Source organism: Hippichthys cyanospilos, chromosome 3 (assembly GCF_059441005.1).
Source record: "Hippichthys cyanospilos isolate Australia breed blue-spotted pipefish chromosome 3, RoL_Hcya_1.0, whole genome shotgun sequence".
Lineage (NCBI taxonomy): Eukaryota > Metazoa > Chordata > Actinopteri > Syngnathiformes > Syngnathidae > Hippichthys > Hippichthys cyanospilos.
Window position 1 is genome coordinate 14,094,802 of NC_142371.1, and position 144,179 is coordinate 14,238,980.

Sequence of the window (144,179 nt, forward strand, 5' to 3'; positions counted from 1 at the left end):
GGATAGAGACAGCAGCGAGAGAGGGGGAAAGCATCAGAATAGAGATGGATGAATAACTGTTTTTCTCCCATCCATATGAGTCCACACATCTCTTGTCTTGCACCATATGCTGCCAGCATTTTTGTCTACCTGTCTGTATGTCTCACTGTCTCTCTGCCGTGGAACAAAGTGATGTCAGTGGTCAACTGTCAGTGCCAATACGATGGGTGTCCTTGGCCCTTGAGCATCCAGCTAAGCCATTCTAAACGGGCCCAGTACCAGATTATGTCATTATCATACTCATCAATTATGTAAACAATTATGTATGTAAAAAAAAAAATAATAATAATTGGGGCCCCCGGTTTACGAACCCCCTGTCTTACGTATTTTTCATCTTACGTGGACCGCAGCATTTTTTTTGTCCCCTTCTTACGCATACACCTTTTGTCTTCCGAACGATCCAACATGAACGGTCAGTGTGTCTGCACTATTTTTTTCGCTTTACTGCATCAACAAAAACTTTTCTCGCATGTCACGGAAATGCCGATATGCTATTGGTCAATTAAGGCAGTCACGGAGATGCCGATATGCTATTGGCCGGCGTCACGTCAATCACAGAAATGCCGATATGCTATTGGCCGAACTCCCTCATCTAGGTTGATGGCATAGCTGGTCGGTGTGTTGTGGGGACTTAGCAAACTTTTATCTGTTAGACATGGCTTCTAAAATTGCAAGTGGTGGTATAGGAAGAAGTAAGAGGATGATGACAATAGAAACGAAGCAGGAGATAATAAAAAAGAAATACGAAGGAGGCGCACGCATAGTTAACCTTGCTAGTGAGTATGGTTTATATACAGTATATATATATATATATATATATATATATATATATATATATATATATATATATATATATATATATATATATATATATATATATATCAATCAATCAATCAATCAAATTTTATTTATATAGCCCTAAATCACCGAAGTCTCAAAGGGCTTCACAGAATGAAAAGAGGTCGTACAGAGACATCTTTTCAGTATAAGGGACACAACAGCATCCCCTGTCAAAGCTCCCAGAAGGGGAAGGAAAAACTCAAAAACCCCAATTTGGGGAAAATCAGAAACCTCCAGAAGGGACCACAGGTGGGAGGAGCCCCCTTGCAGGCCCACAGGTTGAAGTGGATGCTGCATGTACCAGACACAGAAACAATATAAATTACAGAAAACATATTGTGCTATATAGTGCAGTGATGTCTTGACAGCAGGCAAAGCCATTAGGCAGGAACCATCCCACATTCCAGCCAGGTGGACCGCAGACGGCCAAACTCCTATGGTCGACCAGCGCAGGACCCAATGGAGGCGGTCAAGTCAACCCTCACCATCAGGGGGGCAGGAAAAAAGAAGAAAAAGAAGAAGGCTGCAGACAGGCTAAATTAACTAAATGCTTTTGAGTATAGATGTGTTTTTAGTCGGGATTTAAAGATTTCTACTGAAATATATATATATATATATATATATATATATATATATATATATATATATATATATATATATATATATATATATATATATACACACACACACACACACAAAGAAGCCTGTTCTAATCAATTATATGCTACTATGGTAAGGGAATGCTGTAAGGTCAGGTATCATATTCATATTTGCAGAGGTTTTTACAGTATATGTGCGATGTCATATAGGAGAGCCAGAGGTTGAATTAGTGGTCCACACATCATTGGCAAAAAGGAAGCGAAAACAAATACAAGATTCAAGAGTTTTATTGTTATATGCATAGTAATACAGTAGTACACAATGAAACTCTTATTCTGTTCACTACTTATTTTGTTCAATACTAAAGTTATTGCAAACAATATTAATGTCATTAGAGGATGTTTTCTTTAAAATCTAAAAATAATCATGCAATTGCCAGGCACGTTTGGTGTTGGGTCTTATAATATGCTGTTTTATAATTAATGTTGTTTTAGGGCAGTGCTTCTAAATTATATTTTGCCAAGCCCCCCCTAGAAAAGCAGAAAAAGCCCCCCATCCCTTCATCGTGCCCACTATTAATAAAATTATTGTCTAAAAAAGTGTATAGTAAGTACACCTAAAACCTGTATCTTTTTTAACATTATCAAAAAAAAAGCAATACAAATCAGCAATACAATTCCAAACTCATAATCAGTCAGTCTGCCTATTTAAAGAGAACAAGTAGTCACTCTGAAGAGTGAAAAGGTGTGTACCACACTGAACATGGACAACAGAAAGCAAAGGAGAGAATTGTCCCAGGACATCCGAAAAAAAATTATAGACAAACATCTTAAAGGTAAAGGCTATAAGACCATCCCTAAACAGCTTTAAGTTCCTGTGATAACAGTGGCTCATATTGTTCAGAAGTTCAAGACCCACGGGACAGTAGCCAACCTCTCTGGACGTGGCCGCAAGAGGAAAATTGATGACAAATTGAAGAGACGGATCGTTCGAATTGTATCCAAAGAGCCCAGAACAACCTCCAAAGAAATTAAAGGTGAACTCTAAGGCCAAGGTACATCTGTGTCAGATCGCACCATTCGTCGTTGTTTGAGCCAAAGTGGACTTCGTGGGAGACGACACCACTGCTGAAAAAAAATCATAAAAAAGCGAGACTGGAATTTGCAAAAATGCATGTTGACAAGCCACAAAGCTTCTGGGAGAATGTCCTTTGGACAGATGAGACCAAACTGGAGCTTTTTGGTTAGGCACATCAACTCTATGTTGATAGACTCAAAAACCAAGCATACGAAGAAAAGAACACTGTCCCTACGGTGAAACATGGAGGAGACTCAGTAATGTTTTGGGGCTGCTTTGCTGCATCTGGCACAGAGTGTCTTGAATGTGTGCAAGGTAAAATGAAATCTGTAGACTATCAAGGCATTCTGGAGAGAAATGTGCTGCCTAGTGTCAGAAAGCTTGGTCTCAGTCCAGGTCATGGGTCTTCCAACAGGACAACGATCCAAAACACACAGCCAAAAACACCCAAGAATGACTGAGAGAAAAGCGTTGGACTATTCTAAAGTGGCCTTCCATGAGCCCAGATCTGAATCCCATTGAATATCTGTGGAATGAGCTGAAACATGCCATTTGGAGAAGGCACCCATCAAACCTGAGACAACTGGAGCAGTTTGCTCATGAGGAGTGGGCCAAAATACCTGTTGACAGCTGCAGAACGCTCATTGACAAATACAGAAATCACTTAATTGCAGTGATTTGCCTCAAAAGGTTGTGCAACAAAATATTAAGTTATGGGGACCATCATTTTTGTCCAGGCCTGTTTCATTAGTTTGTTTTTTTATATAATTATGTTAATCAGCAATTCAAAAGTGATGGCTGATTTTGATTATTTAATTTTCAATAAATTTTTATTTATTGTTACTTTGGTAAGTTTCAAGTGATTTCAGTGAGAATTGTGGGGTTTTCCTTCTTTAACTGAGGGGTACCAAAAATGTTGTCCACGTGTGTACCATCACAAAAACAAAGCCTTTTCCCATGGGTCATTTGCGAACCCCCAGTAACTGTATCATCCAATAGAATATGATACCGAATTAAAACAGTTACAGTACATTAATGCAGGGGTCACCAACGTGGTGCCCCCAAAGATAACATGAGTAGCCTGCAGGCCTGTTCTGCAAATAGTTTACGAGAGATAGAACATTGGTGATTTTCTATGAATTTTACAAACAATTATACACATAATCAATGTACATTGCATATTAGACTTGATGTACATATTTACTACAGCTTTTCCTTAATAATGTGAAAAATCATTAACATGATCGGTGTCTTCACATAAACTGGTAGCCCTTTGCATTACTCCGTCCCTAAAGAGTTGCTCTCAGTTTCAAAAAGGTTGGTGACCCCTGCATTAATGTTGTCCTTTTATGTGTGATTTTGCCTTACTGCAAAATATCAACCAAACAATACCAATAAAATACAAATAGTGATAGAATGAAGACTCTGGCAGAAAATCAACATACCTTTATTTTTTTAACAGAATTAGAGACTGACATTTATTGTGCAATTGTACCCAATATTACTGGAAGAACACCACTTCCTTTGGCATCTCCTATTTGCTGACTAATGAGTTAATAATTGAGCGTCATTGATTAGAGTCAGGAAGGGCCCTGGAACAAATAAAAGATAGCAGTCAGGTCTTGCTCTCTCTTTGTTTTATCATTCTATCTCTGCTATCTTCCTCCAATGTCCTCTGTGGCGATAGTATCTATCACACCAGATTATAAATTGGACACTTATACAGTTAAGACTGTGGAAGTGATTGCTGAAACAATATGTGGTCTAATCAGACAATATGCACCCAACAATTGAACTAGAGGACAGTGACACAAAGCAATGACAGAGAAGTGCAAACCATAACAGTATAAATTGGAAAAACTTATTTGATGAGCAAGTCAATCCTCAGAGTTTAGGGTCTTCTACAAGAGGTAGATGATTTAATTTATACAAGACAGTAGTTGGAGCAGAAAGAATTTGCAAGCGAGAGTCCTCTACAGCAGAACTCTCCTTTTGGGCGCAGAGGAAAAGTAAGAGGAAATGAGATGATAAATTAATGCCAATAAGAGTAAATTAAGATTTAAGACTTTTATTGTCATATGCATAGTAACATTATACATTATACATTCCACTCAAAAGACATAATACAAAGTAGGCTGTTTGAATGATAAATTAGGGGCTGGTTGCTCAGTGCTCCTAGGCAGAAACTAGCAGAAACAGTTAGTCATACTCCCAAAAAAACGACATTGGGAATATGCAATGAGTTTATTTTAGTTAGCTATTAAAGATCAGCTGTAAAACATCAGGGTTTGTCATTGTTTTTTTTGTTTTGTTTTTTTCCCAAATGTAGTAGTTTCAACATTGGAATTTAATCATTAGTTTGAAGCCCTCCACTGTGAGGGCCTTTGGTCCAGATGATAATGAAGGCAGTTTGTGAGCCTTGGCCTTAAGTGCCAGTGATTTCATTTCCCTACGTTCCTGCATCCTAGGCACATCATTTTTGCCAGGGACGCATACTTTCGAATCAATTTTTTGTAGGAGTGTGCTAAAACATTGTTTCACATTCTCATTTACTACAATTTGAATAAATTTAAAACGTCACGGTTGATATTGAAATAAAAAAGAAATCAATACGCTTCCTGTCTGTTTCTGTGCTTTGTTTTTTCTTTGTCTTTTTTTTTTTTTGCTCTCCACTTCTGGACTGCTTCGAAGGCCAGTCCAATGACGTCACCACACAGCCCATTCTGGAAAGTAATGCATGCCTGCATGACGCACAATAACAAACTATGAAGGAAATTCAACCGCCCGTCCGAATTGAAAGCCATTTTGTCACGTTTTGCAAACTAGTGTGACAGTTGAGCTTCCAACCTGTTCAGAGATGAACAAACTGGCACACGATTAATGCTTTGCGCAAGCAATTTAGCTGCTCACTTGAAAAAGTTTATTTTATTTTGTGTTAAATGTACTGAGAAATATTAATATTTTTCATTTGAGCAACCGTTTTTCACAATATTTTGGTGCAACAATTTCCTTTGAAATGTACAGTATCTTGTTCTATCTTTTTAAACTTTTGTTTATTCTTATACTATATAAGCTATTCAATTTATAACTAGCTTCAAAAAGAAGCAGTCATCTATGTTTCTTTTCATTTCATCCTTTTTCTTTCTTTCTTTTCATTCCATCCATCATTTTGTGTAGAATCGAATCAAATCAAATCATTTGGAATAAAAGTCGGAAATTAATTCTGAATTGAATCGGAGATCCAAAAATCAAAATTGAATTGTGAGACAGTCAAAGATTCCCACCCCTAGTTTGGTTTTGTTTTTAATACATAAAAATTATCCATCATCATCCATTTACTCTTTTATTCAGCCAAATTTGACAAGTTTTGACAACTTTGTCTGCCATGTTTAATTTGATCTCACATTTCACAACTTGTTGTCGACCTTGTTGCCGTGAGAGTACTTCTGAAGGATTTAGTTATGGAAAAAAAAGCTTCTTAAAAGTGCTATCTTTAGGCCCAAAATAACATCAACTCCACATTTTTTTAGTCGCAGTGACAAGTCTAAAGATACACAATCAGGTAATAATGAGCCAGAAAGTAAAACGCTAAAACAAAATGGATGATCGAGAACAGGAACAAAACAGTCTAAACAAACGAACACTAAAAGTAAAAAGTGGACTCTTCTCACAAAATGAGCCAAGTTATATCAGTAAAGGCAATATGAATAAGATGATGATGATGGATGCTACATGTAAGTTCATTATATTATTTTAATACATTTTACTGTTACATGTATCAATATCTGTTGTTTGTTCACATGTTGTAAATGCAGTTTGAACCTTAGACTTACTTTGTCCTTTTTACTGCGCATGTTTTGGAACTCCAAACATTTCTGTTGAGACCCATAGCTTTTTAGTTTTGCGAGTCGTGGCGATCCAACAATTTCCAGGGGTAAAATGAGCACTGTGTGCTGTACTTACTGTATCTTTAGCAATCATTTCAAATTCTGCGTGTGTAATTGGCTGCAGTTTCCTTCATATTCTCCTAACTTCTCAGCATTGTTTTCTTGTGGGAAGCAGAATTGTAGATTCAGGAGAGAAAGTGGAGTCACTTCTGTTCCAGTACCATTGGCGGTTCTGTAGAGAATGACTCCCTGGGCCAAAAGACACATTGTCTCCCCCAGAACTTCAAGAAGCAATTTACTATAGTGGAGGGCTTTAAGATGTTTGCTTCCTTTTAAATCCATGGATAGGAAGATTTGAAGCCAAGGAAGATATGAAGCCAATGTTCTCTCTAACAATGTGATGGTACATTTGGTATAGACTGTCAATATGCTCATAGACATTCCCAGTTATGTTAGTGTGTGATAGAATATGCATGTGCACTTATTGTAATAACAATAGTGAACATTTCCGATTATTTAAACGTAATATATTGAAAAATTGTCAGTTGAGTTTTTCAACATTTGTGTTTGTCTTTTTTTTAATGTGTGTCAAGTAGTAAACAGTAATGGGAAGTGTTCACTGTTCTATCTGCTTTAAGCACAACAAAAGTCCAGAGAGTGACTGTAGAGCGGTCATCATACCCTCATATTAAACTATATCATCAACACATGTGAACTCTGGTGAATGATGGTAATCCAAAAAGGACTCTATTTGTAGACAGCACAGAGAAGCTCAAGGATAAAGGCTGATGTTTTTTGAATCTTGTACCAACGTACGCCTCACTGCATTTGTTTGGGAATTGAGATCCCCCTGACCATGCTCAACATTCTGCTATACCGAGAGTGTTTCTTAAGAAATGGGCCTGTCAATTCGGAGGCTGGATGTAGACCTTACACCTGCTGGAATTACATCTGAGAATTAGAGGAGACAGTATAATGTAATCTTGATGAATTTAATGGAGGTGCAGGCAGACAGATTCTTAGCTGCGCTGACATGGGTAGTGGATTTCATTGTAGTTAATTCATAAAAATGACAAACACGTGCATCAAATTGTCTGAAGTGGTGCAGAAATCAATTCATTGAACACACGACTATTATTTGATTTGATTTACAGTATCTTTAAAGTTTATTATGTCCCCCTGGCTGCAGCACAAATATGGAAAGCAGGAGGCATTTGCATGTCTTCCTGGCCAACTTAATATCAATCTGCCTCTAGAAGTCTGCTTGCAGGACCTTCTAAATGCATTTCCTGTGCCTCGACCTGCCAAAGGACTCAAGTAAATCAGCGTCGTCTTCTACCATTTTAAGAACTATGTTGCACTTCTCACGTACCACATTGAAAGGGCATGGAAGGAGTCACTTTGGTTGGTAGCAAAACATGGTGGCTGTGTTCACATGCACATTGTCACGAATTGTCCTTAACAAAAGTGTGTGAAAACACCCAAACTTATTTGTGCCTGTCATATGGGGGAGAATTTGAATATTTTGTAAATTTTTTTAGTTTTTTTTTATTTTGAAAAGTGGGGGCGCTACTTAGTGGGTTTTGCTTTTTGTGGGGGGATTCCGGTCCCCATTAATCACGAAAAATGAGGGATCATTGTACTTTCAGCACAACAATACTTTAACACTAATATTTTTGGTTTAGTGGCATCTGAAACATCTCAACAGTCCTTTCCAAACATAAAACATAAACAAAAACATTCCAAATGCCTTTATGTGGCAAAATGATCATTTATATACATATTTGGATGGATGGTATGATGGACGATATGGATTTCGGCTCATTCATATAGGAGGGCACTCATCTGAGAAATTTGAATCGGCTTCACTGAATTCGCCATCAAGATTTGTTGTTAGAGGACGCCGAATGTCTTAAACTATAGTGCAAACCATGATCTGGATATGCTGGAGCTGGCAGTGGCTGTCAATGACGTAGACACACGTCTGTTGTGTCTATTGCAAATTCACCAGAATGTCCTCAGAATCCACTTCTTTGTCTTTGTATTCATCATTTGATGAGACATGCTATTTCTGATTGTAAGCTAATTTAAAACTATTGAATTCTTTGCCATTCTCTTTCTTCCACTCCGCTACTGCGGTCAAACCGGCTTTCACTCAAAAATTCAAAGTCAAGTTAGTTGCCACTAATTTCTTTCATTCTAGGGCCTAGAATCTAGGCCATCAACACGTCACCTTAAAAATAAAAACCCTACATGGAAATCTTCCAACCCTTACATCTTCGGTTTGAAAATGAATACTAAATGAACTGTATGTTATACTTCAAACAGTCCATTTATGAGAACAATTAGGAAGGTTAGTTTAAACTGTGAGGTGAATTAAAAAAAATATATATTTAAATCAGCACACTGCAAAAATACATTATTATCGTTTTGTTGTTGTTATTTTAAAGAATCCCATTCATAATAACCATGGATCAACAGCCTGAAAAGATAACTTGGCTCCCCCTTCCCCTAAGTTCACCACTTGTGTTTGGGGCCATCGAGTTTGGGTGCCAAATGAGCAGGGCAACCTCTGAAAACGGGGACCTTGGTATAACTGCAGCCTGATAGAGGTGGCAGCCGCAAGAAAAACTAACAACTCTCTTCTCTATAATTTGGTAATTTTCATAATTTTTCATGTACTATTAATACATTTAAACACACATTTTGTCACTCTGACAATGTCCAGTCAGAACATTTCAGCCTCCAGCTCAGGCTGCTCCTTTACCAGAGAGGTGACATTCTTTGTTCCTAGAGCTAGCTTTGGGAACAGGGGATTGGACAAAAGCCTCTTTGTCATACATGTGCGTTTAGCTAATACTCGAAGCAGGTCTAAGCAGTCTCCATGGATTGATGTTAATTATTGCTTGTCATCTCCATAGTCTATCAATCTTTTTCTTTTTGACCTCTATGTCACACAAATATTTTTTTTTTCTTGGCGTCTAAACTGGAGTTTGATGTGTGATTGAAACCGGATTCTTGTTTACTTGAGTTTCCATTCAGATTGGGGAAAGTTTGTAGCTTGGCTAGCTAAATCACTTCACCTGGTAGCCATATCTGCAGGTTCTAAACTAAGCAGCCGCTGGCCGCCACTCAGCCTCCCAGCCGCTACAAGACACATTACTGTATTTTGACAATGCATACTCTCCTGTACCCGTTTTTTTTTTTTTTTTTGTAGTTAAAAAAGGGAAAAATATAGTTGAAAAAGCATATTTGTTTTTCAAACTTGGAAGCGATTTAGATTTAATTAGTGAATTCACTGGTATTGGAATCATGCTGGAGCACTACAGTGCAATTGCATCTCCCTCCCTTTTTGCTACTTTAATGTGTGGAGTGCTTTTTCATTTTGCATGAATCACACAACATGTCATTAACTATGAATCAGGGAGCCGCATTGCGGAGCTAAAACATGTACTGAATGGCATTAATTTAAGATGACTTGTGATACAAACGTAATGGCCTTGGAGAGCATTCACTTTATGTAAGTTTAACGTGCAAATAATTCAACAAAATTTGCGTGCTTGTCTGTAATGAAAATAACAGAGGTGGGCATTTTACATTTTTTTGTTGGTGCGCCTTTTACATTTATTGCTGGTCCATCGTTTACAGTCTGTCATTACTATGGAGACGTGGACCCAATTCCATCTTGGTTAACTTTTTTCTAAAAATTTAATTATCTTGCTCTTCTTCACTTATTTAATTGATTGAATGTTTCTTTCTCCTTGACTTAAATTTTAAAGTCAATACTATAGAAATCTTTTGCTTGACTATACAACAATTATCATTAAGTTGAATTTTAACAAATGTTAAATGTTCAGTGGGTGAGCTGTCCCTGATTGTGTTAGCCAGGTGCATAGGCCTTGGAAAATACACTGATGACACATTTATATAAATGCAATTAGTGAGGCTATATGTGCACAGGTTAGGTTTCAGGCTATTTACCAATTTATTGGCACTGTCAGCAAAATGTCCAGTGACACCTAAAAAAACAAACAAAAAACAAGTCAATCAAAGCCTGAGAGTCACCGGTTGTGATTAACTGGAAAAATAAAAGCATTAAGTATACTTATTGGTTGAAAGCCTCTGTCAAACCTGTGTTTTGTCTTTTTTTTTAAACAACTTGTTTTGTTTTGTTTTTTTGTTTTTGTTTTTGTTTTGTTTTGTTTTTGTTTCCACAAGTATATTTTTGTTTACAAATTTGCATATGTTCTGAAACACTTATTTCAAGAGCATAACAAAGCAGACCGCTTTATAAAGGCACACATGATGTAGTCAGTCTCGTCATCTTGTGTATTTGATGAAAAACCTTTGGCGACCCAAAAGTATTACTTGTTCGGCTGTGTTGCACTAAAAATGTAAGCTCCATTCAGAGACGAAGCCGGAAATCTATTTAGGTTTTCACTCTCTCCAGTAAATTGTTTAAAAAAAACAAAAAAACCCTCCAGCAACCTATATTTTTGCTTTCTGTACAAACGTACAAGACTGTTTTATTTCAAATATTTTTGCAATCAAATAAAAGAAAAAAAAAATCAAGTTGACATCACACCTCTCACACAGACAGTAGCTCACTTTAGGTGTGTTCTCTGCATTCACGTGCTATACCTTGTAGATAATCTGCCTTTTGCAGTGACAGCGTACACAGACCAACAGTCAAATTGATACTTGGTGACTGGGAACATCACAGGTGAAGAGTTGACAAAATGTTTTGAAAAAAATAGCAAATATTGATCTTGTGAAAAGCTCCCATTTGGAATTGTTTTGTTCCTTTTCTTTCTGCTTTTGTTTAACTACCACAGGCCAAATCATAACAGTGTTAATAACAGGACTGCTCCTAATACACATTTCAGTTTCAAGTAATTTGGGGATTTGTCTTCTTAGATTTCAGTCCAAGCAGGTTTCTTTCTATCCAGTTGTTCCATATCCATCCCACCCGACCCCCACGACCTTGTCCATTGCTATTGCACTGTTCATTATCACTGCACTCCACAAGAGAGAAGAGGATGCAGAGAAACTGAGGTGGGGGGAGTTTGATGAGGCAGAGAAGTGGAAGATGGAAAAGGTGACAGAGTAAAAGATAGGAGAGAGAGCAGGAGAGAAAGAGGTACAGAGAGTTTCTGCTATCTGCTGAAATATTCATGTTGGTGCCAGCAGCTTTTCCATTCCCCACTCAGCGGGGGGCTTGTGTTTGATACATCTCTCTCTCTCTCTCTCTCTCTCTCTCTCTCTCTCTCTCTCTCTCTCTCTCTCAACAACCCCCCCCCCCCCCACACACACACACACACACACACACCACCACCTCCACCACCACACTCCCCAATCTCTCTTAACAAGTAAGGTTAGTAGACTGCAAATACTCATCTAGTGATAGAGGGCTCTTTTTCTCTAGCACTAGCCTGTCAGAGCAGGATTTAATATTTTCCTACATTCAAAGAAACTACAGTAATCTTACAGTAGCATATAAACTATTATACAAACAAATATTTTATTTTCAATATCAATTTCCAGCAGCTCACTATTTGAAGTTAAATTAATGGACATAAATCATGTAAATAGCTAAAGAAAATGGCTGGCTGACTGGATGGATGAATCGATGGATCGATTTGCTATTACACCATCAAGTGAAGTTCAGTTGAGGACAATCATCCATTTTATTAATACATTTTTTTTGTACATTTCATTGCGAGAGTCGTCAGGGACCCTATCCCAGAATATTTTACAGAGCCTTAAACATTCCGTCAGCAGCTTGACGCATATGTGGTAGATGACTCGAGGATAGATTTACTTTCCCTCGTAGCTTGACATTACGTCATCTCAATTTGCATTTCGTGACTCCAACTCACAGAAAGAGATTTGTATCCACAGACAGTAGTTCACAGCAGAGTTTTGTGCAACGATGTGGTCGTGTCTAGTGAGTCTTAGTAGTCGTACAAATGAGAGTTGGATTGAAAAGACTTTGCACTTACAGGTTATAGATTTGTAGTCACTGGGAAAAAAAATCAAACACACCATTTTGAAAATGTTCAAAGCCACACATTTTTGATAGTAATTATAAGAAAAAAAAAAATCATACCCACACAGTTTTGAGTTGTATTAACATGAATACAAAAAAATAATACGCAAAGAGTTTAGACTCGTACTAACAAACTATAATTATTACGGATACGAATGGTTAAACACGATACTGTGATGTTACTCCTACATTCTCTCATCGCAAGAAGTGAACCCACCTGCGGCCACACTACGTTGCCACTTGCCAAGCTCATCTAACTTGGAATATAATACAGTGGGCCCCCATGGTATGAGATTAGTCCATTCCGCGGTTGGGCTCGTATGGTGAATTCACCGTATGACGGGCAATCCAAACCTATGTTAAATAGCTAATGCGTTCAGAAGCCCTACATACATACATACATACATTAATACATACATACAATTCTACATACATATTAAAAATTGGTCCCAAAATAGTATAGTAAGTGCTACGTATATATAATATACATGTATATCATCAGAAAACATATTCAATAAAATATATAGAAAGGATTTATTTACCTTTGAGTGGCGCTTGTTATGCCCATATTCCCTAGTAAGGTTAGCCTCGGCTAGGCTAGCTTCGTATTTCTTGATTATCTCCAGCTTAGTTTCCATACAAATCATCTTCTTATGTCTCTCTTTAACAACACTAGCAATCATGGGACCCATGGCTAACCCTTTCAAGTTTGAATTAAGCAGTAAAATGCATTATAAATGTAAATATAAATTTGTAACCACTCATGATAGAACAAAGCTTTACCGTTCCGCTATTTTGAAACGAGTGAGGCCGACCAATAGCAGACCACCATCTCCGTGAGGAGACGCCGACCAATAGCAGACCAGCATTGTAGTGATGTGTTGCATGGAGGCCTTGACAGAAAATAAGTGCAAGTACCTAAAAACGCCTGCGGATGGAAACAAAAAAACACAAATACAGCTACATACAGCTGCATTTGCATACAGCTAAGCTAAGCTGTATTTGTAGGGTCATGACAGTTGTTTTGTCGCAAAATCGGGAAAATACCATAAAGGGGGACGAAAAAAACACATTTTACAGCAAGATGAAAAAAAACGTAAGCCAGAGTCGTTGTAATACAGGGTCCACTGTATTACGATCTTGATGTTTTCATGCCACTTTCTGTCTCTGCAGTGACATATACAAATAAAGGTGGTAAACGCTCAAACGGACCATTTCATGTTAGAATGCAATCATACTTTTTCTAATTTAAGGCATATCACCGTCCAACGACTGTTGCTAAGTGCTTCATTTGCTTTATGATGTTGGCACAACCATGAAACAAAAAGCCTGTAAAAAAAAAAAAAAAAAACTCAGAATGTCACGATACTGAAATAATATACCCTGAATGGTTGATGCAGACAAATGAATTTTGTTTCCCCAGCGTTTTGCCGATAAAAAAAAAAATGTTTTCGGTGAAAAAAATGTGAGTAGTTGTAAGTAATGGTGGCAATGTAAGATGGCTGCCCTGTAGCTTCAGTCATGAGTGGCCAATTTGTAGACTCAACAACAGTAAAATATCTACCTGCACATGCAAGGCATGAAGTCATCATGTTTTAAATTATTACGCTTGTTTTCATATTATTTTATTTATTGTCCCCACACAGTTGAGAGAGTTCTGAATCTACCTGAGAAACTTAGCCGGTCCGTCGCTGTCAGTCTGCCCCAGGGCACCTGTGGCTACACAAAGTAGTTTACCACCGCTGGTGTGTGAAGCGTCTTTGAGTGTCATGAAAAGTGCTGTAAAAAAAACATCTATGTAGTATTATTACCTGGAATATGCACTGTTAGAATAATTTTATATAGCGAATGGTTTTGTAACTAGGGCCAACCCTAATGGTAAAAGAGAAAAAAAGTGTAACGAGAAGAGGTGCATGTTCCTGTCCGCTCTCCACCCTGTTTGTTGTTTATTAAATGTTTTAAATATGTGGAGAGGAAAAAAAAGATTTTTACTTGAACAGTTTTAAGTTCACAAAATTGGTACTCTAATATTTACACTGATTATTAGATATGATCATTATAATTTTGCCTTTTACATGAACTTTTCGACCAAGGAGTGAAAGACCCAATAGTCATGTATTGTGTATTGTGTGTGCGGTGTAACATGTTTTGCTCGAATTGTATTCTTACCAACAAAAAAAAAAAATCTGAGCGAGTGCATGTAATGGGAAAGAAAAAAAGCGGGGAATCAGTAATGCTTTGGGGGTTCATTTCACAGCGTTGCCACGACAATTTAAGGTTAACACAAAACGAGAATGACGTACACGGAAGAAGTACGTTTTCCAATCGCAAAATGTTTAACAAGGGAACGAATCAGTGTTTTCTTCCACGTCCTTTTGTCTAGTTCCTGTATAATTTCCCGCTGCCCCCTGGTGGTCCCTGCTGCATCAACCTCTATTGCATGCCAACTAAAAATGACACTCCATTCAATTCCAATTATTTGTCAAAGCGTTTTTTTGTTTTTTTTGTTGTTTTTTTTTAGTATTGTACCTTTACTGATTTTTCTAAATACTGTACTTCCAGAATATTACTCAAAACGTCAATTAAATTGAATTTCTCGTTTCTCCCCTACGTTCGCTACCTAGCGGTCTTTGCAAGGCCCCTCCACAGAACCTTCTGTGCAGCCAGGGTGCCCCCTAGTGACTCTGCTGTAGTGACACAACCGCTTGAAGAGGGGTCTGAGAGCATGCTGCACTGTGGCAACATAAGATATCTCGGAAGTGGACACGCGGATGGTTTGAGTTTCAACATTGTTTTTTCACAAGGTGCTTTTGCATGCGTTTATCTGCGGATTTTTCGGTGGGCGTAGTTTTTGACGGAATCCCAACAGAGGACTACATTCTTCATTGTGTTAAAAAACATTAAAAAGACTTTCATTGACACTATTTCAGTTATATAAAATTATTTTATGGACCACCACCCCAAACCTATCAAGCAGTAGCAGGTTGCTAACTTAAATGTTTGCAGTCTGAACTTCTGGAACAATAATAAATAATGAGAAAATACTATCAATATATTGTTTGTGACGTTCTATTCAAAATGCCATGCTCTGATCTGATGTGTCCCAGATTGCAAAGAACCAGCTGGGAAGTAGCCGGGGTTTTTCCATCAGAGACAAATTCAAAGTGTCATTTCTGTGTTCTCCATTTTTAAAATACAAATAAACGCACCTGGGAAGGAGGAGTAGAATGACAAAAAGGGTTCCACTATGGGAGCCAAGACGTCAGCTGCACTGTTGTCTGAGGAGCACTCATAACTGGTGACACTGAGCCTTTCCTGAACAATCAGTTAACTGACGCATTGCTCACTAGCACTCATTGCCAACTTTTTGTTATAGTATGGTTTCTGGAGGAGGAAAACATGTCAGAAACATTCTTAACTTTTTCCAATGTTGTAAAAATGTTTAGAATAAATATTTCATTTCAACATTTCTGTTAACGAAGAATTACGTACGCCTGCGACACGCGTTTCTATTAGCAGGGTGGGACGCTAGGCAAGTGGCCATGGTAAACAAACCGGCAGCCATGAGCCATGGACACCAAAGGGAAAAAGAGAAAAAAAAAACTGAGGAGAACAGAGGATTCAACATTTCTTGGACCTGAAGGAATGTAGTTTCAAGTAGGTTGATTGGCAAGAAAAATTCAGAGTAGCAACTTTCTGTGGAGCCGGCCCGGGAGGTAAACACCTGGTGCGATCATTTGTCTTTGTGATGCAGTCAGTAAAACAGGGACTTACTGGCGGCAATAACAAAAGAGGGGTGCCACAAAAGATAGGAGTGGGGGTAAAGTCCTCCAGAATGCATTGTTTGATGATCGACCTCGAATACACAGAGGTGATTGGCGTCCACAGGTCTGGGACGGTGGGGACACACACACGCACACACGCACACACTCACGCACACGCACACACACACACACACGCACACACACACACACACACACACCTACGGGCGCAAACAATAAAATACTGAAATATCATACCGTATGAGAGAGGAGTTAAAAGATCGGATGAATGTAACAATAAAAGTCAGGGCTATATAATGGTGCAAAAAAGAACGTTCTAATGTGTATTTGAGTATGTCAAAAGCGTCTACACAGTTGCTGAAATGTCTGGATTGGAATCCTCCAACCGAAAAGGGGCAGCAGAGGACAGGAAACAACCCAAGATGATGACATGGACCTGTGACAACCCCTATTCGGTGGACCGGCAAATATAAAAAAGGGCGGCGGATGAGGAACCGGCATCATTCTCACCATGACACGGAAATGATCCAGAGATTTCTGTTTTGGACAATTGGCTTGTAAACTGCATTAGACAATTTGGTAATAATAAATCTTCGAAGTGTTGTTGACGCGATGAACGTGTGCATGTGTGTTTATCCCGGCTCATACCCGAACGCGCAGGAATCTTTCACAAAGATATGTAAACAATATACTATTATTCAATTGGGCCCGCAATCAAAACTACGAACAAATGTGAAAGATCCAACAGAACGAATCATTTACATTCGTTGCCAATGCGGAAGGGTTGCCTGAATGTTTTCTCTGTAGCGAGAAGTTGTCAAATAACAAAAAGAGCAATGTGGAATGACATTTTCAGGGAAGGCGTTCTGCATTTGCAGCCGAGTACCCAGTTGGCGATGAGAGAAAAAGTGCAATTGAATTACTTCTGCAGAAATTAAAGGAGCGCAAAAATATATATTTGAGAAGTGGATTGCGTCTCCAAACTCCACATTGCTGAAAGTTTCATTGCAACCTGGGAGATAATAAAACGTGGCAAACCGTTCACAGATGGGGACTACATGGAGTCATTCATCAACATACACCAACACTTATTTACAGACTTCATAAACAAATCCGGGAAAATACCAAAATAAAAATAGACACGCCTCTCTCCGCCAAGACAGTGAAGGAAGGAACAATTAAAATGGCAGGCAACATCACCGATCAACAAATCAAGGACATTAATTCAGCGCCAGCATACTCAATTGTCTGTGATGTGTGATGTGATCGATATTGAACAGACTGCGCATTTATGCAGGTATGTGACTGATGTTTTATTTTTATAAATGCAAGCTGCCTTTTATTGCACTCTATTGCCCAGTTAAGGGGCAGGTTATGCACGTTCCATTTTGTTGTTTTTTCGAATACCTATGAATAAAATCTTCAAAAATCTCCTTTATTTAATTTCATCAAAGCAATGAAACATAATTCATTAATAATGTAATGAAGTTAAACTTGAGGCGGCATCGCACAACAGAGTAGTCATGTGGTGCGTCATTTTCAACAGGAAGCACTGCAGGAAAAATAAATTTTTAATCACGAAGCCTCATTATGTATTCGTAGTTAACTTAATCATTTTGATAGTAGGCTAATATAGCTATTATAGGTACATACAGCATGTGTTGCCTTCATTATAAGACTTTTAATTTTTTTGCAGCTCCAGACATATTTGTTTTTTGTTTTTTTGGTCTAATATGGCTCTTTCAACATTTTGGGTTGCCGACCCCTGTTCTAGAGTCACTTTCTATGGTCACTGTGGTCGCATGCTTGCTGGTGACTATCACAGCTGTCTTTGGGCAGTCGGTGGGGGACACCCTGAACTGGTTGGCAGTCACACGCAGCAGGGCACAGAGGAAAAAAACAACTGTTCATGCACTCAATCACACCTAAAAGACAATTTAGAGTGTCCAATGCTTGTTTTTGGAATTTGGGAGAATGACGGAGTGCTCGGAGAAAACCCACACAGGCTCATGGAGAACATGTAAACCCGACACAGGAAGATTTCATTCTACGACCAGAAACAATATAAAAAACAGTGTGCCTTTGAAAATTGACTATCTTCATGGCCCTGAAAAAGGTACAAATAGTTACTTTGGATCCAAATAACTCTAATGGATCCCAAGGGATGAAACTGAACTTCTGAGCAGTAATTGCCATAGCCAGAATGTGGATATAAGACATCCGAGTGAAAATTGCCCATTCATAGTATGTCCTCTCAATGTTATAACCTTTCCCCAAGTTTAATGATGGTGCCCGCATCAGTCTTTTTTCCAACCTGCAGTGAGGTTGACTTTCAACCAGACTCAGGTGGGATGGAGACCCTGGGTTCATGGGAACTACCAGGGGGTTCTCACTCTGCTTTTCCCCTCCTCCCATACTAGGTGAGGATCTGAAAAACAAAATCAAGTAGTTCTGCATAAGCATTTTAATAATACATACTTCCCACATGCCATGTTTATTTGTTTTTTATTTTTAACTTTAAACTCTTACTTTGCAGCTGTCTGGTTGATCAAAAACAGAGTCAGAGGGTCCATACTAGCAAAGGTGGGGGAACCTCCTGTTTTTTCCACATTTTCCTCTTTTGAAAGAATTGCTAACAGACAACATTGCTTTTAATTATGATGAACTGCAAAAAAAATGTTTAATATACAGTACAATATTTAGCTAAGTTGCGTCGCCAGGCTGTACGTAATGTGCCTGGTCCCAGAGGCGCTAGGGCATTCGCTTAAACAGTTGCGGGCCTCAGCGCAAGCGCAGATAGATATATGAGCGGCACATGTACTTACTAGACAACTGTAATAGTCAATCGAGTCATAAGATCGCCATCGCCATCTGCTGGAAATGCCTTTTGTTTGCAAAGGAGCGATTGGGTGTTTGGAGCTACACTGGATTTGCAAACTAGAATTGTTTAACCAAGGCAGCAACGAGACACCAAAGCACAGCTGGACACATGCGCTACGGTGCATTAAGGGGAAACTTATGGGGACACCCGAGGGGATATACAGTATAGTTACTATAGCTCCTCAATGCACTACGGTGATATTAAAAAACGTTTGGGAACACCCGAGGGGAAACACTGTACATCTCAGTGCCAAGAGAAAGAGAGCAGGAGGAGGTAAAAAAAAATCGGGAGATATTGATAAGTCTGATTGATTGTGACCGCCGTTTGTTTTGGTGAGTGCAAGCCTTTTGTAGCGCCTCTGCTGTCAGGCAGGGTCAGGAAAGCTACTGGGCTAGTTCTAGGTCCGCGGAGTGGCAGTGAGACATCAGAGTGTCACGTTCTGCCTGGGTTATGTTCGGCAATGGGTTTTTGTTGTAGAGTTTTTGGGTTGTTTGTTTAGCCATTTAGTTTCTATAGTTTCTTCCCCGCGTCTGCCTGCCTCATTAGTTTGATCTTGTCCACCTGCCTGTTTACCTGCCCTCCTTCTCATCCAGTCAGCTTGCCCTGCCTTTTGTCTCTCCCCCAGCTGTGTCGTGTCTTCTCGTTAAGTGTGTAGTCTATTTAAGTTCTCAGTTTGCATTTGCTTCTTGTCGGGTCATTGTTTATTTTCTGCGCTGCCTGGTCCTTGTTGTACATTTTCCGTGCTGCCCCCCCCCCCCCTTCCTTGTTGCCCCAGTAAGTTGAGTTTTGCATTTTTGGTTGTACTTTGTATTTTTGGTCCATTGCGAGCTGGTCAGTGAAAACACTTGCACCGAGGATCTGGTCCCACGATGGCTGTCCTAATGTCCTGGCGCATTTCCTTTTTGAGGATCACAACCTGGTGTTCTTATTCACCCGGTGTGTGTTTCAATATTGGTAAATGTATTTCCGGTTTTCAGAGCGCTTGCGTTTTAGTAAATGTGTTTCCTTTGTGGCATTTGCTGCGCGTTTCTGATTTGCAGCGCGTTTCCGTTTTGGTAAATGTGTTTCAATTTTGGGAAGTATTGTCCCATTTGTAGTGTGTTTTTACCATTGTTTGTGTGTTGTGCCATTTGCAGCGCGTTTGCCCCAGTCGGCCACCGTACAGTAATGCTTAAGACATCAAGTTCGATGCGGGCAATTCAGTATTCCAGTCAAGTTTTGGTTGGAATCGGTGAACTCACGAACTGACGAAAGGGCATTATTGGGATTTCTTTCCGACAATACTTGTACACTCAATTATTTGAAATTCAATTTAATCACTTTTTAGTATTAATTCTATGTGATGATACAAAAGTGAATTTAAAACCATGTTTGCATGTTCCAGGTACAATGAGTCTGATCCACCCAAGATCTAGAGCTACAGACCAGGAAATCGATGCCACAATCGAAATATGGCAACATCAAGTTACTGATGCGGATGGTGGCAAGAAGGAGATTAGCAGAAAAAAGTGCATGGAAAGCACAACAATTCGATAGGACTAATACATGCAATTCAAGAGCATGCTGTATAGTAGTTTCGACTCAATGTTCTGAAATATGGAATCTTCGTTCATGGACCAAATGCTCATAAGCTGCATTATCCTGATTCAGGGGCAATGTTGAAAAACTGTGCAGTTTTCCACTGCACACTGACAGTTAAATGGTTTGTATTCTCATGAAGTGCAATTAATTTTAAAACTATACAAAGGATCATATGAAGGTAAATTTGGTGCAAAAATACTTGTAATTGCACAAATTGGTCATGTATAACTTGTATGGAAATGTAATAAATGTTTAGTTGTAAAAAAGAACTTGTAGCTAAGGGAAACGTTTTTTTGTATTTTTAGTTAATATATTTGTACTTTTATTTAAAAAAAATAGAAATAGTTACTTGTAGCTGTAAGAACAAATTTTTCCAGAAAAATGACTAGTTCCACAACTACATATCATTTGTGCTGCAGCTACAATATTATTTGTACACATAAAAGCCATTATTTCAACTTAATTGTTAAGTCCAAGTCTCGGGGCCTAGGACACAACATGAAAAACTCCCAAGCAGCCAACAGACGGAACGAGCTGTTACATAGCAAACAAAAGATATATTTATTTACATTAAAAAAAGATTACTGAACATATGAGTAACTAACTTAGGGTGAACCAAGACCAAAACAACAAACAAACAGTCTGTAACCCCAGCAAATATATAAAGAGAACAAAAAGGGAAAAGAAATAAAACCAAACTTAAGTGAGCCTCAGCAACTAACACAATGTGGAACAAGTCAATCTACCTATGTATATATATATATTTCCAAGTCAACCTATCTATATACATATTTTTATAAATAGATATCAATGAATATAAATAGGTACATGTGCATTGAATATACAACTCTAAGGTGAAGTATTTCACATTAACGTGTTTAAGGTGCCCCTCCCCCATGGAGGAAGTGGCAACAACCACAGCCTAATTGATTCAGGGCACACCTGTTCCCTGATTGCAGTCAGTAAAACTCACCGGACAGTCAACAGCTCTGACTGCTAACACTCCAAATCTTTGACAGACAAGTTTTGGTAAGATTCTTCTGTTGTTGGTCTACTACAATGTGTTTAACCTGATCGCATATGTTTTGTTTGTTTAGAATTCTCTGAACGGACTAGAATTTTTTTTTTCACCCCCCCCCCCCCCCCCCCCCCAAGAGTCATTCTGGGAGATGACCAAAACTAACCTAACAAACGAAACAAACAAAAGACAATAGGCTTACCTCCATAACCTACATACCCCGTAGAAAAATGGTATAATAAATGGCAGTCCACCCCTACTGCTCCAACTACACAAACTATCACAAATAAATGTGTGGCCGGTTGGGAACGGAGGAGGACGAGGGATCGTCTGCAGCTGTCTCCCTGCGTCTATTATCTCGGCTCAATATATGTCAGGTGCGCACCCGACAACAGCCAATCACGGGCCCTCCTGAACCCGACCCTCCAATCCTCCCGTCGCTGTGGCACACACCTATTTGCATAGAAAATGCAAGGAAGAACATAGGGGAAAAAAACAAAGCAGGTAGGCACCTGACAGCGAACCCCATGAGCACACTCGTAACATTCATAATGTATATTTTTGTAATTCAAGTCCAAATTTCTTAATTCCAAATATGGCAAATAAAGATGTTTCTTAGTTAAAGGTTGAATTCAGGATAAGGAACCAGGCCTGAAAATTGCCTTGCCCAAAATAGGGCCAGAGTTGGACCAAGCTATGGTTATACAATTTGGCTCAGATATGGGTCTTAAGCAGCACCAGTTCCGACTGGCAACTCTAACATTTCACAGCTGCCAGATTTCCAGGCTCCTAAGCTATAAATTGACAGCTTCCCAGGAGCCACATTTTGACATTTGATGGCAATATTGGGCAAATGTTCTTGCAAAAATAAAATCCAAAAAGTGATACAACAGCTACAACAGGCCCATGAATTGGCAAAGGACAGGTTCCCCATGGCTGAAGTCAGGGTGCCCATCATCAACTTCTTGACAGTAAGAGTAGTGGACCTTATATAACTATCCTTTCGACTTTCAAATTTTGAAACTAAGAGGGATGGCATTTATTGGACAACAAACACAGCCAGTAGGCCTGAATGAGTCCATCAAATGGAAGGGGCCTCGACAGGGACATTCACTCAGATACTTTGAGCTAGGGTTGTCCCGATACCGATACTGGTATCGGTACTCGCCCCGATACTAGCGTATTTTATGTACTCGTACTTATGCTCTGAGTCCACCCGATACTATTACGTCATCAACATGCTGCTGTGCTGTGTGCGACACGTAGATCAGTGGTTCAGTGAGTCGGTCTCAGGGTTTCGGTGGAGCCCTCCCCGCAGATTTTTTTTTTTTTTTGCCTCCGCTGCAGAGGTCCACTCCTCAGTCTAGTCTGCAGTTAGTGGGCACAGTCATTGAAAGCGTCCTGCTCTGAGATTTCCAACTGGTCCTACTGAGCTAAGCTAACGATAGCGCAACATTGTCAGCGCAATAATAATTGTCAGCACGGCCACTGCGAAATTGCGACAGCCCCCCCAGTCGACAATATAAGTGTAAGGTTTTGGTGAATTAGCATATTAAACATGTAGGGTTCGGTGACCGCTTAGAGAGGGCTGTATATGTGTCTGGGTGAGACTCCCAACCGGTCCACTTTGAGAGCGCTGCATACGCAGCATAGTGAGCCCTCCTTCTCAGTCAGCACTCAGTCTTGTCAGCACGGTCTTGCTCGGCCACTGAGAGATTACGATACCAATAGAGTTGGGAAATAACCCCCACATTTGTGTTGCTGCTGAAAAATTTATTTAAAATAACTTGCCTTCTGATTTTATTTGTTTTAATTTTTTTCAACAAAAAGAAAAGAACCTACCTCCGACCTGTAGGAAGAAAGACTTAGTCCTTACAGACGGCACTATTATTATTTCAGTTCTTGTAGTTGTAAGTAACATGTTGAAGATTGTTGAAAGAAAAATGCAATTTCAAAACCGTTGTTATGGTATTATTAAGTACTCGTATCGGTACTTGTTATCGGTACTTAAATGTCAGTACTCGTACTCGGTCGGCAAAAAAGAGTTATCGGGCCATTTGAACACGAACAGAAATCCATGCCTGACACTGCCAACAACCTCCATATGCCCACGCCCCCGGTTACAATCACGGACAATGTTATGGTCCTGGCTGAAGACTTCGAGCTCACTTCGACATAGAGGGGCATTTTAAGAAGGGGTTTGACGTATATAACCACGCTAGGAACACAGAGAGACTAAAGACTCCAGATGTTTCGAGACCTGCAACGATAGCATCGCAGAAATAAATTAGCGGCCTGATTCAGACACAAAAATAGCTGCGGATGGCAGTACTTTTCACTTCTACCTCGACTTGGACCCCCCCATTCTTAAGCATAACCCCACAAGTCTGGTCTATGATCGTGGCAGACACATCCTCGGGGTCCTCAACTGGGGTGACAAGGATGAACCTGTGAAGGGAATCATATATTTGGTTGTTATCATTATGTGCTTAGTTCTTGTCTAGAATAGTGTGCATTGCTATCCATCTGTGCAGTCCTAGTTCATCTCACCCCACTCTTTAGATAGAGCTGTCGACGCAGGAAAGTGTGAGTCGGGACCCTGGCCCAGCTGTTGGTGGCGCCCGGCTGGCTCTTTTTTTGTTATGTGCAATGCTTTGCTGAATGAATAAAAAGCAGGCGGGGACGCTTGAGCTACAAAAATGCTGTTGGCAACCCATGAGAATGTACGCCAAGCTTTTCCTTTTGCCGGCGGAGAAAAGTCAATCTTGGCTGGCCTGAGTAACTCTTTTGCTGCTTAGCAGCTAGACTTGTCCTAGTCTTCTTTTATAGATTTCTCTGACAGAACCCATCTGCAAGAGCAACAAGCCCTAGAACAACTACAACACAACAAACACGTCATCATAAAACCGGTGGATAAGGGCAGTCTGGTAGTTATAATGAGTAGAGAACAATACATCTGGGAGGTGCAGAGACATCTCGAAAAGCTAATTTTCTGGTAGACAATCTCCCTGGTTCGAACCATTCTGAAGGAACTCTACCACCAAAAATACATCAACCACAAACAAAAGACTTACCTTGGGAGAGACGGACCTCAAGTTAAGACTGTTGTACCTAGTCCCCAAAGTTCTCAAGAAACCTGGCTACCTGGAGCCAGCCACATAAGATACCTCACAAGATACCACATTAGTCCCATAGTGTCTGACTGTGGCAACGAAATCTACAGAACAGCTGAATACTTGGAATATCTTTTGACTCCGCTTATTCTCTTAATCATACCTAAAATTAACCCTGAATGTATGTGGAGCTATATGATGGTAGCAAGCACACATGCATCTGGTCTTCCCCCAATTTTCTTCGTATACCAGTAAAATGACATTAAAGGCACTCTATTCCACTTAATTTTATTTGAAGGCACACTATTCTATTCTACTATATTTTATTGTATAAGTACAATACAATGCATGTGATTTTTTTTTTATTATCTACAGCACTGGATGAAAACAAATCCTCTATTTTTGTAAATATTTACTAACCATTTTGATGTGTGCTTTGTTTGAACTTGTATGTATACAGTAATCCCTCGCTGTATTGCGGTTCATCTTTCACGGGTTTGCTGCTTCACGGATTTTTTAGTGTGGATATATATTTTTTTACAGCGCGTTGTGCTCTGAATTCTGAATGGCTCATGGGCTTTACTGTTGTCTTGAAATAAAACATCAACGCTGTACGGTATTGTTTTTTCAATTGTCAATTTATTACAAAAGGCGAGAGGATCCAAAAGCTTGCTTTCGTCTCCTGTGTCTCTCCTCTAACTGCCGTGTGCGAACTTGCTAGTAAGCACATTGATTGACAGCTTGGTCTCTAGGAGCCGATCACGTGACTCGTAGGCATGCCGCGAGCAAACGCACACACTATGTACACACGCAGACAGCAACGGAGAAATGTGCAGCTCTGGAAATCTGACTTTTATTTCTTTTATAATAAATTGAAATTTCAAGTGTATTGTTATGATATAAGAGGCTTCACTTTAATTCGATGTCCTGGCATATCCGTTGATAAAAATCTTCTTGCACAGAAAAAGAAAGAGCCCAACACTTACTCATAACAATGTGTGGGTTCAGGACGAAGAGGCATAGCTGGGACTGTGAAATACGTGAGTGACAATGTTTCCAACTTTGTCTTACCATATTAAAATAATTGTTTTAAACAAATTTAGGGCTTTAAAACCGATTTTGATTTTTGGTTTTATTCTATAGTTTAGTATTGGGTTGTAAAATAATAAAAAAAAAAATAAAGCTGGCTACTTCACGGATTTCACTTTACACTTTTCACGTTATTTTTGGAATATAACCCCCGCGATAAATGAGAGATTACTATACAGCACTTTAATATTAGGTCTTTTGTCTGATCACCAGTTTTGAGTGCATGTCTAAAGTTAAAATTGTACTGCTTGACCAGGGAATTGTGAATGGGTGGCCTTTTTCTCTGAGTTCCAGTTGGGAAGGGCATTTGGCTGATGGACAGTATCTTCAATGTCTTTTTGTGAATATTTAATAAAACAGTGAAAATAACATTTGACTTAATTATCAAAGATCCTCACGAGAAACTAATAGGAATAAGGTATGGAAAGAATATGTCCTCAAAATAAACTTAACAAAAAAGCACAATCAATGACTTAGTCAGATCTGCATCCAAACATTTCACTGCTTAATTAAAGGTACCAATAAAAGGTATTCATGAAGAACTATTCAAAAGAATACTTAATGATGTAATCCTGTCTTTTGTGCTTGTGCATTCTTAAGTATATTTGTCACCCTAATCCTTTTTTTCTTTGAAAAATGAAAGATTACAAAAAAAACAGTATTGACTTTCTATATTTACTACACCTATGAAATATTGTGAGAATATCTTTTTTTCTTAGTTTCATCATTCATGCTCAGTATATAAAGTATATGTCAAACCGTATCAAGTGATACAGTATGTGCCCAATACTCGTTCATTGGAAGACATAAATAAATCTGTGATTGACTACTTCATATGTTTTAAATAATACATGATACATTATCTGCCATCAGATAAAAGAGAAACAAACATGTAGCCATCTTCTGTCCGCTTTACACCATTAACAATCATACATTAGGAGTGATTTGGGCAACTTCCCGAAGGAATTTTTGCTAATTGTGCATCTCTCGACATGTAGGCTTTCAAAATGCACTCAGTACCCTGATGAAACTCAGCCCCATGACCAGAGAGGAAATATTATGGGCACGTTGCGGCCAGATCAATTACCACACAGAGGCACTTCAACTCCACACAGCCTGCGAGGCTTACTTTTCATGAAGCTAAGCATGAGCATTTTATGGTAATGGATTTTAGTCGGTGGCTGTTTTATTTTCGACCTCTCTTTTTATAACATTAGGTCAGCTTCTACACTTTTCTCCCTTTAAAATTTAAAACCTTTAAAATTGGTTGAAAAATGACTGAACTACCGAAGGTGGAACATTTAGTAAATCCAACAGAAACGAAGAACAAATAGACACCAAATTAATATTGCAGTCAATCTTTTGTGACTTTTCTTGGGTTCAAGTAAATAAATAATAAAAAAAAAAAGATACAAAACAATGTTCCCCCCCCCCCCTACACAGGTAGGTTAATTCAAAAGACCAGTCTCATGACTACAAAATATCCAAAGATGTTTCGAAGACTCTTGTTGCGCTGATGAGTTAATCTGACATTTTTATCCAGATTTTTTTTTGGGTGTTCCCATTTTAATTCAAGGTGCTGCACTCATTTGGATGCATTATATTCCAATGTTAAGTCTTTTAAATTTTGACTTCATTGCTCAATCGCTTTTCAGTTGCACAGCAGGGAGAGTGTAAATATCTAGAAAAGACAGATAATAATGATTGAATGTTTTTGAAAAAAAAAATGACCAAAAAAATATAAACTCCAGGACACTATATGTATGTTCAATGAGGCTTGGAAAAGTGTGTTTTGTCAGTGCTTATTGCCTCATTCACTTCAATGGGACTTTTTGGGGTGTTTTTTAAGGTTTGGTGTACAGTGCTAAAACAGAATCTTAAGAAAAAAATTTTTTGACATCACATTAGTGCCGATGCATTGAGAGGTTGGGCCCTATTTTGTCAAGAATAGTCATACCTAGATATTGAAATACTGAGTTTAAGTTTATTAATTAACCCATTTATTAATTGACCAGGTGGAAAGAAAACCTTTCACACACATCCCTACTCAATAACATTATTATCTTATTATCTGTAAAAATTGTATAAGTATACCTAAACCTGTATTCTTTTTATCAGTAACAAAGAAAAAACCCCAACATAAATCAACGTTCAACACCTGTTAATTATTTTTTACAGCGTATATACAGGTTACAACTTATTCTAAAACAGAAAAAAAATAACCAAATGCATCAAGGTGCCAGAAACTTAAAAAAAAGATGAACATTCTTATTTTATTGCAATTACACTTCACGTGACAAAAACAAAGCCTTGAGTCATCGCGCTCCTCCTGGCATCACCTCATGCCACCCCCCCCAGGGGGGGGGCACGCCGCACCATTTGAGCAGCACTGACTTACACCAATGCAATTAACAACAGAAGATGTGCCTGCTGTTAGAGGATGTACTGAAAGTATAGAGTTGGAAGTAGTGTATGGATTCTAAGATAATATGCTAATTAGCACCCCGGGCTACATGCAGGAAGAGCGTAATACCAACAAACACCATTTCGCCATAGAGAGGTCCTACATTCGAGTAGATTGCAGAAATCAAAAAATTCCTCAACTTTCTCTGGACCTGATGGAGGAAGTCAAAGTTCTGTGGCTGCAGAACACAGAGAAGGCCATTAAAGCAAAGGAGGAAACTGAAAGGCTCAGACATGTTTCTGGATAAGCATTTAACCAAGAAAAATGCTGATATTGCAAGAAAGTAGTAGTATACTGAGAATCAATAATGCGATGTGCAGAGAAGAAAATAAGACATCAATTATTCATTTGAACATTAGAAGTCTGTATGCCAATTTTCATAAAATGAAGGTCTATCTTAATCAGGGAATTAATTGGAACGAACTTACCGGTAATTACATCAACAGAAATAACAAAAGCGGAGGAGTGGCAATATATGTTGATAATAGTTTGGAATATATAATTAATGAAAAACTTATAGTAATTTCTGATAATTTAATTAAGTGCATTACACAAATATGTTGTGGAAAAAAATATATAATGGTGAGCTGCATATATAGATCTCCTGGATCAATCATTGCAGTTTTTTGGAAACTTGGATGGAACGTATGCTCAAAAAACAACAACACAGAAGGTCATGTACATCTGTGGTGATTTTAACATTGATTTCTTAAACCACAAAAATAAAAAAAACCATAAAATGGCAGAAGAATTCATTAACTAAATGTTCAATAAGGGATTCTAGCCAAGTATCACCAGACCAAGCAGGACCACTTCTCACAGTGCACATTTAATAAACAATGTATTATTTACTAACATCCTGGAAAATAATACATTGATTGGACATACAGTATTATCAGACATTAGTGACAAGGTGCCTATTTGTAATGTATTATGGCGAGGCAAAGAAGCCACGCGTTGCTGTGCTAGTGGAGATCTTTACTCTTCGCATGCCATCACAAAACTGATACAACAAAGTCCAAAACAGCAAAGACAAAGCCAACAGGTTCAAAGCATCAAAGGATCATAGCGACATGCCTACTGGGTGAGAGACATGGTCCTAGTGTCCGCCACACAGCTCCCCCCCGAACACCCAGAAAGGCATAACGGAAAACCCCACAGGGTATTCACCAGTCTGGCACCCTGAGTCTCAGTCCGGTCCTGGGCGGTGTATGTGACACCAGGGCCCCAGGTGCGACAGGAGTAAGGGTGAGACGCTCAGCGTGAAAACCATGAGGTAGCGTTGGCAAAGGGATGTTCTGAAGTTCCGCAGGAGCCGGAGTGGCAGTGCTGACCCGCATGCTGGCAGGCACAGTGGCTTCCGAGGGACGGCCGGTCGCGGCTGCGTCCCAGTCTGTGCCTGGGCATGAACCTGCTGCGGCACCAACACCAGCTGACCCGCTCCGATGTATACTCGGACCATACCTGCGGGCATGGTGAATCGGAGGGGCGGCTGAATGATGGTGGCTGGAGGCCTACTGCTGAGGCCGGACGAACATCGGTAGTAGATGAGGCCGCCCGGCTGGAAGATCCCGGTCGACGGCCAGGGACTCCGAAATTGGGCTGCACAGCCATTCTCACCAGCGCCCGTACCAGCCTGTTGCTGGCTGGCTCGATTCCTGGTGCGCCAAGGGACTGGGCGACGGGCGAGAGGACCCTTGTCGGGGTGCTGGCTGGCTGACGTGGTACCAGCTTGCTGCATTACCTGACATATAGTAGGCTGGTGGATGAATGCCACGATGTGGGACGTCTGCGGTGATTCCTCGCTGAAACATTCTGACGTCCGGGGTCACCCATGTGGCGAGGCGAAGAAACCACGCGTTGCTGTGCTGGTGGAGATCTTTACTCTTCACATGTCATCACAAAACTGATACAACAAAGTCCAAAATAGCAAAGACAAAGCCAACAGTTTCAAAGCATCAAAGGATCATAGCGACATGCCTACTGGGTGAGAGACATGGTCCTAGTGTCCGCCACAGTATATTAGTTAATGTAAAACTTCATTTTACCTCGAGTACTATATGGAAAAGGACAAAACCAGAAACAATATGAAGATGTGTTGAATCGTTTTAAACAATTCTTTGAATGATTATTCAATACCTGAATTGTTTTCTAAATTCTGCATGTATTTTGTATTCCTGTAACCATGTTTAATGATACCCATATCAAAATGATCACTTTGATTTTACACCATTATGCATCAGACAGAAACTAAGCAAGTACAAATAACATATATTGATTCGGGCACTAGGACCATATCTCTCACCCAATAGGCTTGTTGCAATGAACCTTTGACGCTTTGAACCTGTTGGCTTTGTCTTTGCTATTTGCACAGTGTTGTACAAGTTTTTGGATGGCATGCGAAGAGTAAAGACGTACACTAGCACAGCAACGTGTGGTTTCTTCGTCTTGCCACATTCGTGACCCCAATGTGATAATGTCTTTACTCTTTGCATGCCATCAAAAAACTCGCACAACACTGTCCAAATCAGCAAAGACAAAGCCAACAGGTTCAAAGCATCAAAGGTTCATTGCAACATGCCTACTGGGAGAGACATGGTCCTAGTGCCCGCCTAATAATAAACATAAATATATAAAAATGAACATGTTAAACCTGGGTGATATATTGATTTTTAGATTAATTCAAAGATTTATTTACGAAGATTTTACGGTTGGAAAAAACAAAATTGATATTCTCCTCTGCTGGTGCGGCGCATTTCACCCTAATTTCCACCATACTCTTGTTTACTTTAAACTCATGCCAAAGAGTAAGCTAGTGCAACTAGGCTACTGCTAAAGACAGCAAATTATTTGTACCTAAGACATGGACTCTCCAGTGAGTGGTTTAGGTTTGTGGAGACAGACATCGAACAAGTAGTACCAAACTTTTTGTTTAAAGGCTGTTTAAAGCCCTGTTTTAAGCAGCATACTGTGGAGGTGTCATTTAAACAAGGAAGCCTACATGTAAAGAAAGCGGCACAATGGGACTTCTGGAGAGGAGCTGAACGAAATAGCAGTGTAGTGCCAATGTCCTGAGTCCAGATTTAAAATTATTTCCCCAAACCTAAAAAAAAAAAATAAATAAAAAAAAATAAATAAAATTGAGACAAATTGTAACATGAAACGAGTGGGGGTGACAAAGATCAAAGAAGTTTCAAGAAAAGAACAATGTACATTGACCATACGGAGCACACAATCAAAGACGGCAGAGAACAATGGCAGTACTGAACACCATTACCTCTTACTCAAGGGACTAGTCCCGATCACACAGGACATGTGAGACTTAATTAAGAAAAGAGACGAAAGAGGATCTCCTGACTTTCAAGGAAGAACTTAAAGTGGAGGTGAAGCAAGAATGTGCTCAATTCATGGAGGAAATTAATAGGAAAGTGTTGCAAAACATCACTAACAATCAAGAGCAGCAGATGGATATTGCTGATGCACAAGCAAGAATGGTCCAGCAGAATAAATGGAATGACAAAAGCTGCTAAAACAGCAAAACAAACTGCAAGAGAAGGACATGGAAGTGGAAGGACATGGAAGGTGCTGCAACCTGAAAATCTATAGTGTAGTGTAGTGGAAAATGATGATGAACCTTGCCGGACTTGGTGAAGGGACTCTTTCGCTGCGAATTAACTGGTGATGTGGAACTGGTATATACCGAATGAGCCAAAAGAAGTTTTGGGTCCAAGGTCCATTGTGGTCAACTTTAAATATGAGACTAAAGAAGTCCTGTCTGTTGGAAGGCTATCCCCCACGCCTCCCAACGGGTTGATAAGACCCATGAAGGTACATGTTTGCTTGGTAATTCTGGTATTGTTTTGGGGTTCATACAAATGTTTCGTTTCGTTATTTTTATTATATTACATGAAGGGCTTGGATCCATTTTGAGGCATATAAATAACACAGGATCATGATATTATCATGGTGTCACTAAATATTAATGATTTCAACAATAACAAAAAGATAAAGGTTTCTCAAAATTTAGAAAAGACACATGCTAGTTATTTTCCTCCAAGCGAGCCACTTAATAGGAGCATTCAAACTTCTGAAAGTTGCGATACAGGAACTCCTTTTTTATTTTTCTTAAGCTCCTGCAACCAAACACATAAAAGGGGTGTAATGATATTGATTTCCAATAATGTAGAGTATGAATTTATGAAGGAAGCTGGTGACTAGGAGGGAAAGTACATTATGGTAAAAGGGAAAATAGAAAAGCAATTAGTGACATTACTCAATGTGAATGCCCCTCCGGAGAGTGGAAAAGAGTTTTATGAGAAAATATTTGATTTCATAACTTGACGTTAATGTGGCACTAGATTACAAAACTGAAAATTAATCCACGGCTAAATGAAAGTGGTGATTTCAGTATTAGAGGTTTCAGATATCGGAGAGAATTACACCCTCTGGATTGGAACTATACACTACTGTGATGCACATGCTGTATATTCCCAAACTGGTAAAAAAAATTTTTTAATGCCTACAGGTGATGTACATCAGGTAAAAGTATGTGGGATAGGAATGGCAGATGTGCAAAATCTTAATGCGGTTTACCTAAAACCTCACTTAGATACTATGATGAAACTAATGGAATGGTGACTTCGTGAGGGTCCATTGACCAACTAGGAATTAGTTTAATTTGATGCTTCAAAGGATGTTTCCTAGAGGGAAACTGATACCACACATTGCATATGTGTAGAAAATCAGATTGGAAACTTATAAAAAAAAAAAAACATCTTACAAAATCAAGAGAACTGGTAAATTAGCATAAGTATAATTTGTGAATACTGTCATAAGATTAATAAAGCTTGGAAACCTATTCATTACTTACTTTTGGATGGAATTTTTGAAAAAAAAGCAAGGTTTATGAGGCAAATTTACTGCAAGGGAGGAAGGACCTAAGGCCACCAAAGCCTTGGTGAGACATAAAGGATGCAACAAGCCTTAACCACTGTGAATACAATTAAGGACTCAATGACTAATACAATTGTATAAGAACCAGAGGAAATAGAGAAGGTCTTTGTGAAGTACTCAAGGGAATTATACTCACAGTCGCTCTGTGCAGGGAAGAAAACATGATGGAATTTTTGGACAAATTGGACTTGCCAAGCACCAGGCCTCAAAATAAAAAAAAAAAAAACATATATTCATAAAGACCGTATTGACAGTGGAAGAGAAGCAGCAGAAGAGATCCAAAATGTCATTGAATGAAAGAAATCTGGGAAATCACCCATATGGCTTTTGGGTCTCATTTTCTCATAGATTTTAAGGATGAATTAATTGTATTGTTGAAGGATTCATCACGTTCTTAGGTCCAGAGGGATATGTCTCTCATGGAGAGATTATTTCAAAAAGAAGGAAAAGATAAAGAGTCATACCTATAGACATCAATCCTAAATATAGACTACAAATTTTCACCCTAACCCATAGGCAATGATCAAAATAAATAGTGGTTTAACAGGACAATTTAATTTGGGCTCTCTCCGCTCCTCTCATTTTTGCATGGTTTATTGAACCATTAGCGCAAATAATTAGAAGGGAGAAAAGGGGTGGACTGTAGGGGGAGACGTACACAAGATAAGGCTGCTTGCAGTTTATGTACGATATTTATTTAACCTAACCTGTTGCTTGTTTTCCAAGACTGATCAATCTTTCGGAAAAATTACCGTATATATTCAGGCTAAAAATTTATGTCACAAAAACTCAGGTACTGTCCATTAACTCGATGCCATCGCAGCAAAAAAGTACATTTCTTTTTACATTTACAATTGTCATAATAACAATGTCAATAATAGTAATAATAATAATGATAATAACAGGAACTTGAACAACAATCAAATTTGTTCAAACAAGAAAAATGATTCATTGTATCCCATATATTAAAATCAAAAGTCTGAAAGAAAAGGAATGTCAACAGCTTTTTTTGTCATGAATGCTATATTTACACACAGCTCAGATAAAACAGCTTTCCTCTCAAAAAATGTCAATAAGAATAAAATAAGTAAAATGAGAAAGTGTTCAAGTGTTAAAATGTCAAGGTTTCAAGATGACCCCAGTGCAATAAAGAGTTTCCAATGCAGGGGATGGGGGGGGGGGGGGGGGGGGGGGGGGGTATCATCAGAGTTTGTAGTTACAAAGGGCAAAGTCAGAAGGGATGAAGGCGAGAATGGATGGCATAGGAAGAGCATCGGCTCAACAATGTGTCGGTGAGTAGCTCGGTCAGTTGACGTCTCGGTCAGATGAACGAGTTACTCACCCTTTCTCAAAGGAAGAGCCCAGTCACCCTACAGAGGAAACTCATTTTGGCCTTATTTCCGGGAAATTCACATATTGAAAGTTGAATATGGAAAAATAATTGTGTTTTATTTGACACTCCAATAATTTTGTTGGATTTTTCTACGATCAATAGATCATATTATCATATTTATAAATATAGACGAAACAAAACAACTTGACCATTTCTTCGGCATACATACCATATCTCAATCTGTCCTGAGGTATGCAGGTATGAGGGAACTCATTCTTAAGATGTCTGAAGACATGCCATGTCTTCAAGACACAAACGTTTGGTGTCCTCTGAAAGGAGTGGCCTCCTCAAATGTGTCTTTATACGTTTCATATGTGTCTTAATACATCTTTACGTACCATAATGTCTTGAGATATCTGATTTTGGTTGACGTCTTGGGACACTTTTATTGCTTATTATGAACCCATATAACAAAACAAATTCATATTTTATTACACACTGATAAAATAGCTAATTTTGGTGTCTCGAACAAAACCGTTCCCTGGAAATAGGTCAGAGACCCTCCTCTACAATCATACAAATCTCTTTACCAAATAGTATTACAGTACTATTACTAATTCCACAACAAATAAGAGCGTTGTTGTCATACTACAGATTATTTCTGCAACCACTTTGCACCAATTGCATTTATATGCCAGTTAACTTTAGAACCTCCATCTATCTGCCATACATGAATACAAATTTTTTACGTCATCACAAACACACAAATTGGTCATTTTCTTTTCAATGTTGTTATGGTGCAATACGATTTCAGGGGGTGGGTAAAGACATGCTCCTCCCTCCTCCCTCCTTCCTCCCCTCTTCCTCCCCTCTCATTGTGTTTAGTTGGGATACAGCACTCCTGCTCCTGGCTTGTAAATCTGAAGACCTCTCCCACTCACAGAGGAGCCATCTGAATTGTCACTGGTTCTCACTCGTTCACTCAGGTTCCTCAACTGTAGTCCACTGTGCAACACTTAAAGGTAAGAAACACCTCTAATCTCCCTCAAATGTAAGATGTTTTGCATCGGAAAACAGTATTTTTTTAGGATTGTTTTACTAATTTTGTATAGGGCTCACCTCACGTGCCTGAATACTAGTTCCTACAAGCAGAGGCAGAAGCATAGCAAGCACCTATTATTTGCCTGGAAACATCTTGTTGTTGTTACAAGAGGGATAGACAGACACTGTCAGTGTCCAAACACTAAGTGCAAACTTTTCTGCGTGACAGTCTTGAGCTTTAGGATTATTTATTTATTTATTTATTTATTTTTGCTTTGTGAATATGTAAAGATGCTCACAGAGAGGCAGCGATATGTTTGCGGTAAATGTCATAGTAGTCTTGAAGAGACTCATTAATATTATTGATTTAATGTAAAATAATTGAATTCATCAGTGATATAACCATGGATAAAAGAATACAAGCGTAATACAACAACTACTGTGTTTACCAAGTTTTAAACTAAGCAAAAGGTAGGCTTTACTTTTAAATTGGACTCAGGTAAAATGAATCAGGAAGGCAGTGATGTTACTCTAACATTGTCGGGTTCTACAATGTCATCAATGTTATAAACATTAAAGCACTGGCGGGCAGTAAAGGCATGAATATATGAGCTCGTGTTACTACATGCTTTTTGAGGGAACCTTTTCTCCCCTGTCTGAGCAACACATCTCACCATTATCCTATTAAGTATAGCCACATTTACTTTCTTACATGATGAACTATTATAACACTCACAAAAAGAAATTTGCATTTTAATAATATTTCATTTAAAATTATTTCTTAAAATTTTTCAGGTATAATGTTATTATAAGGACTAGACCTACCCTTTTATGTCATTGAATAACATGAAAGGCTCAAAATATTAGAGAAGCTAAAGCATGTAGAAACAGCTCTCAATATGACGCAACAACCACAACAACCTAATGTAAAATAATAACTGCTTCAAACCAAACTTGTGCTTGTAAAACCAGAATTATTTTTGTACGGATCTTGAATTAGATATCATTAAATTATTCAAGTATACTCAGAGTTTTGACCTGTGTACGCTGATTTTAAAATTCTGCTTTGGCTTCTTACAGCTTCATGACTGATTTAACCCTTTCACTACCGATTTTTTTCGTTCTGTTTTTGAGAAGAAAAGCATAAAATTTACGGCAAATGTTACAGCCTGGATAAGAATGAAACGAATGAACACAAGAACACAGATGCCTCCTCTTTCGTGGCTCAAGCAAGAATCCAACTTTTATCCACTGGATATAACAATTGTTACAAAATAAACTTCAGTACACAGAATACAAACACAAAACTAAACAGTATTAACCTGGGCAACCTACTGCATCTTTATAGGAACAATATTTTAGATAATAAACATCAATCTGACTTCAACTTTCTGTTCACAAAATGTCCGTTCACAAAAAGAGCACATACACGCACATACGGTACAACTTTCGTTCACAATTGATTCCACACGTTATGGTCGCCGAGGGCGATTTCGGCCGACATGGCGCCAAGTACAAAAAGACGATTCGAACACACTCAAAACGTGGCTGTAATTCAAAACGAACTTTTACTTTCTCTCCACGCGTATTCATGTCAATGAATGTTTTCAAAGATAGTTTCATACCTGGATAAGAATGAAACGAATGAACACACGAACACAGATGCCTCCTCTTTCGTGGCTCAAGCAAGAATGAGGCATCTGGCTGTGAGTTCCCGCGTTCTTCCTGTCCAGCAGACATAAACAATCGATCAGTCAGAGACCAAACTAATACAACTCAATTATTATTGCACATGCACAGTTGTACTTAAATAATCATTCATTACACACTCCCCCACAAAATCAGATGTCGTCCCGACATCACAACCATCCCCCACAGTCAATCATCCTTACGTCGTCTCAACCGCACACTGCACAATGAACTAGAACAATTTGACATGAGCATGGCCACGCCACGTATACATAAATGAGAATATATGAAGCTCTTAATATGCGTACCCCCAATATGGGTGGTAAATCTGAGTTGCACTAGTGAAAGTTGACTCTGGGCAAACATTGCAAATTGGTGAAACCTGGTATCGGTGGGGCATTCTATTCTTAAGTGCTACACTATAGCATGCCGGGGTTCCAAGACGGTCATAAGTAAACATTTTCGGAGGTCGCCTTTCGCGTCTTGGCAAGTCACGTTTTTGGACTCCTTCATTGGCACCCAAATTCGAATGTGGGCACATTGACTCCCCACTCTGTCTTTCTTCCTGGTGCTCAACATCATACTGTCCTCTTCAACGTGCACATTCTCCTGCTGTCTCTCAGCCTCATATGTATCAGTGTTGGGTGCTGACTTCTCAATATTCTGTGTTAATGTCACTTCCCTCCCTCCATTGTCGTGGAAACTGCCTTCAGTGGTCTTGTCTGTATTGATCACTTGCTGTTCTACTACTTGCCTGTAGTAGTACATACCATCGTCATCATCTTCGCTTTGATTAGCATCGTCTGCGGATGTCAACCTGTTCTTTTGATTTGACGCTTTTGTTTGACTTTCCACGTCCATAGGTAAATAATCACATGGCAATAGCAAGTTCCTGTGCAAAATCCTTAATCTTCCCCCACCCCGATCAGACTTGATCTCATACACAGGATTGTTTTCTCCAACCTGTCTGACTACCACATGGACATCTTCTTCCCAATGACTGCAAAGTTTTCCAATCCCTCCTCTTGGTGTTAAATTACGAACGAGGACACGATCACCCGGATATAAAATTGATGTTCTGACTTTGGTATCATAGTGTCTTTTTCCCCTCTCGGATAGTTTCCTCACATTCTCTCGTACGATGTCATTTGCTTCCCGCATCTCTCTTTTCCACTTCTCCAGATACGTTTTATGATTTCCAGTTCCTGCTTCTGTCGTGAGACCAAAAAGGAGGTCGATAGGTAGTCGTGGGGATCTGCCAAATAGTAGATAGAACGGAGAGAAACCTGTCACCTCACATCTGGTGCAGTTGTATGCATAGATCAGTTTATTCAATGATTCCTTCCAGTTTGATTTCTGTTTCTCAGTGAGCGTTCTCAGCATTTGGAGCAATGTCCTGTTAAAGCGTTCAACTTGCCCATTTCCTTGGGGGTGATATGGTGTTGTCCGTGATCCAAGCACCCCACAATGTTTTCTTAACTGAGCAAATAGCTGATTCTCAAACTCACAAACCTTGGTCATGGTGTATTCGTGCTGGCAATCCAAATTTCAAGGTGAAATCATTGAAGATACGATCAGCAACAGTTTTGGCGGATTTGGATGTGGTGGCATAGGCCTGTGCAAAACGGGTGAAGTGATCCACAATTATCAATATATATTCATATCCACCCTTACATTTATCCAAGTGGACAAAAACAATCGACACGAGTTCGAAAGGTTGTGTAGTGACAATATTGGTGAGCGGCGCCCGTGTTTCTCTGCTAGGTATCTTCTGTTTCACGCAAGTACACAGGTTCTGGCCACATAGTGTTCAATTTCTTTCTGCATGAAAGGCCAAAAGAACCTATCTCTAATCAATGATGTTGTTCGGTCAATACCTTGATGACCCATCTCATCGTGCAATGCTTTTAGTGCTGTGGTCTTAAATTGCTCCGGTAATACAAGTTGGGTTTTGTTAGTTGTTATCCGGCGAAGGACACAATTTTTATCAATGCAGAGTCTTTCCCATTCACGTAGCAAGACATTTGGTGTGTACACTGAGGTCTTTAAGTTCTTTTCCAGATGGTCTCGTTTTGTAATTTCAACTGCAATACTGGGGCAATGACTCTGTCGTTCCTCTGTGCTTGTCTGAGGGCAGCCATTGAAAAAGGCTTTTGGTTTTCTTCAGCAAATTCAAAGCATTGCATTGAGGTTAAAGCTGAGCAAACCCATGTGGAGCATGAATCCTGCACCACAATAACTTGAGTTGTTGTTACTACACACTCTGATCCAATCTCTGTTATGCACTGTTCCATCATATCCTCGATATTGACAGGCATTCTTGACAAACTGTCTGCATCACCATTTTCTCTTCCTGGACGATATCGGATGGTAAAATGGAAGTCAGCGAGTTCTGCTACCCATCTACATCCAGTTGCATTGAGCTTTGCACTTGACAAGACATAGGTAAGTGGATTATTGTCAGTGAACACAGTGAATGTTGGGGCATAGTACAAATAATCCCTGAATTTTTCTGTGATGGCCCATTTTAATCCCAGAAATTCCAGCTTCCCGGAGTGGAGGTGGTAATTTTGCTCAGCAGCAGTCAAAGTGCGGGACCCATATGCTATTACGCGGAGTTTTCCCTCTTGTTTCTGATATAGAACTGCTCCAAGACCTTGATTCAAAGCATCCGTATGGAGAACAAATGGTTGTGAAAAGTCGGGGAAAGCAAGGATTGGCGGCTCAATCAGACAGTCTATCAAATGCTCCAAGATGCGTTGGTGAGTCTCATCCCACTCAATTGTGTTGTGTGACGGGACACCCATTTCCCTTTAAGGTAGCTCAAGTTGTTTTCACTCTGTTTTGGTGTCCACCGCTGTCCTGTGTTGTTCCCTTCAGCAGGTTATAGAGCGGCGCTGCTATACGGGAGAAGTCCTGTATATATTGTCTATAATAGCTTAGCAACCCTATAATGGTTCGCAGCTCTCCAACCGTACTTGGTCTTTTCTCCTTCAAGGCCCTGACCGCAACAGTGTCAGCTGGGTCAATTTTGCTACCCTCTGCTGAGACAATTCTTCCCAAGTAGCGAACCTCTTGTTTAAATAATTCACACTTACTGGGTTTTAATTTCACTCCGTAGTTTCTCAATAGCTGGAGCACTTTCCTGACATGAGAAACATGTGACTCAAAGGACTGACTGTACACAAGTGTGTCATCTAAATAGGGGACACAGAACTTGTCTCGTACTTCCTCCAAACATTCTTCCATACAGCGCTGAAAGGCGGCAGGTGCATTCATAAGTCCGAATGTGATCCTCACCCATTCGTACAGGCCCCATGGAGTCACAAATGCTGTCAAAGGTCGACTGCTCTCATCCATAAACCCTTGATGGTATGCCTTCCCTTGGTCTAGCACGGAAAACCATGAATTGCCACCAAGAATGTCAAGGATATCCTGCACTCTAGGAATTGATTGTCTATCAGGATGAGTCTTCTTGCTCACTGCCCTGTAATCAATACACAGACGCAAGCTCCCATCTTTTTTCCGGACACAAACAATTGGTGAGGCATATGGCGAGCATGATTTTGTCACCCAACCTTGTGCAATGAGATGTGCAGGTATTCCTTCATTTCTTGGTATAGGGGCTTTGGTACTGACAGGTAAGTGCGTGCAACTGGGTTTGTATCTTTTAAGGAAATGCACAACCTTAACTTCTCAATTTGTCCAATGTCATCATCTGATTGAGAGAAAGAAGCGCACTCTTCACGAAGCATGTTCTTTACCACTTCAATCTCTGGTTCTCTTAGGTGGCTTAGGTCGACCGGTGGATCCCATGGCCTTTCAGTACCTTGTTCAGTGTCTGCGTTCACTTGACCCACCTCCACCGGGGGTGAATTTTCCAACACTGAACAAGGATAAACAGCCTGGATTTCCTGTACTGTGCCCACCACGGTCCGACCGAACAGTTCAATGTCATGATCTGTGGGATTTTGCACTTCCAGAACAAAATAGGGTAACACGCCTTTTTTTATCGTCACCAAAGTCTCACAAAACTCAAGACCTTCAGGCCACTGTGGATTTATGCTGGGCTCAAAAAGGAGCGTTGCATCTCTTTGAAACGGCCCCGTTTTTACTTTACAGTCAATCTGAGCAGCGGAGTGTTTTGGCACAATAACTCTTTCTTTTGATGTTCTCACAGGCAGGTTGTATGACTGTTCAGCAGTCACAAGATCAATGAAGGTTGGAACACTTTCTTCCTTGAGACTTGGAAAATCTGCTTTTAATGTCTCATGGAACTGTTTTTTCTTTACTGTATCCCATTGCTCAGCCGTGTGGGTTTTTATTATGTGTTCAATTACGTTGTAGCCAAGAATGGGCTGTAAGAGTCTACCACCTTTCAGAACTAACATGGGGACCACAAATTTCTTGGCTTCAATGTCTTCAGCGGTAAGCTCTAGGGTGACTTCAATAAACCCTATGTAGGGCATCCTTTGACCGTTTGCTGCGGTAATGTTCAAATCATGAGGCATTTCAAGAAGCTCAGAAACATCTCTTACTTCTTCTCTTGGCAAATATTTTTTTTCCACTTTTCATCCACAATACAAACTTTAGAACCTGTATCCCACAGAGCTTGGATTTTGTGGCCCTGTATGTAGCATTCCACAATACACTGTTTTCCTACTAGTGCCACAATCTGAGTTTGACTGTCTTCTCCTTGGCGACCAGTGTGCTTTATCTTTGGGTGAGATTGCAGGTTACATTGCTGTTTATGTACTGACCAATGTTCAAGTTGGCAAATTTTTGAACAGTATGAGCTTTTCGTACACGGCGCACACTTTCTGAGCTACATCGGCCGTACCACAATTGGAACAACTTCGTTGGGACCTTATTCCGTTGCGGGCCACTCCCTGTCCCGTGGGGGTAGCCCTCTTCCGTTTAAAGGACCCGCCTTGTTCTGTCTCACTGTCCGAACTCGGCAACCGGCCAGAAAGTGTTCAGCACTGCCACATCTATAACAATGATTGCAATACTCACTCCCAATTTGTTGGCAGCCAATACATTTTCGTGGCCGTGAGCGGGTCATTATGGGGTAGTTAGGCTGTGGAACAAACCCTTGTTGAAACTTGCCGGTGTCTCCTCGTCCCGGTGCTCGGGGAGGCCAATAACTTTGTGATGGATATTGAAAATTCTGTACATTCTGTACTGGTACACATTCCTGCACAGCAGGGGTGGTCAGATACAGTGTCGGCAATAGGTTAGGTTGTTGGATTGATTCTCTTATCTGCGCCACTTCAACACTTATATTTTTCAATGTGGCAATTTCAGAGCGCATTTCTTTCAGTTCATTTAAAACATCAGACTGGATTTTGCTTGGATGTTCTGCGCTGTTTTTACCTCGCTTCTCAGTGGGTACGTCCGTGTACTAAGCCGAATGAACTGTTATCGGTCGCTGTTGGCTAAATACTTTTGTTTTGTCTCTCTGTTTCATTGGCACAGGCAATGTTGAGTTTCTCGAGAAGCTCCTCATCACTTGTTGTGGGTTGTTGCAGATATGGCTGGAGATCGCTCCTAATACTCTCACTCTGCAGCCCCGTGAGAACAGTATAGAGAAACATACTTTGCACTAGAATAGGGTCATATTGTAATCCACATTCTGATTCTTGGGATGCAAACAGAACTTTCTGTCTCAAGTCCAAAGCACGTATCAGAAAAGTTTGGGGTGTTTCTCGGTTACTTTGAGCCTCTGACGCGAGTTGTTTGTAAAGTTCTGTTGCCCCTTTTTCTTGGTAGTGTGATCAGAGGACTCTCCTCAAAACTGGCAAAGTGAGGTTGCTCTTCCCCTCCAGGTAGCTGCAAAGCTGTAACCCTGGTGCTATAGCTCTTATCACTGCTTCAACGACATCTAGTTCAGGAAACCCCTTTCCTATTGCCTGCTCAATTTGGTGCGCCAAACTAGAGAAAGTCAGTTTATCTTTTTGCCCAGGTTCACCAATCTGGCCAGAAATTTTCAATTCCCTTGCCCATTGTAGTGACATAGGCTGGGGGATCGGTTCTGCGTAAACGGCCTCGCGGTTCAAACTATTACCTTCCGCATTAGTCATTTTTGTCTCTTTATTAATTGGTGTTCCTTTCGCCTGTCGTGATATCGCCAATGCTATCTGTAATGCTTTGATTTCTTTTTCTAATCGATCCTCCTCTGAATGCTGAGTAACATGCTCTTCTGGAGGGTCTGGCTGTGGCACCTGTACAGGTGCCGAGTTTCGGGTTTGGATTCTTACACCTTGCTGCAACTCAGCGATCTTATCTTTTAATGCCAGCAATTCGGCCATGCCTTGATCTTCAAGTTCAGTTACCTCTGTTCTTTCTATATGCAATGTGATATAGGCGATAAGAGAGGAACGGCTTTTCTCTGACACAGTTTCCAGATCTAGACCAGCAATACATAGGAAATCACATACATCAATTAATTTTTCTTTTGTTAGGGTGTATAGTGCACCCCCAACTTCCAATTTCAAGTCCTCAAGCTCCGCGGATGCCATTTCACTCACTGACCCGTAGACGAAGTTGGTGTGGTGAAGTTAGTCCTCTGTGGGATGGATCATGCAGCTCTCCTGGTACCAGAGTTAACCTCAGACAGCGTGCAAGTCTCTTTTCCAACAAGCTTCGGACCACCACGCAGCTTTATCCACTCTGGCTGTAGATGTGTAAGGGTTGAATACTGATAAGGACGTCTACCAAGGGTAGTTGGACCTCATCAGATTCATCCCAGCGGTGCCTCCAAAATGTTACAGCCTGGATAAGAATGAAACGAATGAACACACGAACACAGATGCCTCCTCTTTCGTGGCTCAAGCAAGAATCCAACATTTATCCACTGGATATAACAATTGTTACAAAACAAACTTCAGTACACAGAATACAAACACAAAACTAAACAGTATTAACCTGGGCAACCTACTGCATCTCTAAAGGAACAATATTTTAGATAATAAACATCAATCTGACTTCAACTTTCTGTTCACAAAATGTCCGTTCACAAAAAGAGCACATACACGCACATACGGTACAACTTTCATTCACAATTGATTCCACACGTTATGGTCGCCGAGGGCGATTTTGGCCGACATGGCGCTAAGTATAAAAAGACGATTCGAACACACTCAAAACGTTGCTGTAATTCAAAACGAACTTTTTCTTTCTCTCCACGCTTATTCATGTCAATGAATGTTTTCAAAGATAGTTTCATACCTGGATAAGAATGAAACGAATGAACACACAAACACAGACGCCTTCTCTTTCGTGGCTCAAGCAAGAATGAGGCATCTGGCCGTGAGTTCCCGCGTTCTTCCTGTCCAGCAGACATAAACAATCGATCAGTCAGAGACCAAACTAGTTGATCGTCAAACCCATTGATTGTGACTAATACAACTCAATTATTATTGCACATGCACAGTTGTACATAAATAATCCTTCATTACACATACAGTACTTGTTTATAAGTCTAGGATACTTGGAAAATGTGTTTATTATTATTCCCACTACAATAGATTAGGTTACAGGACCTGGGATTTGTCTGTATTGTATAATAATAATAATAACAACAACAACAATAATAATAATAATAATATAAACATGCAGAGAAGTAAAAATGATCACCAATTGCCTACAAATGAAAACATAGTAATCAGTGTAATCTGTAGTAACACACAATAAATAGCACATAATCAATATATTTCCGCAGTTCTAGATCGTTAAGACCAAAAATTGTATAGTGCAACCTACATTGTATATAGTGGGCCCTGCCCTGGCTTGTTGTGTACAGAAAAGTTGCTAAATGCCTCTTGAATCCGTAGCCAGGTGTTTAATGAACTGCTGGGACGCCAGTTCATCTATACCCACTGCCATTTTTCAAAACTGCATTGACACATTTACCCTACACAGGAGTGAAAGGGTTAAAATAATTATTTTATTTATGTATTTATTTATTTTTTATTTTATGGACCTATTATTTTAATGGACCTATGCAGAGATGAAAGTTGGTAAAAGACATTTTTTATTAAATTAGACGAATAAAAATGACCCAAAACAATATGAATGAGCTCTGATCATGTGAGATGGTGGATTTATAACAGGATATATTGTATATCCGTAGAGAAGAGCATTGCTGAGAACCTTCACTTTTCTGAAATGTCGGAGGGCCAATATTTTCTCCTACAGCAACTTTATTCTTTTTTACACTGTGTGTTCCTTGCTTTGCGGCTACACTCGTCTGCCCAAAAAAAAAAAAAAGTTTTGTCACAATCAAGTGGCCAATACTGTGCTAAATACTGGTCTGTCAATGCTGCGCTATCGTTATCTTGGCACAGTAACTACGGTTCAATAGCTGTTAAAAAAGGAAGCAAATGCTGCACATACCATTTGTCCCAAGTTCTCCCTTCTGCCATTCTACAAGCCAGGTGAGTGCTCTTGCTTGGCTCCGTTTTTGTATCGAAAGCTCAGCTGGCCGTGTTGGAAAGCTCCCAGTGACCGCAAAGGGGCCGCCATGATTCATTCCTGCCCCCTGCGTGAGACGTTGAATGTTCCCAAGTTGATTGGCTGTCGAGACGCGACGGGACAAATGTTATTATGTTTTTAACTTCACGTGACATGTTGCTATGTGCACACCGAACGTGAACGAGGCAAAAAAGCGGAGAGTTTTGTATTGTAGTCAATGGAGTTCAAACGACTCGGCTCGAATGCGCGTCGGGCGACGCGATAGACGCGAATGGAGTGATGCGAATGGCCGCGTGCGGTCACAAGAAGCGAAATTTTGAGTTTGGCGTGAAGTTAAATTTTTTCATGTCACGACAGCCAATCAACTTCGGGAACATTCAGCGGCTCACGCAGGGGGCAGGAATGAATTATGGCGGCCGCTTTGCGGTCACCGGGAGCGATCCAACACGGCCAGCTGAGCTTTCAATACAAAACAGAGCCAAGCAAGAGCACTCACCTGGCTTGTAGAAAGGCGGAAGCGAGCACTTGGGACATCTGGTATGTGCAGCGTTTACTTCACTTAAACAGCTGTTGAACTGTAGTTACTGTACTAAGCTAACGATTGCGCAGCATTGTCAGCATAATATTTAGCACGGTCTTGGCCACTTGATTGCGACATTGAAACTTTTATTTTTTGGCAGGTGAGTATTGCCGCAAAGCGAGGGACACGCAGTGTAAAAAAAAAGAAGAATACAGGTACTGTCGGTGAAAATATTGGCTCTGTCACATCCCAGAAAAGAGAAAGTTCTGAGCAATGCTCTTCTTTCCAGATCTACCGTAAAAGTGCACAGCAAGCTCGCTCCACTCTCCTCCCCTCTCCACGCACGACAAAAAAGTACAACAGCGACAGAAAGCCCCGCGAATGAGCGTAGCGACGCAAATTTTTGCGTTCGGTGTGCACGTAGGAGAAATTACGTGACGCGCGGCGACTCGCGTCGCTCCATACGCGCCATCGTGCGAACTCCATTGACTACAATACAAAACTGTCCGCTTTTCTGGCTCAATCGCATTCGGTGTAAACCCAGCATATTAGTCAATTGAGCCAGAAGATTGCCATCTAGAGGCCTCACGGTGAACATGACATGACTGGATGCACGGCGCGGTGCTATATTGATCCACCATGTTTAACGTTGGAAATAGTTAAAATTATTGATAAAAAAAAAAAGAAAAAAAAAGAAAAACATGTTGCAGTCTCATGTAACGGGTCAGCTCATTGACTGGTGCAAATTACAATTTTAAAGATTTTTTTTTCTTTTCCTGTGGTTAAGATACCGAATCGTGCACTATTTGAGTTAAGACCACCCCAAGAAGGTCTTTCACTTAGATGAGCACCCTTTGGTGGTAGTCCCCCATTAATTAAATACACTTTTGCTTTAACTTTCTGGAAATCACTGCAAAGTCATCTGCTTGTTGGTAATGGCCACACACTGTGCACCAGTAAAGTTAAGGCTCCCTTGGTTTAAACTGCACAATCTTAACGTTAATTGGAGTAAATCAGCCATTGAGAATTGTGTTGAATTGAATACCTTTTGCCACATGAACTCCCTCTGGGTGACCGGGTCAACTTGTCGTTGAGGCAATTGAAGAGATTAATCTGAATAGAGTTCATCCTGAGTACCATGATTTGAGCAAGCTTTTTTGTATGAATAGGGCTTTTTCTAGGGACCTTCAAGAGCATGTCTGACACGTCTGCCTGGTGTTGCAATGCTTTGTTGAACCGGGTATTTGTAGAGATGGAGAAATGTGAATTCCATACCGCTTTAGTTAAGTTTCTGTGGTTCATTGTGGAGAAAGGCCAACCATGCGCTGATCAAGCCATAATCCAGGCTATGGCCATTAGGCCAACTCCTACATTAAGGAAACATAGCTTCCAATACAGCTAATTTTGGCTAAAGTGCCATTTATTTGGACCTCAGAAGGCAAAGCAGCTTTTAGCACACTTATACGAATGTTTTCAAGTCACGTTGGCCATTGTTTTTCACTCATTTCAACTGCTCCATAACTTATTGATCCTCCAAAAATATCAAGCCAGATGCCCTTTCCAGGATTTTCAATTCTCAGTTGTGTGATCCAGTGATGGAGACAATTATATTTGAAAGCCGGTGATCGGGGGTCTTCGGTGGGAGAGAAGGTTGACAATGGTGCCAATGGTGCCAAGACTGTACGCATCCCAATTGAATGTCCCAAACGCTCTTTGTTTCTGTGGAACTGCATCTAAAAGGTTCTGAGGTGGGCACATGTTCATGTTTGCAAACCAGTAATCAACCACACCTCCTTCCTCATGCATCAGAAATTCTAGTGGCCCAATATGAACGGCATAAGAAATTTTGTCACAGATCAATGGACGGATTGAGCAGACCAATCTGGAGGCTCTCTTCACTGTGTTTGATTATTTCTTTGATGCCCGTTATCTTGTCGCTGTCGAGTTCACTCCTGTAGGAAAGTGTGTCTTGTCTTCCATTTTGTCGCTCCTTCCCTAGTATTTTGTGTTTTAAATATCTGTTACCTATTTGTTACTTTGTATTGTCCTTTCGGTGGTGTTCCTAAGGTGAGACCCCGTCCTCCCTTTGTTGGACTTCCAGGACTTCCTTTTGTTTCATAGTGACCTTTATTTGTATGTAACAGTTTTCTGGTGCCAGGGTAATAAAAAAACTTTGTAATTTCATCTTGCCATGGAAGCGTCAGCTCCGCGAGATAGACCAACCTTTCTGTTTCAGAAAACTATTTCTGGCCAAATTGTTTTAGATATGATTTCTGCCATCCTCTGGTTTAGGATGATTTCTGCCATCCTCTGGTGTTGTTTGGTGTTCTTGAGGTTGGTGTTGTGTAAATGTAGGGAGTAGACCAGAGAATAAAACAACTTTTTTTCTTCTTGCCAACAGGAAATGGCTTCAAAACGAAAAGTGGGCTACAAGTGTCGCATCGCCACAGTTCTCATCCTCCTCCTGACAAGCATCACTGGGCTGATCACTGTTGCCATCATCCAGGGCAACTGGAGGTCCAAAGAGTATACCTTAGAGGTGGGAAGTGACAAACTAGCACGTTCTGTATGAACTTGTTAACATAAATGTTACAAGTGAGCTCACTGCATGAAGGATCTTGAAGGCTCTATTTTCACAGATGGCACATATGGAAATAAGATTGTGTACTGATACATGTGCAGGAACCTTTTTGGTAATTTTGTTTCATTGTTCTGAGTTCTGTTGAACCAAGGGTGGGTACTTTGACATGCCTACGTATCTGACAATATGGTGGCAAAATGTCATCTAAACTACTGTGCCCTTCCTGCTACAACCACATGTAAGTTTTGGCTAATCTAGTCTAGTGAGATTTTGGTGAATTCTGAGCATCAAAGATTCTGTAACCATTTTTTCTGTTTAAATCATCAATATTATTACTATCTTTACTATATTTTAAAATCACTACCTGTCAGTGAAACTACTGTGGGTGGGTTCAAGGGCTCTTATGCAGACACAAAGAGTTAAGGCAGAGTGCACAGTCAATTTCTACTTCACCATGCAGATCTATGATCTCTGTCGCCAAATTCACATTGTTTCCTTGTAGTTTCTTATGAATGTATGTTGCATGTTTTGAGGTTATGCTGCACTTACTTTTATCAGTTTCATATTCACTTGCACTGGTTAAGAAAATGAAGCCCTCAATCTGAAATTTTTAAATGCAGCCAGAATAAGTGTTCAAAAAACATTTCATACAAAACTTAATAAATCTTTGTGGTAAGGCTTTACAGTAATTCCATTCAACATCAGATCCCGGCTTAGGATGGTTGTGGATGCACAGTTGGTTGAGTGGCTAGTTGAGTGATCAATTGATCGGCAATTGGAGCTCCAGCTCTGATTGTCCATTACAGATGTGCCCTTGTTCAAGACTCTAATGTGCACAGCATTATACAGTGTTCACTTAACATTACAGTCATGATTTCACAATATAATATTTTGCAATTGTATTATCTTTTTATTTCATTCTATAACTAACAGCAAAGCACATTCAATATGTCATTCAGCGTACAATATCATTAAGTTCATTTGTTTTTCTCATCATTTCATTTCCTTTTTATGTCTTTGGATCCGTTGGTAAATTGGCTTGTCCATTGGTAATGCAATGGAGGTTTGAATCCTAGCTGCTAGTATACTTTGTTGGTACAATGTTTTTGGCCAAGATACAAAATGCATATCATTTTTACTAATATAATTGCATGTCATTTAAAATCCATCCATAATATTCAATATCATTTAATGTTGTTCAATGTAATTTTATGATTCAAAACATTCGCCAGTTTCCAGAGTATTCCAATATATTCCACATAATTTGACATGCAAACATATTTTTTTTCCATTTCTCAGTTTTTCACATGGCATGAGAAAATGAGTAACCCATCATTTCTATTACTGCAGTATGGTATAGTGATTGACTCAGGATCCTCTCGTTCCAACATCTATTTGTATGAGTGGCCGGGTGAGAAGGAGAATGAAACAGGAGTCGTGATGGAGAAATTGAACTGTAAAGTTTCTGGTGAGTCCAAAGATGTGTTATAAAAAGATTAATCATTCATCCAACCAATCTTACTTCCTTCCCTTCTTCACTCTATCCATCCATCCATCCTAAAGGTTGCTCATTTATCTCCAGATAAGTTTTTTTTTTTTTTTTCTTGTTGCTTGGTTCAGGGGTTGGCATTGTGAATTTGTGACGTCCTCTATGACTCTTGTGAAGCCCTTAGACACACTTGTTGATTAGGAGTTGTATAAAATAAATCTGACATTATTTATTTATTTAATTATATTTGTACATGTTTATTTATTTATTTATCCATCAAAATTGGAAATTAATTTTAACCTTCTACTTTTAGGTGTTCCAATCTCCGAAATGAAAATTAACTTGAAGAAAGATGAACAGACATGGAAAGGCTTCACAGATTGCATGAATAACATTTCTGCAGCCATTCCTGCTAAAAAACATAAAACAACACCTCTCTTCTTGGGAGCTACCGCTGGAATGAGACTCTTACAGTAAGTAAGCAAAGCAGCATTTTACAGTAATTTATTAGTATTGTCTTAGCTGAATTATTCAATGAATTGTAGGGTAAGAGCATTACTATTATCAATATACTTACAGCAGAAGTAACAGGTGGTACCACAAAGTCAGGGTGAAGACAGTAGCAATGAGACACTATAACAAAGACTATATAAAGTGGGCCCCCGGTTTATGAACCCCGTTTTACGTATTTTTCCTCTTACGCACAAACCTTTCGTCTTATGAACCATCCAACATGCCGGTCAGAGTGTCCATACTATTTTTTTCGCTTTGCTGCATCAACAAAAACAACTTTTCTCGCATGTCACGGAAACGCCGATATGCTATTGGTCTTATAAGGTCACAGTCACGGTCTCAGTCACGGAGATGCCGATATGCTATTGGTTAAGCTCACAGTCACAGTTTCAGACACGGAGATGCCGATATGCTATTGGCCGGCGTCATGTCAATCACAGAAATGCCAATATGCTATTGGCTGAACGCCTTCATCTAGCTTGATGGCACAGCTGGTCGGTGTGTTGTGAAGACTTTGCAAACTTTATCTGTTAGACATGGCTTCTAAAATTGCAAGTGGCGGTAAAGGAACAAGTAAGAGGATGACAAAAGAAACGAAGCAGGAGATAATAAAAAAAATACAAAGGAGGTGCACGCATAGTTAACCCTGCTAGTGAGTATGGCCGTAACCGCTCGGCAATATGTACAATTCTCAATAACAAGGAAGGTATGATAGCAAGCAAGTCTTCTAAGGGCAAGACTTTCCTTGTCAGGGGACGGACCTCGGTCGACAACAAAATGGAGAGGCTTCTTCTATTATGGATTAAAGAGAAGGAAATCGCCGGTGATATGTTCTTGTTTAAGAAAAGTTCTCGTTTAAGCAAAAAATAAAATAAACTCTTAGGGTTCGTCTCTGCTCCCCTCCGCCTCCACCCAGCACCAGCTCAAGTCACGTCGACCCAAAGGTAAATGTTATTTTTCCTTTGTATATTTATGTTATTAAATTTAACTGTACAGTAGATTATGTTACTAATTCTTAATATGTGTATACAGTCGTGATGTTTTTACCTAAGGTTTTTGCACGCGTTACACGCATTCACTAATTAACATAGGTTTTGATTGCCCGTCATTCGACCACTTCGAGTTATGAGCCTAGCTGCTGAACGGATTAATTTCGTAACACGGGGGCCCACTGCACTTCATTACATTTTTTATAATTGCATTAGTAATTTGCAAAATATAAAAATAATTGTTAAGCCACAGCTATCACCATACAATTCCATGAGGAACAATTTGTTGCTTGAATGTTCCTTTCACCTCTCTAAGAGTGAATTTTGTCTTAAGGACATTACCTTATCTCTATTGCCACAGAAAACGCAATAGTTCTGACAGGTAAGACTTGGAACACATCTTGATACACACCGATTGCGTGCGAGGCAATCTATTCTTGATCTGAAGACTCAAGGAGAGTAACGACCACTGATTGGATAAGGTCAAGATACTTTCCAGGAAAGCATAGTAAAAGTTATCATGACAGATATGCTGACCCCAAAGGAATTGAGTTTCCTATATAGATACAGCCGTTGGTGACACCTCCTGAATATCTCTGTGTTGGCAGAAAACTTCAGGATGGTGTCAAAGATGGCGCCCAGTTTTATGTACTCTTCAACCACATTCACTGGTTTCCCTTGGATGGTGGTGGTGACCGTATCATTGCAGATAGATCTTCTTGTGGAGAGAGCCAGTGGAGGTGGAGCAGAACTCATAAAAAGAGTTGTTGACCCAGACTTTCCTGAGAGTCATATTGGTCAGGAGGCCCAGGATCCACAGGATTATTTAGTCATCCAGGTGGAAATGGGATGAAAATTTATTAGCAGGAATGTTGGGCTGCATAGTGTAGAACACTGATGAAAAACTAGCAAACAATAACCTAGCAGAGGTATTCGGAAGGTCCATGTCTTTGTGAATGAAGTCCATCATGAAAAGATAAGACAAGCAAACTGGAGTGAATCCATCAAAATAAGACTACTCTTTTGATGTACTGTTTATTGATTTTCTCCATGACCTTTATTACAAAGGAGGTAAGGGCCACAGGGCGAAGATCATTAAGAACCTTTGGTTTTGAGGTTGGGGGTGACTGGTGTGTTTCCACAGGTAAGGAACAGGATGACTGTCAATTGAGTGTTGCAATAAAATCTGTAACAATTGCAAACTGCTCTCTGCCTCTCAGACATTACAAAATCCAACAGTATGTATTAGTTTCATAATTTCATATAGGCATACGGGGTTGATGGAGTGTGAAAAACAATGTGTCAGAAATGACAGAAAGTAGTACAAATACTTTTACCATTTTCTGACATTACTGACAGTCTAGTTTTATGTGCATCTGCTTTTGAGTGATATAATGATGTCGATGTATCAACCTGCAGAGGGCTATATGTCTGTTAATGATGAGTTCTGTTGCGTTGTGGCTTGTTTATTACCATGTTACAAGTGCAGTAAATACTAACTTTATATCTGTAACACTTATTGGTCAGGATATTATATAAAAAAAAAAAAAAAAAAAAACAGGAGAAAGAGCTCAAACAATTTTTAAACGAACAAAAATACGTCTGATGTGCTTGGTAACACGTTAATTAGAAATGCGTCATGGTCCCGCATTCATGCTGGATGACGCTTCTCACCTCACCAATCAGAAATAACGGGATAAATGCTCCAAGGTTGAGTAAGAGCACATTATCGGTCGACAAAATACGTTTCGGTGTTGATGGACATCATGTTGTGCTCTTGACTTGAGTTCTTGCAGCTGCGACCTGCCTTGCATCATCAATGCTCAAGTTGTGAATGAGCAAACTTTGGCTGTCTCAGTTCAGGACTGTAGTTAGCCCCTTGGGTACACAGGCAAACATATTTGGAGCACCCCTCCTCTGCTTGTTTTTGAAAAAATGCAAGTTATATGAGCAACATCAGACATGACTCACCACGTGCATGTCTGATGTCGATGACCGTAGTCCAAGGTCTGCTCAGAGTGTGTGTGAATGCTCAGATGCATCCAAAATTTGAATGAAAATTAGCTGTAATTATGTCAAGCAAATGTTTGTATGTTGTGATGTATTGAAACAGTTCACTGTTAAGAAGCTCCCTCAGATTTCTGAATCAGTTATTTGCCAATTCTCTCAAGGGTACCATCATCCTCCCATCTGTTAATGTACTTTGACATAGCACTCTGTGAGCATTCAGATTTAAAAACACATTTTTAAGGCCTTTTCTAGTTTTAAGATTGCTTCAATAATTATTTTTTGCACAACAGTTGAGTCAGCAATTATTGTAACAATTCTGAAGCCTACAAAGGGAGACTGAAACCATCTTAAGGCTCAGGAGGACACAGTTACACTCGCGGTAATTAGTTGTCAAGATTGGAAAACAGGACCCATGCGGTGTTTGACTTGTCGCAGTATTCTTGTGAAATACTGGATATTCCTTTGTGTTTCTGCCATTATCAAATTTGTAGCAAATAAAGACTTTAAATATTCTACTTTGTGCTTTGAGCTAATACAGTATTCGCTTTGACATAAAGACTTTAGATTTTCCCATGTTATTCAGTTTACTTGGCATCCACCTGTATACTGTAAACACTGTATCAATTTTGTGGTTAGTGGGGACCGGAAATCCCCCGCAATAAGTGAAAAACCGCGAAAAAAATATTCACGAAATTTTATGAGTCAAAATTACAAATCGCAGTTTAATATAACAAGAACATAATTTTATTTCTTTACTCTTAATTGAATATGAACGAAATAAAATAACACAATAACACAAAAAAATGAAACTATATATAAAGAAAAGGTTTGCACTCACCAAGACAAACGGCGGTCACCATCGATCAGTCTTTTCAACATCTCGCGATTTTTCTTGACCTCTTCATGCTCAAGCTTTCTCTTCACACTGAGATGTACAGTGCATCCACTCGGGTGCTCCCAAAAGTTTTTTTTTTAAATCAGTATAGCACATTGAAGAGCTCTCTTTACCTTTGAATTGAGATGTACAATGCTGCATATCCACTCGGGTGTCCCTAGAAGATTTTAAACGCACCGTAGCACATTGAGAAGCTCTCTTTACCTTCGAACTGAGATGTACAATGCTGTATATCCACTCGGGTGTCCCAAGAAGTTTTTAATAGCACCGTAGCACATGTGTTCAGCCGTCCGGACAGTGTCTCGTTGCTGCCTTGGTCAAACAATTGAAGTTTGCAAATCCAGTGTAGCTCCAAACACCAAATCGATCCTTTGCAAACAAAAGGCATGCCCAGCAGAACTATTTGCCAGGGTTAGCTCATGTCCCTGGTAGTCCAGTCAAAAATTAACCAAGTTGGGACAGGTTAGCTAATAGCTACACTACGCCTCTAAAGCAATCAGGCAAACCCAACACCGTGTAGCTTGCTTGTTGAGCATTGCACCGCCTTCCTGCAGTGAGCATCCACATGAGGCCTACCTCTAGATGGTGATCTTATGACTCAGTTGGCCATTACAACTGTCAAATAAATTATACAGGCCGCTCACATATCCATCTGCGCTTGCACAGAGGCCTGCAATTGTTGGCGCGAATGCCCTAGCGCCTTCGGGAGCCGGCATATTACATACAGACTGCACAAGTTAGCTGAAAAACTAATTGGCTAAAAACTCCAACTTAAAACTACAACACTAGAAGGAGCAAAACCAAATGGATATGACACAAAAAGAACAGAATATGGAGAATAATTATATAAATTCAAAAAATACATATAATATATATATTTAGTATAAATGAATTTGAAATGATATTGACTTTCATTTTAGTTATTACAATTATTATAGTTTACTATGATAATGATGTCAGCTTATGTTAGGCCAGCAGGGAAGGCCTTGCTGGCCCTGACGGTCCACCACGGCCGAAGTAAGGAAATGCATAATAACTTACTTGCGCTAGCTCCAAAAAATTCCAAACTCAAAGACCACTGAAGAAATATGACAGAAAATTTGTCACGACCATTGAAAAAATATGACTGAAAATTTGTCAGAAAAGCATCAGCACATTGATCATGCTCCATGCCAAATCCTGTGACTTTTAAATAATGGGATTAGCTTACATGGCACTACAAAATCAGTTATTGTTGAACTATAAGTTGCAGTCTAGTCCTGAAGATGTTTCCAAGAATTATTCATTGTAGTGGTAGCGCCAATGTTTTTTTTGTTTGTTTTGTTTTTCGTAAAACACCATGATAACAAGGTGTGGTCGATAACAAGGTTGGTCAGTTGCTTGCCACCATTTCATATATATATATATATATATATACAGTGTGTATATATATATATATATATATATATATATATATATATATATATATATATATACATATATTTTTTTTGTCTATGTTGTCAGAGAGAAGGATGCACAAAGGGCTAGTGAAGTCCTGGATAGTCTGAAACAATATCTCCAATCTCTGCCATTTGACTTCCAAAATGCATCTGTCATTACTGGTCAGGAGGAAGGACTCTATGGATGGATTACTGTCAACTACTTGCTGGGAAACTTTCTTGAGGTAAAACAAACCAAGCATGACAACAACTCTAAAACATGTCTCACAAACTTTTTTAAATGTCACATTTTCACTGACAGCAAAGTGTTGCCAAAGCCACATTGTGTGTGTGTGTGTGTGTGTGTGTGTGTGTGTGTGTGTGTGTGTGTGTGTGTGTGAGTGAGTGTAGTTTGTAAGCATGTATGAATGACATTTTTTTTTTCTGTCAATGTTTATTTGAAGTTTCCTTTTTAAAAATACGGTCCTAACAACAGGAAAAACACTGCAACAACATTAAAATGAAAATAAATACAGTGGTACCTCGGTACTCGACCGCCTCTATACTCGACCAAATCGGTGCTCGACCAAAAAATTCAAGTAGGTAATGCATCGGACCTCGAACAGATTTTCGGTTCTCGACTAGCCGAGCCGACCCGAACGCGCTCCTCGGCCCTTCTCGGCCAGCGGGTAAGCGCCAGTTCAACTCAGACCGCCAGCGGAGTAAGACGTTTGTTCGAGTATTTCTTCCCGGATTTAAACTTTTTCGTGTTGCTCTAGCCCTTAATAATGGGTCCAAAGAAAGACAGTGATAAGGGGAAGGCAAAGAGGAAAACAATGAGGACCACTATTGAACCGAAGAAGGAAATTATAGCAAAATATGAACGCGGTGTACGAGTGTCCGACCTCGCGTCGCAGTTAGCTAGCGTGTTCATGGAAGGAGTAACTCCCTCGTCGGCCCAGGACGAAAGTTCGGTTCGTGTGGCGTTGAGCGTTATGTCCTCGGACGTTCCCGTCTGGTTCGAGATCACAGGCGGTAACTATGACAGCCGCTTCGACGTCTGGTTCGAGATCACAGGCGGAAACTACGACAGCCGCTTCGACGTGGGTAAGGCCAGCGGAACCCTAATTGTGGCCAGGCCGCTGGACGCCGAGCAGAAGTCCAACTACAACCTGACCGTGGAGGCCACTGACGGGACCAGGAGCGTTAGCACGCAGAATACCCTGACCTGTTTGCGCTCATTCTGGTGCTCCTGCTAACCGGCCTGCTTGCTTTCGGCGTGAGCGAATCTGCGCTGGTCAACAAGATCTTCACCGGCATCAATCTGGTGGTGCTGGGCTTCGTCATCATCTCGGATTTGCTCCGTTTGGCCTCGCCGGCATCCTGTCTGGTGCCGCCACCTGCTTCTACGCCTTGGTTGGCTTTGACTGCATCGCTACCACAAGCATGTCTAATTATTCAGTACTACCACATACATAAGATGGCGGCGCGTGTATACGCAGCGGCCACTCGCTCTCCCGACAATGCGTTGTCTTGTGTACATGTAAAACGCAGAGGATAGTGAGAAACGCTATTTCGATTCCTTTGTATGTTAAGCACATGTGAAGAAATTGACAATAAACTTGACTTTGACTTTGACACATACTTTCCATTATTTCTTATGGGAAAATTGGTTTTGGTGTTCGAACAAATCGGTGCTCGACCACCACCTCAGAACGGATTATGGTCGAGTACCGAGGTACCACTGTACTAATAAATAACAACACAAAACAGTGATCCCTCGTTTTTCTCGGTTATTGGGGACCATAACCCGATGAAATTTCTATGTATGAGTATGTGGATACCTGAATTTTTTTAACGTGTTTTTGGACATGCATGTTTTTGGAATGTGTGAAGAAATTGGAGAAAAGTCATCAGGCACAGGGAGAATATGCAAGCTCCACACAGAAAGGTTGGAGGTGAAAGTGAATCTATGAATTCTGCACTGTAATGCGGCCTCATCAAGGGACACTGTATTTGAATACAGGTTTAACATTTTGATGTGTTATGTTGGTATTGTAGTGATTTGTTCAATAAATATTGCAGAAATAATAATACAATACCGTATCTGCTGTGTGGATGTACGTTGTACGTTTATTGAATCAAGCTGTTCAGCTAGTAAAGCAACCAACATTGACTAACCATGTGGGTAAACTGTTTTTTTTTTTTTCCCTAATTATGTTTTGCAAAGCCCCTCCAAGGAAAGAGATAACATTTTGCGGCTCCACCCCCACCCCCCGCCCCCAACTTGCCGCAGTGACTGCAAATATGATCTTTTTTTTTTTTGTATAATGTGGCATAACTAGGGGACGTGTAGTTGAGTGACGCTACTTTCCCTTCCAAAAGCCGATGAAACAACCCGAAATGGCCAACATTTCAGGAACTACATCATGACTTTTATTTGAACTTTGTGAAGGAAGTGATTTTGACACCAGAGAACAGACATTATTTTGATTAGCGTTTCCCCATCACCTGTTTGAGCTTTTATTTTGGTACTTTGTGAGGAGCGCACTTTTTGAATCTTGAGAACAGACTTTATTTCGATTCTTTCCTTTTGACCACCTGTTGATTTTCTATTGTTCTTTTGAACTTTGTTGAACTAAATAAATCGTAATGTGTGATAGCATTACCTCTGTGACCTCCGCCTGCCCTGTATGGTCTGACTCTCACTGGCATTCATTGAAATTCCAACACACTACTTAACTTTTCTTACCGACATACTTAATTTTGTGTTTGCAGAAAAGTGTATGGAACACCTATATTCGTCCACAGACTTCAAAGACTGTGGGCTCAATGGATCTTGGCGGTGCATCAACACAAATTGCCTTTGTGGTTGATGAAGAGCTCAGTGGGCCTGACTACATGCGCATCAAGCTGTATGGCTACCCTTACAATGTTTACACTCACAGTTTCCTCTGCTATGGGAAGAATGAAGCTGAGAAGAGGGTTCTTGACAAAGTCATTCAGGTATATCGACTAGTCTGTAATCTCCAGCTTAAAACCAGCAGTGTTTATGCTGGTACAAAGCAAAATTCAGTATTTTCATGTGTATTTTCAGTATTTTCAGATTGACTGCAAAAGATATATGCTCCTATGCTGTCAACTGACATGTTCAAGAATGCAATATATCATTAAGGATAATGATCACACTTCAAGTATAAACCATGCAGTGGTGGGACCGTCAGGGCCAGCAAGGCCTTCTCTACTAGCCTAAAATAACCTGATATTATCATAACTATAATAAACTATAATAGTTATTATACCTATGATAAAAGTCAATATAATTTTACATTTATTTTTGCTAAAGATAAATATATTTTACATATAAAAATATTTTCCATGTTCTGTTCTTTTCGTGTCATTTTATATCCATTTGGTTATGCTCCTTGCAGGGCTGTAGTTTAATGTGAGAGTTTTTAGCCAATTAGAATTCAGCTAACTTGTGTCGCTATCCTGTGTGAAATCTGCCTTTGCCAGAAGCCAGGGTATTCACATCAACACGGTGCTGGCTTCTGCGCAAGCCAAGATAGATGTGTCAGTGGCTCTAATGCTTAATAGACAGCTGTAATAGTCAATCGAGCCAGAAGTTCGACATCTAGAGGCCTCATGTAGAACATGACTGGATGCTCACTGCACGAAGGCGGTGCTATATTGTTTAACGTTTAACGTTGGAAGTACTTAAGTAAAGTTATTGGAAAAAAAAAAAATAGAAAAAAAAATGTTGTTCAACCGTAAGCTATTGACAACCATGAGGCATAGCGTGCATCAAAGCCAGACCCTCGGACATTTAGTAGAAAATTCAAATCTACTCGCTTTATTTTTATTTTTTTTACACAATGGCTAAAGAAGAACAAAACGGAAATTGGACCGACACGACTTTCAGCATTGGTGTCCATGTCAATAAGGATTTATTATTGGAAAGTAAATACAGAAATGCTACAAGACAGTCATTAAAGTCTTTCTGAGGAAAGAAAGAATTGATTTTGTATTGAAAGAAATGTGTGACACGCGTTTTGGTGATTCAAGCATTTGATTTTTTTTTCATTTTTAATGTTTTATTTTGTTCACATTCAAAGAGCGGTAAAGAAATACAATTATGTTCTTATATTAAATTGCGATTTGTAATTTAGCGCACAATCTTTTTGAGGCTTGCCTGCTTTTGGTGTCACATTTTGTTTGGGTTTTTCCTGTTGTGTCTTTATTTTGTGGTGTTTGACTTATTTTGCTTTTGGGTTCCTGTTATTTTTTCCCTGGCGTCTGTCATTAGTGTAATTTGTGTCACCTGTCATGAGCGTGTTCCAGCTCTAGTGTAGCATGTTTTGCCCAGCTTCTGTGAGTAATAAATCGTTATATTGAGCTCATCTCATCTTGACGCCCTGCATTTTGGATCCACCTTCCCACATCCGTCGCCAACATGCCCGCACCGACATAACACTTGGTGGACTTCATAAAACTTTGTAGACAAATAATTTAAAATTATTAATTAGGTTCTGGCAGTATCACATATGATGATAAGTTTCAATTGCCGATGCACGTTAATTGATGTTGAAATACTCTGGAAAATAGTCTGTGTAGCACAGTAATGTGTGCGTGTGCTTCTGAGGGGGCCGAATCACTGAAGGCCTAAGTATTGAACGCATGGACCGCCACTGAAACTATGTATCTTTAGTCTAGAAGAAACTTCTTGTTGCATTACACGTTTCTTGAAACAATCATCAAAATGAGAACGAAGGTGTGGCACATGTTGACACGCATTGTTGGGCAAGTTACTTAAACTGTAATGCATTGTTGATTATTACTGTCATTTCAAAGTTACTACTAACATGACAATATTACTGTATTTGAAATGCAAGGCATTACTCTACTATTGAGTTAGTTTTATATTACTCTCCCAACATAACTGGAAATATGGATTTGCCATTCTGAATGTTTGCAATTGGCTGAGAACCAGTTCAGGCGGTCCCCCGCCAAGTGCCTGAACTCAGCTGGGATAGGCACCAGCAAGCCTGCAACCCTTTTGAGGATAAGCAGCCATAGATAATGGATGGATGGATAGCATTCTAAATGAATCTAAATTATTACGCTCATTACACATGCCTAAAGACAGCCTAAAAAAGCCTAAAAACGGTACAAATAATTTAAACTGTATTTTATGGTAAACCTTTAAAAAACAAGGTACAAAGTTGTTGTTGGTGGGTTTTTTTTTTTTTTAATTCTTTTATGACTTATGCTTCACAGCATAGTGATGCCAAAACAAACAGCAGTCACAATCGATCAGTCTTTTCAATACCTCCCGATTTTTTTTTCCTCTCCCTCTTCATTGTGGAGCTCTCTTTTTCCCCTTACAATACTGTATATCCACTCGGGTGTCTCCAAAGGTTTTTAAAAGCACCGTAGCGCTTTTGTCCAGCTATGCGTTGGTGTCTCATTGCTGTCTTGGTTAAACAATTTAAGTTTGCAAATCCAATGTGGCTTCAAACACTAAATCGCGAACAAGCGGAACAATTTGCCAGGGTTACAGCCCCTGATAGCACAACCTGAAAAATGGCAAAGACAAGCTCACGCCTCTGATAGCCGAGCCAGAAAAATGGCCACTCATAGTTCGTTGATTGGAAGTGGTAGACAAAACACAATCCCCCCGCCTGAGATGGGTTAGCTAATAGCTACACTACACCGTTAACGCAGATCAGCCAAGCTACCACTATTGCGTAGCTTGTTTGCTGAGGATAGCACCGCCTTCCTGCAGTGAACATTCGTACGTCGCATTAAATGTGAGGCCTATTCATGGTGATTTTATGACTCGATTGACTATTAGTGCTCTGTTAATGACTACAGATTATCTCTAATGGCAGTATGAGGCGATTCCCTAACCCTACAGAAGTTGCACATATTGCCCAACTTCTCCAGGATGGCAAATCCACACGTGCTGCAGCAAGAAGGTTTGATGTGTCCCCCAGCACAATATCCAGAACATGGAGGAGATTTCTGGAGACTGGTGGTTATTCTCAGAGAGCTGGACAGGGCCGTAGAAGGTCCTCAACCCCTCAACAGGACCGATACCTGCTCTTTTGTGCAAGGCAGAACAGGCTGAGCACTGCTCGTGCCGTACAGAATGATCTCCAGAGGGCCACTAGTGTGAATGTCTCTACCCAAAAAATCAGGAACAGACTTCATGAAGGTGGCCTGAGGGCCCGATGTCCTGTAGTGGGCCCTGTGCTCACTACCCAGCACGATGAAGCTCGACTGGCATTTGCTCAAGAACACCAGAATTGGCAAGTGCGCCACTAGCGCCCTGTACTTTTCACAGACGAGAGCAGGTTCATCCTGAGCACATGTGATAGATGTGAAAGAGTCGGGAGAAGACAAGGAGAACATTATGCTGCCTGCAACGTCATTCAACATAACAGGTTTGGTGGTGGGTCAGTGATGGTCTGGGGAGGCATATCCATGGAGGGACGCACAGACCTCCACTGCCTAGAAAATGGTGCTCTGACTGCCATAAGGTATCGAGATGAAATCCTTGAACCCATTGTCAGACCCCACAATGGTGCAGTAGGTCCTAGTTTCCTCCTAACGCGTGACAATGCCTGGCCTCACGTGGCAAGAGTATGCAGGCAGTACCTGGAGGATAAAGGAATTGAAACGATTAAATGGCCTTGATAATCTCCTGACTTAAACCCATCTCTGGGACATTATGTTTCAGTCCATTAGGCGCTGCCAGGTTGCTCCTCAGACTGTACTGGGATGCCCTCACACAGATCTGGGAGGAAATGCCACAAGACACCATCCGTCATCTCATTAGGAGCATGCCGTGACGTTGTCAAGCATGCATACAAGCTCGAGGGGGCCACAAAAGATAATGAAAAACATTTTGAGTTGCAGAAATTATGTTTTGTAAAAAATGGACTAGCCTGCCACATCTTCATTTCACTCTGATTTTATAGTGTCTACACAATTGAGCCCTATGTAGGCTGAAAACTTTTATTTCCACTAATAGACATGGCATCTTTTTGTCGTTGTTTGTATAGATATCCAACCTCATATTGAGATCAAATGTATCTAATGTGTTTCTTTAAAGTGCCCCTTAAAAGTTTGTGAGTAGTTTATACATTATATATATATATATATATATATATATATATATATATATATATATATATATATATATGCGGCGTGCATATGCGGGAATTGGCAAAAGAGGTTTAAAATGAGCTTATACGTGACCAGTTTATTCAAGCCCTCAGACCAGATGATCTGCGCGTACACATGCAGCTTGCACACCCTTCAAGGGGGACACCGCAGATTTCAACCTTCCCCATTGTGACAGAGCAAAGAGCACGTCCTCTTGTCTGCCAGGCGTGCGTGATGCCAGGGCCTCTGTGTCGACACTGCCCAAAGGTGTTAAACCAGCAGGGAAATGGGAAAGGGTCTGTGTAGCCCGGGGAACAAGGACCCCTCCAATATTTTCCGGGAGATGCAGCCTGCAGACAGCGGAGCTGTGTGCGGGGACACACACATTCCGAGTGGGCCCCTTGTAATGGTGGGTTGGACTGATGTGTCATGTGTGGATCCAGATTGGGGACATGTCCTGCACAGCCCTGGTGGACAATGGGTCTTCTGCTACGATCGTGAGACCTGACGTCTTTCCAGCAGGAACCGTCTTAACCGTCAACTGTCACAAAACTGAAGACAGTGACTGGTGAAACAGCCCAGATGAAGGGCAGGGGGAAATTTGAGTTTGCCATGAGGGATATGTCAACAACTCACTCAGCATGGGTGGCTGAAGTGAGTGACCCCTGCATACTAGGAAGAGACTTTTTGAAGGCTGCTGGACATGGACATGTGTGTTGGACATGGGGGCTAGGGTACTCATCCTTCCAAATGAAGGCGAGATCAGAAGCAGCTGAAGAGCTTCTTGGGACTGGCCTCCTACTACAGGCAGTTTGTGAAGGAGTTTTCCTGCATTGGGGCACCCCTGTTTTACCTTCTCCAGAGTAATGAAACCTTCATTTGGACGCCAGCCTTCCAGGAGGCATTCTCCTGCCTCAAGAAGGCTCTCATGAATGCTCCTGTCCTTGCCCCACCCGATCCAACATTGGCTTTTGTGCTGAACACGGACGCTAGCAACACTGGCATAGGGCAGTGTTGTTGTAGGCGGGCCCGGAGAGTGTGCGAGTGGTGGCCTACTTCAGCCGCATCTTCAATAAAAGCGAATGGCGCGATTGCATGACAAGGCGTGAGCTGCTAGCAGTTGTTCTGGCTGCTCGCCACTTTAAATACTACCTATATGGAGTGCCCATCACCATAAGAATGGACCACACTGCCCTGCAGTGGTTGATGTCATTCAAGGAGCCAGAGGGTCAAGTAGCGCGTTGGCTGGAGGCATTCCATTTCACAGTGGTGCATCGGGCTGGGGCTCAGCATGCTAATGCTGATGCTCTTTCGCGGTGACCGTGTGCTGCTGATGGCTGCAGCGACTGTGACCGGCGGGATGCCAGAGAGTTGGAGCTGCGGGGAGAGGACACTGCTGTTGGGCATTCTTGCTGCATCTTGGAGGCCACGAACATCGACGACTGCGCAGTCAAGCAGGAAGAGAACCACGATCTCAAGCCAGTGCTCCAGGATGGCAAGAGGCCACCCTGGGAAGCCGTGTTGGGGCTCTCTGTGGGCACCAAAGGTTTATGGAGCAAGTTTGCTGTATTGCGCTAGCAGGATGGCGTGTTGCAGTGGGTGTGGAAAGAGCTGACCACTGGAGAGGAGAGATGGCAGTTAGTGGTCCCCAGAACTCTGAGAGCGGTGGTGCTGGAAGTTTGCCATGGCGGCGCTGGCTCAGGACACTTTGGTAGCACAAAGACCCTTCGAAGGCTTGCGGCAAAGGTTCTACTGGGGCCAGCATCGACGGGATGTGGAGGACTTTTGCAGGCGGTGTGACCCTGCGTCATACAAAGAACTCCAAGACCAGTCACATGCGCTGTTACAACAGCAGGGGGTGGGAGCGCCCAGGGAAAAAGTGGCGTCCTTTTGCCCTGTCGTTGTTTGGTGGAGATCATTGGTCCTTTTCCTGTGACGGACAGAGGGAACCGGTATGTGCTCTGTGCAATGGACTATTTTACAAAGTGGCCGGAGGCATACGCAACGCCAGACCAAGAAGCGGATACAGTGGCCGATGCTCTATTGGAAGGCATGTTCAATCGGTTTGGGGCTGCGGATATTCTTCACATCGATCAGGGCAGGAATTTGGAGACTAAGGTTTTTGTGTCAGCGCTTGGGCATACAAAAAACACGCACTACCCCTTTGCATCCGCAAAGCAATGGTCTGGTGGAATGTTTTAATCGCACCTTACAGCAACAGCTAGCCATCCTGACTGCTGATCACCAGCGGGACTGGGACCAGCATGTCCCGCTGGTACTGATGGATTATCGGTTGGCTGTTCAAAGTTCCACATGCTGCATTCCTGCTCTGCTGAAGCTGGGTCGGGAGATCAGGACACCAGCGGAGTTGGCATTTGACCGGCTGGGGTTGGAGTATGCCTGAACTAACAAACATTTAACGAGCACTTTAAAGAAACACATTAGATACATTTGATCTCAATATGAGGTTGGATATCTATACAAATAACGACAGGGCAAAAAGATGCCATGTCTTTTAATGGAAATAAAAGTTTTCAGCCTACATAGGGCTCAATTGTGTAGACACCATAAAATCATAGTGAAATGAAGATGTGGCAGGCTAGTCCATTTTTTACAAAACATAATTTCTGTAACTCAAAATGTTTTTCATTATCTTTTGTGGCCCCCTCGAGCTTGTATGCATGCTTGACAACGTCGCGGCATGCTCCTAATGAGATGACGGATGGTGTCTTGTGGCATTTCCTCCCAGATCTGTGTGAGGGCATCCAGGATCGACTAGAGGCAGCACATGCGTTCGGCCGAAACCAGCTGGAGAAGGCTGATGTGTGTCAAAAGAGGAACTACAATGTGCGGAGCAAGGGGCAGGATTTTCAGCTGGGTGACCTAGTTTGGATGTATACACCTAAACGGAAAACGGGACGTTGCCCCGAGTTAGACTATCACTGGGATGGACCGTGTAGGGTGCTTGAGCGGGTGAGGGAGGTGGTTTATCGAGTGACGGTGCCCGAGAGGTAGAAGGTTGCCCTACACTGGGACAGGTAGGCTCCGTACCAGGGCAGCGGAGTCCCTGTGTTCGAGGCGGAGTCAGCTGTGAATGACAGCGAGATTCGCACAGGGGACTCGTGGTCCCCGCATCAAACCAGCGCTGCTTCCGTTCAGCCACTTGCAGATGAACTCAGCCCTGACTGTGGCCGCCCCCAGAGACAGAGGTGGCAACCCTGGCAACTAGAGAATTTTTTTTTTTTTCACCCCTCGGGGAGAGGGGCTTCAGAAAGAGGAGGACAGTGTAATGTCCATGTATTCTTTTTCAGTTGCGAATTGATGGGGAGGAGTCACTGTTCTTGGGGAGGTCAAAAAAGGGGGATGTGTTTGTTTTCATGTTTGAGTTGGCGTGAGTTGTGGCCAACAACAGCTCGTTCTAGGGGTTCCTTACCGCATTATACAAGCTGAAAATAAAAGTGATGGAGCCAAGCTGACGGTTGTGTGCATCCTTAATTGCAGCAGGGTCATCACTATATGACATGAGTGAAGTGGACGTTGCTGCAGAGCATGTTAGTTCAGTGCTAAGCATTGAAGAAATTACTTCTGGGAGTACAGATGCCACAGTGAGGACGACACAATCCTTTTTTTTTAAACCAGTTTGGAGCTGATTTGTGAGACCTGTAGGATGCCGCTGATTGGTGAGCTTGAAAGATTAAAAAAAAAAAAAAAAGTTTAAACAATCCTGAAATCACATCATCCGAGGTTCCAGATTTTGGTCTCAAATTGATATACAGTATATTGTTCAATTGTAAGGTGCAGTTTGGGTATCAAAGCAGTGAGCAGATCTGCCTTTAAACCTTTACTGGGAACAGCGGCCGCTTTCAGTCGATAATCTGAACAAGCAAAACGGCCGAAAGTGTCCGCAACAGCCATTGCTTAAATTGTAACGCACCCTGAAATTTCTCTAAAATCGTGTAAATTCTTTCCTGTTCAGGACTTAAAAATAGAGAAATGTGTGCCTAATAAAGGTTGTTTTTGCCTCTTTAGACTATCGTCCGAAAGCAGTTGTGCCAAGTAAAAGGTTAAATGCTATTTTCCCTGTGTTTTCAGATAAACATATTACTTCCTGTTGCATGTCGCTTTTTCTTGAAACAATTAGAATGTGAAAGAGTATGTACATCTGAGGGTTGTTGGATCTTTCACATTTCATTTAGTTATGATTGCAGACCCAGTTGAATAATCCTGTATTGTTTATATACCTTTGTGAAAGCTTCCTGCGCATTTGGGTATGAGCCAGGATATAGACATGTGCACACGTTCAATGCGTCATCAACACTTCAAAGATGTACTATTACCAAATTGTCTAATGCAGTTCACAAGCCAATTGCCCAAAACAGAGATCTCTGGATCATTCCCGTGTCACTGTGAGAATAATGCTGGTTTGTCTTCCGCTACCACCTTTTGTATTTGCCGGTACACCAAAAGGGGTGGTCCCATGGCCAGGTCAGCATGTTGACTTGTTTTCGATCCTATGCTGCCCCCTTTCAGGTTGAGGGTTCGGATTCTGCCACCTCCGCACCTTGGCGAACACTCCTGAAGATACATTGGAGTCCCCCACAGTCCGAGACCTGTGGGCGTCATTTGACTGATATGTGTATTCGAGGTTGAGAATGAAACATGTGTGCGCAGTGGAGACGATTTCCTTTACTTCTAGGTGTTGTTGCATCTGTCACAGCAGGAATGCCCCCTGGGGGGTGACCAGACCACAATGCCCAACTGATCTTATTACAAGTGTGAAGAAGAAGCTACCAATCTATATTACACTATATATCTCCAGAGAAAGTTAAATCAAGCTTCATTATCATATATAAAATTATGCAAATCCCTTCAGGGTGTATATGTACCTTATGTGATAGGTCAAATGAAGTCTTAAGTTTAATTATTAGCAACAATGCTTGTACTTTTGAACGTCAACTTGAAAGAATACATCTCTACACCATTACCTTCTCATGTCATCATACAAGTGTATGGTCCCCTTTAATTTTTTTCTGACCAGTCTTCTTTCCTTTAATGCTGCAGGAATCCTCGGACAAAGCCTACATTAATAACCCCTGCTACCCCACTGGCGTGAACATAACTATACCAGCCTCAGTCATTTATGACACAGAGTGCACTAAGAAAACAAAAAATTACAGATCAGATCAACAATACCTCATCTTGGGATCGGGCAACTCAGACAAATGTGAGAGGATAATCAAATCCATATTTGATTTCACTACTTGTTCCTCAGATTACTGTTCCTTCAATGGGGTTGAGCAGCCACCAGTCAGTGGAGAATTTATGGTAATACAAAGAACTCATTCGCATGTATGTAGACCTTTATTGATAAAATGTCAAATTTGATGTTGTTAATTGTGTCTTCAAGGCATATGCAGGCTATTTCTATGTAGCTAGAGCTTTGTTGATGAAGGAAGCAACCAGCACCATCAGGCCATCAGAGTATGATGAATTCAATGCATCAATCGTTGAATTATGCAACGCACCTTGGAGTGAGGTAAGCCCTTTAAACTGCTCCACCATCAGAAAAACAAGCTAGATGGAGAATTTTGTAAAATGATGAGAAAATCATTTTGATTTGATTTCATTTGGTTATTTGTTCATTTCTTTATTTCATAGTACTTACAACGTTGATCCATTCTTAAGACACGGTGTTACCCGCATTTTAGTGTTGGAACACCTTACAAATAATAAATAACGATGAATAAATAAATAAAATAAATAGATTACGCTATATGTACTGTACTGTAAAGTGTCGTACTATAATAAAATGTATCATATGACATAAAAACCACATGAATTAAAGTAAAGTAAAAATTTAGTATTGTTTAATTTAAAAAAAGGTGAATTCCTTACCTTACCTTGGAGAAGCTGGAGAAGCAAGAGGCAGCTGAGGTTCATTGGTTGATAGTAGCCACGGTCGAATGACTAAGGCCAAGCGATCGGCCAATGTTCATTGCCGTTTCACCGTTTTTAGACCACTTAATATATCTGACTTCACTTCCATGGTGATGGCCTTTCTTTTCTTTGATGCACTACCATCAGAAGAATCTGCCCTATGCTTTGGAGCCCTAATGAAGGGCAAAAAGTTAAAAAAAAAAAAAGATCAAACATGTAAGAGAGAGAAAAGAGAAACACAACCTGAGAGATGCCATCTTCCTCACCGCAAGCACCACAAAGCGTAGTGGTTCGCAGTAGTAGTTTGCAATTGTTTACATCACAGTTCATGTTGTTTTATGGCACGTTCATAAGCATGTTCGTAACCACGAAATATCATAAGTCGGGACTGTCATAACACGAGGACCCCCTGTATAATTAGAATTACATCTCCAGGATGCTAAATTCACTATGGCTATGTCAGCCACATACGCCAAATTAGAATAAATGGTAACACGCTCACCTGTTTCTAAGCACAGTGCATGCACCATGGCAGCTTGTGTAGAAGGGTTTTCGACCAGTGGTTCAAGCACCCTGGTTTTCCAAACAGTTCCCACTAGCTTGACTACCACTACACCTGCACGGAGGGAACCAGTGGTTGCGCCAATAGTAGTCATCGGTGAAGTGGATCTGGCCTTCCTGTATAGGAGAGACATACGTGTCTTAAGCAAAAGGGTTCACCATAATCCGATACCCAATTAGCCATGTTTAGTCAATGTCACATTTGTTGTGTGTGGGTGCTGTTACCAAGGTGATCAATCAATTTCTGCACAGTGGAGACACAGTGAATGATGTTGAAGCAACAAATTAAGTTACTGAGGGAGTCGTCAAAATTACGAAATAAGTGAGTTGTCAAAATGATGAATGGGAAGCCCATCACCAACCAAATGGACAATTTTCCTTCAGTAGGCTGCATGTGCAATGCATGGCAGTTTAGTTTCATTCGCGTCTAATGGCATGCTAATGTAAATTAGCACTCGTCTTTATCTAGTTGACCATGAGACCCTGATTGCTCGATTGGAGCAGTGGGTGGGCATCAGTGGCACTACAATGGACTGGTTCAGGTCCTGCCTGTCACACCGGACGTTCTGTGTTAGCCAGGGTGATTCTGTGTCCTCCACTGCTTCTCTCTCATGTGGGGTCCCACAGGGCTCTGTGCTTGGCCCTCTTTTATTTTCTCTCTATCTGCTCCCACTCGGTTCCATTCTCATGAAACATGGCATCTCCTTTCACTGCTATTCAGGCAACAGCCAAATTTATGTTACCCTCAAAAACTACAATTGATATTCCATTAATCCACTGCTAAAGTCTTTAGAGGACCTTAATAGGTTGGATGGTGCTGAACTTTTTAATTTAAATGAGAAAAAGACTGAAGTCATGATCTTTGGTGGTGCTTCTGGGACACCCCCCTCAGTTAATCTGGGTCCCTTGGCACAGTTTCGTGTCCCAATTGCAAAAAATCTTGGAGTAAAAGTGGATGCTGATCTTAAATTTGGCAACCAAATTAAAGCTGTGGTGCAGTCAAGCTTTTTTCAGTTGAGGCAGCTAGCAAAAATTAAACAAGTTCTGCTGAGAAAACAATTTGAAACAGTAATTCATGCCTTTGTGATCACTCGATTGGATTACTGCAATGCACTTCATTTGGGGTTAGTGTGTCCTTCATTGCCTGCAATTGGTTCAAAAAGCTGCTGCATAGCTTTTAACTGGCGCGAGTAAATATGAGCATATTTTACCGATTTAAGCTACACTCCACTGGCTGCCTGTTCATTTTAGGATTTGTTTTAAAATACTCTTATTTGCTTATAAAGCCTTGAATGGCCTTGCCCCGCCTTACTTAGCTGAGCTGCTGCACCCGTATTCCCCGAGCCGTTCTCTCAGGTCAGCTGACCGCTGCTCCTGAGTGCCTAAAACTAGGTTTAAGCTCTGAGGCGATCGAGCATTTGCCGTCGCAGCTCCAAAACTTTGGAATGATCGCCGCTGCACATTAGACAGGCCTCCTCTTTATTTGTTTATAAAACTCATTGCAGAGTATTGACTGATTGTACTTGATCTTATTTTATTTATTAGGGCCCGAGCAGCTACCGCTGCGAGAGCCCTCTTGTTTTTCTCCAGATTATTAGGGCCCGAGCAGCTACCGCTGCGAGAGCCCTCTTGTTTTTCTCCAGATTATTATTCTTATTATTATTATTATTATTATTAGGGCCCGAGCAGCTACCGCTGCGAGAGCCCTCTTGTTTTTCTCCAGATTATTATTCTTCTTATTATTATTATTATTATTATTATTATTTACTGTGCAGCGCTTTTCCATTTTTGAGGGCCTAAACATGCACGAAAAGTCACCAAAATTTGCACATTTGTCAGGCCTGGTGAAAAATTGGATATTTTTGTGTTTCCCAAAACAATGCAAAAAAAATGGCTCTGCAGCGCCACCTAAGGTCGAAAAAGTGCACCTGGTCCCGGCCCGTTTGACCTAGAGCTACGAAAATTTTTAGGCATATGTAGGACCTAGAGACCTACAAAAAAGTCAGCGCGAGCCATGTGCTCAGATGTACAGAAAAAGAGTTATGAATTTTTGAATGTGCATTTTTGGCCCATTTTTGCACGTTTGTAGGTCCCAAACTGCTCCTTGTTTCTCCCAAACGCTTTACTCAATCGCCTTCAAATTTGCTGTGGTCCATATTCACACATAGGGGCACAAGTGTGCGAAATTTAGTGCAGATCCGCTGACATATATGATAGGGGCGTGGCTTCAAATTATGTGTTCAATTTTTCTTTCGCCAAGAGTGACATAAACCTTAATAACTTTGATGTACTAGCTTAAAAAAATCTAAAACTTCATTGACACATGGAAACTTATGTCTTTAACACCTTTGAAAAAAGTTTTTTTAAATACCTACTAGCGCCGCCTAGTGGTTGATTAAAATGTTATTTTTTACACTTTCATGTATTGTGCTCAGTCTGTTTGAGTAAAACAAATGAAAATTGGTTAGAATATCATTAAGACATGGAATATTAAGGTTTTAAAATTTTACGACATTTCGATAATGGGCGTAGTCTGCACGCCACCTCAAAGTCAGATGACTCGCCAAAAAGAAAAAAGTGGCTGTAATTGGCCCCAAAATGGCCTTATGAGTGGAAAATAGCCTCTCACTCCCGGCCCGTTTGACATAGAGCTCTAAAAATTTGTAGCCTTATGTAGGACCTCGAGCCCTACAAAAAAGTCAGCGCGAGCCCTATGCTCAAATGTACAGAAAGAGAGTTATGAATTTTTGAATGTGCACCTTTAGCCCGTTTTTGCTCATTTGCAGGTCCCGAACTGCTCCTTTTTTCTCCCAAACGCTTGACCCGATCGCCTTCAAATTTGCTGTGATGTTTTATCTGACTGTGAGGCACAATTGTTCAAATTTTTGTGACGATCCGCCAACAAATATGTTGGGGGCGGGGCTTTATATTACGCCTTTGATGATTACTTTGCCACATGTGAAACAAACCTTTATAACTCAGCTTTACAAGCTTGGAAAAATCTGAAACTTCACAGACACATGGAAACTTAAGCCCTTAACACAAGTGTTTAAAAAAATCTTCAATTGCTTATAAGGCCATCTAGTGGCAAACTAAAATGTCAGTCTGATGTCTCGCAAAAACGAACAAAGTTGCTGTGTTTGGTCCCAGATAGTCTTATCTTTTCTAAACTTCATATATTTAATGAGTTTCCAATGCGGAATACACCTATCAACGTATTTTTTGTTATAGTGCGAGTGCCACCTAGTGGCAGCCAAAAATATAGCATTTTTTAAACGTTTTTATGTGTTTAGCTGAGCCCTTTGAAGTAATATCGCTGAAATTACGTCTGAAAAGCCTCTAGACAGCCTTGCTGACCTCCACCAAATTTTACGAAGTTTCGATAATGGGCGTGGCCTCTACGACCATTTTCATTCCGAAGCTTTATCTGTCCAGTAAAAGTTGCTCTAATTTGACCCAGATGATCTGATCTTCTCACAATTTCACACATTGGATGAAAATATTCTCCTGAACATATCCACAAAAATATATTCCAGTTTAAAGCTAGCGCCACCTAGTGGCTGCAAAAAATGTCATTAGTCGAAAGATTACAGTCAATCCTGTTTGGTTTAACCTACAGCTATGAAACTTTATAGGCAAATGAAGGACTGCAAGACCTACAAAAAAGTCAATAGAAGTGATGTACTAGGATGTACAGAAAAATTGTTAATAATTTTTTTAATGTGCAGTTTTGTCCCATTCTTAGACATTAGCTGGTCTCAAACTAGTGCCTTTTTCTCTTAAACGATTCACCCCATTACCTTCAACTTTGGCATGAATCATTATCCAACTGAGGGGCACACATAGTCCAAATATTGTGAAGATCTCTTGACAGAAAAGATGGGGGCGGAGCTTCACATTATGTTTAATACTTCCTTCGCCAAGAGTGACAAAAATGTTAATAACTCAGCTATGACAGCTTCAAACCATCTGAAACTTTCCTGGGACTTTAAAAGTCATGCAATAATACAGCTATGTGATAAACTTTCAAATCATTTACAGCGCCACCCAGTGGCGGACAAAAATCTCATTTTTTATACTTTTATGTACTGTGAAATGCCTGTTTGACTAAATGAACTAAAAAATGGTCAGAAAAGCTATGACACATTGGAACATTAAGGTTCTCAACTTTTATGACTTTTTATTAAAGGGCGTGGCCTCTACTACAACTCAAAATCTGATGTCTCGCGAAAACGGTAAAAGTTGCTGTATTTGGACCTAGACGATCTGATATTTTTAAAACTTCATATATGGGATGGGTGTCCACTGTGAAACACACCTACAAGCCTATTTTTTATCATAGTACGCGCGCCACCTAGTGGCAGCAAAAACTATAGCAAATCCTTAACGTTTTTATGTACTCTGCTGAGCCCCTTGAAGTGATATCCCTTAAATGTTTTCTGAAAAGCCAGTGGCCATGCCTTATGCCCTCCACAAATCAGTATGATGTTTCCACAGTGGGTGTGGCCTATACGGCATTGAAAGCTACAAAACTGTAACAATCAAAGCTGCAGTAACTCCACCCACATTGTCCCACCTTGTCTAAATTTTACATATTTGGTAAGAGTCCTGCACTGAAGTCATCTACAACTACTATTTCATCGTTCATAGTCCTTGTTCATACCCCGACCTGTTCATACCCCAACGTGCACAGGTCTGCGAGGGCCCTTTATAGCTGCTTGCAGCTCTAGTTATTATTATTATTTACTGTGCAGCGCTTTTCCATTTTTGAGGGCCTAAACATGCACGAAAAGTCACCAAAATTTGCACATTTGTCGGGCCCGGTGAAAAATTGGATATTTTTGTGTTTCCCAAAACAATGCAAAAAAAATGGCTCTGCAGCGCCACCTAAGGTCGAAAAAGTGCACCTGGTCCCGGCCCGTTTGACCTAGAGCTACGAAAATTTTTAGCCATATGTAGGACCTAGAGACCTACAAAAAAGTCAGCGCGAGCCATGTGCTCAGATGTACAGAAAAAGAGTTATGAATTTTTGAATGTGCATTTTTGGCCCATTTTTGCACGTTTGCAGGTCCCAAACTGCTCCTTGTTTCTCCCAAACGCTTTACTCAATCGCCTTCAAATTTGCTGTGGTCCATATTCACACATAGGGGCACAAGTGGGCAAAATTTGGTGCAGATCCGCTGACATATATGATAGGGGCGTGGCTTCAAATTATGTGTTCAATTTTTCCTTCGCCAAGAGTGACAAAAACCTTAATAACTTTGATGTACTAGCTTAAAAAAATCTAAAACTTCATAGACACATGAAAACTTATGTCTTTAACACCTTTAAAAAAAGGTTTTTTAAATACCTACTAGCGCCGCCTAGTGGTTGATTAAAATGTCATTTTTTACACTTTCATGTATTGTGCTCAGTCTGTTTGAGTAAAACAAATGAAAATTGGTCAGAATATCATTAAGACATGGAATATTAAGGTTTTAAAATTTTACGACTTTTCGATAATGGGCGTAGTCTGCACGCCACCTCAAAGTCAGATGACTCGCCAAAATGAAAAAAGTGGCTGTAATTGGCCCCAAAATGGCCTTATGAGTGGAAAATAGCCTCTCACTCCCGGCCCGTTTGACCTAGAGCTCCAAAAATTTGTAGCCTTATGTAGGACCTCGAGCCCTACAAAAAAGTCAGCGCGAGCCATGTGCTCAGATGTACAGAAAGAGAGTTATGAATTTTTGAATGTGCACTTTTGGCCCGTTTTTGCTCATTTGCAGGTCCCGAACTGCTCCTTTTTTCTCCTGAAAGCTTGACCCGATCAACTTCAAATTTGCTGTGGTGTTTTATCTGACTGAGAGGCACAATTGTTCAAATTTTTTTGACGATCCGCCATCAAACATGTTGGGGGCGGGGCTTCATATTATGCCTTTGATGTTTACTTTGCCACATGTGAAACAAACCTTTATAACTCAGCTTTACAAGCTTGGAAAAATCTGAAACTTCACAGACACATGAAGACTTTAGCCCGTAACACATGTGTTCAAAAAGATCTTCAATTGCTTTTAAGGCCACCTAGTGGCAAACAAAAATGTCAGTCTGATGTCTCGCCAAAACGAACAAAGATGCTGTATTTGGACCCAGATGGTCTTTTCTTTTCTAAACTTCATATATTTGATGGGTTTATAATGCGGAATACACCTTTCAATGTATTTTTTGTCATAGTAGGAGCGCCACCTAGTGGCAGCCAAAAATATAGCATTTTTGAAACATTTGTATATGTTTAGCTTAGCCCTTTAAAGTATTATTTCTGGAGTTAAGTCTGAAAAGCCTCTAGACAGCCCTGCTGACCCCCACCAAATTTGACGAAATTTCGATAATGGGCGTGGCCTTTATGTCCATTTTCATTCCGAAGCATTAACGGACCAGTAAAAGCTACTGTAATTTGACCCAGATGATCTGATCGTCTCACAATTTCACACATTGGATGAAAATCTATTCCTGAAGACATTGACAAACATATATTCAAGTTTAAAGCTAGCGCAATCTAGTCGCTGCAAAAAATGTCAGTCAAAAGATTGGAGTCATTCCTGTTTGGTTTGACCTACAGCTATAAAAGTTTTTAGGCATATGTAGGATTGTAAGACCTACAAAAAAGTCAATAGGAGTGATGTGCTAGGATGTACAGAATAATTTTTATGATTTTTTTTTATGTGCAATTTTGGCCCATTCTTAGACATTAGCCGGTCTAAATCTAGTGCCTTTTTCTCTTAAACGGTTCACCCGATTAACTTCTACGTTGGCATGGACTATTAGCAGATATAGCGGCACAAATCTGCTAAAAATTGTGAAGATCCCATGACTTGTAAGATGTGGGCGGATCTTCAAATTGTTTTGAATATTTCCTTCGCCAAGAAGAACAAAAACCTTAATAACTCAGCTGTTTCAGCTTCAAATCATGTGAAACTCTTGCAGGGAGTTTAAAAGTCATGGCCTAATACAGCTATGTGATAAACTTCCAAATCATTTACAGCGCCACCTAGTGGCGGACAAAAATCTAATTTTTTACATTCTCATGCAATATCGCACTCTCGTGCAATATCTGTTTGACTACATGAACTAAAAAATGGTCAGAAAAGCTATGACACAGTGGAAAATGAAGGTTCTCAACTTTTATGATTTTTCAATATAAGGCGTGGCCTGTATGCCAGCTCAAAGTCCGATTTCTCGCCAAAACGGTAAAAGTTGCTGTAATTGGACCTAGATGATCTGATATTTGCGAAACTTCGTATATGGGATGGGTGTCCAATGTGAAACACACCTACAATTCCTATTATCTTAGTTCGAGCGCCACCTAGTGGCAGCAAAAAAAATAGCAATTCCTTAACGTTTTTATGTACTATGCTGAGCTTCTTAAAGTTATATCACTTATAAAATGTCTGAAAAGCCATTGACCACTTCTAATGCCCTCCACCAAATAGTAAGATGTTTCGATAATGGGCGTGGCCTATACGACAGTGTAAAGTCACACAAATGTAACAATAAAAGCTGCAGTAACTCAACCCACATTATCCCACCTTCTCTAATTTTTACAAATTTGATAAGAATCCTGCACTGAAGTCATCTACAACTAATTTTTCATCGTTCATAGTCCTTGTTCATACCCCGACCTGTTCATACCCCAACGTGCACAGGTCTGCGAGGGCCCTTTATAGCTGCTTGCAGCTCTAGTTATTAGGGCCCGAGCAGCTACCGCTGCGAGAGCCCTCTTGTTTTTCTCCAGATTATTATTATTATTATTATTATTATTATTATTATTTACTGTGCAGCGCTTTTCCATTTTTGAGGGCCTAAACATGCACGAAAAGTCACCAAAATTTGCACATTTGTCGGGCCCGGTGAAAAATTGGATATTTTTGTGTTTCCCAAAACAATGCAAAAAAAATGGCTCTGCAGCGCCACCTAAGGTCGAAAAAGTGCACCTGGTCCCGGCCCGTTTGACCTAGAGCTACGAAAATTTTTAGGCATATGTAGGACCTAGAGACCTACAAAAAAGTCAGCGCGAGCCATGTGCTCAGATGTACAGAAAAAGAGTTATGAATTTTTGAATGTGCATTTTTGGCCCATTTTTGCACGTTTGCAGGTCCCAAACTGCTCCTTGTTTCTCCCAAACGCTTTACTCAATCGCCTTCAAATTTGCTGTGGTCCATATTCACACATAGGGGCACAAGTGGGCAAAATTTGGTGCAGATCCGCTGACATATATGATAGGGGCGTGGCTTCAAATTATGTGTTCAATTTTTCCTTCGCCAAGAGTGACAAAAACCTTAATAACTCTGATGTACTAGCTTAAAAAAATCTAAAACTTCATAGACACATGGAAACTTATGTCTTTAACACCTTTAAAAAAAGTTTTTTTAAATACCTACTAGCGCCGCCTAGTGGTTGATTAAAATGTCATTTTTTACACTTTCATGTATTGTGCTCAGTCTGTTTGAGTAAAACAAATGAAAATTGGTCAGAATATCATTAAGACATGGAATATTAAGGTTTTAAAATTTTACCACTTTTCGATAATGGGCGTAGTCTGCACGCCACCTCAAAGTCAGATGACTCGCCAAAACGAAAAAAGTGGCTGTAATTGGCCCCAAAATGGCCTTATGAGTGGAAAATAGCCTCTCACTCCCGGCCCGTTTGACCTAGAGCTCCAAAAATTTGTAGCCTTATGTAGGACCTCGACCCCTACAAAAAAGTCAGCGCGAGCCATGTGCTCAGATGTACAGAAAGAGAGTTATGAATTTTTGAATGTGCAGTTTTGGCCCGTTTTTGCTCATTTGCAGGTCCCGAACTGCTCCTTTTTTCTCCCAAACGCTTGACCCGATCGACTTCAAATTTGCTGTGATGTTTTATCTGACTGTGAGGCACAATTGTTCAAATTTTTGTGATGATCCGCCATCAAATATGTTGGGGGCGGGGCTTTATATTATGCCTTTGATGATTACTTTGCCACATGTGAAACAAACCTTTATAACTCAGCTTTACAAGCTTAGAAAAATCTGAAACTTCACAGACACATGGAGACTCAAGCCCTAAACACAAGTGTTTAAAAAAATATTATATTGCTTATAAGGCCATCTAGTGGCAAACAAAAATGTCAGTCTGATGTCTCGCCAAAACGAACAAAGTTGCTGTGTTTGGTCCCAGATGGTCTTATCTTTTCTAAACTTCATATATTTGATGGGTTTCCAATGCGGAATACACCTAACAACGTATTTTTTGTTATAGTGCGAGCGCCACCTAGTGGCAGCCAAAAATATAGCATTTTTTAAACGTTTTTATGTGTTTAGCTGAGCCCTTTGAAGTAATATCGCTGAAATTAGGTCTGAAAAGCCTCTAGACAGCCCTGCTGACCTCCACCAAATTTTACGAAGTTTCGATAATGGCCGTGGCCTCTACGACCATTTTCATTCCGAAGCTTTATCTGTCCAGTAAAAGTTTCTGTAATTTGACCCAGATGATCTGATCTTCTCACAATTTCACACATTGGATGAAAATATTCTCCTGAACATATCGACAAAAATATATTCCAGTTTAAAGCTAGCGCCACCTAGTGGCTGCAAAAAATGTCATTAGTCAAAAGATTATAGTCAATCCTGTTTGGTTTGACCTACAGCTATGAAACTTTGTAGGCAAATGAAGGACTGCAAGACCTCCCAAAAAGTCAATAGAAGTGATGTGCTAGGATGTACAGAAAAATTGTTATGAATTTTTTTAATGTGCAGTTTTGTCCCATTCTTAGACATTAGCTGGTCTCAAACTAGTGCCTTTTTCTCTTAAACGATTCACCCCATTACCTTCAACTTTGGCATGAATCATTATCCAACTGAGGGGCACACATAGTCCAAATATCGTGAAGATCTCTTGACAGAAAAGATGGGGGCGGAGCTTCAAATTATGTTTAATACTTCCTTCGCCAAGAGTGACAAAAATGTTAATAACTCAGCTATGACAGCTTCAAACCATCTGAAACTTTCCTGGGACTTTAAAAGTCATGGAATAATACAGCTATGTGATAAACTTTCAAATCATTTACAGCGCCACCCAGTGGCAGACAAAAATCTCATTTTTTATACTTTTATGCACTGTGAAATGCCTGTTTGACTAAATGAACTAAAAAATGGTCAGAAAAGCTATGACACATTGGAACATTAAGGTTCTCAACTCTTATGACTTTTCATTAAAGGGCGTGGCCTCTATGCAAACTCAAAGTCTGATGTCTCCCCAAAACGGTAAAAGTTGCTGTAATTGGACCTAGACGATCTTATATTTTTAAAACTTCATATATGGGATGGGAGTCCAATGTGAAACACACCTACAAGCCTATTTTTTATCATAGTACGAGCGCCACCTAGTGGCAGCAAAAAATATAGCAAATCCTTAATGTTTTTATGTACTCTGCTGAGCCCCTTGAAGTGATATCCCTTAAATGTTTTCTGAAAAGCCAGTGGCCATGCCTTATGCCCTCCACAAATCAGTACGATGTTTCGACAGTGGCTGTGGCCTATATGGCATTGAAAGTCACAAAATTGGAACAATAAAAGCTGCAGTAACTCCACCCACATTGTCCCACCTTGTCTAAATTTTACATATTTGGTAAGAGTCCTGCACTGAAGTCATCTACAACTACTTTTTCATTGTTCATAGTCCTTGTTCATACCCCGACCTGTTCATACCCCAACGTGCACAGGTCTGCGAGGGCCCTTTATAGCTGCTTGCAGCTCTAGGTATTATTATTATTTACTGTGCAGCGCTTTTCCATTTTTGAGGGCCTAAACATGCACGAAAAGTCACCAAAATTTGCACATTTGTCGGGCCCGGTGAAAAATTGGATATTTTTGTGTTTCCCAAAACAATGCAAAAAAAATGGCTCTGCAGCGCCACCTAAGGTCGAAAAAGTGCACCTGCTCCCGGCCCGTTTGACCTAGAGCTACGAAAATTTTTTGGCATATGTAGGACCTAGAGACCTACAAAAAAGTCAGCGTGAGCCATGTGCTCAGATGTACAAAAAAAGAGTTATGAATTTTTGAATGTGCATTTTTGGCCCATTTTTGCACGTTTGCAGGTCCCAAACTGCTCCTTGTTTCTCCTAAACGCTTTACTCAATCGCCTTCAAATTTGCTGTAGTCCATATTCACACATAGGGGCACAAGTGGGCAAAATTTGGTGCAGATCCGCTGACATATATGATAGGGGCGTGGCTTCAAATTATATGTTCAATTTTTCCTTCGCCGAGAGAGACATAAACCTTAACTTTGATATACTAGCTTAAAAAAATCTAAAACTTCATACATACATGGAAACTTATGTCTTTAACACCTTTGAAAAAAGTTTTTTTAAATACCTACTTGCGCCGCCTAGTGGTTGATTAAAATGTCATTTTTTACACTTTCATGTATTGTGCTCAGTCTGTTTGAGTAAAACAAATGAAAATTGGTCAGAATATCATTAAGACATGGAATATTAGGTTTTTAAAATTTTACGACTTTTCGATAATGGGCGTAGTCTGCACGCCACCTCAAAGTCAGATGACTCGCCAAAACGAAAAAAGTGGCTGTAATTGGCCCCAAAATGGCCTTATGAGTGGAAAATAGCCTCTCACTCCCGGCTCGTTTGACCTAGAGCTACAAAAATTTGTAGCCTTATGTAGGACCTCGAGCCCTACAAAAAAGTCAGCGCGAGCCATGTGCTCAGATGTACAGAAAGAGAGTTATGAATTTTTGAATGTGCACTTTTGGCCCATTTTTGCTCATTTGCAGGTCCCAAAATGCTCCTTTTTTCTCCCAAACGCTTGACCCGATCGACTTCAAATTTGCTGTGATGTTTTATCTGACTGTGAGGCACAATTGTTCAAATTTTTGTGATGATCCGCCATCAAATATGTTGGGGGCGGGGCTTCATATTATGCCTTTGATGATTACTTTGCCACATGTGAAACAAACCTTTATAACTCAGCTTTACAAGCTTAGAAAAATCTGAAACTTCACAGACACATGAAGACTCAAGCCCTTAACACATGTGTTTAAAAAAATATTAAATTGCTTATAAGGCCACCTAGTGGCAAACAAAAATGTCAGTCTGATGTCTCGCGAAAACGAACAAAGTTGCTGTATTTGGACCCAGATGGTCTTATCTTATCTAAACATTACATATTTGATGGATTTCCAATGCGGAATACACCTATCAACGTATTTTTTGTTATAGTGTGAGCGCCACCTACTGGCAGCCAAAAAAATAGCATTTTTTAAACGTTTTTATGTGTTTAGCTGAGCCCTTTGAAGTAAAATCGCTGAAATTAAGTCTGACAAGCCTCTAGACAGCCTTGCTGACCTCCACCAAATTTTACGAAGTTTCGATAATGGGCGTGGCCTCTATGACCATTTTCATTCCGAAGCTTTATCTGTCCAGTAAAATTTGCTGTAATTTGACCCAGATGATCTGATCTTCTCACAATTTCACACATTGGATAAAAATATTCTCCTGAAAATAGCGACAAAAATATATTCCAGTTTAAAGCTAGCGCCACCTAGTGGCTGCACAAAAAGTCATTAGTCGAAAGATTACAGTCAATCCTGTTTGGTTTGACCTACAGCTATGAAACTTTGTAGGCTAATGAAGGACTGTAAGACCTACAAAAATTTCAATAGAAGTGATGTGCTAGGATGTACAGAAAAATTGTTATGAATTTTTTTAATGTGCAGTTTTGTCCCATTCTTAGACATTAGCTGGTCTCAAACTAGTGCCTTTTTCTCTTAAAAGATTCATCCCATTACCTTAAACTTTGGCATGAATCATTATCCAACTGAGGGGCACACATAGTCCAAATATCGTGAAGATCTCTTGACATAAAAGATGGGGGCGGAGCTTCAAATTATGTTTAATATTTCCTTCGCCAAGACTGACAAAAATCTTAATAACTCAGCTATGACAGCTTCAAACCATCTGAAACTTTCCTGGGCCTTTAAAAGTAATGCAATAATACAGCTATGTGATAAACTTTCAAATCATTTACAGCGCCACCCAGTGGCGGACAAAAATCTCATTTTTTATACTTTTATGTACTGTGAAATGCCTGTTTGACTAAATGAACTAAAAAATGGTCAGAAAAGCTATGACACATTGGAACATTAAGGTTCTCAACTTTTATGACTTTTCATTAAAGGGCGTGGCCTCTATGCAAACTCAAAGTCTGATGTCTTCCCAAAACGGTAAAAGTTGCTGTAATTGGACCTAGATGATCTGATGTTTGCAAAACTTCATATATGGGATGGGAGTCCAATGTGAAACACACCTACAAGCCTATTTTTTATCATAGTACGAGCGCCACCTAGTGGCAGCAAAAAATATAGCAAATCCTTAATGTTTTTATGTACTCTGCTGCGCCCTTTGAAGTGATATCCCTTAAATGTTTTCTGAAAAGCCAGTGACCATGCCTTATGCCCCCCACAAATCAGTACAATGTTTCGACAGTGGGTGTGGCCTATATGGCATTGAAAGTCACAAAATTGGAACAATAAAAGCTGCAGTAACTCCACACACATTGTTCCACCTTGTCTAAATTTTACATATTTGGTAATAGTCCTGCACTGAAGTGATCTACAACTAATTTTTCATCATTCATAGTCCTTGTTCATACCCCGACCTGTGCATACCCCAACGTGCACAGGTCTGCGAGGGCCCTTTATAGCTGCTTGCAGCTCTAGTTATTAGGGCCCGAGCAGCTACCGCTGCGAGAGCCCTCTTGTTTTTCTCCAGATTATTAGGGCCCGAGCAGCTACCGCTGCGAGAGCCCTCTTGTTTTTCTCCAGATTATTATTATTATTAGGGCCCGAGCAGCTACCGCTGCGAGAGCCCTCTTGTTTTTCTCCGGATTATTATTATTATTATTATTATTATTATTATTATTATTATTATTATTATTATTTACTGTGCAGCGCTTTTCCATTTTTGAGGGCCTAAACATGCACGAAAAGTCACCAAAATTTGCACATTTGTCGGGCCCGGTGAAAAATTGGATATTTTTGTGTTTCCCAAAACAATGCAAAAAAAATGGCTCTGCAGCGCCACCTAAGGTCGAAAAAGTGCACCTGGTCCCGGCCCGTTTGACCTAGAGCTACGAAAATTTTTAGGCATATGTAGGACCTAGAGACCTACAAAAAAGTCAGCGCGAGCCATGTGCTCAGATGTACAGAAAAAGAGTTATGATTTTTTGAATGTGCATTTTTGGCCCATTTTTGCACGTTTGCAGGTCCCAAACTGCTCCTTGTTTCTCCCAAACGCTTTACTCAATCGCCTTCAAATTTGCTGTGGTCCATATTCACACATAGGGGCACAAGTGGGCAAAATTTGGTGCAGATCCGCTGGCATATATGATAGGGGCGTGGCTTCAAATTATGTGTTCAATTTTTCCTTCGCCAAGAAGGACAAAAACCTTAATAACTTTGATGTACTAGCTTAAAAAAATCTAAAACTGCATAGACACATGGAAACTTATGTCTTTAACACCTTTAAAAAAAGTTTTTTAAAATAGCTACTAGCGCCGCCTAGTGGTTGATTAAAATGTCATTTTTTACACTTTCATGTATTGTGCTCAGTCTGTTTGAGTAAAACAAGTGAAAATTGGTCAAAATAACATTAAGACATGGAATATTAAGGTTTTAAAATTTTACGACATTTCGATAATGCGCGTAGTCTGCACGCCACCTCAAAGTCAGATGACTCGCCAAAACGAAAAAAGTGGCTGTAATTGGCCCCAAAATGGCCTTATGAGTGGAAAATAGCCTCTCACTCCCGGCCCGTTTGACCTAGAGCTCCAAAAATTTGTAGTCTTATGTAGGACCTCGAGCCCTACAAAAAAGTCAGCGCGAGCCATATGCTCAGATGTACAGAAAGAGACTTATGAATTTTTGAATGTGCACTTTTGGCCCGTTTTTGCTCATTTGCAGGTCCCGAACTGCTCCTTTTTTCTCCCAAACGCTTGACCCGATCGACTTCAAATTTGCTGTGATGTTTGATCTGACTGTGAGGCACAATTGTTCAAATTTTTGGGATGATCCGCCATCAAATATGTTGGGGGCGGGGCTTCATATTATGCCTTTGATGATTACTTTGCCACATGTGAAACAAACCTTTATAACTCAGCTTTACAAGCTTAGAAAAATCTGAAACTTCACATACACATGAAGACTTAAGCCCTTAACACAAGTGTTTAAAAAAATCTTCAATTGCTTATAAGGCCATCTAGTGGCAAACAAAAATGTCAGTCTGATGTCTCGCCAAAACGAACAAAGTTGCTGTGTTTGGTCCCAGATGGTCTTATCTTTTCTAAACTTCATATATTTGATGGGTTTCCAATGCGGAATACACCTATCAACGTATTTTTTGTTATAGTGCGAGCGCCACCTAGTGGCAGCCAAAAATATAGCATTTTTTAAACGTTTTTATGTGTTTAGCTGAGCCCTTTGATGTAATATCGCTGAAATTAAGTCTGCAAAGCCTCTAGACAGCCCTGCTGACCTCCACCAAATTTTACGAAGTTTCGATAATGGGCGTGGTCTCTACGACCATTTTAATTCCGAAGCTTTATCTGTCCAGTAAAAGTTGCTGTAATTTGACCCAGATGATCTGATCTTCTCACAATTTCACACATTGGATGATAATATTCTCCTGAACATATCGACACAAATATATTCCAGTTTAAAGCTAGCGCCACCTAGTGGCTGCAAAAAATGTCATTAGTCGAAAGATTACAGTCAATCCTGTTTGGTTTGACCTACAGCTATGAAACTTTGTAGGCAAATGAAGGACTGCAAGACCTACAAAAAAGTCAATAGAAGTGATGTGCTAAGATGTACAGAAAAATTGTTATGATTTTTTTTAATGTGCAGTTTTGTCCCATTCTTAGACATTAGCTGATCTCAAACTAGTGCCTTTTTCTCTTAAACGAGTCACCCCATTACCTTCAACTTTGGCATGAATCATTATCCAACTGAGGGGCACACATAGTCCAAATATCGTGAAGATCTCTTGACATAAAAGATGGGGGCGGAGCTTCAAATTATGTTTAATATTTCCTTCGCCAAGAGTGACAAAAATATTATTAACTCAGCTATGACAGCTTCAAACCATCTGAAACTTTCCTGGGCCTTTAAAAGTCATGCAATAATACAGCTATGTGATAAACTTTCAAATCATTTACAGCGCCACCCAGTGGCGGACAAAAATCTCATTTTTTATACTTTTATGTACTCTGAAATGCCTGTTTGACTAAATGAACTCAAAAATGGTCAGAAAAGCTATGACACATTGGAACATTAAGGTTCTCAACTTATATGACTTTTCATTAAAGGGCGTGGCCTCTATGCAAACTCAAAGTCTGATGTCTCGCCAAAACGGTAAAAGTTGCTGTAATTGGACCTAGATGATCTGATGTTTGCAAAACTTCATATATGGGATGGGAGTCCAATGTGAAACACACCTACAAGCCTATTTTTTATCATAGTACGAGCGCCACCTAGTGGCAGCAAAAAATATAGCAAATCCTTAATGTTTTTATGTACTCTGCTGAGCCCCTTGAAGTGATATATCCCTTAAATGTTTTCTGAAAAGCCAGTGGCCATGCCTTATGCCCCCCACAAATCAGTACAATGTTTCGACAGTGGGTGTGGCCTATATGGCATTGAAAGTCACAAAATTTGAACAATAAAAGCTGCAGTAACTCCACACACATTGTCCCACCTTGTCTAAATTTTACATATTTGGTAATAGTCCTGCACTGAAGTGATCTACAACAAATTTTTCATCATTCATAGTCCTTGTTCATACCCCGACCTGTTCATACCCCAACGTGCACAGGTCTGCGAGGGCCCTTTATAGCTGCTTGCAGCTCTAGTTATTATTATTATTATTATTATTTACTGTGCAGCGCTTTTCCATTTTTGAGGGCCTAAACATGCACGAAAAGTCACCAAAATTTGCACATTTGTCGGGCCCGATGAAAAATTGGATATTTTTGTGTTTCCCAAAACAATGCAAAAAAAATGGCTCTGCAGCGCCACCTAAGGTCCAAAAAGTGCACCTGGTCCCGGCCCGTTTGACCTAGAGCTACGAAAATTTTTAGGCATATGTAGGACCTAGAGACCTACAAAAAAGTCAGCGCGAGCCATGTGCTCAGATGTACAGAAAAAGAGTTATGATTTTTTGAATGTGCACTTTTGGCCCATTTTTGCACGTTTGCAGGTCCCAAACTGCTCCTTGTTTCTCCTAAATGCTTTACTCAATCGCCTTCAAATTTGCTGTGGTCCATATTCACACATAGGGGCACAAGTGGGCAAAATTTGGTGCAGATCCGCTGACATATATGATAGGGGCGTGGCTTCAAATTATGTGTTCAATTTTTCCTTCGCCAAGAGTGACATAAACCTTAATAACTTTGATGTACTAGCTTAAAAAAATCTAAAACTTCATAGACACATGAAAACTTATGTCTTTAACACATTTGAAAAAAGTTTTTTTCAATACCTACTAGCGCCGCCTAGTGGTTGATTAAAATGTAAATTTTTACACTTTCATGTATTGTGCTCAGTCTGTTTGAGTAAAACAAGTGAAAATTGGTCAGAATATCATTAAGACATGGAATATTAAGGTTTTAAAATTTTACGACATTTCGATAATGGGCGTAGTCTGCACGCCACCTCAAAGTCAGATGACTCGCCAAAACGAAAAAAGTGGCTGTAATTGGCCCCAAAATGGCCTTATGCGTGGAAAATAGCCTCTCACTCCCGGCCCGTTTGACCTAGAGCTCCAAAAATTTGTAGCCTTATGCAGCACCTCGAGCCCTACAAAAAAGTCAGCGCGAGCCATGTGCTCAGATGTACAGAAAGAGAGTTATGAATTTTTGAATGTGCACTTTTGGCCCGTTTTTGCTCATTTGCAGGTCCCGAACTGCTCCTTTTTTCTCCCAAACGCTTGACCCGATCGACTTCAAATTTGCTGTGATGTTTTATCTGACTGTGAGGCACAATTGTTCAAATTTTTGTGATGATCCGCCATCAAATATGTTGGGGGCGGGGCTTTATATTATGCCTTTGATGATTACTTTGCCACATGTGAAACAAACCTTTATAACTCAGCTTTACAAGCTTAGAAAAAACTGAAACTTCACAGACACATGGAGACTCAAGCCTTTAACACAAGTGTTTAAAAAAATATTCAATTGCTTATAAGGCCATCTAGTGGCAAACAAAAATGTCAGTCTGATGTCTCGCCAAAACGAAAAAAGTTGCTGTGTTTGGTCCCAGATGGTCTTATCTTTTCTAAACTTCATATATTTGATGGGTTTCCAATGTGGAATACACCTAACAACGTATTTTTTGTTATAGTGCGAGCGCCACCTAGTGGCAGCCAAAAATATAGCATTTTTTAAACGTTTTTATGTGTTTAGCTGAGCCCTTTGATCTAATATCGCTGAAATTAGGTCTGCTAAGCCTCTAGACAGCCCTGCTGACCTCCACCAAATTTTACGAAGTTTCGATAATGGGCGTGGCCTCTACGACCATTTTCATTCCGAAGCTTTATCTGTCCAGTAAAAGTTGCTGTAATTTGACCCAGATGATCTGATCTTCTCACAATTTCACACATTGGATGAAAATATTCTCCTGAACATATCGACAAAAATATATTCCAGTTTAAAGCTAGCGCCACCTAGTGGCTGCAAAAAATGTCATTAGTCGAAAGATTACAGTCAATCCTGTTTGGTTTGACCTACGGCTATGAAACTTTGTAGGCAAATGAAGGACTGCAAGACCTACAAAAAAGTCAAAAGAAGTGATGTGCTAGGATGTACAGAAAAATTGTTATGAATTTTTTTAATGTGCAGTTTTGTCCCATTCTTAGAAATTAGCTGGTCTCAAACTAGTGCCTTTTTCTCTTAAACGATTCACCCCATTACCTTCAACTTTGGCATGAATCATTATCCAACTGAGGGGCACACATAGTCCAAATATCGTGAAGATCTCTAGACATAAAAGATGGGGGCGGAGCTTCAAATTATGTTTAATACTTCCTTTGCCAAGAGTGACAAAAATCTTAATAACTCAGCTATGACAGCTTCAAACCATCTGAAACTTTCCTGGGCCTTTAAAAGTAATGCAATAATACAGCTATGTGATAAACTTTCAAATCATTTACAGCGCCACCCAGTGGCGGACAAAAATCTCATTTTTTATACTTTTATGTACTGTGAAATGCCTGTTTGACTAAATGAACTCAAAAATGGTCATAAAAGCTATGACACATTGGAATATTAAGGTTCTCAACTTTTATGACTTTTCATTAAAGGGCGTGGCCTCTATGCAAACTCAAAGTCTGATGTCTCCCCAAAACGGTAAAAGTTGCTGTAATTGGACCTAGATGATCTGATGTTTGCAGAACTTCATATATGGGATGGGAGTCCAATGTGAAACACACCTACAAGCCTATTTTTTATCATAGTACGAGCGCCACCTAGTGGCAGCAAAAAATATAGCAAATCCTTAATGTTTTTATGTACTCTGCTGAGCCCCTTGAAGTGAAACCCCTAAATGTTTTCTGAAAAGCCAGTGGCCATGCCTTATGCCCCCCACAAATCAGTACAATGTTTCGACAGTGGGTGTGGCCTATATGGCATTGAAAGTCACAAAATTGGAACAATAAAAGCTGCAGTAACTCCACACACATTGTCCCACCTTGTCTAAATTTTACATATTTGGTAAGAGTCCTGCACTGAAGGGATCTACAACTACTTTTTCATCATTCATAGTCCTTGTTCATACCCCGACCTGTTCATACCACAACGTGCACAGGTCTGCGAGGGCCCTTTATAGCTGCTTGCAGCTCTAGTTATTATTATTATTATTATTAGGGCCCGAGCAGCTACCGCTGCGAGAGCCCTCTTGTTTTTCTCCAGATTATTATTATTATTATTATTATTATTATTATTAGGGCCCGAGCAGCTACCGCTGCGAGAGCCCTCTTGTTTTTCTCCAGATTATTATTATTATTATTATTATTATTATTATTATTATTATTATTATTATTATTTACTGTGCAGCGCTTTTCCATTTTTGAGGGCCTAAACATGCACGAAAAGTCACCAAAATTTGCACATTTGTCGGGCCCGGTGAAAAATTGGATATTTTTGTGTTTCCCAAAACAATGCAAAAACAATGGCTCTGCAGCGCCACCTAAGGTCGAAAAAGTGCACCTGGTCCCGGCCCGTTTGACCTAGAGCTACGAAAATTTTTAGGCATATGTAGGACCTAGAGACCTACAAAAAAGTCAGCGCGAGCCATGTGCTCAAATGTACAGAAAAAGAGTTATGAATTTTTGAATGTGCATTTTTGGCCCATTTTTGCACGTTTGCAGGTCCCAAACTGCTCCTTGTTTCTCCTAAACGCTTTACTCAATCACCTTCAAATTTGCTGTGGTCCATATTCACACGTAGGGGCACAAGTGGGCAAAATTTGGTGCAGATCTGCTGGCATATATGATAGGGGCGTGGCTTCAAATTATGTGTTCAATTTTTCCTTCGCCAAGAGGGACAAAAACCTTAATAACTTTGATGTACTAGCTTAAAAAAATCTAAAACTTCATAGACACATGGAAACTTATGTCTTTAACACCTTTCAAAAACGTTTTTTTAAATACCTACTAGCGCCGCCTAGTGGTTGATTAAAATGTCATTTTTTACACTTTCATGTATTGTGCTCAGTCTGTTTGAGTAAAACAAATGAAAATTGGTCAGAATATCAATAAGACATGGAATATTAAGGTTTTAAAATTTTACGACTTTTCGATAATGGGCGTAGTCTGCACGCCACCTCAAAGTCAGATGACTCGCCAAAACGAAAAAAGTGGCTGTAATTGGCCCCAAAATGGCCTTATGAGTGGAAAATAGCCTCTCACTCCCGGCCCGTTTGACCTAGAGCTCCAAAAATTTGTAGTCTTATGTAGGACCTCGAGCCCTACAAAAAAGTCAGCGCGGGCCATATGCTCAGATGTACAGAAAGAGAGTTATGAATTTTTGAATGTGCACTTTTGGCCCGTTTTTGCTCATTTGCAGGTCCCGAACTGCTCCTTTTTTCTCCCAAACGCTTGACCCGATCGACTTCAAATTTGCTGTGATGTTTTATCTGACTGTCAGGCACAATTGTTCAAATTTTCGGGATGATCCGCCATCAAATATGTTGGGGGCGGGGCTTCATATTATGCCTTTGATGATTACTTTGCCACATGTGAAACAAACCTTTATAACTCAGCTTTACAAGCTTAGAAAAATCTGAAACTTCACATACACATGAAGACTTAAGCCCTTAACACAAGTGTTTAAAAAAATCTTCAATTGCTTATAAGGCCATCTAGTGGTAAACAAAAATGTCAGTCTGATGTCTCGCCAAAACGAACAAAGTTGCTGTGTTTGGTCCCAGATGGTCTTATTTTTTCTAAACTTCATATATTTGATGGGTTTCCAATGCGGAATACACCTATCAACGTATTTTTTGTTATAGTGCGAGCGCCACCTAGTGGCAGCCAAAAATATAGCATTTTTTAAACGTTTTTATGTGTTTAGCTGAGCCCTTTGATGTAATATCGCTGAAATTAAGTCTGCAAAGCCTCTAGACAGCTCTGCTGACCTCCACCAAATTTTACGAAGTTTCGATAATGGGCGTGGTCTCTACGACCATTTTCATTCCGAAGCTTTATCTGTCCAGTAAAAGTTGCTGTAATTTGACCCAGATGATCTGATCTTCTCACAATTTCACACATTGGATGATAATATTCTTCTGAACATATCGACACAAATATATTCCAGTTTAAAGCTAGCGCCACCTAGTGGCTGCAAAAAATGTCATTAGTCGAAAGATTACAGTCAATCCTGTTTGGTTTGACCTACAGCTATGAAACTTTGTAGGCAAATGAAGGACTGCAAGACCTACAAAAAAGTCAATAGAAGTGATGTGCTAAGATGTACAGAAAAATTGTTATGAATTTTTTTAATGTGCAGTTTTGTCCCATTCTTAGACATTAGCTCGTCTCAAACTAGTGCCTTTTTCTCTTAAACGATTCACCCCATTACCTTCAACTTTGGCATGAATCATTATCCAACTGAGGGGCACACATAGGCCAAATATCGTGAAGATCTCTTGACATAAAAGATGGGGGCGGAGCTTCAAATTATGTTTAATATTTCCTTCGCCAAGAGTGACAAAAATATTATTAACTCAGCTATGACAGCTTCAAACCATCTGAAACTTTCCTGGGCCTTTAAAAGTAATGCAATAATACAGCTATGTGATAAACTTTCAAATCATTTACAGCGCCACCCAGTGGCGGACAAAAATCTCATTTTTTATACTTTTATGTACTCTGAAATGCCTGTTTGACTAAATGACCTCAAAAATGGTCAGAAAAGCTATGACACATTGGAACATTAAGGTTCTCAACTTTTATGACTTTTCATTAAAGGGCGTGGCCTCTATGCCAACTCAAAATCCGATGTCTCGCGAAAACGGTAAAAGTTGCTGTAATTGGACCTAGACGATCATATATTTTTAAAAATTCATATATGGGATGGGAGTCCAATGTGAAACACACCTACAGGCCTATTTTTTAATCATAGTACGAGCGCCACCTAGTGGCAGCAAAAAATATAGCAATTCCTTAATGTTTTTATGTACTCTGCTGAGCCCCTTGAAGTGACATCCCTTAAATGTTTTTTGAAAAGCCAGTGGCCATGCCTTATGCCCTCCGCAAATCAGTACGATGTTTCGACAGTGAATGTGGCCTATATCGCATTGAAAGTCACAAAATTGGAACAATAAAAGCTGCAGTAACTCCACCCACATTGTCCCACCTTGTCTAAATTTTACATATTTGGTAAGAGTCCTGCACTGAAGTCATCTACAACTACTTTTTCATCGTTCATAGTCCTTGTTCATACCCCGACCTGTTAATACCCCAACGTGCACAGGTCTGCGAGGGCCCTTTATAGCTGCTTGCAGCTCTAGTTATTATTATTATTATTTACTGTGCAGCGCTTTTCCATTTTTGAGGGCCTAAACATGCACAAAAAGTCACCAAAATTTGCACATTTGTCGGGCCCGGTGAAAAATTGGATATTTTTGTGTTTCCCAAAACAATGCAAAAAAAATGGCTCTGCAGCGCCACCTAAGGTCCAAAAAGTGCACCTGGTCCCGGCCCGTTTGACCTAGAGCTACGAAAATTTTTAGGCATATGTAGGACCTAGAGACCTACAAAAAAGTCAGCGTGAGCCATGTGCTCAGATGTACAGAAAAAGAGTTATGAATTTTTGAATGTGCATTTTTGGCCCATTTATGCACGTTTGCAGGTCCCAAACTGCTCCTTGTTTCTCCTAAATGCTTTACTCAATCGCCTTCAAATTTGCTGTGGTCCATATTCACACATAGGGGCACAAGTGGGCAAAATTTGGTGCAGATCCGCTGACATATATGATAGGGGCGTGGCTTCAAATTATGTGTTCAATTTTTCCTTCGCCAAGAGGGACAAAAACCTTAATAACTTTGATGTACTAGCTTAAAAAAATCTAAAACTCAATAGACACATGGAAACTTATGTCTTTAACACCGTTGAAAAAAGTTTTTTTCAATACCTACTAGCGCCGCCTAGTGGTTGATTAAAATGTCATTTTTTACAGTTTCATGTATTGTGCTCAGTCTGTTTGAGTAAAACAAGTGAAACTTGGTCAGAATATCATTAAGACATGGAATATTAAGATTTTAAAATTTTATGACTTTTCGACAATGGGCGTGGTCTGCACGCCACTTCAAAGTCAGATGACTCGCCAAAACGAAAAAAGTGGCTGTAATTGGCCCCAAAATGGCCTTATGAGTGGAAAATAGCTTCTTACTCCCAGCCCATTTGACCTAGAGCTACAAAAATTTGTAGCCTTATGTAGGACCTCGAGCCCTACAAAAAAGTCAGCACGAGCCATGTGCTCAGATGTACAGAAAGAGAGTTATGAATTTTTGAATGTGCACTTTTGGCCCGTTTCTGCTCATTTGCAGGTCCCGAACTGCTCCTTTTTTCTCCCAAACGCTTGACCCGATCGCCTTCAAATTTGCTGTGATGTTTGATCTGACTGTAAGGAACAATTGTTCAAATTTTCGTGATGATCCGCAATCAAATATGTTGGGGGCGGGGCTTCATATTATGCCTTTGATGATTACTTTGCCACATGTGAAACAAACCTTTATAACTCAGCTTTACAAGCTTAGAAAAATCTGAAACTTCACATACACATGAAGACTTAAGCCCTTAACACAAGTGTTTAAAAAAATCTTCAATTACTTATAAGGCCATCTAGTGGCAAACAAAAATGTCAGTCTGATGTCTCGCCAAAACGAACAAAGTTGCTGTGTTTGGTCCCAGATGGTCTTATCTTTTCTAAACTTCATATATTTGATGGGTTTCCAATGCGGAATACACCTATCAACGTATTTTTTGTTATAGTGCGAGCGCCACCTAGTGGCAGCCAAAAATATAGCATTTTTTAAACGTTTTTATGTGTTTAGCTGAGCCCTTTGATGTAATATCACTGAAATTAAGTCTGCAAAGCCTCTAGACAGCCCTGCTGACCTCCACCAAATTTTACGACGTTTCGATAATGGGCGTGGTCTCTACAACCTTTTTCATTCCGAAGCTTTATCTGTCCAGTAAAAGTTGCTGTAATTTGACCCAGATGATCTGATCTTCTCACAATTTCACACATTGGATGAAAATATTCTCCTGAACATATCTACAAAAATATATTCCAGTTTAAAGCTAGCGCCACCTAGTGGCTGCAAAAAATGTCATTAGTCGAAAGATTACAGTCAATCCTGTTTGGTTTGACCTACAGCTATGAAACGTTGTAGGCAAATGAAGGACTGCAAGACCTACAAAAAAGTCAATAGAAGTGATGTGCTAGGATGTACAGAAAAATTGTTATGAATTTTTTTAATGTGCAGTTTTGTCCCATTCTTAGACATTAGCTGGTCTCAAACTAGTGCCTTTTTCTCTTAAACGATTCACCCCATTACCTTCAACTTTGGCATGAATCATTATCCAACTGAGGGGCACACATAGTTCAAATATCGTGAAGATCTCTTGACAGAAAAGATGGGGGCGGAGCTTCTAATTATGTTTAATACTTCCTTCGCCAAGAGTGACAACAATATTAATAACTCAGCTATGACAGCTTCAAACCATCTGAAACTTTCCTGGGACTTTAACAGTCATGCAACAATACAGCTATGTGATAAACTTTCAAATCATTTACAGCGCCACCCAGTGGCTGACAAAAATCTCATTATTTATACTTTTATGTACTGTGAAATGCCTGTTTGACTAAATGAACTCAAAAATGGTCAGAAAAGCTATGACACATTGGAACATTAAGGTTCTCAACTTTTATGACTTTTCAATAAAGGGCGTGGCCTCTATGCCAACTCAAAATCCGATGTCTCGCCAAAACGGTAAAAGTTGCTGTAATTGGAACTAGATGATCTGATATTTTTTAAAACTTCGTATATGGGATGGGAGTCCAATGTGAAACACACCTACAAGCCTATTTTTTATCATAGTACGAGCGCCACCTAGTGGCAGCAAAAAAAAATAGCAAATCCTTAATGTTTTTATGTACTCTGCTGAGCCCCTTAAAGTGATATCCTTAAAATGTTTTCTGCAAAGCCAGTGGCCATGCCTTATGCCCCCCACATATGAGTACAATGTCTCGACAGTGGGTGTGGCCTATATGGCATTGAAAGTCACAAAATTGGAACAATAAAAGCTGCAGTAACTCCACCCACATTGTCCCACCTTGTCTAAATTTTACATATTTGGTAATAGTCCTGCACTGAAGGGATCTACAACTAATTTTTCATCATTCATAGTCCTTGTTCATACCCCGACCTGTTCATACCCCAACGTGCACAGGTCTGCGAGGGCCCTTTATAGCTGCTTGCAGCTCTAGTTATTATTATTATTTACTGTGCAGCGCTTTTCCATTTTTGAGGGCCTAAACATGCACGAAAAGTCACCAAAATTTGCACATTTGTCGGGCCCGGTGAAAAATTGGATATTTTTGTGTTTCCTAAAAAAATGCAAAAAAAATGGCTCTGCAGCGCCACCTAAGGTCGAAAAAGTGCACCTGGTCCCGGCCCGTTTGACCTAGAGCTACGAAAATTTTTAGGCATATGTAGGACCTAGAGACCTACAAAAAAGTCAGCGCGAGCCATGTGCTCAGATGTACAGAAAAAGAGTTATGAATTTTTGAATGTGCATTTTTGGCCCATTTTTGCACGTTTGCAGGTCCCAAACTGCTCCTTGTTTCTCCTAAACGCTTTACTCAATCGCCTTTAAAATTGCTGTGGTCTATAATTAGACATAGGGGCACAAGTGGGCAAAATTTGGTGCAGATCCGCTGACATATATGATAGGGGCGTGGCTTCAAATTATGTGTTCAATTTTTCCTTCGCCAAGAGGGACAAAAACCTTAATAACTTTGATGTACTAGCTTAAAAAAATCAAAAACTTCATAGACACATGGAAACTTATGTCTTTAACACCTTTGAAAAAAGTTTTTTTCAATACCTACTAGCGCCGCCTAGTGGTTGATTAAAATGTCATTTTTTACAGTTTCATGTATTGTGCTCAGTCTGTTTGAGTAAAACTAGTGAAAATTGGTCAGAATATCATTAAGACATGGAATATTAAGATTTTAAAATTTTATGACTTTTCGATAATGGGCGTGGTCTGCACGCCACTTCAAAGTCAGATGACTCGCCAAAACGAAAAAAGTGGCTGTAATTGGCCCCAAAATGGCCTTATGAGTGGAAAATAGCCTCTTACTCCCGGCCCATTTGACCTAGAGCTACAAAAATTTGTAGCCTTATGTAGGACCTCGAGCCCTACAATAAAGTCAGCGCGAGCCATATGCTCAGATGTACAGAAAGAGAGTTATGAATTTTTGAATGTGCACCTTTGGCCCGTTTTTGCTCATTTGCAGGTCCCAAACTGCTCCTTTTTTCTCCCAAACGCTTGACCCGATCGACTTCAAATTTGCTGTGATGTTTTATCTGAGTGTGAGGCACAAATGTTCAAATTTTTGTGATGATCCGCCATCAAATATGTTGGGGGCGGGGCTTCATATTATGCCTTTGATGATTACTTTGCCACATGTGAAACAAATCTTTATAACTCAGCTTTACCAGCTTAGAAAAATCTGAAAATTCACAGACACATGGAGACTCGAGCCCTTAACACAAGTCTTTAAAAAAATCTTCAACTGCTTATAAGGCCATTTAGTGGCAAACAAAAATCTCAGTCTGAAGTCTCGCCAAAATGAACAAAGTTGCTGTGTTTGGTCCCAGATGGTCTTATCTTTTCTAAACTTCATATATTTGATGGGTTTCCAATGCAGTATACACCTATCAACGTATTTTTTGTTATAGTGCGAGCGCCACCTAGTGGCAGCCAAAAATATAGCATTTTTTAAACGTTTTTAAGTGTTTAGCTGAGCCCTTTCATGTAATATTGCTGAAATTAAGTCTGAAAAGCCTCTAGACAGCCTTGCTTACCTCCACAAAATTTTACGAAGTTTCGATAATGGACGTGGCCTCTACGACCATTTTCATTCCGAAGCTTTATCTGTCCAGTAAAAGTTGCTGTAATTTGACCCAGATGATCTGATCTTCTCACAATTTCACACATTGGATGAAAATATTCTCCTGAACATATCGACAAAAATATATTCCAGTTTAAAGCTAGCACCACCTAGTGGCTGCAAAAAATGTCATTAGTCGAAAGATTACAGTCAATCCTGTTTGGTTTGACCTACAGCTATGAAACTTTGTAGGCAAATGAAGGACTGCAAGACCTACAAAAAAGTCAATAGAAGTGATGTGCTAGGATGTACAGAAAAATTGTTATGAATTTTTTCATAATGCAGTTTTGTCCCATTCTTAGACGTTAGCTGGTCTCAAACTAGTGTCTTTTTCTCTTAAATGATTCATCCCATTACCTTCAAATTTGGCATGAATCATTATCCAACTGAGGGGCACACATAGGCCAAATATCGTGAAGATCTCTTGACATAAAAGATGGAGGCGGAGCTTCAAATTATGTTTAATACTTCCTTCGCCAAGAGTGACAAAAATCTTAATAACTCAGCTATGCCACCTTCAAACCATCTGAAACTTTCCTGGGACTTTAAAAGTCATGGAATAATGCAGCTATGTGATAAACTTTCAAATCATATACAGCGCCACCCAGTGGCGGACAAAAATCTCATTTTTTATACTTTTATGTACTGTGAAATGCCTGTTTGACTAAATGAACTCAAAAATGGTCAGAAAAGCTATGACATATTGGAACATTAAGGTTCTCAACTTTTATGACTTTTCATTAAAGGGCGTGGCCTCTATGCCAACTCAAAATCCGATGTCTCGCGAAAACGGTAAAAGTTGCTGTAATTGGACCTAGACGATCTTATATTTTTACAACTTCATATATGGGATGGGAGTCCAATGTGAAACACACCTACAAGCCTATTTTTATCATAGTACGAGCGCCACCTAGTGGCAGCAAAAAATATAGCAAATCCTTAATGTTTTTATGTACTCTGCTGAGCCCCTTGAAGTGATATCCCTTAAATGTTTTCTGAAAAGCCAGTGGCCATGCCTTATGCCCTCCACAAATCAGTACGATGTTTCGACAGTGGGTGTGGCCTATATGGCATTGAAAGTCACAAAATTGGAACAATAAAAGCTGCAGTAACTCCACCCACATTGTCCCACCTTGTCTAAATTTTACATATTTGGTAAGAGTCCTGCACTGAAGTCATCTACAACTACTTTTTGATCGTTCATAGTCCTTGTTCATACCCCGACCTGTTCATACCCCAACGTGCACAGGTCTGCGAGGGCCCTTTATAGCTGCTTGCAGCTCTAGTTATTATTATTATTTACTGTGCAGCGCTTTTCCATTTTTGAGGGCCTAAACATGCACGAAAAGTCACCAAAATTTGCACATTTGTCGGGCCCGGTGAAAAATTGGATATTTTTGTGTTTCCCAAAACAATGCAAAAAAAATGGCTCTGCAGCGCCACCTAAGGTTGAAAAAGTGCACCTGGTCCCGGCCCGTTTGACCTAGAGCTACGAAAATTTTTAGGCATATGTAGGAGCTAGAGACCTACAAAAAAGTCAGCGCGAGCCATGTGCTCAGATGTACAGAAAAAGAGTTATGAATTTTTGAATGTGCATTTTTGGCCCATTTTTGCACGTTTGCAGGTCCCAAACTGCTCCTTGTTTCTCCTAAACGCTTTACTCAATCGCCTTCAAATTTGCTGTGGTCCATATTCACACATAGGGGCACAAGTGGGCAAAATTTGGTGCAGATCCGCTGACATATATGATAGGGGCGTGGCTTCAAATTATGTGTTCAATTTTTCCTTCGCCAAGAGTGACATAAACCTTAATAACTTTGTTGTACTAGCTTAAAAAAATCTAAAACTTCATAGACACATGGAAACTTATGTCTTTAACACCTTTGAAAAAAGTTTTTTTCAATACCTACTAGCGCCGCCTAGTGGTTGATTAAAATGTTATTTTTTACACTTTCATGTATTGTGCTCAGTCTGTTTGAGTAAAACACATGAAAATTGGTCAGAATATCATTAAGACATGGAATATTAAGGTTTTAAAATTTTACGACATTTCGATAATGGGCGTAGTCTGCACGCCACCTCAAAGTCAGATGACTCGCCAAAACGAAAAAAGTGGCTGTAATTGGCCCCAAAATGGCCTTATGAGTGGAAAAAAGCCTCTCACTCCCGGCCCGTTTGACCTAGAGCTCCAAAAATTTGTAGCCTTATGTAGGACCTCGAGCCCTACAAAAAAGTCAGCGCGAGCCATGTGCTCAGATGTACAGAAAGAGAGTTATGAATTTTTGAATGTGCACTTTTGGCACATTTTTGCTCATTTGCAGGTCCCGAACTGCTCCTTTTTTCTCCCAAACGCTTGACCCGATCGCCTTCAAATTTGCTGTGATGTTTTATCTGACTGTGAGGCACAATTGTTCAAATTTTTGTGACGATCCGCCAACAAATATGTTGGGGGCGGGGCTTTATATTATGCCTTTGATGATTACTTTGCCACATGTGAAACAAACCTTTATAACTCAGCTTTACAAGCTTGGAAAAATCTGAAACTTCACAGACACATGGAAACTTAAGCCCTTAACACAAGTGTTTAAAAAAATCTTCAATTGCTTATAAGGCCATCTAGTGGCAAACAAAAATGTCAGTTTGATGTCTCGCAAAAACAAACAAAGTTGCTGTGTTTGGTCCCAGATAGTCTTATCTTTTCTAAACTTCATATATCTAATGAGTTTCCAATGCGGAATACACCTATCAACGTATTTTTTGTTATAGTGCGAGTGCCACCTAGTGGCAGCCAAAAATATAGCATTTTTTAAACGTTTTTATGTGTTTAGCTGAGCCCTTTGAAGTAATATCGCTGAAATTAAGTCTGAAAAGCCTCTAGACAGCCTTGCTGACCTCCACCAAATTTTACGAAGTTTCGATAATGGGCGTGGCCTCTACGACCATTTTCATTCAGAAGCTTTATCTGTCCAGTAAAAATTGCTGTAATTTGACCCAGATGATCTGATCTTCTCACAATTTCACACATTGGATGAAAATATTCTCCTGAACATATCGACAAAAATACATTCCAGTTTAAAGCTAGCGCCACCTAGTGGCTGCAAAAAATGTCATTAGTCGAAAGATTACAGTCAATCCTGTTTGGTTTGACCTACAGCTATGAAACTTTGTAGGCAAATGGAGGACTGCAAGACCTACAAAAAAGTCAATACAAGTGATGTGCTAGGATGTAGAGAAAAATTGTTATGAATTTTTTCAATGTGCAGTTTTGTCCCATTGTTAAACAATAGCTGGTCTCAAACTAGTGTCTTTTTCTCTTAAACGATTCACCCCCTTACCTTCTACTTTGGCATGAATCATTATCCAACTGAGGGGCACACATAGTCCAAATATCGTCAAGATCTCTTGACATAAAAGATGCGGGCCGAGCTTCAAATTATGTTTAATACTTCCTTTGCCGAGAGTGACAAAAATCTTAATAACTCAGCTATGACAGCTTCAAACCATCTGAAACTTTCCTGGCCCTTTAAAAGTAATGCAATAATTTAGCTATGTGATAAACTTTCAAATCATTTACAGCGCCACCCAGTGGCGGACAAAAATCTCATTTTTTATACTTTTATGTACTGTGAAATGCCTGTTTGACTAAATGAACTAAAAAATGGTCAGAAAAGCTATGACACATTGGAACATTAAGGTTCTCAACTTTTATGACTTTTCAATAAAGGGCGTGGCCTCTATGCCAACTCAAAATCCCATGTCTCGCGAAAACGGTAAAAGTTGCTGTAATTGGACCTAGACGATCTGGTATTTTTTAAACTTCGTATATGGGATGGGAGTCCAATGTGAAACACACCTACAAGTCTGATTTTTATCATAGTACGAGCGCCACCTAGTGGCAGCAAAAAATATAGCAAATCCTTAATGTTTTTATGTACTCTGCTGAGCCCCTTGAAGTGATATCCCTTAAATGTTTTCTGAAAAGCCAGTGGCCATGCCTTATGCCCTCCACAAATCACTACGATGTTTCGACAGTGGGTGTGGCCTATATGGCATTGAAAGTCACAAAATTGGAACAATAAAAGCTGCAGTTACTCCACCCACATTGTCCCACCTTGTCTAAATTTTACATATTTGGTAAGAGTCCTGCACTGAAGGGATCTACAACTAATTTTTCATCATTCATAGTCCTTGTTCATACCCCGACCTGTTCATACCCCAACGTGCACAGGTCTGCGAGGGCCCTTTATAGCTGCTTGCAGCTCTAGTTTTCCTTGATTTTACTGTTTTATTGTGTTACCTATTTATTGTGTTCTATTTTTCCTCTACAGCAATTTGGAAACCTGCGTTTGTTTGAAATTGTGCTATATAAATAAAATGGATTGGATTTGATCTACTTTGTTTGCTAAAAAAAAATGTCATTTGCGACCGTTGTGACAATTAACAGATCATGAGTGAAGGTTTGCCATAAATAGGTGAGGCAGGTGTGCTGTGGTTGGGAGGGAGTAATAATTCCAGAACACTGTTGGGGTCCACTCCAACACCATTCAAATTCTGCAGAAACCTAAAGGAGAACATGTTATTGCCGTAGACGGGTCTTTTGTGATCCAAGATTTACCTTCTGTGTTTTTGGAAGAAATGTTGCCAACTACAGAGAAACGTCTCAGGAAGACTGTTTCCAGCAAAACAACGCATGTTCTAGTTAGAGACCTTGAAGCCATCGTCATGCAGTAGAAGGATGATCCATAATGTCATGGCTAGACAAATGGCTCGATTGAACCCTTGCAATATGCAACCTTTTGCGTGTGAATGTGTAGTATTGTGTGCACACCTTGGTGGGTAGCACAGACAAAAGTGCTTACCAAATTAATCACTGTAAACCCCTGAAAATCTGGATGTAATACTGAGCAGTCTGCATGGGTCTGACATCAACCAATAGGCTGTGGTTGTCACATTGATGTTGTGTTGTGATTACTTTGATTTTGAATAGACATTGAACCAGTTTGTAATTGATGACACAGGCAAATTACATGTGAGTAACCAAATCCTCTGCGGTCTGTACCTCCTGAAATTCTGTGCAAGTCAGGCTGCATTTGGCAGTAATGTCTTATTCTCCAATATATTTGGCAGAGCATTGAAAAATATGCAAAAAGCCTTGAAGGCTTCTGCACACGCATCATGATTCTTACCATAAAGGAGGGTGCAGTGGAAAGAGGTAAGAGGCCGTGCAAAAGGTTTGTGTCTGAACCCAGCGCTTCCAGATCAGGAAGAAGAAATGAAATCTGGTCTGTTCAGTGGTTTCATGTGTCCGATTGGCCCAGTGGATGCCAAAACACGGGTAGAGTTCCAGGAAGACGGTGTTCAACCCGTTCATTTATTCATATGACTCTGGTTTTCAAGTCACTTCCAAATTAGTTAATCTGCATTCATGGAGCGTGGAGAAACGGATGTTGCAAGATGTTAGTCTGTACCCCTCACCCTACCTGTGTGGGCATTGTTGCCTGCTGCCCATCCAGCACTTGTCCTGCCATGGTGACGACTTGGTTTTGCCTGGAACTATGACGTCCCCTGCACATTCAAAACATGTCCAGGATGCATTGCGTTCATTGATGGGTGTGGGCAAGTCTTCACCCAATGGTTCAGTAGCTCCACATCTATCTTTTCTCATCCCCTCCTAGTCTACCCAGCTCTTCTCCAGCCATGCCCACAGCCACCTTCAAAGGGCTGTTCAGCCACGTCATATTATTTTCACTGTTTTCTTTTTTGGCCCTTGTAGCCTCTTTTTGTGTTCAATTCAAACTGACCTTAAGCCGCTGTTTGTGCTGCCTAACCCTTTAAGCCTTCAGCGGAGCCACCTTAAGTTTTTTTTTGTGCATCTAAGCAGTAATAGCCTACACACAATGCAGCGTGGAAGTCTGCCACTCTCAGCCCCTACCATTAAAGTTGTAAATCATGAAATCCCTGGCCTTCTTTATTTAATTTAGGTTTTTGGTTGTTTTTTTTTTTCAACAGTGCCTGTGTGGCCTAGACCCCTAGAGGCGTGTACTGCCCACATCCTTAACATCATCCCTAATGTAATTCAAAACTTAGTGTAACCACCACACCTCTGGCTTGGACAAACAACAAACTGTCCCAGACATTAGTTGTAATTTGTGTGAAACCAAATGTGTCTCTGGCTAGCTACACCCGTCGGGGAAACCTACTCCACCCACTCCAAATCAAAATTCCAAAATTGTAGGTGTTCCCCACGTCCTCTTTGGACAAGATTGACCGACACACCGCCCTCACTGTGGTGGTGTATCCAGTGGCTGCTATCCCAGAGGACAAGGAAGGCTTCCCCCAGTCTTTTCTCATCAAGAGCCCAGCTGACCAATTCAATGATTAGACTTTGGAACAGAATATTGCAGGAGACTACAATGATAGTTGACACAGCAGACAGTACTCGACAAAGACAGCAAAGCAAAGGGTAAGGGGAGGGAGAGGAGCAGAGCACAAAGCATCCACGTCCGTCGAATGGGTGGCACAGTGGTGGAGTGTTTAGCGTGTCCGCCTAACAGTTTAGAGGTCCCGGGTTCAATTCCAGCTCCCCCCAGCCTTCCTGTGTGGAGTTTGCATGTTCTCCTCATGCCCGTTGAGGTTTTCCTCCGGGCACTCTTTGCTTCCTCTTCCATTGCAAAAACATGCCTTGAATGTATAGTCCCTCGTCCTTACATTATGAGTGCCAAATGATTGCCATCCCATTGACTGGCAACCAGTTGATGGTGTACCCCACCTACTGCCCGAAGACTGTTGGGATAGGAACCAGCAAGCCAGCGAACCTAATGAGGACAAGCGGCTATAGAAAATTGATGAATGGATGTTTCAGGGGGAATCAACTTTTGAGCTTTCATCTGAGTTAACGTGTGCTAATGCCGAATGTTAAAGAACCAGTTTGTATCATGCATTGGTTATCTCTGATATGCAACAAATTTTCCCCCGAATCACAGAAAATACTTAAAATTTCCTTTATTTTCTTTTTCAGCTGAAGATGCAAAAGAATTGGGTCTCAGCTAAATACCTTCGCACCTATTGCTTTGCAACTCATTACATCTTCACTTTGCTGACCAATGGTTACAAATTTGACAAAAACAATTGGAAAGACGTTCACTTTCAAAACGAGGTGAGTTGAATAAATGAATAAATAAACATTGCAATATGTACATTACATGTTGTGTTCACTGTATGAGTGCAGACACACCCAAGTATGAGATGACATCCTAAACAAGTTGAGGAGCAATAAGATGCTCAAGCAGTCATCACTTTTAGTTATCTGATCTGAATGCAATTTTATGGTGCCATCCATCTGAAAGATTACATGCCAATCATATGCTATGAAAAAGTCAAAAGGCAGGCAATGCTTCGCTCCAGGATGCCCCAGGGATATGATTTTTTTTTCTCCCTCAAATGAAAGAGAGTTCTCATGTGCCACACAAGAGAAAACAAAGCTACTGGCCCTTTTAACATGGCACATTCTCCAAATGACAAGCCAACGAACAAGAGGCTCTGTGTGCCGTTCATTGCCTCTGGGTATCCAGAAGGCTTTCTGGCTACTTATAGACATACTTGTATTCATTACAGAAATCGTAATGGAGATTTGGGTTTTCTGACTCATCTTTGAGCTGGACAATTTTAAGTTTTTCACAGAGTTTGTAAGAAAAACAAGCCAAGAAAAAGTTGAATGATTAAAAGCTACATCTTTTAAGCAGAGATCTTCACATTTTTGTTGTTATCTTTTCAGGTGAAGAACACCAGTGTAGGTTGGAGTTTGGGATACATGCTCAGTAGCTCTAATATGATTCCATCTGAGGTGAATGAAGTCCTCCCATTGACTGATCCTGTTTTTGTGGGTCTTATCTTTTTATTTTCAGCAATGATCATTATTACTGTAATCTTGATTTTCATCATTCTTATTCGCACTTGCTAATTAGAAGCCTAAAATGTCTGCAAATATTTGTGTAGTAACCCCTTGTTCTTATCCTGGAATGAATTTTGCATTTTAAAAGACATTATTGTTTACAAAGCAATGTTGAGGGACCAACGGAAAAGAAAATAGTCCTTCTGTACATAAAAGAAAATAGTCCTCCTGTAGGACTAAAGTCAGATTAGTAATAATCAGAAGTCATAATAATTAACCCCTGGGGGAAATTTTGACGTGTATCAAAGGAACAGCGTACAAAAAAAAACTAAGGCTAAAATATTGCATAGATTGTCAAAACATGTGGACTTTCAATATGCTGTCCTGCCGTCCCTTCTAAATGCTTGCAAATGGGAGATAAGGTTGTACACCATGCAGCTGTCAAATTTAGCTCATGTTGGGCTCCTTTACTGCCATTCAAAATTGGAAATATTTTGGACATATCGAAAACCTGATGTTTTATCATGCATTTCCGCTCATTTTTTAATTAATTCTTTCAACGGCAACTTGCCCAAATAGTGCAATAGAAATGTTTGTGTTGAGAACCCCAGGGGGCGGTAGAGGACAATTTATGACATTTGCAAGCCTTTCAATGATTTTATTGGGTGGCTTAGCCTGACAACCACAATGCAATGTTCTCACTATGCATTGTGGGACTTGTAGATGACAAAATGCGAAGATCCAAAAGCTATATGTTGCAAGAAAGCTTTTACTTCGCTGCAGGGAAGCATTTCATTTCATGCAAGCCATAACATTATATCTGCATATTCCTATCTGTGAAATCTGCTGCACTGAATAGCTGTTAACATTTTTTTCCTCACAAAATGAACATTGTTCAAACCGAAACAGCCTTGAAACACACACACAAACAGACACACACACACACATATATATGTATATATATATATATATATATATATATATATATATATACACACACACACACACACATACATATATATATACATATATATATATATATATATATATATATATATATATATATATATATATATATATATATAATTTATATGTACAAGTTTTGTTGAATTGCTACTCTGTTATAAAAAACTGTATTGATTTCAATCATTTACATACTATTTTGAAAAAAAAACAACAAACAAACAAAACAAAACAAAAAAACACCTTAATAGCTTAATGCTTATTCGTGCTATTGCTTCAGTCTGACGATTCTTGACATATAACCAGTCACTGTCAGGTCTTATTTCAGAGGAAAATCTGAGAAATAATGTGTTTTTTGTCTGAGAAATAATTAAAGAAATGATTAACCATTGTCAGGTGTCTGTGCTGTTTATATATAAACTGAACTTATTGCAATACTGCTTCACTTAGTATTGCAATGCTGTATATCGATATTATCACCCAGCACTACTTTACAGCCATTTACAGCTCTTGGCTGCCACCCACTCAAGTAAAATTAATATATTATCTGCCACACTTGATTACAGCAGAAAGTGACGCAGTATTGTAATAAGACATTCAGTTTCCAATATATTGCATGTATTTGAAACACCTTATTTTCGTAATGTTTTTTTTAAATCAAACAGATCTTGAGTGGCTTTCGTATCATGATTTTTGTCATATTGTGAATCATGTTTTGAGTGTAAATCATTCAAATCGCTTCGAGTGAGACAATGTGGCTGCAGAGGAGAAGGGCAACAGAAAAAGAAAAGTTAATATGAAGACAGGGTGTTGTAGTCATATCTTGGGCTTCTTTTTCCTGTTCATGTTGTCTGTAGTAAACTTCTGTATGTCTTCGCGAGCGCAATAATATCAGATTTCTACTACTTCTCAAACAGCAGCCATATTTATGAGCAGTAGAATCTGTTGCCTTTAAATTAAATGGGGATTTTAAAATTTCAAGTATATATAGGCACACATACCTTCAGTGATTCGGCCCCCTCAGAAGCACACGAACACATCACTGGGCTACACAGGTTATTTTCCGGAGCATTTAAACATCAATAAACCCACATCAGCAATTGCAACTTATCATTGTACGTGATACTGCCAGAACTTCAAATATAATAATAATTTTAAATTATTCGTCCACAAAGTTTTATGAAGTCCAACAAGTGTCATGCCGGTGCAGCATGTTAGCGACGGATGTGGGAAAGTGGATCGAAAATGCAGGAAGGCAGGATGAGATGAGCTCAATAAAACGATTTATTACTCGCAGAAGCTGGGCAAAACATGAAACACTAGAACTACACTAGAGCTGGAATACGCTCATGACAGATGACACAAATTACACTAACGACAGACGCCAGGGAAAAACAACAACAGCCCAAAAGTAAAATAAATCAAACTCCACAAAATAAAGGCACAACAGGAAAAACACAGCATTTTGAGCCAGAAGTGCAATGGACGTCAACAAAGCTGATGATAGCCTTGCATGCTACACACTTGTACAGTAGGTGGCGGTGTGCACCTAACCGTTGTTTGTAATCTGCCATTAATTGAAAAGGAGAAGGAGCTCAATGGCGTACTCTACACAGGAGAAATATACGATGGCCCGATTACTTTTAAATCATATGTGTTGCAACATTTTGGTATTCCACATTGACTGATAAGACTGATAAGACAAAACGGTTTGTCAACTCTTAAAAAAAAAAAATGCCATACACCTTATCTAACGCGAACTGTATGCAAAGGCAAGTTTACCACCAAAACATGAAGCTCCAACACTTTACAAGTAAACCAAAGCAGTGTTGGAATTTTATTTCTAATTCAACATAAACTCAAGTTAGTAATCTGACTCCAATTTGTGACCTTACCCAACTGCCACTCATCCAACAATTTGCGCGCTCGTTCTGCAATAGAAAGGTATCAGGAAGCCGGCATTTTCACACACGAGTGGATTTATTCCTAACACGCAGATCTAATACAAGCACCTGGGTCTCGGGTCCCTCTCAATACAGCCCTGTACGCCGCTGTTGCCACCAGCAGACGTACTCTCATCCGAGTTGCCCAGCAATGAGTTATACTACACAATATGCAAATGGCACATGAACAAAGGCATCCTGGCATTATTTTATTGGCTATGTGTATACTGCAGTTAACTTTAGCTTGCTTTCATTGGTCTTTCTTCCCTTGCAGAATCGCTTGCTTACTCCTCCTGGTTGTAGTTTTCCTCAAAGTTGTTTTTCACCAGGTGCCAAGGTCATCTCGTCCCCGCGACTAGCACCGTTTGCTCTGAAACATTCCATTCTTACACTCCCTTGCACCCCATATTGTTTTGTTCACTTTACAGTCTCACACTCTCATACACAGAATGTAGCAACATCTAATGAACTACTTTAAGCTCAAACTCTTAGATTCCTTTAGCAGTCATTGATGCCATGAAGTAACTTTAACATCACGACTGATTTCTTTGCTTGTTGCTAATTCAAAAATGCACCTTTCTATCCCTGCGACATCAGATGGCAGTGGGCATGTCACTATTTGTATGAATGATTTTTTGTTTAATGTTTGAAACTATCAATCACAGAAATGCCGATATGCTATTGGCCGAACGCCTTTATCTAGCTTGATGGCACAGCTGGTCGGGACGGAAGGAAGGAGAGAAAATGAGTGAAAAACGGAAGAAAGGAATGTTGTGAAGACTTTGCAAACTTTATCTGTTAGACACGGCTTCTAAAATTGCAAGTGGCGGTAACGCAAGAAGTAAGAGGATGATGACAATAGAAACAAAGCAGGAGATAATTAAAAAAAAATACGAAGGAGGCGCACGCATGGTTAACCTTGCTCGTGAGTATGGCCGTAACCGCTCGGCAATCTTCTAAGGGCAAGACTTTCCTTGCCGGGGGACGGACCTCGATCGACAACAAAATTGAGAAGCTTCTTCTATTATGGATTAAAGAGAAGGAAATCGCCGGTGATATGTTCTAGTTTGAGAAAAGTTCTTGTTTAAGAAAATAAATAAATAAATTCTGCGGTCTCTGCGGTTGGTCTCTGCTCCCCTCCGCCTCCACCCAGCTCAAGTCACGTCGCCCCAAAGGTAAATGTCATTTTTCCTTTGTATATGTTATTTAACTGTACAGTAGATTGTTACTCATTTTTAATATGTGTATAAAGTCATGATGTTATTACCTAGGGTTTTTGCACGCGTTGCACGCATTCACTAATTAACATAGGTTTGGATTGCCTGTCATACGAGCAGTTCAAGTTACGAGCGTGGCCGCTGAACGGATTAAGTTCGTAACACGGGGGCTCACTGTACTTTTGTTCATGTTTAACTATGCTGAGATCTCAGTTGAATAATTTGTTATTACAGCAGCACGTGGAAAAACTTTAGTTTATTGCAAATGCTCAATACAAATACAGTGGGGCCCCGGTTTACGAGATTAATCCGTTCCGTGGTTGGGATCGTAACTCGAATTCGCCGTATGGCGGGCAGTCCAAACCTATGTTAAATAGCCAATGCGTGTAAAACCCTAGGTAAAAATATCAAAATTGTATATACATATTAAAAATTGGCATCAAAATAGTATAGTAAGTGCTTCAAATATATAATATACAATTAAAAAACATCATGAATAAAAAATATATAAAGGATTTATTTACCTTTGAGTTAGGGTTGTGACGAGCTTGTTATGGCCATAATCCCTAGTGAGGGTAGCCTAGCCAAGGCTAGACTATTTTACCTGTCTTCATATTTCTTGATTATTTCCAGCTCCATATAAATCATCTTCTTACAACTCTCTTTAACATCACTAGTAATCTCGGTACCCATAGCTAACCCATTCAAGTTTGAATTAAGCAGTAAAATGCACAATATGTTATTTTAAGCACTCAAGACGAGATCTAGTCTTTAGCATGCGACCAGTTTGACCGTGACGACGACCAATGCATACTAGTTATGTAGTGACATAAGCAGTGGCCCGTGTATAGACATATGAGTGCGGACACATCCAACATGGCGGTCACGCACACACACTGACCGTCATGTTAGATGTGTCACAAGGAGAAAGAAATGGAGTGAAGAGGACAAAAAAAACATTGCTGCCCATGTCGTAAGGTGAAAAGGCAGGGACTTCGTAGGCCGGAGTTCCACTGTATATCATTTTGAAATTGAAAAGTTTATTTTCGCAAAAAAAATTAAAAACTTTGAAACAAATCTCAGATCTCATTTTGGTGAACGCAATCTCGTCAGATCTTGTTTCTTGGGATTTGCATAATTTGTGGCAAGCCCCCCAAAATGCTACATTCGATGAATACTATTAATACATTATTAAAATGCATCAAAAACTGCTACAGATACATATAAGAATTACATTAGTGTATAATAGTCATGGAATTCAAAATATATCATATCAATATAAATAATAAAAAATGCTCCGAAAACCTTTAAATGAATCATCTTAATTATAGCAGTTGACAATATGAATGCAGTTCACTTATTCGCCTTGAGATGGTGCTGGTGTGTCGGTGATGAGTGTAGAGAAAGAGCTTTTTAGGTCATTTAATTTGAATGTTTTTATTTTACATAATCAGTGATCCGAGCATCATGTATAAAGTCAACAGGAGCAATAATATTTATTTTTGAAACATTTTGAGCATATACTTTTAAGTTTAGTTTGCGGTCATGCAAACTGCTTCCTGTGTGATGTCATTCAGCCTACTAGCTTAAGCGCTAATGACGCTAACGTCAGATACAACAGCCCAAAGTGGTATATTACATATGTGAAGATGAACTCCACTGGGAGTAGTAGCCACTATGGCAACAGGGAGTGACGTGGGTAACGTAATTCCTAGGTCAATGGAACAGGTATTACAATGCCACCTTGGGAGTCACCCAAGGAAGATAGGACATGCTCAATTTAAGGACATCAGATGTGGATACCATTGAAACAGAGGCAAGGGTCCAATAAATATGACAACTGTATTTAAATAAATCATAAAGCGTTGGCTATTAACATAGCTCTTTAAGGGAAACCTCAAGAAGCAAAACGGGACACTCACCTGACACGCACACACACACAAACATACTCCCGTGAACACTCGACTCTCCCTCTACCAGGACCTCCACCAGAAGTCTCCAGTCCTGAAAATACACCAGAAGTCTCCAGTTCTGAAAATAAAAGACAATGAATTAATCAACACAAATAGAAACTAAAACCAATCAACCTGCCAACAGAGTACTAATTGAATAGTGGATTAAACTATTCATAAAAGGACTAAAACTTTTCTTGAAAACAGAACAGGGTTGATTAGTCCATGGCTAGGGCCAAGCTGCGCACCTGGCAGTGGAGGCCCATTTCCTCCAGCTGCTAAAACAGGCAGCTAGCATGCATGGTCTAAAATTAAAGCTGATGGGTTCAGATCGTGGTTTTTGACAAAAAAAAATGCCAGAATAGCTAACCTACCGCGCCTTACCTGCATGAGTAATGGATGGAGCCAACCAAGAAGCCCCGGAAGTGGGTGGACCTCGAAGCCAACGAGTCAGCGCCCCCAAGAGCGATACCGCCGCTCTAATTACCAAATTGCTAAAAACCTGCAGGGTACCACTGTTATGCCATGAGGTAAGTGGGGAACTTTACGCCTCCTGCTACAGTCACGTGTTTGGTTTAAATTTTAGTCATTTTGAATTAGATGGCCAAAGTATCATTTTCAATGCAAGCTGAGCGCATTTTGCCATGACCTGAGTGAATTCAATGGAAATACAATGTACAATGAAACTACGGCTTTTATCTGCTTTACAATCAAACTTTTATGATAAATACATGGCGTTATGAGAACATTTTACAGTCATACTGAATTAGATAATCTGAGTACATTTTGCCGATGACTTGAGTAAACTCAGAGGGGAGGCAATATACAAAAGACATTGTAATTATATGTATTAGCTGTATTACCTCTGCCAAAAAAAAAAAAGTGTTGCCACGTCTTTTTTGAGCCCTGTAGTATCGACAAGAGAACAAGCATTTTTAAGCTTTGATGATTAGGACGAATCGTGTCTCGGACATTGTTCTTGGCTCTCCTCAAGGATGCAAGAGCAGGCATGTCATCCTGGGAGGACAGAGAGAATCCAGTGATTTTCTGGTTGGTGTTGATCATTCTCTGCATCACTTTTCAAATGGCTGCAGTGCACCGTGTGTGTCACACCGTGTTTCTAATTCTAGTTCCTCAAAGTTATTTTTCCAGAACACTCTCCGGAAGTAGTCGCTGTTGGTCCTTCTTCACCACTGCCATGTTGGATGATCCAGGAAAGGTCGTAGGGAGATGTAGACTCTCAGGGGCTTAAATGAGTGGACCTCTTCAAAACGCAGGCCATGATCATGGGCTGGATGTCTTTTGTGTTTCCAGAAGTCCAGTATCGGTTCTTTTTTTGTTGTGATGTTAAGAATGAGGTTGTTGTCAAGACTTCATGTTTTAATTGCACCACAATGTCATCGTTCATACAAAGTTTACTATTGATACACAATGCATACATGTCATTGACAAACCAGCCTCGTTTGAACATGTTAAGAGCTATCACCACAAAGTTCTGTTTTAATGCTTGTTTATGTTGAATGAAATTCAAAATAAATATGAGCTATGAAATACAAAACTCTCAGGTTCCATCTCAACAGGCTGCATTTATTGGGTTGACTGTCATTCCTCTCATTGGGTGGACAGCATTTTTCACCTCCTGGACCTTTTTTGGCTGAACAGTCTGCTTCGGAAAGGTATTCCATTTGACCCATTTCTTTGGTAAATCATTTCATAGCGGCACCACCGTGCTTGTTTTCTTTGACCGTTAGGGCTAGAGAGATCTACTGATGGAATGTTATCATAAATAACCTCTAAGATTGCTGGAATAAAATCACTCACCTTCGTCCTGCGACAATGTATGTATTTTTTCGTCTTCTAGACAAACTGGCACCACTGACGACTGCGGTTCTGTTGGGTCTTCTAGCGTTGCGCCCTCTCGCTTCCACTTGGATGCCAAGTGGCTTCGGTGCTGGTGGAATTGGGTTTCCTACCGATGCCTTCTTGGTCTGAGGGCATGGAGGCAGTAGGCCCTTTCTGGCAACGGGAGTTCAGATAGATGTTGGGAAGTGGTCTCCATGGATAGAACAACCCCTAGGCGGTTTTCCACACAAATCATTAGGGCGGGATGAGGTCTGTACAGTTGAATCACCATCTCCATAATGTGTGTGCAAGTAGGTTCTGTTGACAGTCTTCCAAGAGACACATGATTTTATATACTCCCTGGGTCACCCGGGGGTAACTATTGATGTTTGTTGGTACAGTATTTAGTCACAACCTGTGCTTTGAGCAAAAGGCTTATTCTGTGCTTTAGACATCGGATCTAGTGGTCAGCCAAGACTCGGTGAACCACCGTTATATATGTTACCGGCATTTCTATTTAATAACTAAACTACCACAAACATGCAAAACATTAGACAAAAACAGTGACATACCTCAAAGCTCAGTCAATTCAAGCATTTTAATTTAACCATATTATTTTAATATTCCCACCAGTGAGAATACTGACAGCCCCGTGCACTGAGCTACAATTATAATTAGATGTCCGTGCACTACTGATTTTCTTAAACATGCAATCCGGGTGAAAAGTAAAGCTCAATAAGTAAAAAATACATTTTGTGTGAAACGTTTGCTTTTTTTTATCCAACGTAGTCCTCCCTGCTCAATAATTATAGATTCCAGCCTTTATTAAATTCATTTCTTTTTAACAGCAGCATAAAATAGTTTAACATAGTTTATATGTAGTTAAGTGATTTATAGTCATATGAACTCTTTTCCAGATGTAAACACTATCTGTTGAGGTCATCATCATGAAATTGTGCTTCACTCTTCCTCGTGGCCAACTCTTCTAAGCACTGGGACTTCAAATATTTTCTGAAACACAGAACAACAACGATATTACTCAAAATTTCATTTTTCCATGTTTGTGCCATGTACACTGTTTATGACCTGTTTAACTAAGTGTTTTAAAAAGTGAGAAGTGATGTTGGTAATCCTTTGTTTTTGTTTTTTTAGTTAGTTACCGATACAAAGGCCTGTCAACTTTCATGACAGCATGAGCACATCTGGACTCTGGATATAATAGCATAACCTGGTTACAAGCCACATCAACTTTAAGACAAATTTTTACAAACTTCAATGGCTGTGGACGGCGAAACAGACAGCATGTTTGAATTGCAGTAATTGCAGTTTGCACAACAGGGCGCAAAAGAAATTGGGCAGATCTGATTTAGTTTATTTAGACAAAATTAAATACATGTCATCACTTTTGTTGCCAATCAGACAGGTAATCAGCTTCGGGAATGTTCAATGTCACTCACAGGGAGCAGAAATGAATCATGCTGCCTGTTTTGCCGACACCCAAAGCTGTAAAACACGGTCAGCTGAGTTTTCAAAATGGGGACAGAGCCAAGCAAAAGCACTGAGCAGACTCATGAAATGGTGAAAGAGAAACTTGGGATTGCTGATGTGTGCAGTATTTACTGTATTTACAGATGTTGAAATGTAGTTACTGTGCCAATTGTGCATCATTAACCAGTATTTAACATAGTATGATCCAGAGTATAGACTAAACTTTTTTTTTTTTTGCTGATTCATCCTTATGCATTCTGATGCATCCTTACCCCCTTCCTTATCTGTCGGTATGTCTTGTTTTGAAGTTGATCCAAATTGTAATTGTCAGTCTAACAGACAGGTGGGCAAAATCATACAAACGAGGCCTGACGTGAGAGGAATATAAACAAAAACCACACAAGCAGAAAAGAACAGAAACCCCCAAAATAAACCCACATCCAAGATCCAACAGAACATGACAGCACTTTGCGAGCATACGATCCAGTAGAAAAGAGTTGTCGTTTCACCTTTTTTTTGAAGGCCTCCAATGACTCAAATTCCAGACGTGCCAATTTGATTCGAATGTGTTTGGGAACATCTGGAACCAAGAAGGCCAGGATAAACTTGAAGGCCAGAAATCCATGCTGAAATACAACATAGGATGCATACATTACATGGCATTCTGATCTCATATGCACATTTGAACACTTGTTGCAAGTTAGTTCTGAGTGTACTGTGGGTTTTTCTTTCAATATCAAGAGTATTACCAACACTATTGCCAGTGAATGCACATTTACTGGACAAAGTAAAAACAAGATTCAAGAGTTTTATTGTCATATGTATAGTATTATTATACCACACAATGAAATTCTTAGTCCGGTCACTCTCCGAGTAGCAGACTACGTTACATGTTCGAGCTTTTAAACGTCAATCAACCCACATCCGCCAATAAAATTGTCATTATACGTGATGCTGTCAAAACTATATTTAAAAAAAAAAAAGAATAATAATTTAAAATAAATATCCACAACCTTTTATGAAGTCCAAATTACAAATCGCAGTTCAGAAGAACATCATTTTATTTATTTACTATTAATTGAATATGAATGAAATAAAATAACACAAACATGTTATAAATGAAACAATAAATAAAGAAATAAAGGAAAGGTCTCTTTCTTTTGGCACCGATATGTACAGTGTATCGACTCGGGTGTTCCAAAAGTTTTTTAAAAGCACCGTAGCACATTGAGGAGCTCTGTATACCTTCGAACTGAGATGTACATTGCTGTATATCCACTCTGGTGTCCCCACCAGCCGTGCTTTGGTTTCTCGTTGCTGCCTTGGTTAATTAAACAATTGAAGTTTGCAAATCCAGTGTAGCTCCAAACACTAAAATTGATCCTTTGCAAACAAAAGGCATTCCCAGCTGAACTATTTGCCAGGGTTGATGCGAATGCCCTGGCTTCTGGCTAAGGCAGATTACATACAGCATGGCGACACAAGTTGCCTGAATTCTAATTGGCTAAAAACTCCCTACTTAAAAATACAACACTAGAAGGAGCATAACCAAATTGATAGAATATGACACGAAAAGAACAGAATATGGAGAATAATTTTATAAATCAAAATTAGATATATCAGCGATGCCTCGTTTTTTTGCGGTTAATTGAAAAATAAGTGAAAACCGCGAAATAGCGCCCCCGCCCACACACACACACACACACTCACACACAAACAGGTAGGTTACCTCAACAGCAACTGTCCACAGCAAGAGATACATCTCTGAGTCAGGGAAGTAAGCTCTAACTTGAGGAGACATGCCAATAAGTGTACAGTTGGTCACAATAGCAATGACGCTCATGGCTTCAAAGGCAAGCTAAACACAAGAAGAAAGCAAACATATTTTTTGTTTTTGGGGTTATCAGTGATTCTTTCATTTGTTGCAACGTCCTGATAAAGAGATCTAAAGACATCAGCAGCCCAAAAAATTGTTTCTGCCTGTTCGATTAAAGGGTATAATAGAAGGCAAATTCTTCATCAAGATGGCCCTCTTTCTCATAGTTCAGCCTCCAGCTCAAGATTTTTGAAGGCAAAAAACATCAACGTTCTCCAGAACTGACCAGCCCAGTCATAAGACAAAGATTATTGATTGTGGCTAAGGTGAGGTAGGACACTCGAATGATGAAATGTCTTGCAAGACCGCTTTCTTTGCCGCTAAGTGAGACTTCAATAATGGTAAATGGTAATTGCTTTATATAGCGCTTTTTGAATTTAGAACAGGGGGTGTCCAAAGTCGGTCCTCGAGAGCCGCTGTCCTACATGTTTTCCAGGTTTCTATTCCTGACACATCTGATACAAATGATCAGGATCATTATCAGTTTTCTGCTGGTGAGCTGATCATTTGAATCAGGTGTGTCAGGAAAAGAAACCTGGAAAACATGTAGGACAGCAGCCCTCGAGGACCGACTTTGGACACCCCTGACTTAAAAGGTCCTCAAAAGTGCTTTACAATCAACTCCTCATTCACTTACTGACGACACAGCATCTGGAAGAACTGGAGGTTCTATATTTTGCCCTAGGATAACGCAGCGCTAAGTCCAGTTTTTATTTCTTTCTAAAACTTAAATAAGAAAAAATACTTGTTACGAACTGGGCTATGTTGTTATTTCTTAGCTACAATACACAAACAATTGACCTGCAGGGCGAACTTAGTGAACTTAAAAGTCAAAATGGTTGCTTCTTTTTAAGGTTCATGTGGTCCCTATAGATCACAGTGATTGTGAATATGAACATCAATATCCATCTTAAATTAAATTTGGTCATGTTTACAGGTAATAAACAAATGTAGTAGGAGCGTTAAGTGCAGGAGAGATATTGCAGCAACTTTTAAATTTAGATTGCAACTACATATGGTGTATTACAATTGCAGTTTTCCTTTATTTATCAATCTTTCTGTTATAGTTTTCCCTCCAAATTCATTAAAAGCAACATATGGATGTTAATAAAGGAATAAATATCATTTTACCGGCTCAAGAAAATGTGTTTGTCTGACTGATGCTTTACAATTATCGTAAAAGTACGTGAACATAAACTTTCTAATCATAACAAAACACAGTAGTGCATGCCTTCATTATTCTTCAAACCGATGTACAGCATATGATACAATGATACTATGAAAGTAGAGCAAATTTGACCACAAGTGAGTCTAATCATCATGGAATTTTGAAAGTTGTTATTGCATTCACTCAAAAGAAAAAAAGTAGAAAAAAGAAAAAAGTTACATTGCTAAGAATGAACAATAACATGTGCCCTGAATAGGATTTTGACAAAATACTCAATAAGGACTGAGGTATTCACCTGCCAGATCCCTATGTTAGCAGCTGGGTCCGAAAATGGTCGTTTAAAAATATTGCACATTTTGAAAGCATCAGAGTAAATCTCGGTGATGTTGTTCAAAACTACAAAAACAGCAGCCAGAGGATAAACAGCTGAAAACAAGCTGACATAACCAAAAAGAAGAAACAATTCCAGGTAGTCATCAAACGTACCCTGTGAGAAAGTTGGAAATATTAATTATTAAATCCATATGCACTGTGACAAATTAGTTAAATAAATAAACTAACTTTACTTACCAAGTACGTTCTCATGTCAGTTTCCAGTCGCACTTGCTCATTTAAAGGGAGCTCTATCATCATTATCTTATTGCATCCCCTTTGAAGCCAGTAGGGCAGCAAACATTCCATGAACTGATTTATGATTTGACTGGTGATCAACAAGGTTGCCAAATTCTTAAAAAAAAAAAAAGGACAGCAAAAGAAAAAAATCAGAAGCTACAGCAGTATTAATACAAGTTATATAATAATACTTTGTGTAATCACTTTTACGACTGGAAAAAAAAAATCTCTGTGCATCAGGAAGGTATTGAGAACCTTTCACTTTTACCAGATTGTTATGGTACAACTTGTGTAAATGCTTAAAGATGTGATTCTATCATTTCTAGTGACAACTGTGAGGTCCCAGTTCTTTTTGTAGAAATGATCTTGTAGAAAAGGGATTGAGCAGCAACCACTGGGCTGGTAGTCAAAAGAACTTGCTTATACATGTTGCAAAAAAATTAATGTCACTTGTAGGTTAAAAGTAAGGTTTTCAAAATATCAGTCAGTCTGATAATATTTTTGTAAAACAGGGTAAAGTCGTGTTTGGACAAGAGGGCGTGAAAAAGTAAGTATTGAATCAAAATGTTTGCACTCAGATCAGAATGAAACAATAGGCATGAGTTGTCTTTGCCCTTTTTTTCCTGCTTTGATGTTTGTTTTGACATCAGAGTTAATGCACCCACTAACCAACCACTAATATACATGTATACTTTGGGATTTTATAGGACCTGTGCAGCTGGGTTATTGATCATTAGATGTTTTGAGGATAAGGAGGAAAACTTGATGCCCTCACTCTGTTACATATTTGAAAAGATGTTTTTGAATTATTTGAAAAAATTGTTTTTGTTGTTGTGTTGTTTGTTTTTTCCAGCGTTTGCCTCAGGTTTTTGAGCCCCTGTAAATGTGCAAAAATCTGTCAAATGTGAATATTCAAAAAATCATAACTTTCTTTCCATATATCAAAGCATACGGCGGGAATTGATTTGTTTGTATATTTCCTTAAGATGTAATTGGTGCTTCAGAGCTATTTTGTAACAGTCACACAATCATTTGATAAAATCTATATGAATTTGCGAGGCTCAATGAGTGTGCAAAGCTTCATTAATTTTCATGAATGTCAAAAATAATAGCGATTATTTTTTTCCCAGCAAAGAACTTACCACGGTAACAGCATTTTACGAAAACACGCAGTGGTCGCCGCTCGGGCTCTCATAATAATCTTAGAAATAATCATTTCTACATAAACAATAAGGACTAATACCATTGACTTGGACATCAGAACACTGAGACAGATGTGTATTCCATTGGAAGAACTGATTTTGTTTATAATTTTGAGACCCTAGGTAAGCATGTCAAGCTATTGTAAGCCGGCTTTATATGTGCAGATATTGTATTTTTAAATTACTGTTAAATCTAAATCTGAATGGCTTCAGCATTATTTCTAAATTCAATTATTATATTATCTATTCAAATATTGTATTATCTCTATAAATATGGATGAAAACTGTGAAATAGAACCAAATACATACCAGATGCACTGTATATTTGTGAGTGAGTGTTTGGGTGATAAATAAAAGTTGACCAACCTGTCTAAGCAGCACAAGGTCTTGCATAATGAAAGCAATGTAAAACAGCGAGGCAAAACAGTTGAAGAAGTTGAACTAAGAAGAAAACAAAAAAGTTTATTTTGTATCAATATATATATATATATATATATATATATATATATATATATATATATATATATATATATATATAAGTCAATTGGTAGAGATGTTGTTTTATACATACAACTAATACTTTGAGGACCAAATGATTCTGATGTGAAGATTCAAGTCTGTGGTTTTCTGGAAAAAAAAAAAGAAAAAGTCAGTAAGTCGTTGAAATTTGGGTTTAGGATTTTTACCTTTTTATAGGCTTAAAATGAATAAAATGTAATCAATAGATTTGGGCCTCAAAGTTACAACTTGAACACACAAAGCATTCTGACAAAAAAGATGTCTCTAGACAAAACATCAACACAACCCTTAAAACCCAAATCTACTCTTCATTTTTGGTCATAACTAGAGACTTTTAAATTCATCCTGAACAACAATTGGCATCAAAACATAAAATAAAACTGGATGATACTTGACACCTCGCGTCTATACGAATCCAGCACAATGCGGTTTCATTCATGTACAAGCAATGTTGGGCAAGTTACTTCAAAACTGTAATGTATTATTTCTTACTTAATACTGTCATTTCAAAGTAATTAGTTACATTACAATATAACTGTCTTTGAAATATAATTTATTACATTACTATTGCATTACTTTTATATTACTCTCACCACCGTAACTGGAAATATGGATTTGCCATTCTAAATGTAGCTCATTAGGCTCATTAGACATCCCGTGAAAGGTTGGCTTAAGCCTAATAACAGTACAATTCATTTCATCTGTATTGTATTGTAAACCTTTACGGACAGCAGGAAGTGCTGCATTTATCATTGTCCCTAGCTATAACAACATGGCAGCCTTGAAAGGAGTGCCAACCCTCTTGTAATATATTTTAATGATTACTCGACCACCGATTATATTTAAAATATACTGTTGGTCATAAAGAACTGATTTATTTGCACATTTTTTAAAAAACTTTATAATCATTTAATTAATTATTTTTTAATGAAAAATGGTCTAAATTTTACACAATGTCCCTCTAAAGACAAGATATATAATCTTTTTTTTTTGTATTTTAATCCCTTTGTAACAGTGATGCATTGTTTATGCTGCAGGCAAAAACAGTTAGTGCATTTCACAATTTCTAGGTTAATCCATTTATCCATCCATTTTCTATAGCCATTTAAATTCAAGTTCAGTCAGCTAAGTTCAGGACAGACATTTCAAAAATAGATAGCTTCGGTGGGGTTAACATTAGCAGCTAGCCTACACCATTGTTAAGGTGTATAACGTGCTATCTAACATGAATTTTGTATGTTTCATCTTGATACACATTGATACACATTGACCAGAACTATTTATAGACTTATTAATAGCAAGTGTACAGTGAAAATTAGAATTAGTTTACCTTGTCATTATTTCTAGTTGTGACAGGGATCTTGCTGACAAGGTTTTGAAATGCTGGTGAATCCACTGTGGACAGCATATCTCCTCCCTAGCCTCTTGATGTCGAAGTGGCATCCCTCAGCGAGAGAGCGCAATCGTCTGCGTGTTTTCTTTTCGCTAATCTCATGTTACCGTGGCACCGCTCCAAATGGTTTGTAAAATTACTGATCTTATTTCGCTAAGTGGACAGCTTTTTAGGTGTCGCGCACACAAAGTCCACCTGAGGATTATATTCTCTTTGTCTTTATCACTGACGAACTGAAAGTAAAGGGCATATGTCCAGCTTGTGTACATATTGTCCATATTTAACATGCCGTCTGCTGCTACCACATTCATCTTAGCTGTAGTTTATCAACAAGTAAACATTTTGCCCCTGACTTTTCTCCTCCAATCTCGCGGTGTTTTGGGCGAATTTGGGGGGATAAAAACACCACTTTCAGGCTAAAAATTCATTGTAATGCATCATTTTACTCTCATTAGTAACAAGTACAATATTCCTATTTTTTTGTGTGTAATATATTACATTACTGTGTTGTGTAAATGTAAACTAAAAGAGCATTAGGTTAATGTTTTTGCAACAGAAAAGATCTTTACTAATAACGAATACTTAAAAAATACACTAGCTCATGTTAGCTGTAATGTAGTACAGCAGAATGTTTGCAGTGTTTACATTTTTGTTTTACCTTCCAATATTTTACTATCATTTTCTTCATCTGGAAAAACAAAATCTTACCACACATCATGCAAGGGTATTTGTAGATTTCTGTTTGTCTCGTGTAGAGCTGCAGATACACATCGAGTGTTTTGGCAATTGGTATTTCTCTGTATACAAGTCAACCTCGGGTCAGAGTCGACCCCTCAATTTTTTTACGTCAATTTGGGTGACTTTTACAAAAGTATAAGTGTATACGTCTACCCCTGACTTTTGTGGTTAAAACACATGGTATTTTAATTGTATAAATACAATTCTTGCATTTGAAATTACATTAATCATTTGCCACTAACTTACCCCACTCAGTAAGGAACTCAGCAGCATATCTGTAGATGAGATTCATAACTTCTATAATCACAGCATAGATAACCCCAGGAATGAACAATAGTATGTTTGTCCAAAAAGTAGGCTCCCTATTATGTATCATTAGAGCCCATCCTTCCATCTGAAAGTAGATCATCATGACATAGAGGGAAAGGTAGAGACAGAGCAGGACAAAAGGAAGGGACACAAGGTAAATACGAAGCTGCCGCTTGGAGTTGGGGTACAGAGGCTCTTCTCGTCCTGTCACCGGATTAAACCCAAGAATGCCGTGGAAACCAGGCCGCGGTTCTTCAAACACCTTCTTTCTGCTCAGTGTGCCCCAGTGATATGCTAGAGAGGCACTGCACCGCTTCCATAACTAGAGGGGGGAATGTTTAGCTCATTATTCTCTAGTCAATAATACATCACATGATCATGTCATAATTCACATTACATTGAGGTACTGTAGAATGTTATCTGATTCATGTACAGACCAGAATTATTCACACCAAGCCATGTAGTTACTTGAAGATAATCCAAATAATACCGTAATTCTCCAAATATAGGATACACCTGTGTACGGGATGCACGCTTAATTTTAGGGGCAAATTCTGGTATTTTCTAGGTCACTGTGTGTAGTACGCACCACGAGTTTGGCGACAATCTAAAAATTGTGGCAAAACAGAATAAATCTTTGTAATTTCTTCACATTTTCTTGTATTTATGCCCCTAAGTTATTTATTTGTTGCATCCATAGTTATGGAATAATTACATATAGAGTCTGTATATATGTTATCATTTAAAAATACATTGTTTGCACACCTGGCACATAAACATGTGTACACAAACCCACACAGATTTAGACAATTCTTTGTATTGTATTACTGTGAAACTTGTAACAACCTTTATAAGTGAAAGCAAGGTTGAAATTTCTGTGCTGTGACAGCGCTGTGAGTGATCAAGCAGAGTCAAACATGCTTTTGAGGCTGCCACCAATTCCAAGCTCATCTGGTTAGATAACAAAATGGTAGGAAATCCATTCCTAGTCAGTTTGTGGGTCCTTTTCTGCTACCACGTAACACTCAAAGTCCTTACCGCGAGACATAATTACGGTTTGGTTTGAATGATTCCATTCATTTAATTCACTGTAAGTGCAATGAAATGGTTTTGCAGAGACTTTGAGGAAGAATGAGACAGAGCACGAATAAGCCATTTTCAATGATCGCTCTTCTACTGGTCAGATCAGAACACATCTGCGGCAATGTCAAAGAAAAAAAAGAAACTGTAGCGGTTTTAAAAGAATATAATAGCAGTCGTCACTTGTCCACCAAGGCGTCTAATTATGCCAGCTACTATTCAACACAAGTGCGTATGGCTACTGGTGAAAGGTTGGTAGCTAGCATGCAGGCTTCGCAAAACACCTATAAAACACACAAAACGCAAGCATGTTTTTTATTGCCATTCAAACTAGCAAAAGCCAGCAAGCCTTTCCCCGAAGAGGAGTTTCTTAAAGGGTACAAGGTAGGGACCTCAAGTATTTTATGTTGTAAGAGCAAGAACAAATTCGAAAAAAAACAAACAAACATACTATCATGCAGGTCAGTGACTTGCCGTATTAAAGTTAAATTGACGAACACTTTAACAGCAAGAGAAAAAATAAAGTGGCATCAATTTAATTATATTCTTTGGCACTGGACAAAAGCAATGACTAAAATAAAGGACACTGGAGGATTTTTTGGCTATAGAATCCCTGAAAAGAAAACCATGGGGAGAGGACTTATTTAACAGAGTATCAACAGTCATACAGAGGCACAAGTTACCTTGGAGTACACTCGTCAATGTTACCACAGATGGACAAATCTGACAGGAAAACGTTGGGATGCTCAAGAAGTAATGTTCCTACACTGCAAAATTCACTAGGAAGCACTGTGTAAAACCGTGTTGCAGGCTGACCACGTTGCAAAACCTGTTTAATCGAGCGAGGGGACTTCACCATCACCAATTTATTCTTTTTCCCAAAGAAACTAACGCTGATCACATTAAGTTACTGTACCATTCTAATGTCTGCTGGTTAAGTTTAGGAAAAGTATGTCAACATGTCTGGGAGCTCAAACATGAGATTATTTCATTTTTGGAGCTGCTTGAAAAAAACTGAACATTTTTCAGAGCTGAATGACACAGGTTGGCTTTGAGTGTTATGAGTGATGAACACCTCAGATCTGTTCTGAGAATTGCCACAACAGGATTACCTCCAGACTTTGATGCACTGGCTAAAATGGGTGATCAACAACACTGTTCTCAATCAAAAGTATATGTTATTACACTAACACTTTAGCTATGTTGTTGTTTGATATGTAATGTTAACAAATGCAGTTCTTTTTATATGTATTGTGTCTTATTGCTGTCCCAGCTCGGCTGTCAAATTTTAAAAGTCAATGTGGCCCCCGTGCCAAAAGGTAAACTGATGAGCTCATTAGACTGCAAGTTGATTAGAGGCACCTGTGGCTAAAGCCAAACTGTGGCAGAGTTTTTAATTCTGGACGTTGTTTTCCAATCTCTGCAGTTGATCCCGAACCACTATCAGGCCGCGTACTGGTGGTTGAGGACTTCTGATTTATAGGATGCACAGATACTTTAAGCCTTCATTTTTTGGGAGAAAAAGGCGTCTTATATTGGGCGAATTACGGTAACTTTAATTACTATAGACACAACTATAGAATGGCAAAATGAAATTGATTTCTTACCTCAAGAATAACAGTGCACCAGATGAGATTGAAAGCAGCAAAGAAAACATATTTGTCATGATTGTCCCAGTCAAACTGAGAATAGAACAGTCCAAGAAGGGCCAGAGGCGCGAGAGCCATTGTAAAGTATTCCAGGAAGCCAAAGTAGAGAGCCAGACCTTCCCCATAGTAGTGTCTGATGTCATCTGAAAGTTAAGACTTAAGTATTAAAGGCCATATTGCGAAGGGAGTGCTGAATTATTAGGCAAGTTGTATTTTTGAGGATTAATTTTATTATAGAACAACAACCATGTTCTTAATGAACCCAAAAGACTCATTAATATCAAAGCTGAATATTTTTTTAATAAGCTGGAGTGGGGCTTTTTTTTAGTCTCGGCTACTTTAGAAAGATATCTGTGTGCAGGTGACTATTACTGTGCGTAATTATTAGGCAACTTAACCATAAACAACTTTATATCCAATTTCACCTTGTATACATATATATACACATACATTATATATATATATATATATATATATATATATATATATATATATATATATATATACATACATACATACATATACATATACATACATACATATATATATATATATATATATATATATATATATATATATATATGTTTATTTATTTATTTATATTTATATTTATATATACAGTGGGCCCCCGGTTTATGAACTCCCTCTTTTACGAACTTTTCGACTTACGAGCGTGGACCGCAGCGTTTTTTGTCTCCCTCTTACGCACAAACCTTTCGTCTTGCGAACAATCCGACATGCCGGTCAATGTGATCGTACAATTATTTTCGCTTTGCTGCATCAACGACATCAAATGTTCACGCTTGTCACGGTAATGCTGAACGCTATTGCTCTTACAATGTCACAGTCACTGTCTCAGTCATGGATATTTATATATATATATATATATATATATATATATATATATATATACAGTGGGCCCCCGGGTTACGAACTTAATCCGTTCAGCGGCTACGCTCGTATCTCGAACTGCTCGTATAGCGGGCAATCCAAACCCATGTTAATTCGTGAATGCGTGCCACGCGCGCAAAAGCCTTAGGTAAAAACATCACGATTGTACACATATATTGAAATTGAGTGACATGATCTACTGTACAATTGCATAAAATAACAAATACAAAGGAGAAATGACTTTTACCTTTGGAACGACGTGACTTGAGCTGGGTGTAAGCAGAGGGGAGCAGAGACCAACGCTCAAAGTCAACACGGCAAAGCAGATAGGCTATTGGTCTTACAGTGTCACCGTAACTTTTTCAGTCAGGATTTTCTCTCCTTCCTTCCATCCGAAACAGCTGTGCCATCAGGCTAGGTAAAGGCGTTCGACCAATAGCATATCGGCACTTCTGTGATTGACGTGTGACGCCGGCCAATGGCATCTCCGTGAGTGAGACCGGGTGACCTTAATCAATCAATAGCATTTTGTCGTATACTTGACTGCTATTGGTCTTACAGTGTTACAGTAACTCTTTCAGTCAGGGTGCAAATCACGGAGATACTAAAACATCATCCTCTTATTTCTTCCTTTACCGTTGCTAGTAATTTTAGAAGCTATGTCTAACAGATAAAGTTTGCAAAGTCTTCACAACATTCCGTTTTTCACTCATTTTCTCTCCTTCCTTCCATCCCGACAAGCTGTGCCATCAAGCTAGATAAAGGCGTTCGGCCAATAGCATATCGGCATATCTGTGATTGACGTGTGACGCCGGCCAATAGCATCTCCGTGAGTGAGACCGGGTGACCTTAATCGACCAATAGCATATTCGCATCTCCGTGACTGACTGATAATTATTCGCACTTTTTTTTTTAAACGGTTGGAATGTATTGACAATTAATTTAAAAAAAAACACACATTTAAACCAATGACAATTCGTTGTCCTGCAATCGGCACATTTAATTTCATGTCAGCTGTTTTTCCCTTTAGCTGTACAAACACTACACTTAAATGGTAATATATTTAGACACCGTGAGTGAGACAGTCAGTGTGACGTTCTAAGACCAATAGCGTTCACATTGCTGCCACAAATATCTACTGATGATTTATGATGACGCAACTGCTGAATCTGTTGACGTAGTTGAGCGAGAACATTTCTACATACTCAATGGCTGGTATGTCGGATTGCTCGTAAGGCGAAAGGTTTGTTCGTAAGCTGAGGACAAAAATCTACCTGATCCTCGCTCGTAAGGCGAATTGTTCGTAAATCAGGGTGCTCGTAAGCCGGGGGCCGACTGTATATATATATATATATATATAACAGGGTATCTCCACATATCTTAGCAGCAAATGTAAAGACTTTCAAGACCTTTTCAAGTCCTCCTCCAGAAAAAAAAAAAAAAAAAACATACATGCAAAGAGCACCACAGTGGTGTGGTGAGGCTGAACAGCTCATCAGGGAGCTTAAGACTCGTCAGATGGACACAAATCAGGAGCTGATTTTCCATCCTGAAGTGGCTAAGTGGATGTATAAACTATATGTACATGTATTTCAGGTAATTTCTCGATTTTTGGCCCACATAGGAATTAAAAAAAAAACATAGAACAGTCCTAAAACATTAATCTATCATCCTTTTTCTAAATGATGAATAAATGCAAGTATATTCAATAATCTATGTATAGAGGGTTTTCACTGACGTCACATTGTGGGGAGTAACCCGGATGCGCCGCCATTATGGAGGTACTCGACAAACGGAGTGCAATGCCATCATGTGTATCTTGGACAAATTAAATAAAATTATCAATGTCGAAAAAAAAATCTTAGCAAAGCCTGTCGCCGATGCGAAGGCATTCATTGACTCAGAACACAAGAGAAGGCCCTGTATGTGGAAAAATGACAGTTTATCAGGGGTGCCGAGCCATATGAGTTGGCTGACATCCTGGATAAACGATCTGGCTATTCTTCCCACAATTGCATATTCAGATATAGTCAACTACTTGTTTTTTTTTCCACCGAGCCCATACACACAGCTGAAGATGTTAAATCCTACAAAGGTTTGGAGGCTTACAATCAGATGGCGTGTGGATGGGTGAGGGAGACGCAACATTTTCAGAAGAATCAGAACAACTTAACTCATTTATACAACATGTGGTAGCTTGATAATATGAATTATGTCAATGTTTATTTATGTCATACCAAAGTCCCTTACATTAAAATAAGCAAACAGTCAGAAAAACACCACAAACAATTAACATTTTTACTACATAGTTACTGTTAAAACGTCATCATTGCATTACAAACTTTGTTATTAGTTGCTTGCAATCAATATTTTCTAAACAAAACAAAAAATTAGCGGAACAAATTCGGATGTTGTCCGGATTTTCTCCTCTCAGATCCTGGTTGAGCTTTGCCAACCACAGCCGTCTCCTTTCTTCCGATAATTTCTGGCATTCCTCTCCCTGATTTTTGATCACTTTTGCAAGCCTGTAATAGTCTAAATGTTTTTCTCGGTCTGTCCGATTTATGCAACCCGAAACACGACAATAATTGATGATTTTTCCTAACGATGTTGCAGATATATGTAGTGCCCATGCAGTGTTATGGTACAGAGTAACTCCAAGATGGCGGCTTCCGGATTTATGACGCAGCTGATGACGCGCCGTGAAAACCATCTATAGACCTACTGGATTATGACCATGACAGTTGTTAAAAAGAAGATTCTTTTATTATTCACCTTGCTTCATGAACGTTTTCTACTTTCATCAGCCATTCCCAATACCCCTCGTCCTCCAACTGTCACGAAACACACTTTCCCATCGCGAATCGACTCTCACTCTGCTGCTTGAAACTAGGCTACGCAAAAGTAATGCATTGCATTCCTCTTCAGTCACTAAATGATGCAAGTTGCAAGCACGTAGTTCGAGGTGCTGCCCTCAGATGGTGCGGTGGTTAAAATGAAAATTTAGCACAAGACCAGACGATCGGAAAGACATGAAATTTAAGACCTTAACTCTAAAGTTCAAGACATTTTAAGACCTTGAAAGTCAAGATAAATATTTAAGACTTTTTAAGGACCCACGGGGACCCTGTATAAAAACTTGAAACTTGGTCAAAATCGATGGCAAGATGAATGCAGCATGTTATCATATAATACTACAGAAAAATTTGCACTCATCAGCCCGGAAGCTGCGCATGGGATGTACTTGGACATTCCAACATGACAATGATCCAAAACACAAAGCCAAGTCAACCTGTCACTGGCTACAGCAGAATAAAGTGAAGGTTCTGGAGTGGCCATCTCAGTCTCCTGACCTCAATATCATTGACTCAGCTCTGGGGAGATCTCAAGCATGCAGTTCATATAAGACAGCCCAAGAATTTACAGGAACTGGAATGGGCAGCTTTACCATCAGAGAAAATAAAGAGCCTCATTCAGAACTACCACAAAAGACTCCAAGCTGTCATTGATGTTAAAGGGGGCAATACACGGTATTAAAAATTGGGGTATGAAAAATTTTGATCGGGGTCATTTGTGTAGTTTTTGTTATTATGATTTAAAAAGAGTAAACACAGTTGTTTGATAATAAATAGCTTTACCCAAGCACAAACCATGAGTGAAAGAAAAATATTTGTGTTATCATTTATATTCTCTGAAAAATGGCCAAGGATTCATAAATTCTGCCAGGGTATGTAAACTTATTAGCACAACTGTACTAGACTTACTTACCAAGGGGCTGAAGGGATGTCTTTAGCTTTTTGTACCACTTAAAAGAAAGTCTCTTGAGTTCCTCTTTGTCATGCAGCGGAAACATTTGGATGAGTATCTTTTTGGATTGGAGTCTACGAACTGAAATGACAAAAAGGAAAAAGAGTGTGCATCAGTTTCAATTACCATATTCAAACTATGAATAAACCAGTTTGGTTACCATCCTCCTGTCATGATGGATGCTCCATCTTACATTGTTTAAGTAATTTGTGTAACTTCAGTGATTGTCTAATTGCAAGTCATACTTGCGCGGCAGGACGCACAAATATAGCCAATGGAGGAAATTCAACTGACACATCCTTATTGAAAGCATAGATTAATACCTTTACGCATGGGGGAAAATGTCATGCAAACATGTGGGAAACATTGGCATCTACAGGTTTTTAATGTGGTATTGAAAGTTCACGGTAGTCTTTTTCAGCCGAATCAGGTGTTTGTACTGCTAATTTTCATAAGAAATAGTTCGCCGACCATGATTTCTGCATGGTAAAGAAATTCCGGATGGTACGTGTTGCGCAAGATCTGGCCGCGCGGACGCCCGGCAATTACCAAAATGACGTCATTTGGCGCGTGGAGCTGTGCAGATCTCGTGTCAAACATAAACCAAGCATTGCTTCCGCTCTTCTCGCCACGGCTGCCAGATTTGCTCGTTTGCTGTTTCTTAAGCATTATATATATATATATATATATATATATATATATATATATATTATATATATATATTTATTTATTTATTATCTCCAGCTTTATTTCCATATAAATCATTCTTCTTCTCTAACATCACTAACCAATTCAAGTTCGAATTAAGCACTAAAATGCACTATAAATCCGCCATTTTGTGACAAGTGACCTCGACCAATAGCAAACCAGTATCTTAAGTGTTTCCGGGACGCCGACCAATAGTAGACCAGCATCTTAGGGAGGTCATGATGCCGACCAATAGCAGACCAGCATTGTAGTGACATATTCAGTGACGCGTGTATAGACATTTAAGCAGAGTGACTCGCTGAGTCAAGCACGTACGCTGACCGCCATTTTTGAGGTATTGTAAGGCGAAAAACAATGGCGTAAAGAAGGGACGAAAAAAAAAACAACAACTACAGAGCTCAGTGAGGCCAGGACACTCCCTCTGACAGACATCTCCACAAATGAATACCTAGAGTTTTTTCAATGTGTATAAGACTGGTGATTGATATTTACTAACCGATAGATTTTCCTGGGTACAGCTTAGCTTGTGTGTATCCTGGAACATGAGTCTCATCTTTTGCTCGTAAAGTCTCCAGCTCATGTTTAATGATGTACTGGCATTCTGCAATGCTGAGGAAGCCATCACCGTCCCCTAAAAACAAAACGGTCAGAAGTTAGTGAAGAAGATTAATTTATCAACAAACATAAAATAGAAAAATTAAGTTATTTGTTGCAGTTAGTTTAGTTTTTCAAATTTCCCACATAGTGAGTGGTCAGTGACGCCTCACCAGTGTAACTGAGGCCTTGTCTACACGTAACCGGCTTATTGAAATAAGCATAGTCCACCCTCATTGTTGTTTATTTAATTAAAAAAATTGTGTCTATACGAATCCAGCACCATGTGATTTCATTAATTAAAAAGCATGCCAAGTTGCTAGGCGTCACTAGTGTCACCAAAATCTGCCCAATCAGAACTCCCGCCTCTGATGTGTCCAATCAGAAAGAATGTCCCCATCTGACGGCACCCGTATCTGCATCTTTGGTGGAAAAAAAGAGCTGCGCAATGATGAAAATCTCCTGTTTAAGGTGATTGCACGCAATCGCGAAAACTCAGGATTGGGCAAATCTCCACTTTGGCCGGAGTTTTTGAAAGATTAGATTTTGATGAAAAAATAAAAAAGCCTGGTCACATATAGACAATAGGGCAAACCAGCGATATTCACCACCAGTTTGTAAGAACCTCAGTTACCTATAGACAATGCCTGAATGTGCTCGAAGCACTTTTTCCTTTTCCTTTTTTCACTCATTTTACCATAAATACCCAAAGTTGTGCAGCATTCGTGGTTCACCAAGTTTATGATTGTGTGTATATGGCATAAGATCGCAATTAATAAATGTCACGTAGAATACCTTTCAGTGTTCTCTAATGGGAGCACTAGGCTGATTACCTTGCCTCTTCATTAAATCAGCTGGAGACATCATAACTTTTACATGATCCTCTCAGTTTTTTCGTAATATTTCTGTGTGTGAACGAGGATGGGCTCCGATGGTAGTTCAGTCTGCTCTTCTTTTATTGAAATTAATGCCATAACAACATCAGCTAAAACAAGATGCTGTGAGCAGCAAGTGCCTATTGCAGCTAACGGCCGCCTGACGTCCGCCCTCGAGCTTGTCCCTTTACGATAGACATTGAAAGTAAGAATATGGTATAAAAACGCTCACCTGTATGTCAAAACTTGGCTTATGTGGCTGAAAGATCAATCTTAAAAAACCCCAAAACAATTCTAATTTTGAAGTTACCGTCTAGAACAGTGGTCCCCAACCTTTTTATCACCACGGACCGGTCAACACCTTACATTTATATTGACGCCCGTTAAAATAAATCATCTCCAAAACATTATTTCGGGTGCAGCCCACCTTTGGCCTTCATTTTTGGAAAATAAAAGTGCATCTTTGGCAAGACAAAGAAAGCACACTTTGCTGTGCTGGTGTACGTCTTTAGTCTTCGCATGTGTGAAGGGAATCATATATTAGGTTGTTATCATTATGTGCTTATTTCTTGTCTGGAATAGTGTGCATTGCTATCCATGGATGCACTCCTAGTTCAGGGTTAGGGTTAGGGTTAGGGTCTCGCCCCTGTCCTCAGATAGAGCTGTTGACGCAGGAAAGTGTGAGCTGGGACCTTGGCCTAGCTTTTGGTGGCGGCCGACTGGCTCTTTTTGTTATGTCTTAAACCAGGCAGGGGTGCTTGAGCGGTGAATTAGTCCCGGCAACGCGTGAGTTTGTTCGCCAAGCTTTTTTCCTGTGCCATGGCAGAGAAAAGTCAATCTTGGCTGGTCTGAGTTACTCTTTTTGCTGCTTAGCAGCTAGGCTTGTCCTAGTCTTCTTTTAGAGATTTCTCTGACAGCATGCCATCACAAAACTCATACAACACTGTCCAAATCGCAAAGACAAAACCAACAGGTTCAAAGCATCAAAGGTTCATAGCAACAGGCCTACTGGGTGAGAGACATGTTCCTAGTGCCTGTCCCGCTTCCCCCACCTGAACACCCAGAAAGGCATAATGAAAGCCCCACAGGGTATTCACCAGTCTGACACCCTGAGTACACAGTCCGGTCCTGGGAGGTGTATGTGACACCAGGGGGCCAGGTGCGACAGGAGACACTCAGCGTGAAAACCACGAGGTGGTGTTGCCAAATGGATGTTCTGAGATTCCGCAGGAGCCGGAGCGGCAGCGCTCACCTGCATGCTGGCAGGCACAGTAAGTTTCTGAGGGACGGCAGGTCTCTGCTGCTTCCCACCCTGTGCCTGGGCCAGAACCTGCTGTGGCACCAAAACCAGCTGAACCACTCCGATGGATACCAGGATCATACCTGCGGGCATGGTGAATCCGAGGGGCAGCCGGATGATGCTGGCTTGAGGCCTACTGCTGAGGCCGGACGGCTGGACTATCCCGGTCGACGGCCCGGGACTTGACTGCACCAGCCGTTCTCATCAGCGCTTGTACCAGCCTGTTGCTGGCTGGCTTGATCCGGGGGGCAACGAGGGACTAAGCGATACGCAAAAGGACACTTGGTGGTGTGCTGGCTGAGACCAGCAGATTCCCGGAAGCAGGCTGACCCGGTTCCAGTCTGTGGCATTATCCGGCGTGTAGTAGGCTGGTCGAGGGATGCCACGACCATGTGGGACATCTGCGGGATTCCTCGTAGGTGTAAAAGCGCCTTAATAAGCGGAAACCACGTGGCCGGATCGCTCTGCCAGAACTCAGGCACTTTCGCCAATGTCATGACGGCTGCCGATTGTGAGTGTTGGGGCGATGTGGCCAAGGAAGACACCGCTTCAACAGCTTGTTGAAACATTCTGACGTCTGGGGATACCCATGTGGCAAGACGACCTTTTCAACAATCTTCCAAAACATTCTAATGTCTGGGGTCACCAATGCGGCAGCACGACCAGTCTGGGGTCACCCATTCTAACGTCTGGCGTCACCAATGTGGCAAGATGAAGAAACCACACTTTGTGTACATCTTTACTCTTCGCATGCCATCACAAAACTCATACAACACTGTCCAAATCAACAAAGACAAAGACAACAGGTTCACAGCATCAAAGGTTCATTGCAACATGCCTACTGGGTGAGAGACATGGTCCTAGTGCCCACCTCATATTTTATATTTGGGGAATTACAGTATATTTACTGCTGTTTAGTCTCACTGACTTCGACCCAAGGGACTGTATATACATAGAGATATGCGCATAAGTGGTACGCATGCGCTACAAAAATCACCAATGCATAATGTTGTGTGCTTCCCTGCACACATTTGCGTACCCTCCCTAACTTTCACCCATGACAAAAACCAAGCCTGAGCAGGAACTTTTTCTAACCCTTAAAAATGTCTCAAAGATGTGCTGTCTTGAAGCACACTTAAAATGTGGTGCAAGATTTACCACTCATGTCAACTAGCAGAAAAAAATGGTGTGTTTGCTATGGGGTCAAACATTTTCTTTCATCCTTTATTTGACAAATATGCAAAGAGGCTAACAACAAGCTAATCCAGAAGCAAAAGAGATTCAAGAGAATTATTGTCATATGTATAGTTGCACCATACAACAAAATTCTTATTCTGTTCACTTCTTCGAGCAGCAGTCTACATTCCTTAATCAAGCAATAAATAAATAGCAATAAATATCAATAAACAACAAACAGAGACAATGGTGCCAATAATGTAGTGCAGAATATCATGTAGTGCAAAAAAATTTTCGTGCAAGATATTGTTCGTGCAGTAAGAGGCAAGGGTGACCCCGGACGTTAGACTGTTTCGGAAGGCTGTTGAAGAGGTCGTCTTGCCACATGGGTGACCCCGGACGTTAGAAAATTTCAACAAGCTGTTGAAGAGTTGTCTTCCTTGGCCACACCGCCCCAACACCCGCAATTGGCAGCCGTCATGACATCGGCGAAAGTGCCTGAGTTCTGGCAGAGCGATCCGGCCGCGTGGTTTCAGCTTACTGAGGCGCTGTTCTACCTGCAAGGAATCACAGCAGACGTCCCACATGGTTGTGGCGTCACTCCACCAGCCTACTACACATCGGGTAATGCAACAGGCTGGTACCAGGTCAGTCTGCTTCCAGGAATCTGGTGGTCCCAGCCAGCATACCGCCTAGGGTCCTCTCGCCCGTCACTTAGTCCCTTGGTGCCAGCAACAGGCTGGTAAAGGCGCTGGTGAGAACGGCTAGCGCAGTCCAATTCCGGAGTCCCGGGCTGTCGACCGGGATCATCCAGCCTGCGACCACATCCACCACCAATGTCCATCCGGCCTCAGCAGTAAGGCCTCAAGCCAGCATCATCCAGCTGTCCCTCAGATTCATCATGCCCGCAGGTATGGTCCTGGCATACATCAGAGCGGGTCAGCTGGTGGTGATGCCGCAGCAGGTTCCGGTCCAGGCACAGGCTGGTCCCTCAGAAACCCACCCTATCTGTCAGCATCCAGGTCAGCGCTGTCGATTCGGCTCTTGCGGAACCTCAGAACATCCATTTGGCAACGCCACTCCTGTGGTTTTCACGCTGAGTGTCTGACCTTTACTCCTGTCGCACCTGGACCCCTGGTGTCACATACACCGCCCAGGACCAGACTGTGTACTCAAGTTGTCAGACTAGTGAATACCCTGTTGGGTTTTCATCATGCCATTCTGGGTGTTTGGGGGGAAGCTGTGTGGCGGGCAGTAGGACCACGACCCTCACCCAGTAGGACCGGTTAAGCGTAAACACAGGAAGTTGGCGATCCATATAACGGAGAAGTATCTGCTCCTACTTTTTTAATTTTAATATCATTGGATCCAAAACGGCGACAAGTGACTCTTTATTGTTATGTGTTTGACTATAATTACGAACGATTTTAATGTTATTTATTTACATCCTGTAGATCATGGTGTTCATAAAAAAAAATGTAAATGACTGTGCAAGAGTGACCATAAAATGCATCCAATTCAGCGTAGAGGGAGACGTTTGGAGTCGGAAAGACTCATAGAGAATACTTACTGTGTATGATATGAACTAAAAACTTATTCTGTGATAATTTTCTCAAAAATAGTTGTCATTTTCAGGCTACAACAAAATTAAATGAATTGGCTTCATTTGACTGGATTTGCGATACAGTAGATGTTGTTTTTGGACAATAAGAGGCTTTGTTGTAAAGTTTCTTCAAGCATTAAAAAAGACAATGTTGGTTAATTTTTTTTTTTTGCCTAAGAATTTTTAAAAGATAATCTAAAACAAGCAATAAAACTACAATATCTTTTAAGGTAATAGTTTGGAAAAAAAACGTAAATTGGCATTTACCATGAAAATCTTTGAAGTTGTGACTGTTGATGCATGTAAAACTTCTCATTGATCCATCCCTAAACTCCTTAAAGAGACCCAAGTCTTCAGCACCAGAAAGTAGTCTTTGCCAGGATGCTGCCACAAGAAAAATCTTGTTTTTTTTTTTCTCTTCAACCACTACTTCAGAGTGCAGCTGATTTACAAGCAGTTCAGCACCTGATGGAGCACATGATGCAGAAAATAAAATAATAAATGATTAATTCAAAAGGAGTTGCAACATTCTCAAAATAGTACTGTCTCTGAAAAGGGCTCATTCAAGCTGTTCAGACATCATTAAAAGTTGAATCATTTTCATGTTTACATGTTTGCAAAAGAAAACATACAAAGTGAAGAAAAAAAGGGAATGGAATTATAGAACACAGAAGTTCATATGATTTGTCTTGACAGATTTGCACTTACCTCTGGTTCTGCTATTGTTAAATAAAAATAGTCCTAACCAACTCTCCATTAAAAGGGTTAAGACTCACTCGAGGTGACAGGAAGTCTGCCAAAGCTGGTCTCGAGGGAGATTTGTAAAGGTTTTAACCACCACAAGTTCTAGGATGCCAGTCCGTGTTAAAACAGCTTTAATCTCTATTCAGTAACTTTTTGGAAGAGGATTAAATTCTAACAGTGTCCTTAAAATAGCAACCACCTCTAATTAACATTTTTTTACAACTTGGTAAGACCAAAGACCCTTTATGATAAGCTTGATTATTGAATCGTGTTTCCCTTGCCCAGACGCGGGTCACCAGGGCCCCACTTACCCTGACCCTCACGAGAGGGGTTGGACTCTTTTCTACTCTGGAGTTGTGGGCATACTTATTGCTCCCGGGCCTGTACATTCAGGTTCACCCCGGTAGACGAGAGGGTATCCTCACTCTGCCTTTGGGTGGGGGAGACAAGTCCCGGCTGTTGTTTGTGCCTATGCACCAAATAACAACGCTGAAAGTTGTGGAGTCCTTGAAAGGTGTGCTGGAGATCGGATCCTCTGGGGGCTTCCTCATTCTGCTGGGGACTTCAATGCTCACAGGGACAATGACAGTGAGACCTGGAAGGGCATGATTGGGAAGATTCTATAGCATCTCTGCTATCTGCGGATGATGTGGTACTGTTGGCTTCTTCAAGCCGTGAGTTCAAACTCTCGGTGGAGCCGCTCGCAGCTGAGTATCAAGCGGCTAAGATAAAGATCAGCACCTCCAAGTCTGAGACCATGGCACTAAGTCAGAAAAGGGTGGCGCGCCCTCTCTGGGTCGGGAATGAGGCCCTGAGCAAAGTATTTTGGAGCTTTGTTCCAAGTCAGGGTAGAATGTTACGGGAGATTGACAGACGGATCGTTGCAGTGTCTACTGTGCTGCAAAATCTGTATCAGTCTGTCGTGGAAAAGACAAAGCTGAGCCGAAACATGACAGGCCAAATCTGTCAAGTCAACTGGATAAACTATCTAGAACAAGGGGGAAAAGTATGACCCGCGCAAATGTCCCCCAAAAAGGGACAACATTAGACATTCAAAAATAAATCATACCGCATTTTATGTACATACTTGTATATGGCAACTATGGACCTTTTTGTATGTCTCAGAGTGCTGCAAAACATGCCGACCAATTTGTGTAGATCTAGGTAAAAAAAAAAATACAATTTTCTTAGAAAATGTAAGGTGCCCAAATGAGCCATTTTGAAAAAAGCAACACAATAATTCAATAATATTGATGATTTTGCCTGACCTGATGTCTGTGGGTTTAATTCATTTGTTTTCTTAATGAATAACTTTTTGCAATGACAACTGTGTCTTACGATCACAAACTAAGTGTTTTGACATCATTGAGGCTTAACCATTCTTCCCACCATATATGAGTTAAATTCTAATAGCCAGGAGGTGGCATTACCTCTACGATGAAAAAAAAAGTTGTGTCTTCAGGACTGGACTCTCATCAAAATTTTTTCTTAATGATCACTTTTTAACAAAGCAAGCTGACATTGCAAAAATTACACTATATAACACAGGTAACGGAGCTACATGCATTTTGTTTAAGCATTCACTAAGAGGAAAGACCTGAATCTGAAGCAGAAAAATCAGCCTGACTCCTCTTTCATGTTTACATTTGATAGATCATTAATTTTCTTGCTGTCTTTTCAGCAAAAAGAAACTTTCGTAAACTGGAAAATGTATGTTGGGTATTATATTAGGTATATCAAATTAAACATTTTACAAAAATCTCATCTCATTCTCGCGGACTCAGTCTTAGAGACATCCCGTCTTGTGGGATTGTCTTTTCCCATCCTACTAATACAAAAATCCAAATAATTGTTGGATTCCATTAACATTGCTATAAAAAAAATATTTACAGAAATTTGTCAATTTTGTATCTCTAGACTTATAAGGGGTGAGTTTATGAAAAGTTTAAAGCGTCAGAAAAACTTGAAGGGGATAAAAAGACTTTAAAACATTTATTTTTCAACACTTGCTCCAATGGCGCTTAAGAACTTTTATTCCAGTGTAGAAGAACACATTTGTTGGGACATGCATTAACACTTATACATTCTGGTTAAAACTTTTCATAGTCCCCTTGCAGGGCTGCACGATTATGGCCAAATTAATAATCACAATTATTTTGGTCAATATTGAAATTACGATTATTAATCATGATTATTCATCGTGTTTGGTCAAACATGTCTATTTATTGCCCTTTTTTTTTTAAACGAGCAGTATATAAACAAGGCTTCAAGGCATGATGCTTACAAATCATAACAATACATTAAAATAAACAAATAAAGTAAATAATAACTACAGGACAGCGATTGCCGGGTTATTACTTTGCCACGCTCTTTATCCCCCTCGTGATTCCCAGCGTTCCCGTTCTGCATTCTCTCTCTCTCTCTCTCGCTCTCTCTCTCTCTCACACACACGCACGCACGCACAACTGTGATTTGTACTTTGTTTATGTTTTGGATTTTTCTAATGGATGTTCTGTTGCTAACCTGTTTGCAGTAGCTCTCCTGTTGACTCCATCCCCTCGTAGCAGCCTTCCCCCCAGTTGGACTCTGTTTTCGCTCCAGACGTTCTCATCTCGTTTTTGGTTGATACTTTTGGACTATTTTGGTTTCCCACGCCTTGCATGCGTCTTACAATAATAAACTCTCATTGACTCTCTCCACCTCATGTGTCTGGTTGGGGTCCTTCTCTGTTCGAGATCCACGGGTTATTCGTGACCATTTCAAACCAAATTTGTTCTTTTTTTTTTTTTTTTTGCCAAAAAAGGGTCTCAGTTAGCAGCTAGCACTGTAATATTAGGAATCAGGTGACAAACTCAATGCCATTTCACACTGGTAAATAATATATTACGGTGCTTTTGGCATGCAAACATTTGGGAAACATTGCCCCTGGGCTTGATTTGACTTGTAATCAAAAATTGCTTGACTTTTTAAACGTTAATATCGCCGTGGATCAGCTTAATTAATCGTGGCAGCCAATATCATGATTGCGATTAAAATTAATTGTGCAGGCCTAAACCCTTGTATTACAAAGCATGTCATATGTATGCAATTTGCATACCTCCATTCTGCTGTTTTTCTCTTATCCTCCTCAGTAGCCAGAGAACAGTCTCCTCTTTTGTGTCTGGTGACAGTACGACCACAACCAGTGGTAAAATGTCAGATCCACGTCTGGTGCCTGAAACCTCCATCCTAAGTTACCTTCACCTGTAAAAGTTGCCACATGGGTGATAAATAAATCAAGAAATGTTATGTTAATCAGGAAAACGGTGGATGGTCACAAAACCTGACTGCCTTAAGGTATCAGGTGGCTGGCTACTCACTGAATCACAATTTTCTGACTTCAAAGGAAAAAAATTTCAGTGTGATCATTTAAAAACAATTGCCCTTTTTCACGAATACACACGTAAAATGTTTTTATTTTGCACATAAATTGAGCATATATGCAAAATCAGCTAATTCATGGCACATGCATTTTTCCCCTTACCAAGGGTCGGTTTGCGAAAAATTTTATTCAAAATGAAGAGCTCCCCCCATTATAAAACGTATAAACCAAGCCCCTATTTCCCCACTACAAAACCATGAAGCAACCCCAAAACATTCATAATGTTATTCATCTTTAAGCTGACAGCCTGATACCGTTGTCATTCCTATATACCAATTTTGAATCAAGCTGACTCAAATGTACATATGTGGTCTATCAGACCATCAGACCAAAATATATGGGGAGAGAGCTGTCTAAAATCTCACAGGTTAAATTTTAATGAAAAAATATAATATCTTATGAAAAATGTAAATATTGGTCATTCATAATGAAGTAGACAATATAATTTGGTCTAGTGAGTTTTGTGATTGGTCAACTCCACAAAGGTGCCACAGTGGAGATGGACCGACTAGGCCTGGTTGTTAACTGGACCATTCATGAAAGAGTTTCCTATCAACATAGCATCTCTATAATGTATGCCTGTTGTTTAATGAATGTTAACTCAGCAGCCACCATCTTTTTTCATACGATGAATCATCAGCTTTTGCCACGCCTATTATCAAACATAGTAATGGAAGAGCGTTACCCATGTCTTTTAGGCTTTCCTGACAAATTTTTAGTTACATTCATTCAACGACAAAATACCTAAATATTTAAATAAAGACTGCTAGCACAACAATGTAAATTAAGTTCATAAATGTCTTCAGGACTAGAATCAAAGGTGTACAATTTTGAGTAGAGTGAATTATCCATGACAAGTTACAGCAGCTTTTACTATTATGTCAATCTTCGGACTTTGTGGCCACACCATTACTGAATGTTGTAATATTCTTTGTAGGGCACGAGCCTTGTCTAGAGGCTTTTCTGACAAATTTTCAATAAAATGTGTTCAATGGGCTCAACACAGTACATAAAAACGTGAATAAAATATATACATTTCATGCTGCCACAAGACCACTTTTATACTGAAAAATGACTATAGACATAGAATGAACACGCATCAATTGTCAATTTTGATTGTACTATCTTTACTTTTTTTGTGAAAAATCATTCTCCATATTCTGCTCTTTACATGTCATATCATTTTTTTTACGCTCCTTCCAGTGTTGTATTTTAGGTTAGAGTTTATAGCCAATTAGAATTAAGTTGACTTGTGTCGCCAGGCCGTAAGAAATCTGCCTGCAATCAGACCCATTTGAGGGCATTCGTAAGCTACAGTTGTGGGCTTCTGTCCAGTGTACAACGACATGAGCAGTGTGCAAATACATATGTGAAGGGGCCCATAGGGTCAATAGAAAGTTGCAATAGCCAATCGAGTCATAAAATGGCCATCTTGAAGCCTCACGTTGAATATGACGTGATTGGATGCTCACTGCAGGGAGGCGGTGCTATGTTGAGAAACAGTGTTTAACGTTGAAGAATTGAAGTTAAATAAAATTATTTAAAAAAATAAAATAAGTGGAGCTGTGTGTTTCTTCGGGTGATCTGCACTAAAGGCGTAGCGTACAACGAAGACAGTCCCGCGGACATTTAGCAGACAAATCAAATCTAATCGCTTTTTTCTTTAACCCACAATGGCTGAAGAAAAGCAAAACGGAAATTGGACAGATGCTACTTTCAGCATTGCCGTAGATGTCAATAGAAAAGGATTTATAATCGGAAATGAAACGCACAGACAAACTCTACAAGCAAGTAATCGAAGTCATTCTGAGAAAAGAAAGAAGAATGCATTTTGTATTGAAATAAGTGAAGGACAGCAGTTTTGGTGAGTCAATCATTTATTTTTTTCATTTTTAATATGCTTTTGTAATTTCATTTTGTTCATATTCAATTAGTGGTAAAGAAATAAATTGATGTTCTCATATTAAATTTTGATTAGTAATTTAGCATAGTCTTGTTAAAGCTTGCCTGCTGTTGGTAGACTTCATAAAACTTAATGGACAAATAATTTTAAATAATTATTAAAGAAGGAAATTCACATTTTTCAAATTCAATATAGTTATAAAATAGTGTGTACATGGAACTGTGTTATTCTAATAAAGATTGAGACAATGTAATGTCAGTATAAAGCAGATATGGTCCTGGCCCAGGGGAAGTGGGGACAAGTCGGCACCTCCAAAAGGAACAGATGGCAGTCCCCCGACCAACATTACACCAGGAACAAAAGGCTAGGTGTGGCCTTCAAGAGAAGATATCAGTCAGGGTTTTATGGTGCTCAGACTTCCTCCCGCTTCAAAGAATGTCCGGCAGAACAAAGACTTTTGAAGACACCATCCCCACGCAAACAGACCCCCGCGCACGCACACACGCACACACCGACAGGCACGCACGCACGGGCACGCAACCACGTGCACGCACACACCGACAGGCACGCACGCACGTGCACGCACACACACGCACACACCGACAGGCATGCACACACGTGCACACACACGCACACACCGACAGGCACGCACGCACGTGCACGCACACACACACACACACACACACTTGCAATCCACAGTGGGACTAGATGACCCGGAAGGGTATAAGAACTGAATGTTGAAGGTGAAACGTTGCCATTTTCTGCTCCGACCTGCGGCAGGACTGGCCCGAGGCCTCGTGTACTTTCCCACTCTGTCTGGATTAAATCAATTGTTTCACTATGTTGTGGTATGGGCGATCTTTCAACAAAAACGAACACGCTAGGAACTAGTTTAAGGCAAGAAGCTTTTTCTAGATTCCTTCATTAACTATCTTAAGTTTTGGCAGTATCACATATAAAGAGAAGTTTTAATTGCTGATGTATGTTTATTGATGTTTAAATGCTCCGGAAAATAGTCTGTGTAGCCCAGTAATACGTACGGACCGCTACTGATGTAAGATCACTTGTAAACTGGTGAAGTGTTCTTGGAGGATTGCCCATCAGGCCAAATGGTTGCTATAAAAGGGAAGCTTTTTGCATTTTTCTAGGTTCCTGTTTGTGTAATTGCCAAACGACTACATTTGATGAGTCAAATTCAATCGAAGTTACAAATGTATATTCAACCAAATTTAAAAATGACAAAGTTCACCTGAAAGATACAAATGAATATTTTTAAACAATTTGAATTAAAAAAAAAAAACAACAACATTGAACCAATGACAGCTGTTGTATACATTTTACAGTGTACTTGAGCCTAAAAAGAAAAGTTTGTCTACACTATAAGACTACTTTAGCTTCAGGCTAGAGTTGTTTATGTTTACAGTGGCAAATGTCACCGTACTACACAATGCTGAAGATGGCTTCACGGGCACGCTCCTGTGAACTCAACACGCTCCAGGCTCAGCAGGTAGCACTAAATGGCGAATGCATTTAGTGCATTTGCCGAAAATACCACGTT

General features: G+C 39.9%; 3 protein-coding genes across 7 annotated transcripts in view; 1 reads left to right on the plus strand and 2 right to left on the minus strand.

Moving 5' to 3' along the window:
* The first annotated feature begins 17,449 nt into the window (after positions 1-17,449).
* Positions 17,450-106,635, plus strand: entpd3 (ectonucleoside triphosphate diphosphohydrolase 3). 2 transcript variants are annotated; one of them, XM_088409300.1, is made up of 11 exons: positions 17,450-17,571; positions 35,592-35,728; positions 48,833-48,970; positions 50,363-50,480; positions 50,815-50,974; positions 56,412-56,571; positions 59,105-59,332; positions 68,558-68,821; positions 68,904-69,032; positions 104,776-104,913; positions 105,532-106,635. In XM_088409300.1, the coding sequence occupies exons 3-11, from the start codon at positions 48,836-48,838 to the stop codon at positions 105,715-105,717; spliced, it is 1,518 nt and encodes a 505-aa protein (XP_088265426.1). In that variant the 5' UTR covers positions 17,450-17,571; positions 35,592-35,728; positions 48,833-48,835; the 3' UTR covers positions 105,718-106,635. The 2 variants fall into 2 exon arrangements, with proteins under 2 accessions (XP_088265426.1, XP_088265427.1); XM_088409301.1 differs by lacking the exon at positions 17,450-17,571 and adding an exon at positions 32,140-32,248.
* Positions 29,384-30,661, minus strand: LOC148425826 (uncharacterized). Its single transcript, XM_088409445.1, has 2 exons — positions 30,165-30,661; positions 29,384-30,094 (listed from the first exon to the last, which is right to left on the minus strand). Exons 1-2 carry the CDS (start codon positions 30,232-30,234, stop codon positions 29,610-29,612), a joined length of 555 nt encoding a protein of 184 aa, XP_088265571.1. The 5' UTR covers positions 30,235-30,661; the 3' UTR covers positions 29,384-29,609.
* A 7,510-nt stretch (positions 106,636-114,145) lies between the features above and the next one.
* The window catches only part of ano10a (anoctamin 10a), a 41,431-nt gene continuing 11,397 nt past the window's right edge, over positions 114,146-144,179 (minus strand). Inside the window, exons 2-14 of one of the 4 annotated variants that reach the window (XM_088411050.1) lie at positions 140,395-140,540; positions 136,821-137,018; positions 131,502-131,636; positions 130,259-130,378; positions 125,558-125,742; positions 122,808-123,192; positions 120,483-120,538; positions 120,278-120,352; positions 118,668-118,823; positions 118,393-118,584; positions 116,783-116,911; positions 115,563-115,679; positions 114,146-114,576 (exon numbers count right to left, since the gene is read on the minus strand). In XM_088411050.1, coding sequence (XP_088267176.1) covers positions 114,526-114,576; positions 115,563-115,679; positions 116,783-116,911; positions 118,393-118,584; positions 118,668-118,823; positions 120,278-120,352; positions 120,483-120,538; positions 122,808-123,192; positions 125,558-125,742; positions 130,259-130,378; positions 131,502-131,636; positions 136,821-137,018; positions 140,395-140,524 — 1,929 coding nt within the window. In that variant the 5' untranslated portion in view covers positions 140,525-140,540 and the 3' untranslated portion in view covers positions 114,146-114,525. Of the gene's footprint in view, positions 114,577-115,562; positions 115,680-116,782; positions 116,912-118,392; positions 118,585-118,667; positions 118,824-120,277; positions 120,353-120,482; positions 120,539-122,807; positions 123,193-125,557; positions 125,743-130,258; positions 130,379-131,501; positions 131,637-136,820; positions 137,019-139,820; positions 139,959-140,394; positions 140,541-144,179 lie in introns of those variants that run through there. The other 3 variants (XM_088411049.1, XM_088411052.1, XM_088411051.1) reach the window with 3 other exon arrangements.

Coding starts and splice junctions, on each gene's coding strand:
- LOC148425826 (XM_088409445.1), bottom strand. CDS start 30,234: ATGTTTCAGCGAGGAATCACCGCAGACGTCCCACATCGTGGCATTCAT. Junction 30,095..30,164: donor ACCAGCCTACTATATGTCAG/GTAATGCAGCAA, acceptor CCCGTCGCCCAG/TCCCTTGGCGCACCAGGAAT.
- entpd3 (XM_088409300.1), top strand. CDS start 48,836: ATGGCTTCAAAACGAAAAGTGGGCTACAAGTGTCGCATCGCCACAGTT. Junction 48,971..50,362: donor CCAAAGAGTATACCTTAGAG/GTGGGAAGTGAC, acceptor CTATTACTGCAG/TATGGTATAGTGATTGACTC. Junction 59,333..68,557: donor TTCTTGACAAAGTCATTCAG/GTATATCGACTA, acceptor TTAATGCTGCAG/GAATCCTCGGACAAAGCCTA.